The 144,179-nt window shown below is 45.2% G+C and overlaps 2 protein-coding genes across 3 annotated transcripts; one reads left to right on the top strand and one right to left on the bottom strand.

Annotated features, from left to right (window-relative positions):
* Nucleotides 1–26,797: 26,797 nt before the first annotated feature.
* MRPS11 (mitochondrial ribosomal protein S11) lies at nt 26,798–64,120 on the bottom strand. Its single transcript, XM_040414174.1, has 6 exons — nt 64,007–64,120; nt 55,563–55,664; nt 48,856–48,954; nt 36,293–36,422; nt 30,682–30,747; nt 26,798–27,719 (listed from the first exon to the last, which is right to left on the bottom strand). Exons 1-6 carry the CDS (start codon nt 64,069–64,071, stop codon nt 27,612–27,614), a joined length of 570 nt encoding a protein of 189 aa, XP_040270108.1. The 5' UTR covers nt 64,072–64,120; the 3' UTR covers nt 26,798–27,611.
* A 433-nt stretch (nt 64,121–64,553) lies between these two features.
* On the top strand, nt 64,554–81,153 carry MRPL46 (mitochondrial ribosomal protein L46). Of its 2 annotated transcripts, none has more exons than XM_040414176.1 (4): nt 64,554–64,797; nt 72,582–72,774; nt 79,040–79,210; nt 80,859–81,153. In XM_040414176.1, the coding sequence occupies exons 1-4, from the start codon at nt 64,582–64,584 to the stop codon at nt 81,107–81,109; spliced, it is 831 nt and encodes a 276-aa protein (XP_040270110.1). In that variant the 5' UTR covers nt 64,554–64,581; the 3' UTR covers nt 81,110–81,153. The 2 variants fall into 2 exon arrangements, with proteins under 2 accessions (XP_040270110.1, XP_040270109.1); XM_040414175.1 differs by having other exon boundaries at nt 64,560–64,797; nt 79,037–79,210.
* The last annotated feature ends 63,026 nt before the right edge of the window (nt 81,154–144,179 follow it).

Here is a 144,179-nt window from a genome sequence, read left to right on the forward strand (position 1 = left end):
GCTCTGTCGCCTCTAGCACAGAATTTGCAAGAAATTAAGCAAGATCTACGCCATATTGGTCACCGTGTGGATAGTTTGGAGGACACCACAGCAGAACTCTGCAATCATTCTAGAGAAGTTGTTACTCATTTTCAAACATGTCAAGATCATTTGAACCAGCTATACACCCAAATGGAGGACCAAGATAATCGCAATAGACGCAATAATCTAAGAATCCGTGGTCTTCCTGAAACGTATGCTGCAGAATCTCTACTTTCAACGGTGAAACAGATTGCCATTGTTTTATTGGGAGATCATTATCCCCTCTCCATTGAAATTGAGAGAGCACACAGAGCATTAAGACCAAGACCCAACCCTAATGATCCTCCTAGGGATATTATTTGCAGATTTCTGGACTTCAGAGTTAAGGAAGATATGTTGGGGAAAGCCAGGGTATGCCCCTCTTGGTCCTTTGAAGATCACCAGCTTGTGCTATACCAAGACCTAGCCCCTATGACTCTGCACAAAAGGAAGCAACTGAAGCCTCTCACAGATTTGCTGCGAAATAGGAAAATATTATACCGCTGGATGTTCCCGTTTGGACACTCCACTACGGTGGCGGGGAAATTTTTTTCTATTCGACGATATGAGGACCTTACGGAACTTTTATCAGCACTGGGAGACCCCATGATCTTCATTGAAGATTGGTGCAGTGTCTAAAACCTACAGGCATTTCCAGTAATACCAGCCCCGATCCCGTGGTCCACTGCACAGGCTGGCAGGCATGGGAAAAGTAATAAAAGAAAGAATGATCGGTTGTCCCCTAAACAACCCGATGAGGAGATAACATGAATATTATTTTAATATAAAAATTTTCTTATGATGTGAGAATACTCATGTATCCTAAACTGGGACACCTACGTCCTTCTATTCTGTACCCGATCTATCACTAACCCTTACATTGACTACCTAACATCTCTTCTTATCTGTCTATAGAGTGGGTTGGAATGGGTAATGCCTCCACTGTTGTAGTTGCTATGCCAAATTTCTTATCTTTCTTGAATACTCTAACCTCAAAATAACTTACGGTTCTTATAAATTAAGGTGATCCTGTCAGGATCTTTCTGTTTAATTTGGAAACCTTTGCGCTCCTGAAAATTCATGGGCGCTCATCTTTCGTTTTCATGTTTGCCTAGTTTTACTTTGTGATCTTGTTAACTACTGTTGTTTCTTCCAGACTCAATGCGATCCTGAATCTACTATATCCATCGTGCCATCTGAAATCCACCGTTCTCTCCTGTATAACGCTAAGTACTTACTTACCCCCACAAAACCACAATGGTACTACACCTAATGTCTATAAACGTAAAGGGTTTAAATTCCCCCTACAAGCGCTCTGCACTGTGAAATGATGCTAATAGGACCAAGTGTGATATAGTGCTAGCTCAAGAAACTCATTTGTTGACCAAAGATATTGGTAAGTGTTCTAATAGACACTACCCACATCTTTATTTTGCATCTGCAGAAATTAAAAAAGCTGGGGTTCTTATAGGGGTTAGGCGCTCGGTCCAATTTAAAGCACATCAAACTATTATTGATCAAGCGGGACGATATATTATTCTCCTTTGCTCTATAAATCATGCTGAATACACTATAGCTAATGTCTATGTACCTAACTCTCACCAAATTTCTTTCCTTAAAAGGTTCTTTAAGAAATTGTTGAATTCTGCCAGGGGTTCCATCATTCTAGGAGGGGATTTTAACTTGCCCATTGACCCTTTGATGGACTGTTCCAAGAAAACGGGGGGTCATCGGCCTGCGTTGGGTAAGCTTCTCAAAACTACTCCCCTACATGATATATGGAGGTACCTGCATGCGACAGAAAGGGATTACACCTTTATGTCCCAGGTTCATATCTCCCAATCTAGAATCGACTACTTCCTTATATCCAAAGACCTTCTTCATAAAACCACTCACACAGCAATAGGCAATATTACATGGTCTGATCACGCTCCAACCTACCTCCACATCTCAGATAATTATCCTAATCCTAACCCACCGCTTTGGCGCCTTAACTCATACTTGCTGAGGGATGAAAATCGGCACCAATTATTCTCTAAAGCTTTGGACGAATACTTTGTTCTTAATGACACACCAGATATCAACGTCTCCACATTATGGTGCGCCCATAAAAACTTCATGAGAGGCCTTTTCATTCAGACTGAGTCCAAACTTAAGAAGCAAAGAGATAAACAGATGCAGGAAATTTTAGCTCAAATAGTAGAGGTAGAAGCGCGATTTAAGGAGGCCCCTACAGATACATTATCAGCTCAACTCACAGACTTGCGCTTTCAACTGCGCTCTCTCTTGCTCTGCAAATTTGAAAAGGCCCTAACCCGGTCGAAGGCAAAATGGTATCACTTAGGAGATAGAGCCAGGGCTATGCTAGCCCGTAGACTGAAAAAAAGGGAGGTAGCCTCCCGCATAGTATCAATATAATGGAAAGATGACTACACATCCGATAGATATTGCAGATGCGTTTGCAGATTACTATAGTTCCCTCTATAATTAGATAAATGACGGCGGCACCCGACAACCCACCTCACATACCATACTGAATTTCTTAAAATCAGTATCTCTCCCAAGTATTGCCCCCCAAGATTTGGAATTGCTCAATGCCCCCTTCTCGGAACGGGAAGTAGATACAGCTATTAAATCATTAAAATTGCATAAAGCTCTAGGCCCAGATGGCTTTTCGGGGGACTATTATAAATCCTTTAAAGTAAGCTTATTACCATACCTTACGCGGCTCTTTAATACATTTCAACTCCCGGGTAATATACCCAAAGAAATGTTATGTGCTATTATCACGACAATCCCTAAACCAGGGAAACCTCATGATAGTCCAGCAAATTTCCGCTCCATATCTTTATTAAATAATGACCTGAAATTATTCTCTAAACTGTTGGCCCTGAGGATACAGCCCCTCCTCCCTCAATTGGTGTCCACTGACCAAGTTGGTTTCATCCCTGGCCGTCAATGTAGAGATGGAACTCGTAGAGTGATTGATCTGCTCCAACTAGCGGATACCTCCGGTGCACCCACGATATTTGTATCTCTTGATGCTGAAAAAGCTTTCGATAGGGTGCACTGGGGGTTTCTGACGGAGGCGTTGAATCATTTTGGTTTCCGGGGACCTATTCTATCGGCTATCTTAAATCTATACTCCCTTCCATCAGCTCGAGTATTGGCATCCGGTTTTTATTACAAAAGTTTTGATATAACGAACGGTACCAGGCAAGGCTGCCCTTTGTCACCGTTGGTTTTTGCGCTAGTGATGGAACCCCTGGCAGAAAGAATCCGCTTGGATCCAGGTATTTTGCGTATACATGTGGGAAATGCATCACACAAAATAGGACTGTACGCGGATGATGTCCTGTTATCACTTATGAATCCAGAGATATCTCTCCCAAATGTCATGGAAGTCTTAAAAGAATATGCACAAGCCTCTTTCTATAAACTTAATGTTACAAAATCGCATATTCTCCCATTTGCGATCCAAGAACCTCTCAAAAGGGAGCTTCTGGCGAAAGCTCTATTTCAGTGGGCAGAGGATGGCATAATTTACCTGGGCATATTACTAACACCTCGAATACTAAATTTAGTGAGAAGCAATTTCGACTCCCTGAGAAAAGAATTACTAACAGATTATGCAGAGTATTCTAAGCTGTTTATGTCATGGCTGGCCAGAATTAATGCGGTCAAAATTATGATTCTACCTAAGATCCTCTATAAACTTAGATGTATTCCCCTTATCATTCCACAAAAAATATTAAAATTGCTGCAGTCAGACCTTTATATGGGGTAACAAAACACCTAGAGTGGACCGACGAGCCCTATACCCAAAGCTGAGAGAGGGGGGCCTCGGGGTCCCGGATCTCATTCGTTATTACAAAGCGAACCTCATTGAGCAGACTAAGGAGTGGTGGGCGCCTTCCTCGCCACAGAGATGGCATGAATTAGAATCCACCTACACAAAACTGGGTTCTCTCCCAGGCTTTCTTGCCGCCCATTCCCTAGAGGCGCCTAAATCTTCGCCCCCTCTCTTGACTATGCAAGCGGCAGTTTGGACCTGGTGCCATTATATAGAGAAAGGGTTGCTTTTCTCTCCTAAAAGATCTGAGATCCCACTGGTTGCGCTTACGTATGGGGTTCCCGATCTCTCCTTAGATAAATGGGAGAAAGCAGGTATCATACGTTTGGATCAGCTGTATGAAGGTGATACTATGAAAACATTTGAATCAAAACTATGGTATATCTAATACTTGTTTCTATCAATACCTACAAGTTAGGCATATGCTACACAGAACGAGACCTCCCATTGTTTCATTGAATAAAACTACCTCTTTTAGTAAATATTTTACTAGTAAGACAGGTCAGGGGAAAGGCCTAGCGACTGCATATCATGCACTTGACCCTACTTTAGAAACAAAGCTTAACTTTATGGTGAAATGGGAAGAAGAGTTGGGGAGCTCTTGGACGGTCGAGGAGTGGAGGGATGCTTTCCATTGGACGATAGCTACTGCCAAATGCATTAATCACATTGAACAAAATAGGAAAAAACAACTTAGATGGTACTTGACTCCAGCCCGTATAGCACACATGGATCCTGAATACAGCTCAAACTGCTGGAGGAATTGTGGGGAAAAGGGAAGCTTATCACATATGTGGTGGTCGTGCCCTATTATTCTCCCTTTTTGGAGGAAGATTTTTGACCTTATCTCGACAGTGGTGGGCTTCCAGATCCCCCTCGACCCTCCATTAGCTGTGCTATCCATTGGAATAGGAGATTTACCTCATTCCCATAGACCGGTTATAATGGGCATTCTCTCGGCTGCAAGGAAGCTTATTGCGACCTCCTGGAAGCTGCCCATTACTCCTCAGGTGACTGATGTGATCTCACTGGTTAATCAGTATATGCAACATGAATATATATATGCAGATTCTTACTCTGAACGCTTAAAAGCTCACAAAAGATGGGAATTGTGGAACTCTTGCCCGTTTGCAGCTAAAATTCACTCTTTGGCTTTGTAGTGACTGATAATGTGGTATACATAGCAGGAGAGAACGGTGGATAGATAACTGTGTAGGAAATAACTATATAGTGGTACGCTAAAGTATAGAATAAATTATATCTTAGAAAAGGATCACAAGTTCTGGATTCAATCTATTAGTTTTGTTCTTGGATTGACTATGTTACAATCTGTTGTATATGTCATTAATATGCTTTGCATATATTAGTGATTGTTGCTGGATTATACAAGTGACATTTATTATCTGATATTCTTATGTTGGATTAACTATGTAACATCACAATATGAATGTCAAAATTGTACTTTGCAAATCTTAACATTGTTCTGGCTTATGCAAGTGACATATTTACTGTCTGATTTTCTTATGCTGAAAAATCAATAAAACTTGATGATAGGAATCTCTGAGTCCCACTTGGTACCCCTGGCACCAAACTTCTAGTATCGGCTTGGTTTGAGTCCCTTTCTGACGTCAGGAGAGCGCTTCACTCAGTAGGTAACGAAAGACACAACAGTGATGTACTGAATGAACACTCTGAGGTTTATTTTTAATGCACACAGGTTATATAGAGGGGGCTTTACCCTCTTTATTAGCATATCATCGTATGTTATGTATTTAACCTATCATATTAACACGTTTCATTCTACGCTCAGAGAAATAGAAACAAAAACGGAACTTCCATATTAGGAATATTGTCCGGGAGTAGTGCCAAAGAGATAAGATTCAGGGTTACAGAGAATAGAAACCTTACAGTATATTAGTTTCACAGCAATCAGAGTTAGTACCTAACATAGAAACAAAACTTCAGCAAAAAGCAGAATTCATTTTGACATAATAAAGAACATGGATTCCTTTCAATGAATGTCAAAATTGTACTTTGCAAATCTTAACATTGTTCTGGCTTATGCAAGTGACATATTTACTGTCTGATTTTCTTATGCTGAAAAATCAATAAAACTTGAAAGTAAAAAAAAAAAAAAAAAATTATTATTGTGTACAACTTAAATAAATAAGAAAAAGTATACATATTAGGTATTGCCACGTCCATAACGATCTGCTCTATAAAAATGTCACATGACCTAACCGCTCAGGTGAACGCTGTAAAAATAAATAAAAACTGTGCCAAAATTACCAATTTTTTCGTCACCTTGGCCCATAAAGTGTAATAATAAATTATCAAAAAAATCATAAATACCCAAAAATGGTACCAATAAAAACGTCAACTCTTCCTGCAAAAAAACGAGCATAAGAAGATCAGCAGAAAAATAAAAAAAATAAGGCGTTTAGAAAATGGAGACACAAAAACATAATAAAAATAAATAAATGCTTTATTATGTACAGTGCCTTGCAAAAGTATTCACCCCTTCACTTTTTTTCGTGTTTTGTTACATTAAAGCCTTAAGTTCAATGTTTTGTTAATCTGAATTTTATGTAATGGACAAGAACACAATAGTCTAAGTTTGTGAAGAGAAATGAGAAAAATATATAAATAAAACTATTGTTTAGAAATAGAAAACAGAAAATGGGCATGTGCATATGTATTCACCCCCCTTTGTTAGGAAGCCAAAAAAAAGCTCTGGTGCAACCAATTACCTTCAGAAATTACATAATTAGTGAAATGATGTTACCTGTGTGCAATCTAAGTGTCACATAATCTGTCATTACATATACACACCTTTTTTGAAAGGCCCCAGAGGCTGCAACACATAAGTAAGAGGCATTACTAACCAAACACTGCCATGACCAAGGAACTCTCCAAACAAGTAAGGGACAATGTTGTTGAGAAGTACAAGTCAGGGTTAGGTTATAAAAAAATATCCAAATCTTTGATGATCCCCAGGAGCACCGTCAAATCTATTATAACCAAATGGAAAGATCATGGCACAACAGCAAACCTGCCAAGAGACGGCCGCCCACCAAAACTCACGGACCGGCCAAGGAGGACATTAATCAGAGAGGCAGCACAGAGACCTAAGGTAACCCTGGAGAAGCTGCAGAGTTCCACAGCAGAGACTGGAGTATTTGTACATTGGATGACAATAAGCCGTACGCTCCATAGAGTTGGGCTTTATGGCAGAGTGGCCAGAAGAAAGCCATTACTTTCAGCAAAAAACAAAAAGGCACGTTGTGAGTTTGCGAAAAAGCATGTGGGAGACTCCCAAAATGTATGGAGGAAGGTGCTCTGGTCTGATGAGAATAAAATTGAACTTTTCGGCCATCAAAGAAAACGCTATGTCTGGGGCAAACCCAACACATCATCCAAAGAACACCATCCCCACAGTGAAACATGGTGGTGGCAGCATCATGCTGTGGGGATGTTATTCAGCAGCTGGGTCTGGGAAACTGGTCAGAGTTGAGGGAAAGATGGATGGTGCTAAATACAGGGATATTCTTGAGCAAAACCTGTACTACTCTGTGCGTGATTTGAGGCTAGGTTCATAAATTACTGCAAAAGGTGCACCACAATGATATGCATTTGACAATACTGGCTAATCCCTCAGGCTGATGTTAAAAACTGAGACTTTAGCCAATGTATTCCAGCCAGGAACACAATGGAGCCCTTTTGCACCACCGTCAAGGTATCTCAGTGTGGCATGGGTCCTACCACTAGACTAACCTATGGTGTGTGAACACGGTCTGAATGGTGCTAAGATCTAACTCACAGCCAAGCTCCCACATACCTTCATAGTGGGATCACTCATGCAGTGGGAGAAGGAATAGGGCTGTAAGCCCCACCTATAACAGGCCATGTGACACAGGCTACCAGGTGCACTAGAATGTTACTAGCATTGCACAATGGCACATTCCATACATATAAAGAAAAATCACTAAAATAAAGTGGCCTAAATGGGGGGAAATGCTCAAAAACCCCAAACACTGTAGCGTGTTTATAACCGGGGAGCAATTCCTCCGCATGTGGTCCGTTGCTAGCGGCAATCCCCAGCAAAAAATGCATACAATGGAGGATGTCGGCAGTGGACCATATGCACCACAATGGCATCCTACACAAGATGGAGTAGTGTGTGGATGAAAATATACAAATACATAAATCACTGCAAAAGGTGCACCACAATGATATGGTTCACCTTCCAGCAGGACAATGACCCCAAACACGCTGCTAAAGCAACACTTGAGTGGTTTAGGCTACGTCTACACGACGACAATAACTCGTGCGACAGATAGGGCACAACTACACTGCAACATTTGTAGCGCAACATTTTGTTGCACTAATGTCTCGCGACAATTTTTATAATGGCAGTCTATGGTGTCGCACTGCAACATGCTGCGACTGCGACGCAACAGTCGCAGAAAATCCATCTCGAATGGATTTTCTGCGACTGTTGCGTCGCAGTATGTTGCATGTTGCAGTGCGACACCATAGACTTCCATTATAAAAATTGTCGCGTGACAAATGTCGTCGTGTAGACGTAGCCTTAAGGGGAACCATGTAAATGGGTTGGAATGGCTTAGTCAAAGCGCAGATCTCAATCCAATAGAAAATCTGTGGTCAGACTTAAAGATTGCTGTTCACAAGCGCAAACCATCAAACTTGAAGGAGCTGGAGCAGTTTTGTAAGGAGGAATGGGCAAAAATCCCAGTGGTAAGATGTGGCAAGTTCATAGACTTATCCAAAGCGACTTGGAGCTGTGATTGCAGCAAAATGTGTCTCTACAAAGTGTTGACTTTGAGGGGGGGGAAGGGGTGAATAGTTATGCACATTGACGTTTTCTGTTATTTTTGTTATTTTGTCCTATTTGTTGTTTGCTTCACAATAAAAAAAATAAATAAAAAAAAAAACATCTTCAAAGCCGTGGGCATGTTCTTTAAATTAAATGATGCAAATCCTCAAAAAATCCATGTTAAAGGGTTTCTGTCACCCCGCAAAACTCATTTATTTTTTTTGGATAGTTAGATTCTTCATAGTGCGATATCGGAGAATATAATGCTCTTACTTACTTTCATGCGGCCGATTCTTTATAAAACGAACTTTTATAATATGTAAATGAGGGCTCTACCAGCAAGTAGGGCGTCTACTTGCTGGTAGCCGCAGCAGAAATCCGCCCCCTCGCCGTGTTGATTGACAGGGCCAGCCGTGATCTCCTCCTCCGGCTGGCCCTGTCAGTAATTCAAAAATCGCGCGCCTCGCGTCATTCGGCGCAGGCGCTCTGAGATGAGGAGGCTCGTCTCCTCAGCACTCCCTCAGTGCGCCTGCGCCGATGACGTCTTCTCTTTCGGTGATGTCATCGGCGCAGGCGCACTGAGGGAGTGCTGAGGAGACGAGCCTCCTCATCTCAGAGCGCCTGCGCCGAATGACGCGAGGCGCGCGATTTTTGAATTACTGACAGGGCCAGCCGGAGGAGGAGATCACGGCTGGCCCTGTCAATCAACACGGCGAGGGGGCGGATTTCTGCAGCAGCTACCAGCAAGTAGACGCCCTACTTGCTGGTAGAGCCCTCATTTACATATTATAAAAGTTCGTTTTATAAAGAATCGGCCGCATGAAAGTAAGTAAGAGCATTATATTCTCCTATATCGCACTATGAGGAATCTAACTATCCAAAAAAAAAATAATGAGTTTTGCGGGGTGACAGAAACCCTTTAATTCTAGGTTGTGAGGCACTAAAACACGAAAAAAGTCAAGGAGGGTGAATACTTTTGCAAGGCACTGTAAAACTGAAACAAACAAACAAAGCAAAGTAGACATATTTGATATCATTGCGTCCGTAACAACCTGCTTTATAAAAATAGCACATGATCTACCCTGTCAGACGAATGTTGAAAAAAATTAAAAAATTTAAAATAAACGGTGCCAAAACCTTGCCTCACAAAAAACTTAATATAGAGCAATTAAAAATCATATGTACCCCAAAATAGTACCAATAAAACTGGCACCTTATCCCCTAGTTTCCAAAATGGGGTCACTTTTTGGGAGTTTCTACTGTAAGGGTGCATCAGAGGAACTTCAAATGGGACATGACATCTACAAACCAGTCCAGCAAAATCTGAATTCCAAAAACCATATGGCACTCCTTTTCTTCTGCGCCCTGCCGTGTGCCCTTACATCAGTTTACGACCACATGTGGGGTGTTTCTGTAAACCGAAGAATCAGGGTAATAAATATTAAGTTTGGTTTGACTGTTAACCCTCGATGTGTTAAAGAAAAAAATGGATTAAAACGGAAAATCTGCCAAAAAAGTTACATTTCATCTCCATTTTCCTTGAATTCTTGTGGAACACCTAAAGGGTTAACAAAGTTTGTAAAATCAGTTTTGAGTAACTTGATGGGTGTAGTTTCTACAATGGGGTATTTATGGGGGGGTTTCCACTATGTAAGCCCCACAAAGTGACTTCAGAACTGAACTGGTCCTTAAAAAGTGGGTTTCGGATTTTTTTGTTTTAACATTTTAGGAATTTGCTTTTAAAATTCTGAGCCTTATAACATCCTAAAAAAAATAAAATGACATTTACAAAATGATGCCAACATAAAGTAGACATATGGGGAATGTTAAGTAATAAATATTTTACAAGGTTTCACTTTCTGTTTTAAAAGCAGAAAAATTAAAATTTTGAAAGATTTGTGGTAAATTTGGGATTTTTTCATAAATAAAAGGTGAAATATATTGACTCAAATTTATGACTCATGAAGTACAATGTCTCACGAGAAAAAAATCTCAGAATGGCTTGGATAAATAAAAGTGTTCCAAAGCTATTACCACATGAAATGACACGTCAGATTTGCAAAAAATGGCCTGGGCAGAAGGGCGAAAACTGGCCCGGGGTAGAAGGGGTTAAAGCTGACCTACAACAGTGAAGAAAAATGGCTGGGTTGTTATGGAAACCTGGTGTAAAACTGTGTGTATGTGGAGACCAAGGTCCTGCAAGCTTTTATTGGCTGATAAGGGTCATGTGACCAGGCTTCTATTGGCTAATACATTTTTTGGGAATATCTCAGGAACGGTACATGCTAGAGAGCTGAGACCTGGTCTAAAACCTTCCCTGACACCAGATGTACCTGTGTGCCAAATTTCGGACATACATATATACACACACACATACATCCATACACTCAGCTTTATATATTATATATACATAAATATATAGCATATCTTGTCACCTCATCATACATTAGTGGTAGAGCAGAAGATTCTGAAACCAATGCACTATTTCAAGTTAACATAATGAGGTTTGAACACAGTATAGTGAATAGCTTCTTGCACTAGTCATTACAAATCGATGCCACAGACAAAGGACTGCATGAGCTCAGCGCACTGAAGATGCATTGTCAGCAGGATCTACACCAGAGAATAGAAGTGTAAAATGTACGAATTCTGCAAACCTAACAATCATGGTCGTGGTGGGAATGAAATAAAACCCCAGTCTTTAGTAACTTGAGAAGTTTTCTTTTAATGTTAAAGCAAAATTCCAGTCTGATTCTAGACAATAATTCTACCGTAATAACCTCCATAGGAGACCAGTGAGGACAGGGTCCAAATTGTGATGAGGTGATCTCTTGAAAAGTTTACTCTGCAATTGGAGCATTTTAATTTAAGTAGTATTGCAATATAAATGCAATAAACATATTGATTGTTTTTTTAATATACATTCTCCTCTCTGGCATCGCCCGCTGCTGTTTATCCTCCTGGACCACCTTCTCCCTGGGTCTGTAATCACCGTTCCTGGTCCACAGCTGCTCGTTGTGCTGTGACTGCACACAGCATGTGGCAGGCTGAACTAGATGAGTGTGGATGTGAGGAACGCTTGTGTCCGGATCAGGAGAGGTAAGTTAATTGTTGTTTTTTTAATGCTTGCTCTGAGCCTGGGGGGGTCTGATCTGAGGTCTGCCTGGGGGCCATTGACATCGGGATCTGATCTGATGTCTGCTTGAGGGGTCATTCACATCAGGCTCTGATGTCTGCTTGGGGGTTATATTCACATTAAAGGGTTTCTACCACCACATTTGTATTTGCTATTGTAATTCCTTTCTCTGCAGCGGTTACCCTAAAAAACGTAGTTTTATTGGTATGCAAATGAGCCTCTAGGTGCTATGGGGGCGTCTTTTCAGCACCTAGAGGCTCCGTCCACTCACCATTTCTGCCGCCCAGCGCGCTCCAGCCCGCCCCTCTCCTCTAGATTGACAGCCTACTCGCGCCTGCGCCGCGTGCTTCTGTATTCGGCGCAGGCGCAGTGACTGTCTCCCTGCGCCAACATCTTCACTGCGCCTGCGCCGATTACGAGGCAGGGAGCAGTCCAACAGTCACTGCGCCGAATACAGAAGCACACGGCGCAGGCGCGAGTAGAGTTTCAATCTAGAGGAGAGGGGCGGGCTGGAGCGTGCTGGGCGGCAGAAATGGTGAGTGGACGGAGCCTCTAGGTGCTGAAAAGACGCCCCCATAGCACCTAGAGGCTCATTTGCATACCAATAAAACTACGTTTTTTAGGGTAACCACTGCAGAGAAAGGAATTACAATAGCATGGTTAGGTAGAGCAGACACTAGCAGATCGCTAGTGTGTCAGACAGCTAAATAGGTCAAAATGTGGTTGTAGAAACCCTTTAAGGGTCTGAATAGGTGGTTCACACTGGGATTGTGATCTGAGGTCTGATTGGGGGTCTTATAAACATTGGGGTTCCGAGATGAGGTCTGATTAACATTGGGGGCCTGATTGTGGCTCTGAGATAAGGTCTGAGGAAAAAAAAATATATATATTTTCCTCCTCTAAAACCTTGGTGCGTCTTATGGGGCGAAAAATACAATAGCTAGATCTCTCTGTAGACAGTGGAGAAGGAAGTTGTATTGCATACCATAGTGTTATTAGTGAGCTCACTGGGGCTGTGTGAGGGACCTTTATGTTGGGGATGAAAGAGATAAGAGATGATTGCAATAACATACTAGGAAATGTGGGTGCTTAAAGGGGACCTGTCACCATGAAAATGCTGTGTAATCTGGTAGTAGCCTGTTAGAGATCAGGAGGAGCTGAACATATTGATGTATAGTTTTGTGGAAAAATATTCAGAATAACTTGTACTTTATTCATTTACATTCCAGGAGGCGATCCTATCAGTGATTGACAGCTATCTATGTATACACAGTCATAGAGGGAAGCTATCAATCACCGATAGGGCCGTCTCGTTTTTCGCTCTTTGCCTTCTTAGAGCCAAAATTATATTTTTTTCCCATTCAGATAGACATATGAGGCGTTGTTTTTTTTGTGGGACAAGTTGTACTTTCTAATGCCAAATGGGGTGGAATTGTGAAAAAGAAACGCATTTCCACCAGTTTTACAGTTTTGTTTTTTTACGGCGTTCAAAATTTGGTAAAACTAACTTGTGCTCTTCATTCTCTGGGTCAGAACGAATCCGACGATACCACATACTGTATGTATAGTTTTTCTTGCATTTTAATAATAAAAAAATAAAAAATGAAAACTTTGGAAAAATATTTTTTTTTTTCACTGTCATATTCTGACCCCCATATCTTTTTTTATACTTATGTTTATGGAGATGTGTGGGGGCTCATTTTTTGTGGGATGATCTGTAGTATTTGCTAATTCCATTGTGGGTTGTGTATGACCTTTTGATCACTTTTTATTGTTTTTTGGGAGATAAAATGATGAAAAAATGGCAAATTGGCAATTTTTTTCCTGTTGCATCATTCATCATATGGGCTAACTTTATATTTTAATAGTATGGGCGTTTTTGCACGCAACAAAGCCCATGATGTTATTTTTTTTTTTATTGTAAAAACTCAGTTGCATTATATTTCTTCTTGTAGGATATAACTCACATGGACATAAACCTTCACCCATCATTTCACGTCTACAGGATAGAGGATATACTCAATGGATGCTGACTAGAGCCCTCAGTATAGCAAAAAAACTAATGAAGAAGTGTGCTACTTTTTAGGACAGAAAAAATGATCCAATAAGAGAGAATAAAAATCGAAATAAATACAGAAAGGAAGGTAAAAATAATGTTATTCCTCCCACATTAGTATTGACTTACAGTAGACAATTCTCCCAGATAAAGGATGTTATACTCAAATGTCTCCCCATCTTATATGAGGATGACATTTTATATGAAGTATTAAAAAGTGGTTGTAGGGTAGTATTAAGACGTTCATGAATATTAGCCAACACTCTTTCCCCTTCATTTTTTTCTAATGTGACCAAAACCACAACCAACATTTGGTTGAAATACATGGGTTTTTCAAGATGTGGAAGTCATCCATAAAAATATACTGTGACTGTCAAAAGCTTTCATGATTCAAAACATAGCTTGGAGTTTCCAATTAAAATTTACATTAATTGTAATACAGTGGGTATGGTTTATACTATACGGTGTGCTGAAAGCAATTTGATGTACGTAGGCAGTTCTTCTAGGAAATTTAACACTAGAATATTAGAACATATTAATTACATAACTAATCCTTCCTGCCTGGGTATATCAAACGCAGCCAAACACTTTATATCCTCACATGACCGCAGCTTGAAAAGCTTACAAACATTTGCAATAGAAAAAGTGGTGCCTTCCCCCAGAGGTGGAGATATTAAAAAAATTATTCTACAGAGAGAGGCATTCTGGATATTTAGGCTGAACACCAGATCTCCAATGGGATTAAACATGAGAAAAGAGCTGATGTATTATTATTAAGTTATATTAAAAGTAATTAATAATATCAGTAAATATGTAGAAAAAAATATATATATATACCGTATTTTTTGCTTTATAAGAGAAAAAATAAGAAAAATATTTTGAACCAAAAGGTGTGCTTTTGAACTAATGGTGGTCTGTGGTTGACACAGTTATGGGGGATCTGTGGATGACGCACAGTTATGGGGATCTGTGGATGATACTGTTATGGGGATATCTGTGGATGACACATACACTCACCTAAAGAATTATTAGGAACACCATACTAATACGGTGTTGGACCCCCTTTTGACTTCAGAACTGCCTTAATTCTACGTGGCATTGATTCAAAAAGGTGCTGATAGCATTCTTTAGAAATGTTGGCCCATATTGATAGGATAGCATCTTGCAGTTGATGGAGATTTGAGGGATGCACATCCAGGGCACGAAGCTCCCGTTCCACCACATCCCAAAGATGCTCTATTGGGTTGAGATCTGGTGACTGTGGGGGCCATTTTAATACAGTGAACTCATTGTCATGTTCAAGAAACCAATTTGAAATGATTCAAGCTTTGTGACATAGTGCATTATCCTGCTGGAAGTAGCCATCAGAGGATGGATACATGTTCTCATTCTGTTTATGCCAAATTCGGACAGCCTTGACGCGGTGAGTGGCTTACTATGCTTTGGCCAAAATATAAACCAATGTCTCATCCAGCATGGAGGGCAGAGTGCTGGATGTAGTGTGCGATCGCATTTGCATTTTCCGTTTGTATATGTATTTCGCCATAGCGATCTGCACCTACAGGCAGGTTGTGCTCACCCAACCCCTTATTTTTTTCTTTGTAGTATATATTGGAGGCGTGGCGATCTCCTTGGAGTCATTGCACACCTGACCAGTTAATCTGTCCTTGAGGCTGGTTTTAAAGTCAGTATAAAACTGAGTCTGCTTGTATAGAACCTACCATTAGCCATTTGGCTCCAGGAGAAGTATATGGTGGGTTCAGCATGCATGTTGGTACTTGCATCCCTGGATCCGATGAAAGCTGTAATGGCACCGGACGGGGTTACAAGCAAAGTGTACTTGGCTTGCATGCTGACCTGCATTCCCTGGATTTTGTGTGGCTGTCATGGCCCATGAACAGGTAGGAACAAGAGTTAGGGACCACTCATGAGACAGCCTTGACGCGGTGAGTGGCTTACTATGCTTTGGCCAAAATATAAACCAATGTCTCATCCAGCATGGAGGGCAGAGTGCTGGATGTAGTGTGCGATCGCATTTGCATTTTCCGTTTGTATATGTATTTCGCCATAGCGATCTGCACCTACAGGCAGGTTGTGCTGACCCAACCCCTTATTTTTTTCTTTGTAGTATATATTGGAGGCGTGGCGATCTCCTTGGAGTCATTGCACACCTGACCAGTTAATCTGTCCTTGAGGCTGGTTTTAAAGTCAGTATAAAACTGAGTCTGCTTGTATAGAACCTACCATTAGCCATTTGGCTCCAGGAGAAGTATATGGTGGGTTCAGCATGCATGTTGGTACTTGCATCCCTGGATCCGATGAAAGCTGTAATGGCACCGGACGGGGTTACAAGCAAAGTGTACTTGGCTTGCATGCTGACCTGCATTCCCTGGATTTTGTGTGGCTGTCATGGCCCATGAACAGGTAGGAACAAGAGTTAGGGACCACTCATGAGACAGCCTTGACGCGGTGAGTGGCTTACTATGCTTTGGCCAAAATATAAACCAATGTCTCATCCAGCATGGAGGGCAGAGTGCTGGATGTAGTGTGCGATCGCATTTGCATTTTCAAATTCGGACTCTACCATTTGAATGTCTCAACAGAAATCGAGACTCATCAGACCAGGCAACATTTTTCCAGTCTTCAACAGTCCAATTTTGGTGAGCTCGTGCAAATTGTAGCCTCTTTTTCCTATTTGTAGTGGAGATGAGTGGTACCCAGTGGGGTCTTCTGCTGTTGTAGCCCATCCGCCTCAAGGTTGTGCATGTTGTGGCTTCACAAATGCTTTGCTGCATACCTCGGTTGTAACGAGTGGTTATTTCAGTCAACGTTGCTCTTCTATCAGCTTGAATCAGTCGGCCCATACTCCTCTGACCTCTAGCATCCACAAGGCATTTTTGCCCACAGGACTGCCGCATACTTGATGTTTTTCCCTTTTCACACCATTCTTTGTAAACCCTAGAAATGGTTGTGCGTGAAAATCCCAGTAACTGAGCAGATTGTGAAATACTCAGACCGGCCCGTCTGGCACCAACAACCATGCCACGCTCAAAATTGCTTAAATCACCTTTCTTTCCCATTCTGACATTTAGTTTGGAGTTCAGGAGATTGTCTTGACCAGGACCAGACCCCTAAATGCATTGAAGCAACTGCCATGTGATTGGTTGACTAGATAATTGCATTAATGAGAAATAGAACAGGTGTTCCTAATAATTCTTTAGGTGAGTGTATATAGCATCTTATGCTATATATGTGTCATCCACAGATCCCCCCCATAACAGTGTCCCTGTGTAAATAGTGACACCCAATACACTGGCCCAGCTCACAGCAGTCTTTATATCTAAACTGTAGTCATGTAATCCTTAACCTCTTGGTTAGCTTTGGAACCTATGTTGATCTAAAGAGGTTTGCCATCTCAAGTGATCATAGAATTTAGTATTGCTGGAAAACATGCCCCCACAGTTTGGACAAGACACAACCTTTTCTTGCATGTGGCTTCGCAGGTGCTCTCCAAGCTTGCATCGACTTTTACAGTAACAGTCTTTCCATCCACACATCAAAACGCAGTTCTCTTTACCAGTGACTTCATATTCCGTGCTCAGACTGTGAGTCAACATGCCTGTAATACCATTCAGCGTTGTCAAACCTGCTCTCACACTGTTCCCAGATACATATGAAGCTTTCCTGGAGTTCGGGGATCATGTTTGAGCTCTGCGTGTCTAGCTGGCATGGGATGAGTCCCAGCTGTTTCAGCTTCGTGTGGTAGCACTGAAAATAAACATGGCGGAACAGTTCTACCTGACTGTCCAGGGAGAAAAAGCCAGTCTTGCCACAGGCAACAAAACTCGTCCTCACAATCCACGTTCTCCTCAGCTGTTGGGCTCCCAGTTGATCAGACACATGAGTGCAGAATTCTTCTATCCTAGAAGCCACATAGCTGCAGGAGCCCTATTCACACTGCAGCAGGAAGTTCACACTGCGCTTCACCCCTCTGCCTGTCATTCCACTGTCAGCCAGCAGCAAACGCGCAGCGTCGCTTTACCCCCTCTACTACTGGCTTTGTTAGCTTTAGCTTTGTTAAAGTAGCACAATCCTCTTTAGTAGTACTCACTCTATCAAACTACCATAGCAGGCCGGGCGGCAGCGTAACCTCACTCACTCCGTCACGCGCCTGCTTCTCCCACTTTATTAATGAAGCAGGCGCGTGACGGCGTGAGTGACGTTACGCTGCCAGCCGGCCTGCTATGGTAGTTTGAAAGAGTGAGTACTACTACAGAGGATTGCACTACTTTAACAAAGCTAACCAAGAGGTTAACCCCTTAAGGACACATGACGTATCGGTACGGCATGTTTCCCGAGTCCTTAAGGACACATGACGTACCGGTACGTCATGTGTTGTTCTGATCACTGCCGCCCGGCCATGATCGGAACAAGGTGCCTGTCCGCGATCGCAACAAGCCGCAGGTCAATTCAGACCTGCGGTTTGTTGCGCTTTCTGATCGCTGCGGTCCCTGACCGCGGCGATCAGAAACTTTAGTGTGGCGAAAATATATATTTATCACCCCCCCCCCCCCCCGTGCACCTCTGAATGATTTTAGCCCGGTGGGAGGTGCAGGGGGGGTGTTGCGGGCGGCACGGCAGGCGGGATCGCGATCCCCCGCCCGCCTCACAATGAATAATCGTTGGTGTACAGTGGGTATACCAGGGTGCCAGCACATTGCTGGCACCCTGGTATAAACGGCTGACATCGGTGATGCCGTTTAACCCTTTCCATACAGCGGTCCGTATGGACCGCTGTATGGAAAAAGTTAACAGTAAGAGGGAGCTCCCTCCCTCTCCCGATCGGGGGGCTGCTGTGCCTTTTGGGAGAGGGAGAGAGCACCCAGACAGCCCCCCGCCAGCCCCGTCCTCACCCTTCCCCGTCTGCGAAGTTGTGGCAGACGGGGAAGGTTCCCATGGCAACAGGACGCCGTCTCAGGCGTCCTGCTGTCCATGGTGCTGAACAGATCTGTGCTGAAAGCATAGAAAAAAATTCTCCATTTGCCAATAACTCTTGTGCAACACCTAAAGGGTTAACGACGTATGTAAAATCAGTTTTGAATACCTTGAGGGGTGTAGTTTCTTAGATGGGGTCACTTTTATGGAGTTTCTACTCTAGGGGTGCATCAGGGGGCTTCAAATGGGACATGGTGTAAATAAACCAGTCCATAAAAATCTGCCTTCCAAAAACCAAACGGCGCACCTTTCACTCTACGCCCCGGTGTGTGGCCGTACAGTAGTTTACGGCCACATATTGGGTGTTTCTGTAAACGGCAGAGTCAGGGCAATAAAGATACAGTCTTGTTTGGCTGTTAACCCTTGCTTTGTTAGTGGAAAAAATGGGTTAAAATTAAAAATTAGACAAAAAAATTAAATTCTCAAATTTCCTCCCCATTTGCCAATAACTCTTGTGCAACACCTAAAGGGTTAACAATGTATGCAAAATCAGTTTTGAATACCTTGAGGGGTGTAGTTTCTTAGATGGGGTCATTTTTGGGTGGTTTCTATTATGTAAGCCTCGCAAAGTGACTTCAAACCTGAACTGGTCCCTAAAAATTGAGTTTTTGTAAATTTCGGAAAAATTTCAAGATTTGCTTCTAAACTTCTAAGCCTTATAACATCCCCAAAAAATAAAATATCATTCCCAAAACAATTCAAGCATGAAGTAGACATATGGGGAATGTAAAGTCATCACAATTTTTTGGGGTATTACTATGTATTACAGAAGTAGAGAAACTGAAACTTTGAAATTTGCAAATTTTTGGTAAATTAGGTATTTTTTTGTGCAAAAAAAATAATTTTTTTGACTTCATTTTACCAGTGTCATGAAGTACAATATGTGACAAAAAAACAATCTCAGAACGGCCTGGATAAGTCAAAGCGTTTTAAAGTTATTAGCACTTAAAGTGACACTGGCCAGATTTCCAAAAAATGGCCTGGTCCTGAAGGTGAAAATGAGCCTGGTCCTTAAGGGGTTAAGGATTACATGACTACAGTTTAGATATGAAGATTGCTGTGCGCAGGGCCCGGTGTAATAGAGAGCAGTGACTGCACCGGGCCCTGCTGCTCCCTGCTGATACATCGCAGGCCGCGCTGTGCAGCATAGCAGCCGGCGATGTATTAGTGTAAGCGCACCATTCACTTTATAAGACGCACTGGGGGGGGGGGGGGGGGGGGGGGGGGGGGGAAGAGTGCGTCTTATAAAGCGAAAAATACGGTATATATATTTTTTTACTTTTCTCATGTTTCCCTTGAGCAAACACAAAGCAAATTCCATTATATGTTGTCAAAATAGTATTAATACTTTTTATTTTCATTTTGATAATGTAAACTAAGGAAATTAATTGTACAATTTTTCCTTTTTATTTTGTTCACATCGTGCGTTTTTTCATTTTGTGGACCTAATTTTTGGTTGGGATTATATATTGGTTGTTACCTCACAACATGAAATGTCGCATTTGATATAATTTTATATGTGGATTCTATTTGTCATGTGTGGCAAGTTAATAAGCATTCCTTAGCAAGGGGTTTGTATAGCCCCACCCCTGACTTGATTGGGGGTGTGAAGTGTATTTAAAGCCCAGGAAGGATAGTCTCATTAGGTTACGACTAAGAACACACCTGTGTTCGAAACGCATCAACCATGCTGGGGTGAAGGTTTATGTCCATGTGAGTTATATGCTACAAGAAGAAATAAAGTACAACTGAGTTTAATTTATATAAGTGCTGGAATTATTTTCTTCTATTCTCTACAAGAGTGATTTGCTTGGCTCGTTCTGTGCACTGTGAGGTGAGCTGAGCTGGATTTTCTCTAATGAACAACTTGCAATCATCAGATTGCAACTTGTACAGAATAATGGAAAATGGTCCATTATTCTGTACAGAAATTACTATATCCCAGTCCATGCTGCCACCTGCTGGCCTGAACTGGAATATACTAATAATGAGCCTGGAAGCCTAGCACAGGAGTCTGCTCATTTAGAGCACGGTACTTTCCCCAATATCCGCTTCCGGGTTTTAGCCTCCTCAGACGCCATCTTTAAAGACCTGACATCTGCCACACATGAATGGCGGATGTCAGGAAGGGGTTAAATGAAGCAAATACAAGTGATATATAGTTTTGTGGGGAAAAAATTCTGTATCAATCTGCTCAGCTCCTCCTGCTCTATAAAATGTTGCCTGTATCTTAGAGGCCATGTTTAATGTGACAGGTTCCCTTTAATGAGTTGCTGCCCACCCACAGAAAGGACAAAACAAGAGAGAGAGTTGCAGGTAAGAACAAAAAAAAATAATAATTTTGAAAATTACACTAGAAAGCATTATTTTTTGTTTGCATTGATATAGTTAAAATAATTAGAGAAAGTATAGGGATGGCACTCTAGTCATAGGTAATGCATGTAAAAGGGTATTTTATTGGTAATAACTGGCTGGTTTGTGCCGGCTATTGGCAAAAGGATAAAGTAATAAATAATAAATAATAATAAAAGTTGTCTAGATATATGGTGTAAAACCTAGGTAAAAAATAGCGATCTCCTGGAAGTAAAAAATATAGACAATATAATATCAATGCACAATTTGTGGACTATATGACAACAATGCATAAAAAATGAAAAATAGATTGCTGGCATAGATCAATACGTGGCTAGTCTCTGTCATCCAATATGTGTATAATTGGTGACAGATCCCAGGCACACAATGACGTTCTCCTTGGAAGTAAAAAAATGTAGAACAATAAAATAACAATGTATATTATATGGTATCAATGCATACAATCAGGTGATGGTGGTAAAAAAAGGAATCAAATGATAATATAAAAGTCAGATGGTGATAAAATGTCAAGTAAACCTATCTGAGGTAGGTATAGGTATCAAGTTCGATGCTGTCATATAGGGAACAGATATATGTGAGATGGGGGCCCTCCTTTTTGAGGGAATTGGTATCCAATCTGAATTTGCCTCCTTTGTTTCAGATGGATGGGGTATTTCACCTCCGATTGATGGTTATATGTTGCAACAGTTATCCAACAGTAAAGTACTGCTGTTTGGTACGTTACCCTCCTGTAGATGGGACGTAGGTTGGTGAGCGGCTCCTGGCGGGCGGGTGGCGTCCACGTGTATTCTTCCCGCTCAGAATCTTTGTTCTTGCTTACGGAGCTGTATGCTCAGTCCGTCTGTTGATGTGGCTGTTCGTCACTTCCGGTGACGTAACCTGTGCTCGCTGGCTCTCCCGCTCAATTCACATCGGCGTTGCACGTGGTATCCGATGGCGGGAATATGAAGCTGCTGCTTTATTTCAAAGTTTAAGGGTGCTCCGGAGCTGTTAAGGATTAGGACCCTTTCAGTTTTTGCTAGCTTGGTATGGGTATGGCTACCTCAAATTACCCCAATAGTTAAAATAATGTTGTGCAATGATCTACATTTTTTAATATGTGGGATTAACCCCTTTAGGCATTTACATTCCATTGGTAAGGACACCAGGCTAGTAGATATTTTTGACCCATTGCTCTATACAAAACAGTTTTTGTTCATGCGTATGTGGATGCTGACTTCAGTTTATATGATTTGCATGTTAAAATTAATTGTAAAAAGCAGAATGTCTTTTTAGCACTCCGTAGCGGATTTTACTAAAAAGTGACCAGTGCTATAGAAACAGACCCTGTATCTGTATATATATATATATATATATATATATATATATATATATATATATATATATATATAAATATACAAATATACAGAGTCTGTTTCCCATTCACTCAGAAAATAAATAGCTGTAAACACACCACAGACTTGGAACATATCACTGAGAAAAGTTGAAAGTTGGGTATCTAAAAAAATATTCCTTTATTGGTATGCATTAAAACGGAAAATCAGCAATTAAAAACCATCTCTGTAAGGCCTCATGCACACGACCAATTCCGTTTTTTGCGATCCGCAAAACACGGAAGCCGCCCGTGTGCCTTCCGCAATGTGTGGAACGGAACAGGTGGCCCATTGTAGAAATGCCTATTATTGTCCGCAAAACGGACAAGAATAGGACAGGTTATATTTTTTTTGCGGGGCTACGTAATGGAGCAACGGATGCGGACAGCACACGGAGTGCTGTCCGCATCTTTTGTGGACCCACTGCGGCTCGGATGTGGACCAGAACAACGGTAGTGTGCATGAGGCCTAAAGGGATAGCAGAAATTCACCTTGTGGGACTAGTAAAAGGCAGCGCCTCACTGCAGTAACTATAGCGTGGGCTGTAAAAATTCCCACAAAAATACATCATGGGCATCACCACGTGCAAAAACGCCCATACTATTAAGATATAAAAATTATTTTCCTATACTGCAAAACGGAAAAAACAAGTCAAAATAACAATTTGCCATTTTGTGGTCGCTTCACCGAACACCAAAAAATTGAATAAAAAAAAAAAAAAGATCAAAGAGTCACACATACTCCAAAATGATAGATTGTCCCGCAAAAAAAATGAGCCCCCACACAACTTCGTACACATGAAAAAAAAAAATCTTAATATGGTGATTAGAGAATTTATGAAAAGTTCCATTCGGCTGATTCACAGAATTTTACAACAAAAAAAAAAATAATAACTTCGACACGAAGCACATTTTTTTGAAAGTAGCAGGTGCAATGAGAGGGAGCTGCAATAGCCCTGCCCCAGTCATTGTACCCCTCAGATGCTGCGTTCATACATGATCGCGGCATCTGAGTGTAAAAACTGTGTGAAATTAACATTTTAAATTTTTTTTTTTGTCAAACTCACAGTTTCCATATGCTCACCGGCTGCCGCCACCTTGCTTTAGGATCTGAGGCGAAATCTCGTGCGGCGCGAGATTACATCATCACACCAGCCGGCGTGGTGACATCATACGTCGCCAGGCACGGGATTTTGGCTGACATCTTCAATCAAGATGGAGGCTGGTGGCCCATCACCAGCAAATAGAGGCAAGTATGAATTTTTTTACACTATTTCAGGTTAAATCGATTCGCTAACACAAAGCACGAGGAAATTCAGCTTTGAGGCGAAAAAAAAGTTAAAAATGGCCCAGTCCTGAAGGTCTTAAATCAAGTCTTAGCAGAGAATACCTTTAGTAACATGGTAGATTTTATTTTCTGTTGAATTTCAATTGTATACCTGAAAAAAAAAATGCATTATTTTGGAAGCAGAGAGGTTCAGTTCATTGCTCTGTCTATATTTGACGTCACGCTTGTAATTTTAGTTAATGTCGAAAAAACACTATCTACAATTTTTTTTCCATGGAAACTTGTTCCAGTACTGCTGTGCAAAGCACAGGTAGCATCTTGAAATCCCGAGACTACTGTTTTTGTGGAGATCAATGTTATTTCGCTCAGCTAAGCTTTTACGAACACTATTCTGGTTGGTTTCAATCTCCAGTTGGACTTATGAACAGAGATGTTGTGAGATGCAACCCCTTGGACTTCACCCAATTTTTCTTTTCCATTCATTAAGAATTCTCCAATGTTCACTAATTTTGTTGAGGACATCCTCTAATAGGGAATGTAGTCGTGATCATCCCATCTTCACAGGTCCCCAGTTCCTGTATCTGCTGGGGGCAGTACCATTACGTACAGTACAGCCAAGTGGCACTCGTGACCTCATCGTGCTAGTATGAATGTGCTCCAGAGATGTTTCTATTAGCTGCATCTGCAGCAGAGGACCTTTAATGGTATGCTTTTTCCAGAGTCAACGCATATTTGGATATTACAAGTACAGGAAGGGCTCAGTCACTCAACCATAATTTTTCCTTCCACAATTTTGCGGATCGGATGTAGAACCATTTATTTCAATGGGGCTGCAAAAGATACACACAGCTCAGCCCCTCAAAAAAGATAGACTATGTCCCATTCTAGGCCTAGAATAGGCTTTTCTATCATAGGGCAGTATATGCAGTATCACAGTGGTGGCCTAAATCCCCACAACAAGCTTAAAAGAAAGGGAGAAATGAGTCATAGTGGGAGAAGGAGGTAGTCAGAGTAATAACATTTATATTGTAAGTTGATTATTATGCAGAGCATAACTGAAAAACTTGAAATGGGAATACCGGCAAGCTAAAATGTGAATAAATGCAGGCAAATAAATACTTTTCCTCATTAAGTTTGTGGAGTGCAGCCTTTTTCTGACTTTAATAAGCATGGGTAATGTATAATGTAGTAGACACACACTTCTACCTTGTTTGTTCAAACCACCTGTGTATTATGTGACACTAAGTGCATGGGGTTTGTTAAATAAAATGTTCTAAATTCATATAGAAATGTTTAAAAGTGTTTATTCCCTATCCACCGAGTACGGGATAAGTATCTGATCAGTGGAAGGGGGGGGGGCTGACCACTGGGGCCCCCACCGATCATGAAAATGGCAGCCCGTGCTCCCCATTGAATGGAACGGCCGAGATGCATCAATGTCTGCTGCTCCATTAACTCTATGGGACTGCCAGAAACAGCCGAGTACAAGCGCTTTGCTAACTCCAGCAACCACACACAGCTGAATGGCTAGGGAATAAGTTGTCTCAACCACTTTAAAGGCCCCTTTCAGGCCAGCAAGTTCCATGTATCGGACTTGCAGCGCAAGTAGGCGGAAGCTCCTGTCCTGACCTCCCAGCTCTGATGGGGTTGCATTGCATTATATGGATTTATGATGCTATGTAACCCTTAGAGGTCTGGAATGTATTGTATAACACTGACATAATATGGTCAGGGTTATCCAATACATTGCAGAACTGTAAGGCCTCTTTCAGACGGGCGTTGCGGGAAAAATGTGCGGGTGCACCCGCGATTTTTCCACGCGAGTGCAAAACATTGTAATGCGTTTTGCACTCGCATGAGAAAAATTGCGCATGTTTGGTACCCAAACTGGACTTCTTCACAGAAGTTCGGGCTTGAGATCAGTGTTCTGTAGATTGTATTATTTTCCCTTATAACATGGTTATAAGGGAAAATAATACAATGATCGGGTCTCCATCCCGATAGTCTCCTAACAACCGTGAGTGAAAATCGCACCGCATCCGCACTTGCTTGCGATTTTCAAGCAACCCCATTCACTTCTATGGGGCCTGCGTTGCGTGAAAAACGCAGAATATAAAGCATGCTGCGATTTTCACGCAACGCACAAGTGATGCGTGAAAATCACTGCTCATGTGAACAGCCCCATAGAAATGAATGGGTCGGTATTCAGTGCGGGTGCAATGCGTTCAATCCGCGCGGAATACTCGCTCATGTGAAAGGGGCCTAAGGGTTACCCAGCAGCATAAATCAATATAATGCCATGCAACCCCCATCAGTGCTGGGAGGTCAGGACGGGAGCTGCTGCATACTCACGAAAAGGTCCTAAAGGGGTTTTCTGGGATTTTTAAACTGATGAGCTATCCTCCAGATCAGTATGTGATCGGTTGGGGTCTGGAGAATAGGTCATCAGTTCAAAAATCCTTATTTTTTTTTATAGCTTTAGGGGAAAAAAAAAAAATAATAATGATAAATTCACAGCCATACTGTGAGGAGGATTTATTACACAGTATTATAATGTATTATTATATATTAACAAAGCCCAATGGTAGCCAGGATACAAAGCGTGTCATTCATCTTACTGTATAATAAAAATAAAAAAAAATATAGAGATATAGATCTAGATAGAGATATATAGATATAGATGGGTATATATATATATATATATATATATATATATATATATATATATATATATATATATATTTCTTATACAAGTTTTAATGTAGTTGGGGGGAAAACAAAACAACTTGATCATCAGCAATATAAAGCCATGTCACAAAATGGTTTCTTTTTTAAATAAAAACAAGGCGTGCCATCATATGAACAAAAATTATATATAAATCTATATATGCAATTTGAGGGGGAAAATACCAACATAAAAATATTGCACAGGAGCACCTGGAGAAATGGTTCTTGACCATTTCTGTGGACAACAAGATAACGTTGATGTACTTATGTTCCTAATGTCAATGAAGAAAAACCAAAACAAAAAAAAAAAAGCCTTAAAATCAGCATTAACAATTTTCTACCGACGCGGGACTGACCTGGAAAATGAACAATCATGCTTTACAACGTTATAAAAAGCTATTCAAATTTGTAGAATAAAAATGCCAATTCCAAATTCACTTTTTGGGGAGGAGAGGGGGGGGGGGTTCTAGTTTACAATGGCTTTTCTGCAGAATGTTGCCAAAGAATAACCTATTGTTGGTAAGTCATTTTCTATGTGGTGATTCTTTGAACAGAACACAAATTCTCATGTAATTTCCAAGGACACAGAAGAAAAGAAGAAATGCACAAGGCGCTCGCTACACAAAAGGCTAGCTCAAACATTTTCCTGACATTTTATTACAGCCATCTTAAAAGCAGGACAAAAACCTTTTTTCGCAAAAATCGGGCTCTCCTCCTCAGAGTCCACAGACCAGTCTGTATAAACAGAGCAAAAAGAAAGAAAAAGATCTCTTTTCACAGAAGATGACATCATGATACAAGACTGTGCCGCCTGTCAGCAAAAACCCTATGGAGCGAATTGCTGTTTCTTCTTTACAGAACGTCCTGTTGGAATCGCCGCAGGGTGCGCTTCATCCTTCCCACTGCGATCTTGTTTACAATCTGCGCGCTTTGCGTGGACGGCAACCATTGTGAGGGATGGGGGTGTTGTCTGTAATGGATATCACTTCTAGTCCTCCCATGGTTAACCCTTTGATGGCATGCTGGGAAACAAAAACAATGGACAAAACTGACACTCCAGATACCACACTTTCTCTTGTTAGTTGCAGATCATACATATGTAAGCATTGTGAATGTGCTATTTGGTTTTGGTGGCTTGAAGAAAGCAGATTTACTTTACTTTTAGGGCTAATGCACACAACCTTATGTATTTTGCAATCTACAAAAAAAACTGATCCGCAAAAAAAACTGAACAGCCGGCCCCTAATAGAACAGTCCTATCCTTGTCCGTAATGTGAACAATAATAGGACATGTTCTATTATTTTTTTTGCAGATCAGACATACGGACACTGAATGCACACGGAGTAATCTTCCTTTTTTTTTGCAGACCCATTGAAATGAATGGTTCCGCATATGGTCCGGGAAAAAAAAAAAAAAAAAACCCCTTATGCAAACATATCAAATGGCCAAATATATTAAGGATCCATATATAACAAGGAACCATCCACCAAGGAGGTTTTTAGGTCTGCTGCAGACACAAAACCATGGGACGTTTTTAATCGACAATTTTCAAAGTTGCTTCGTTTCTGATTCGCAACGCATTTGGACAGTGGAAAGACATATCTGTTTCAGTAACTACTTGCACTCCACTTTTTATACCCGTGTGTTATACCATTCTTGTAATATTCCTACTAGAAGTATATGAATGAATTGCCAGCAGTCTGAAGTAAAGGTCCAGATGGGTGTTACTGCACAGTCTGACACTAGCAGCACTGATTGGATAGTGTCAGACTGTGCAGAAACGCACTCCCAATTGGTAATACCCATCTGGACCTTCACTGCAAAGTGCTGACAATTCATTCATAACTTTCACCAGGAATAATAAAGGAATGGCACACCATAGGGTCCTGAGAATAGATGCCCCAGAGTACTTATTACAAGGGGGTGCAGGTAGTTACTGAATCAGACATGTAAAAAGAGGTTTCAGGTATTCTTTAGCCCGTTAACGGGAGAATCTCTTCAAGTCATTTCCTGGCTCCAGTGGCATCTGCTCATGATGCCACAAGAGGGCCAAACATGATCATCAATCCATTATACGGTAGTGATCATAATGACAGATAATAAACATTCCCATTATCGGACACAAAGGGAAATCTATCAAAACTGGTGTTAAGGAAAGCAAGCTTAAATGCCCATACCAACCAATCAGATTCCATGTTTCATTTTTATAAGGGAGCTCTGAAAAATAAAATCTGGAATCAGATTGGTTGCTATGGGCAACTAAGCTTGCTCTCCTTCACACCAGTTTGAGAACTCTCCCCCATAACTCCTGTTTAAGGAGAAATACACTAAATAGCTGCAATTATATTCTACATTCCAGCAAGTGAATTCCACTTTTCTTACATAATGATTACATAGGACCCAATCATTTCTTGGCTAGAGTAGACCTGGGCTGTAATCTCTGCCAGTTTCTCACAGCCAAGCTAAAAAATAAAATAAAAATTTAAATAAAATAAAAAGGTAGGGATGATATGGAAATAATAAAAAGCTATAATCACCAGTTCAAATAAAAGAAGTTTTACTTCCAGCTGGGCTTCACTTACATGATTGCAGTGATGACGTGTCCGTATACCGCACGTGACTGCTGCCACCAATTATGTGCCTCAGAGGTCTCTTGTATACTGCCGAGATCAGTGACTGGCTGCAGCAGTCATGTGCAATATAGAAGCACATCATTGTTGCAGCCAAGAAGATGACATCATGGCTGCACCAAAAGGGAGGAGCAAAGGGGAACCAATGAGTATATGTTTTTATTATTTTAACGCCATCCAGGTCTTTGACCCATTTTTAACCCCTTTCATGCTTGTATTAGGCATAACTGGTCCTCGTTTACAGTATAGAGGATGAACTAGAGGAGCACTGTTATGTACAAGCTTCTGATTTCTTGTGTTTTTCTCTCCATATAGTATTCACTAGCTTTATTCCATATAGACATGACTCCATAGAAACACAGGTTATGGTTCCTCCTCCCTTGATATCAAGATATCTTCCCTAGCACGCGTGTATACAGAAGATATAGGCCTTATTCCCTATCCGTAATCTCGCAGATACCATGTTCAAATATACCGCTTGTCGCACAATAGGACAAAGGGTCCATCTCCTCAAACTGGGAGAAACCGAGTTATGGACTGGAAGAATTTAGTTGTACAGATCCGCTAGCGAGTGGGAATCGGTCTCTGCGGTGCAGAGCAAAAGTGGAGTCCCTTGGCATCTCATGCTTGTGTCTCACATGGACAAAACGACTACACGCTAAAAACGCTCAGCTGGCTAGGTTTCACAAATCGGGCAAGTCCTAGAGAATGGTGTGAGAGCTTTTAAAACACGAGAAGAACTCAATCACAAATATACTGGCTAGATGACCCATGTGCTTGGTGGTACCTTGGTGGTATCCAGCCATGCAGAAGTCTCTCTGACCCCTGAAATGACATCTACCAGCACAAATAGCTGTTGACCTTAAGCTTGCTGTAGGTCTCCTCACATCAACGAATGTCAAAAGAGGCACTTGGCATACACACTTTACAGCACGGTACATGCTTTGAAAGGTTAAGTGCAGACATCAAATTTGATCCCAATGGAGCTGTCAAATTAACTTCCCCGCTACATACAGACCCACACATTATAACGATTTAAATCCGTTACGTTTTAGGTCTTCATATGCAAAACCTAAATAAATTAGTAGATATTTAGTATATTATTTATTTAGTATATTTTTTATGCAAAAGGGAAAATAGGATACATGAAATCCAGAACTTAAGATTTTCTAAGCCATCGACAGCACATTGAATAGTAGACCAGTACCATCCCTGAATGCTTGTGCACTTCTTTTTGTCCTGTAAAACTTTATGTTAACATTATTATTTTTTTTTTAAATAGGATTTGACTCCCCCCCCCCCCCCCCCCCCCAAAAAAAAAACAAAAAAACAAAAAAAATCATATGCACTTACCACTCTTCCTGGTCCCATGCCTTTTACTACCACTCGGACATGTACAACTCCTTTATCAACAGCTTTCTGGAAGAAGAAGAAAAAAAAGATACACAAAAGCTATGAACGTGTAGTAATAGCAACGGTTCCAGAATCCAACGCATTCAAAGTCACACTAGAGACCTCGCTAAACCAACCCTTGCAAAATCGCTACATGTGCTTCAATATAGTCAATCTACGAAGAGAAAACAAAAACACGGACACAAAAAGGGTAAAATGTGAACACCCATACTGATCTACTAGGCAATAAACAATTAGACAAATACAAAGTGGCAAACGGGGAGAAAATTGGTAAGGGAAAAAAAATGGCTTATGAATTAAGCTGCAGGGGTACCAGCTTGAAGAATTGGAACAGTCAGCTTCTAATCTATACGCAGAAAATGCCTTTTAACAGAACACCTACTGACCATCAAGCTGAAAGACAAATAGTTGGTAAATGGCTCAGAGGTCGTGAAGAGGGCCTTCCATTTTTAAATAGAAGATGCTCTTTTTGTCTGTGCCTGGAAGCAGACGCTCCATTTACTTTGAGGGTTACAAACTTCATCTTGACCCCCCCATGCATTACAATAAACAGTCTGGTTTTTCCAGTAATGCAGATTTCTCACATGAATTGAATGGCGGTCAGACTTGGGATGTAGAAACATGAACACCTGCTGTAGCTCAGACAACTCAGTAGACAGACTAGATGTCAGCTCCCGTGGCGATAAAAGACTACGGGGGGTATAAAAAAGCGGAACTGTCAGACGGTTCAAATTTGAACACTTTTTAAAAGTAGAAGAAGAAGTGGAGAAATGGACAAGCCATTTCCAGAATGTGCCAGAGCTCTGACATAACCCAACCATGTTCTTCTCCACCGCAGCTCGGCGTCTCCTCACAGGTGTATACTGTACTGTATGAGCCATTCCCAATGCCCGGGCCCCTCATATACATTATACTTACCTGCTCCCTGGCACCCGCGTTGCACTGGATCCCTGCACGGCCGCCGCTGCATCTCCTCCCTAGCATCGGCTGTGACGCTAGGGGGGGCTTGTCCCTGTCTGCTATTAGCTGCTCCCCCCCGTGCAGCTATGCAGGTGCCGGGGAGCAGGTAACTATAATGTATACGAGGGGCCCATTATATATGTTGGCTAACCCCTTTACGTACCTAAATCTATTGAAGGAATTGATGAATAGGATAATTTAATACAGAATGATTATCAATCAGACCCTTTAGCAGCGCTCCGACCTATGCAGGCAGCTCCAGATTCTGTGAATCTACAAATACAAAGGCTCATTTACAGCAGCCTGTAGTCTGCAGTCCATTAACAGGGGAAGGAAAAGAAATATAAAATCCTGAACTGTGTTCTAGCTTTCCAAGGAACCCTCTCCCCCATTACATCAATATGCACCAAGGTCGCCCCGTTAACATAGACTTTATAGTCACTAGAAGCTTACATCCTTGCAGTAAAAGGTTGTCAATGCTTTATTTCACATATCTTCAGGTAGGTTTTATGCTGGATTTTTTCACCATTATGGGACTCGAAGCAGTACTTAGGTCAGCCATACACAACAGACCCCTCCACACACATGCAAGCTCGGCCTAGTGTGCATGTGTTCAGAGAAGGAGGAAGGGGGGGGGGGGGGGGAGAGCCGGTACCAGACAGCTTCCCAGAGAACAAAAGAATCTGGTATCTCCCCTGAATTTCCTAATGAGGGAGGGCTGGAAGGCCATCACATACATGAGATGATCAACGTGTTCAGCTGACATTGATCCAATGTGTATGGCCAGCCTTAGTGTAAAGTTCAATGGATCGGAACCCCCCCCAGCAGCCCGACAAGGTCAACCCTCAAAGCCTTGTCAGGACTATTTTTCTGATACCGTCTGGCTATGGGCTTCGAGAAAACAATGTCCCTCCAAAGCCAACATACAAAGATGTGACACAGCACACATAAAAAATAAATAAAATAAAATATATATATATATATATATATATATATATATATATATACACACACACCCCCCATGTATACAAACACTAGAAGCTATTTTCTACAGCTTGCTCACATCACGCCGTGATACTCACTAATTTGTTTTTAATAGGGGAAGTGGCTACTGATTAATACCGTTAGAATACTTTTCGAGGCTGTACCGTGGGCAACGTGAAATAATAATTTCAGTCACAATGAGCGTGCAGGTCATGAAGGCCTTTTATGTAACCGTGCACACAAAACTCTGATGGGTTTTATCATTTCACAGGCTTGTCCTAATTAGTTTTATTTTGTGAAGTGAAACATTGTGACCTGTCTGTATGGCTAAATCACGCCGGGAAATCTCAGTAGGGAGAAAGAAAACACAATCTATGGAACACTAGGATTTTGCATCTGTCAACCTTGGGTGGGGGCTGCCACCTAGTGGAAGTTGCAACACCTACCTGTCGTCTTCCAAAATCACAAAGCGTAAAGGGTAAAAGAAAAAGAATCGCAACAATCATAACCCGAGTACTGCCCTCTCATCTCTATTTTGCTTCATTAGCAAATACAGCATTTGCCCACCAATACCAAGGACTACGTCTGGAACTGAGAATTTTATCTAAAATGAGGAAAAAACCTAAATACATAAGTCAGTAAATAAAATATGAACAGCTCTACCCTCCCAAAATACAATTATTTTTTTTAAATGATAGATCGTCCTTTGTGCCCTATAGAACCTTACAAAATTAATAATAATCCCCTATAATATGTCATATAATCCTCAAAGGCACTGACCCTTTATACTTCTAATATAAATTTAGACACACACACACACACCAATTAAGCAGATAATAAGGTCCTACAAGTTATGGTCTCTTATTGCTGTATGCATGAATATTGGTGCACCAATTTTAAATATCAGAGGATAACAATGCAGTTATATTATTTTTCTTTGTATCTTAAAAGGGGTTTTGTGAGGATTTTAATACCGATAACCTATCCTTTTTATTATCACATGAATGCAAGTAAATGTGACGCCTTTCGGCTCAGGCACGAGCGGGACGCCAGCCCTGGACACGTGCACCACGCCATCCAAGACGGAGTGCCGACTGACATCTTTGTGATTAATACCACATAAATGTGGGAGCTTCTGGCTGACCTCATGTTGCTGCGTGTCGATATTTCAGCTGCGCATGCGTTGTACTTGTTACCAGTCTTGTATAGCAGAGACACCTTGTATTGGATGCAGTCTTCAGCATTTTCAAAGACTGCACAAGCTACTGAAGAGGGGGACAGGCTCCTCTAAACTCATCTAGCTGATGAAATTACACTGTCTATTTTAATATGTCTTTGGACATGCTGCACCTGAGGGGTTAATTGACAGGGCTGCGCAGTAGCACAGCACAGTAATTGAAAACAGCAAATCTCAGTATCGTATCGATCCGGGTTCAAAAGTATAGATTGGGTATTGAAAGTTCGATACCCTGTGCAACCCTAACGGAGAGGTTGAGAGCTCAGTAGTGCGCCAAGTCTCGGGAACAGAAGGATTTTAATCTGTACGGTTATACTGTAGCTTTTAGTTAAGTATAATAAAGGTTTTGGAATTTAGGGGAGGTAGTTTCGTTTTTAACAATGTAATCCAGGTACTGTTGGCCATAGGCCTTTTGTAAATTGGACAATTATCTGGCTCTGAATTGAGTAATGATACAATTGGTCCCAAGGTTGTTGCAGCTCAGCCCCACTGAAGTGAATGGGGCTGAGCTGCAATACCAAGCACTGCCGCTATACAATGTGCAGTGCTGTGCTTGAAAAGCTGCTGGGAGGCGGCTACGTGTGGCGACATCCTGAAACAGCTGATTAACGGGGATCCCTGAGGATAAGTCATCATTATCAGGATAACCTCTTTATTATGGGATTGGCAGGGGGTAGGAATCCCGCTACTCCGCATATTAGCTGTTTGAAGAGGCTGCAGCACTCCGTCAGCACTTAGGCCTCTCCCTAGGCCATGTGTAGTCACATTCATCGGACACATGGCACTGTGCATAGTAAGGGCTCTTTCACACCTGCGTTCTTTTCTTCCGGCATAGAGTTCCGTCGTCGGGGCTCTATGCCGGAAGAATCCTGATCAGTTTTATCCTAATGCATTCTGAATGGAGAGAAATCCGTTCAGGATGCATCAGGATGTCTTCAGTTCCGGAATGGAACGTTTTTTGGCCGGAGAAAATACCGCAGCATGCTGTGCTTTTTGCTCCGGCCAAAAATCCTGAACACTTGCCGCAAGGCCGGATCCGGAATTAATGCCCATTGAAAGGCATTGATCCGGATCCGGCCTTAAGCTAAACGTCGTTTCGGCGCATTGCCGCATGCGACGTTTAGCTTTTTCTGAACGGTTACCATGGCTGCCGGGACGCTAAAGTCCTGGCAGCCATGGTAAAGTGTAGCGAGGAGCAGCATACTTACCGTCCGTGCGGCTCCCGGGGTGCGCCAGAGTGACGTCAGGGCGCCCCAAGCGCATGGATGACGTGATCGCATGGCACGTCATCCATGCACATGGGGCGCTCTGACGTCATTCTGGAGCGCCCCGGGAGCCGCACGGACGGTAAGTATACCGCTCCTCCGCTCCCAGTATGGCAACCAGGACTTTAATAGCGTCCTGGCTGCCATAGTAACACTGAAAGCATTTTGAAGACGGATCAGTCTTCAAATGCTTTCAGTACACTTGCGTTTTTCCGGATCCGGCGTGTAATTCCGGCAAGTGGAGTACACGCCGGATCCGGACAACGCAAGTGTGAAAGAGGCCTAAGCTGTGAGGAGGCTTGAGTGCCTGATTGAAGGGGATGCTGGGAGTCAGAGCCACGCCGATCTATTACTGATGACCTATCCTGAGGATAGGCCATCAATATCAAATTCCCGGATAACTTTTTTAATCCTGAATGGGACAATCACACAGTCATATGATATATGAGGCCAGATACAAACAAGTAAAACAAAATTAAAAAATATATATGCAAGTAATCTTACAAATCTGTTCGATAGCCAATACCATAAAGGGATCATATTTCAAAATCCAAAATGTTCTTTGCTATAATAATTTTTTGGGTGGCGTGTCTCTTGTGAAAAGATCGTCGCTGAAGCCAGCGGTTGCTCCCTGGCTATGTTGACTGCTCTTCTGATCTTCATCTTATAAGCTTATGGACAGATCGGGTCACATGTACTGCTGCAGCCAATGACTGTCGTCAGCAGGGATGTGTCCCCAAGCAGCACATCATTTCTGGGTCATGTGCTGCTTGAGGACAAGTTACCCCTGAGGCCAGTCATTGGCTGGAGCATCACACCTGACCCCCCCCCCCCCCCCCCTCGTGTGAAAATACAAGACGACCAGTGAAGAGCGCCAGGGAGCTGGACCAGAGCGGCAGGTGAGAATGGATCTCTCCACCTGCACAGGAGGCTGGGGCAAATTAAAGAAAAGCTGGACAATCCCTTTCAAGCCATCATACATATATGTAAGCACAACACTCATCTTACAGCTTTTCATTCAAGAATATAAGAGAAGATACATAACATAGTTAAACAGCATATACACGCACACATACACGGTTTCAGTGCAGACTTGTCCACTTACAGTTGCTGCTGCGATGCCGGCTGTCTGAGCCGCTACAGAAGAGCTCTTCTTGGCATTTCTGAAGCCCTCCGTCCCGCAGGATGTACGCGTTATATACTTATTGTCGGGCTGTGTGACCTGGATGTGAGTGCTGTAATACATAGGTGTAGAGATTCACAATCTGGAAGCATGTTAACATCACACATACTGTTCATACATCTGTATTTAAGAAGCGTTTTGCTGAAGTAGGAACCCACCAATGCGCTAGCAGCTGTCACAGTAGCCATATTGGTTATCCGGTCTACACCCAGCTTTCTCAAAAGGCTGGTATAACAAGCAAAACACCTGGAAATTTTTTATTTTTTTGCTAATTTCCATCCTTTGTGGGGAATATAGTGATTTGGAGGACTTTCGCTTCTGCTGCGTTTCCCTGTGCATATACCGTACTCAGATGTACACAAGTGCATGTATCCGACATATCCTGGTAGGTAGGTTTATTTGTCATCATTTTTATAGGAGTTGGAAGAGATAAGAGTATAAAAAATAAAAAGCCCTGTAGCACTTTCCATGGCCTACATCTGGATCTGCAGCTTAGACCTGTTATCCAGCTCAGGTTTGGGGTATGTTGAGTAGTCCGTTTAAAGCGAATCTGTCCTCTTCAGCAAGCCCTAGTAAGTACAGTAATACATGTATAGCACAGCTGCCGCTGACTCCTGAGCAGTCATTTGTATCTCGCTACCCATATTCCCTTGATGAATACCCACAAACCAGCCATGGAATGCATCGAGAGGACTACTGCGCATGCACACATGATGGAGAGGACTCCTGGGGAGGTTGTCTCTATGCATTCCATGGATGGTCTATGGGCATGGGGCAGGTGAATGAGGGCGAGTATCAACATGTAAAATTACTGATCTGGAGTCAGAGGAAGGTGTTTGATACATGTTTTACTGTACTTATTACGGTTTGCCGGAGGTGACAGCTGGAACATTTTGTTTGTTTTTTTACTATTGCTACGACATATACACTGTTTTTCCATGCCCAATTAGGGTGGTTTTACACATTTTTTGCAGGTGCCTTTCTGGCCATTTTATTTTATTTTTTAAATGCTGTAGTCAGATGCCAATAGTGAAAATTGAAATGCGCTACACCCAGTGTTTTTTTTCTTTGTAGCATCTGACCGCTTTTGCTGTTCAAGGCAACAGGTGGCAGTTTATCGCAGGCCATGGGAGCCTATGGTTCCAGTCCCTGTTGTTCAGAGGCCTATGAGGCAGTAGAATGGCACAAGAGGTTGAGACGACAAATGAAACCTTCTGCACAGAGACTCAGGGGGTGCAATGACCAGCTCATGAACGCCTGAGTCAGGACATTGTGCCACCTGAGACCCAGCAAAGGAGGCCACAGTGATGTCATCACGACCTCCTGCCTGCATCAGACGGACGTGGAGTCGGGTGTTTTTTATTTATTATTTTAATACGGACCAGAGAACTAGTGGGGCATTAAAACAGGCTGGAGGACTAAAGGGGGCCTTATAATACAAGATGCACTACTGAGAGCAATACTACAGGCCAGAGCACTACAGGTGGTGGAGGCATTATAATACACCGGGCACTACTGGGTGCATTTTAATACTGGTGCTACTACAGGGGCATAATGAATAAATGGAGCCACTATATGGAGCAGAATAACTACTGGGAACACTATAAGGGGCTTTATTACTAATGTGACTCTATAGAGGTGCATTAAAACGGCATGACTACTGCCAGGGGCACTATAGGGGAATGGCGGCATTATCACTATTGGGGAAAGTCTGGGAGTACTAATAGTAATGGGGGACTATCTGTAGGGCACTGATATTTTTTGCAGTATAGTGTTTTTTTTTTTTTGGGGAGCACAGCAGGCACACTATAGGGCATGGCACCAGGATGACACTGTTAGGGCACCAGGAGGGGGAGGATGATGGAAAAGTGAGGAACCCAAGATGACTGTGAACCAAACTCTGCAGACACGAGACGCAGCTGAAAGAAGTGGTCAAAGCGGTCAGCTCCAGATGGTCAAGATGAGGAAAGAGACCATCTACATCAGAGACATCACTGTGACTCACATATCCGGCCACGTTTGAGACCCCTGGCCCATAGTTTATAACCATAGTATAGAAGATCGGATCTTAAAATTCTGGCTATATTATCTAGTGATCATACAGGCTAACATGAAAACAGAGGATCAGTTTATTTGCCATTATTAGGATATTCTGATACACATGTATAGTTCAGCTTTGTTTCCTATATAGGAAGGAAAGGATTGTGGACTTTAGCATTTTACATTTTTTTTTAAGACTTGATTACCACCGTAACTACAGCTGCTCAAGCTACAGGTAAAAATCAACCCAGTTTCAGGGACAATTGTCACTGCTAGTGCTGTGTAGTCAGTCCTAGCACCGGCTTGTGTACACGGATCCTGGAAGTCACAAGGACCACCAGGACCAACAGAACAGTAAGGCCTCTTTCACAAGAACGATACGGATTGGCTATGCATCCAGGGCTGCGTTAAAAAAAAAAAAAAAACACGGAATAATATAGAACATGCTGCGATTCTCATGCAATGCAGAACTGATGCATGAAAAAAAAAAAAAAAAAAAAAATTAAAAAAATTAAATTCAGTGAGGGTGCTATGCGTTCTGGTTATGTGTGAAAGGGGCCTAAAGGCAAACTGTCTTAGATGCCCATCACAACCAATCAGATTGCACCTTTTAATTTCCAAAGGAGCTCTGAAAAAAGCTAGATTTTGGTACTTAACGTAAAATCTGTTTTTCTTCCGTTCATTGGGGGGGGGGGGACAGGCTTGACCTTGGGTATAGCTGCTGCCACTAGGAGGCGACGCTTAACACAAAAAAGTGTGAGCTCCTGTCTCCCGCTATAGCCTTCCTACAGGGACTAAGCTAAAACTGTGCAAAAGCAGTAGGAGAAGCAAAAGGAAAAAACAGGAAAACCAAACAAACAATGTACAAACCCTGAATCAAGCAGGCCACAACGAAGCCCGTAACCAGAGAGAATGCGTGGGAGCTGTGTCCCCCAATGAACGGAAGAGAAACAGATTTAAATGGCAAGTACAAAAATCTAGTTTTCTCATCCATATCATTGGGGGACACAGGCTTGACCTTGGGACGTTACAGAGTAGTCCCAGGGGTGGATCATAAACGAAGAAGCTATCCGGCCAGAGAACCGCCGTCTGCAAAACTCTACGACCCAGAAAACCATCAGAAGATGCAAAGGTGTGTACTCTTAAAATTGGAAAAAGGTGTGCAAAGACGACCAGGTAGCCGCCCTACACACCTGAAGGGCAGAAGCCCCATGATGTACTGCACAAGAGGCCCCCACTGCCCGAGCAGAATGAGCAGTAACCCAGAAGGGTGGAGCCCGGTCACTGATGCGGTACGCTTCCAATGGCCAAACAAATCCATCGGAAAATGGAAACTTTGGACGCAGCCTCGTCTCGGTCCCTCTGGAATGACGAATAATGAATCCGTCCGTCGGAAAGAGGACGTCTGAGACAGATAGATGCGAAGTGCTGCTCACGAGGAAGAGATGGGGCAGGAGAAAAGGAAGGGAGAATGATCTTTTCATTGAGATGGAATGCCGACACGACCTTCGGAAGGAAGGACTGGACCGGGCGAGGGTCTACCTGGTCCTGATGGAGGATAAGGAAGGGCGACTGACAGGAAAGAGCATCTAGTTCCGACACCCTACAGATGGAAGCAACTGCCACCAAAAAGGCCACCTTGTAGGACAGGAAGTGAAGGGACACCTGCTGCAAAGGCTTAAACGGAGTGGACTGGAGAGCGCCGAGTACCAGATTAAGATCCAAAGGATTCAACAGAGGCTGGTAAGTGGGCACAGCATGCACCACCCCCTGCAGAAAGGGTCCAAACCGCAGAAAGTGAAGCCAAATTCCGCTGAAAAAGAATGGAAAGGGACTAAACTTGCCCTTTGGGGGAACTAAGAGCCAGCCCCAAGTCCATGCCCGACTGCAGGAAAGACAAGAATTGCGGTAACGAGAAACGAATGGGAGAAAACTGGTGTCAACTAAAGTAGGACTTCCAGGTCCGGTGATAGATCTGAGAGGACGATGGCTTCCCAGCCCGAATCACGGTCTGGACAATAGCATCTGAGAAACCCCAAGCCCTTATTACGGCGGCTTCAACAACCATGTCGTTAAATGTAGCGACCCTAAATTCGGGTGGAAGATCAGTCCCTGCGACAAAAGGACCTCCCGAAGGGGAAGACACCAGGGTTCATCGGCGAGAAGGGAGACTAGGGATGCGTGGCCAGTCTGGGGCCACGAGAATGACGGGCAGACCTTTGGACCTGATTTTATGGAGAAGACGTGGAATGAGCATAAGAGGAGGGAACACGAAAGGAAACGTAAACTGCGTCCACGGGATCCCAAGGGAGTCCGACGCCCGAGCCAGAGGATCCTTGGACCTCACGACAAAGTTCTCTACCTTGCGGTTGAAGCGGGAGGCCATGAGATCCACATCCGGCCGACCCCATCGCTCGCAGATCGCGAGAAAGACCTGTAATGCCCATTCGCCGGGATAGAGTCTCTCGGCTGAGAAAGTCGGCGATCCAGTTGTCGACGCCGGGAATATGAACTGCGGACAGAGCTGGAACATGGCTCTCCGCCCAGGAGAGGATGAGCGCTGCTTCCGACATGGCTGCAGGGCTCCGGTTGCCGCCCTGGTGATTTAGATATGCGACTGCCATGGAGTTATCGCATTGAACCCGAACTGGACACCCCAGGAGACGGTCCGTCCAATGAACCAAAGAGATGAATTGCCCGCAATTCTAGAATATTGATTGGGAAGGAGTGTTCCCTGCGGAACCAGGTGCCCTGGACCGAGAGATTGTCCAGAACTCTCCCCTAGCCCCGGAGAATGGCGTCCGTCGTCAACATTATCCAGTGTTGGGGAAGGAAGGAGTGGCCCGATGTCAGCATGAGTCGATCCAGGGAGGCCGGGGAGCGGTCCCAAATGGTCAGAATGTGCCGTTGAAGAGCCCTGGTATGGAACTGCGCATAGGGCACTGCTTCAAAAAGGAAGAGACAGTGTAGCCCAGAGCCCTCATGCGCTGACGAATGGGAAGAGGCTGAGGCCGCAACAAGGAGAGGATTGGACGATGGAGAGTGGAGAGTTTGTCCGGGGTCAAGAATATCTTGGCCCCGATCGGTGTCCAACAGCATGCCCAAAAACATCAGCTGTCGAGATGGGTTTAGACATGACTTTGATAGGTTCAGAACCCACCCAAAGCGTTCCAGGGTGTCCTGGACGATGCATTGGCTGTCCGCCGTTGTCCGGAATGACGGACCCTTGATCAGGATATCGTCCAAGTACGGAATCGCCACTATCCCCCTGGCAGGAAGCAGGGCCATGACTGAGGCCAGAAGCTTGGTAAAGACCCTGGGTGCTGTGGCAAGACCGAACGGGAGGGCCACAAACTGGTGATGAAAAGGTCCCACTGCAAACCGAAGATATTTCTGGTGACTGATGCAGATGGAAACATGGAGGTAAGCGTCCTTGATGTCTATTGAGGACAGGTACTCCCCCGGGTCCATGGATGCAATGACCGATCGAAGGGACTCCATCCGGAAACGGAGGAGCCGAAGGAAGCGGTTGAGGGCTTTGAGGTCTAGAATGGGACGGACTGTACCCTCCTTTTTGGGGACCACAAAGAGATTGGAGTAGAATCCGCGAAAACGGTCTTGAAGTGGAACGGAACAATCACTCCCTGCCGCAGAAGGGTGAGAATAGCCTGAAAAAAGGAATGAGCGGAGGAAGGAGAGGGCGGCGGAGGGACGAGCGAAAAAACCGGGGCGGAGGTGGGGACCAGAACTCCAGTTTGTAACCCTCCGAGATAGGACTGAAACAATTCATCGATGAAATAGGAGGCAAAATATATATTTTTTTAAAACACATGACCGTGGAGCATGAGTAAAGTGAAGCCTCTTACTCACCGCTCCGTGGCCTACCGACTCTGCACTGGCCAGGGCCTTGTGTGCACACATCATCAGCGCTCTCGCTGATGCTGCATGTGACGTCAAGTCCCTCCCAGTGCATGCTGGGGGGAAGAAGATGCGGTCCGTCTCCTGCGGACTCCATGTCAGTGCACTGCTGGTGCCAGGAAAGGTACGTATAAAGTAGCGGGGAAAGGGTACCTGTGATTTGAAGGGGCTGATGGTGCTGGGGGACATGGATGATCATGGCAATGGCATGGTGGAGCTGATGGCGCGGGACATGGATGGCATAGAAGGGCTGTAGAGTAGGAGACATGGCAATTGGGCTGGCAATGGATGGCATGGAGGGGCTTGATCTGATGGCAGTGGGGGACATCACATGGCAATGGATGGCATGGAGGCACTGGGGGAGTGGGGGACATGGCATGGGAGTCTAGCTCTGATTTCCGCAAGGGACGGTCTGATGGTGGCAGCCTGGGGGTCTGATCATGGTGGCATTGGCATGGGGGTCTGATTGCAGGCTTGCGGCATGAGAGTTTTTGTTTTTGCCTTCTAAAAATGCCAGAAAGCCTTAGAAGAAAACAGTACAGATGTGTGCAAGACAGTCAGAACTAAAGTTGCCTGAAAGTCTTCAGAGATGAACAACCAAGGGTAATGCAATGTTTAGGTCTTACTACTTCTTATTTTTTTTTTGTAAATTTAGCATTTTTTATTCGAATTTTGCTTTTAAAAGTAATTTGATCATCTTATTTAGGTTTCTTTAACAGCTTAGGCCAGGTTCACAGTGCATTGTGAACACTGGGACTCTGATCTGGCGACTGGCCGGAATCCAGCCACAAAATGCTATGTCACTGTGCAGCATTTTTTTGTCCAGATCCCCATTACAGTCAATGGGCATCCAGCTATGACAGATGCAGCCAGTGAACTCCGGCAGTCTGTTCCTCCACCGGAACATACTGCCGGAGTTCACAACATAACCTTAGATACACATTCTGGCAGAACAACAGCTTGCTGGAGCATACCGTATTGGGTATAGCCTGATACAACCAGCTATATTCTCTCATTGACTATAACGTGGTCCAAGGCCATCTGACCATGTTCCGGCATACATGCTGGGCATCATCCAAAACAGGTTTCGAATTTTTTTTTTGTCCGGCCAAAACCCAGCTTGAATGCTGTAACAATGCCGGACCTCATTACAGTCAATCGCTGCAGCAGCAGGCAGTATCCAGCTATACCCGATATGGTATATTCTTGCTGGCTGTTCTTTTGACAGAATGTATATTGCAGCTGTGAAAGAAGCCTTATGTGTGTGCAATTATTTGCTATACCACTGTAAGAAATAAAAATATTGTTTTTATAAAGCAATACATTATTTTAAGAAGGTTTTTCTTATTAGAGTACTCGATTAATCGTAAAAAAAAAAAAAAAAAAAAAAATCGGTAGAATACTCGATTGCTAAAATAATAGTTTACTGCAGCCCTACTCCGAGATGACTTCTCGTATCCAAGCATCCGAGATGTGAGCTAGCCAGACATGCTGGAACAGATGAAGACGACCTCCCACGTCATGCAGAGGAGGACTTGGGGGTATAGGGCTTGGAGCCCTGCAAGTGAGAACGCCAGGGAAGGCGAGGCTTAAAAGATGGTTTGCGCTTCTGCTCTGGGGCCGATTTGTCGGCTGGCCGCTTGGGGCTGTAGGAACTAAGAAGGGGACGAAGAAGAGGTCTGCACTTTTTAGACCTGTTGAAGCGCGTCCTACTCAATGGCAAATGGGTGCTTTTACCCCCTGTAGCATCAGAGATAATCTCATCCAGACGCTTGCCGAAAAGCCCATTACCTGCAAAAGGGAGGGACGTCAAGGCCCGTTTCGAAGCATTATCCGCTGGCCAGCAAGATAGCCACCAAAAGGACTGAAGAGCGGGCCATAAGGCTGGCCGGGTTCAGAGAGGCCTCACAGATTTAAGAGCTGGCGTGGGAAAATTGCACTGCAATATCCGAAAGTTCCTCCGAGGAGTTCGCTGAGACGAGGCCCTGATGTAATTTGTTTGCTCACTCGGTCATAACCTTGCTGACCCATGTAGAGGCAAAAACCGGGTGCAGGGCAGTGCCAGCTGCTTCAAAGGCAGATTTGGCAAAAGATTCCAAATTCTTATCCCTGGGGTCCGAAAAGGAAGCCCCATCCACCATAGGCAAGGTGGTATTCTTAGCCAGGCGTGATACCGGAGGGTCAACAACAGGAGAGGAGGACCACTTCTTTGTCAAATCCTCTGAAAAGGGATATAAGACGTCTAAATCTTTCGGCAAAGCAAAACGCCTGTCAAGGAAGTTCCATTCCTTGGAAAGGGAGGAATCAAACTCCGGGTGGTTGGGGAAAACTTTTGGCGAGCGACGGGATTGCCTGAAGGAAAAACTAGAACCCGCAGATGAAGGTGTAGGGTCCTCAACCTGTAAGGTTTCTATAACCGCTGCAATGAGATTGTCTACCAGAGCGGACAGTTTGGAAGACTGGTCCTCCGGTGAGACAAAGTCAGCGCCTGACAACTTATCTTAAGAATACGCCTCTTCTAATGAGGACATGTCGGAGAGAGACTCCTAGAAAGGCGGCGGGGAGATGGAGGAAGCAGACAACCTTTGAGGAGTGGGTGGTTTGGCCTATTTTGCAGGATGGCCGTGATGGGGAGTAGCAGAAGGATCCCCAGAAGCAGGAGATGGGTGGAGTCAGAACAAGCATGAATAACTCATGCCCCGCCCCCTAATGGCGCTGGCTGCCCGCGATAATTAAAAGGAGCATGGCTGACCAACTGGGAGGTCTCTCTTCCTCACCCCCGTACAGCTCTGCTGCCACAAGGAGCCCCGGCCGACATCGCTGCTGAGAAGTAACAGCGGCGAGCGGATCTGAAGTAGGCCGCAGTAGAAGCCGGGGCCACAATTTGCAAGCGGCACCGGCGGAGGAGAGATACACAGATGGGGGTGGGGGGGATGGAGCTGGGGATACTCACGCGTCTGGCACGTTCTGCCCCCCTGGTTCCAGCCGGGTCACTACCTTCGGTGTGCAGCCCCTTGGGAGGGCTGCTACACCGGAAACAGAGGGGACTTGTTGTGGGCGGCCATAGTGACGCGAAAGCTAGCGGGATGCAGAGGCTTTAGGAACCTCTGGTCCTCCTTGTCTACTGGAGACTGGGAAGGAGCAGCAGGCTTTGGGACCCCCTGGTCTCCCATCTCCTGGGTGGGAGTGCAGGCAGCTAGGACTGCCTGTAATCCCGCTAGAGTAAAATAAAAAATAAAAAAAATTAAAAAATTAAAATAAAATAAAAAAGTCAGCATACCAGAGGTCTGCCTCCTACGGACACTAAGCTTAAACGGTTTTAGCTTAGTCCCTGTAGGAAGGGTATAGCTGGAGGGAGGAGCTCACACTTTTGTGCTTCGTGTCGCCTCCTAGTGGCAGCAGCTATACCCAAGGTCAAGCCTGTGTCCCCCAATGATACGGATGAGAAATGAAAGGTGGAATCTGATTGGTTGCTATGGGCAACTTAGCCAGTTTTCATTTATACCATTCACCCCTACTGTCTCTATTCAAAACACAATGCTGATTGAGCGCTGTGTAAAGGAATTTAGGGAAGACAGAAGCAATGAAAACTGCTACTTCAGTCTTCTCTCCTAGGCGCTCTGCAGTCTCTGAGCAATCATTAGGGCGGCTTACACTTGCGCAGTAGATGGGCAATGCCAAGGGTCTAGGTACCAGGAACACCTGCTGTAATATGGATGGCTGGTCCTTAACGTGGACCCTCACCGACAGGGCTGAGCTGTAATACTACACACAGCTTTTAGTAATGCTTGGCTGTAAGCAGCAGGTGGAAAGAAACCAGGTAGAACATGGTCACTGCCCTCAATGATGGTCATACAGAGGGAAAGTGTCATGAACTGGAGACCCCATTGTAGGCAGGAATTATTCTGGACATTTTCTGTAGACCTCACATACAGGAGCTTTAATTAACATTTACCGGTAATAGGATGATACCGCAAATCAGGTCGCGTCCGCTAGTATTTGCATTTCAGCGTTCTGCACGAGTACAAATGACAGTAATAAAATGAAGCTGCGGCTCATCGCTTTTCCCGGGAGAGTCGCTTTGTTTTATAGTACGCTTCAATTAAACACTTAGTTATTCCGGCAGACAGACCCTCCTGTGCTGCACGCAGGGAGGCAGCCCGCGTCCTAGTCTTTTCCAGCAGGATATGTATAACTGACACTAGAAATTCTAACAGTATTGATTGCTCTTCATTAGGTCCCTTTTCCTTAACTACTGCTCAGTGACTGGTCCAGAAGGATGAATCCAAGAGCACAGCTTGAGGCTGATAGCCGAGACGGCAACCATGTGTGTAGGACGCCTCCGTCTCCCATCATCTTGACAATGTGACAGGAACAGATCACATATGTATCCACAAATCACACGACGAGATTTCCCCTCGGCAGGAAATGAGTCACCAAAATTTTTTCTCTGCCAGTTAAAGGGAATCGGTCACCATGAAATGCAGTGCGATCGGCAGGCAGCTTGTTATAGAGCAGGAGGAGCTGAGCAGATTGATGTATAGTTTTATGGGAAAAGATTCAGTATAACTTATTAATTTATATCCCTGGGCTTTGCAGTCCAGGAGGCGGTCCTATCAGTGATTGACAGCTATGTCTGTATACACAGTCACAGAGGGAAGCTGTCAGTCACTGGTAGGACCGCCTCCTGGACTTCAGAATGAACAGGAACTTAAATGAATAAATTATAAGTTTTACTGAATCTTTTCCCATAAAACTACATATCAATCTGCTCAGCTCCTTCTGCTCTATAACATGCTGCCTTCAGCTCAGACACCATGTTCAACCTGACAGGTTCCCTTTAAAAAAAAAAAAAAAATCAGATAGCGACACATATTCTTTTGTAATAATCTGTTTTTATTTTCCGATGCAGATTTATAGATTCTGTTTCCAGAAAATAATTATGGGGGCGGCCATTTTGCCTGAGCTGTTAATCGCATTTAAAAAAAATTGCTTTACGGCAGCCCCATAGACCATACCCACAATGGTCAGGAGAGGACCTCACTGACTTCTATGGGAGAGTTTTCTGGACATGCTGTGTGCCCTGTGCAGAGGTCATTGTACAAGGAAGGAATAGATAATGTCTGACCATTACCTATTGTGAATGGTGGATCCTGTCTTATCTGTGTATATAGGTGATATGTGTCATTCTAATTCTGCCTGTAATGATCAGCAGATAACTGCACTAAAGTGATTTGTACGGTCCAAGAAGTGGCTCCTATTAGGCTTGGTGGGCAATACAAAAACAGCAGGGATTTATTTATTTTTTTAATAGATATTAACATGGAAAATTAAAAATATCATAAAAAATATATTAAAACATAAAAACGTGATTTCAACAATTTGTCATTTTCTGATGACACATTTCTTTTAAAAATGTATCTGTCATAACACGACAAGGATGTGGGCAAATGTATTAACCTTACCTTCTAACATCTAAATTCTTGGTCACTATTACTGAGAAGTAAGGCTATGTTCTTGTGATGGAACCTGACACGGAACACAGATTTCGGCACCCATTCTGCACCAAAATCTGCATCCCATGTATGAATAGCATGATGCCTATTTTTGAGGCCGAAAATATGAGGATTATTCTCACTTAATGTCAATAGGGCTGATCCTGAGGACATAATACTCCATTGTGTGAACATAGCCTAAAACTTCATTTGGCTGCAAAATGCATGTGGCTATTGAGTGAAGACAAAAAGAAGGGACACTGATGGCAAGTGTAGTAATTACGGGGTTCAAGTTGATGCAGAAATGAACCTACATTTTATTATCTTGCAGGATCCCAGCATATAGACATAACTGGGAGGGTGCCACGCTTAGGACCCCATTCTGTGAGCCAAATTGGAGAGACCCTAACAACCTATGTCTAGTAGACTCAGTCCATCCATACAGGTTTCACAAGACCACCAACTAACTTAGGCCTCATTTACACAACCGTATTTTTGGTCCAGAACCAATCCGTATTTTTTTCAGATTGGATGTGGACTCAATCAGTTAAAGAAAAAAGACGAGACACATCATCCGCATTCTCTGTGAACTGCAAAATACATACGGTACGTATTTTCTCTCCGCGTCCGTACCGGTTTTCATTGCGGACCGTATGCGGAACCATTCACTTCAATGGGTCCGCAAAAAAAAAAAAAAAAAAACAGAAGTTACTCCGTGTGCATTCCGTTTCCATATGTCCGTATTTCCGTTCCGCCAAAAAAAAACATGTCCTATTATTGTCCGCCTTACGCACAAGGATTGTACTGTTCTATGAAGGGCCAGCTGTTCCGTTATAAATACAGAATGCACACAGATGTCATCTGTATTTTTTGCTGACCCGTTTTTTGTGGACCGTAAAATACATACGGTCGTGTGCATGAGCCCTTAAAGACGGCTTGGTGGACTTTGAGCACATTCAATTATGCACAAGTCTCTGGTATCGTAGGTCAGCGCCACTGCACTTCACATATTCACATCAAGACTGGACTTACTTGTTGTAAGTGGCTTTAATATGGACAACTGGCACTTCTTCATACTTCTGTCCACTCCATCGTAATGAACTTTGCTCCCCGGGCATTGGTGGAAACAGGCTGTGGGATGATCAAGCAGACGTCACTACATTTTTTCAGGAAGAGTAAAAATAATCCTCTTTGCATTTTTGAGGAATATTTTCAGCAATGGAGGAGTATGACAAAGTGCTGGTAGACTTTTTCTGGCCATAACTTTATTTTTCTGCTGATATATCGGTATGAGGACTTATTTTTTGAGAGGCAAATTGTATTTTGGGATGCATGTAAGGCTACTTTCACACTTGCGCTTGATCGGATCTGTTCTGAACGGATCCGATCATATTAATGCAGACGGAGGCTCCGTTCAGTACGGATCCGTCTGCATTAATAACTTAGAAAAATTTCTAAGTGCGAAAGTAGCCTGAGCGGATCCGTTCAGACTTTCAATGTAAAGTCAATGGGGGACGGATCCGCTTGAAGATTGAGCCATATGGTGTCATCTTCAAGCGGATCCGTTCCCATTGACTTACATTGTAAGTCTGGACGGATCCGCACGCCTCCGCACGGCCAGGCGGACATCCGAACGCTGCAAGCAGCGTTCAGCTGTCCGCCTGGCCGTGCGGAGGCGAGCGGAGCGGAGGCTGAACGCCGCCAGACTGATGCAGTTTGAGCGGATCCGCATCCATTCAGACTGCATCAGGGCTGGACGGAAGCGTTCTGCTCCGCTCGTGAGCCCCTTCAAACGGAGCTCACGAGCGGACAGCAGAACGCTAGTGTGAAAGTAGCCTAAGGCTACTTTCACACTAGCGTTTTGGCTTTCCGTTTGTGAGATCCGTTTGGGGCTCTCCCAAGCGGTCCAAAACGGATCAGTTTGCATTCTAATTGGAAAAGGATCCGCTCAGAATGCATCAGTTCAGTCTCCATTCCGCGTTGGAGACGGACACCAAAACACTGCTTGCAGCGTTTCGGTGTCCGTCTGATGAAACTGAGCCAAACGGCGACGGATCCGTTTTCACTGACACAATCTGGCACAATAGAAAACGGATCCACCCCCTATTGACTTTCAATAGTGTTCAAAACGGACCCGTCTTGGCTATGTTAAAGGTAATACAAAGGGATGCGTTCTGAACGGATACAGACTGCTGTATTATCTGAACGGATCAGTCCATGACGGATCCGCACAAAACGTGAGTGTGAAAGTAGCTTAACTTTTATTACCTTTTCTTGGAGTGGCAATGAGAAAAAAATAAATAAAAAGCAGTCGCACCATTGTGTTCAGGGTGCGGCATAATTAGTGTAGTAAATATAAAAAACGTGAATCTATGGGTCAGTGCGATTCTGGCGATGCTAATATGTATACCGTTATGTAGGTTTGTTTTTTACCACCTTTGCACAATAATAACACATCTCGTTATATCTCCACATTCCCAGAGCCGCAATCCATTAATGTTTACGCTAATGTAGCTCTACTTTTTTGCAAGGCGAGATGTCCCTTGTACCCCCAAAGATGGTACCAATGGGGGTATTTTCCGGTTTGTGTGTCCAGGAGCTCAGACATGTCATCTTTCTCCTCCTCATTGTCTTGTTACTGGCCGTTTACGAAAAATGGCTGGAGCAGCCGCCTCATTCCTCTGCTCTGTCTTAAGGCTCATGCACACAAACGCATTTTCTTTCCGTGTCCGTTCTGTTTTTTGGCGGACCGTATGCGGAACCATTCACTTCAAAGGGTCCGCAAAAACAGAAGTTACTCCGTGTGCATTCCATTTCCATATGTCCATATTTCCGTTCCGCAAAAAAAAAAAAAAATAGAACATGTCCTATTATTGTTCGCATTACGGGCAAGGATAGGACTGTTCTATGAAGGGCCAGCTGTTCCCGTAAAATTCGGAATGCACACTGAGGTCATCCATATTTTTTGTGGATCAGTTTTTTGCGGACCGCAAAATACATACGGTAATGTGCATGAGCCTACTTTCACACTAGCATGTCTCTTTTCCGGAATGGAGATCCGTTAGAGGAGCTCAATACCGGAGAAAAACACTTCAGTTTTGGCCCAATTCATTGTCAATGGGGACAAAACATAACTGAACAGACTGGAATGCTCCAAAATGCATTACGTTCCGTTTGCTTGCGTTGCCATACCGGAGAGCAAACCGCAGCATGCTGCGGTTTTCTTTAAGTCATGAGATGTGGAGCAAAACGAGATGACCCACAATGTAAGTCAATGGTGACGGAGCAGTTTTCTCTGACACAATAGTAAACGGATCCGTCCGCAATTGACTTTCAATGGAGTTCATGACGGATCCGTCTTGGGTATGTTAAAGATAATACAACCGGATCCGTTATTGTCAGTAACGGAAGAGTTTTTTGCTGATCCCTGCTGGATCCAGCAAAAACGCTAGTGGAAAAGTAGCCTTAAAGGGGTTGTTCAGGATTAGTAAAATATAACAGTTTTCTTCCAGAACCAGGGAAAACCTGTCCATGGATTGTGTTTTATTGCAGCTCCTTTGAAGTGAATGGAACTACACCGCAATTCTATGCCCAACCAATGGACAGGTATGGAGCTCTACTTGTAAAACATAAAAAATAGCCATGTTTTTCTAAAACTGGACAAAACCTTTAAGGCCACCTAGACACGGGTGCGGGTGAATGCATATAAGATTTGCATGAAGTTCCGTGCGGATTTACGTGCGTTTCTGCAGTATATCCACACCAAAAGCCACACTCTCTAACAGTGGTGTTTGATGCAGGTTTAATGTGGTTTGCTGCAGATCTCCCCCTTCATTGGAAAAGGGAGAATACTGCATACTAATTGATATACTAATTGATTACTAAAGCTGCAAACATAATTGATATGCTATTTAATTTGAAATCCACATGGAAAATAAATCCACAAAATGTACACGAGATCTGTGTAATCTCATACACTTTACTGGTACTACACTGTGGTTTTTCCGCAAGTATTCCGCAATGTGTGCAGGTGGCCCAAGTATGGTATTTTATAAGCGGAAAAATATTACAGGGTCAGACATATCTATGGACCAGTGCTAGAGAGCACTTCTACTCCATATACTGGTGTACTTTAAGAAATGCTGCGCCCAGCACCCAGAGTTACCGTAATGGCAGTTCTAGGCAGTATATTCTTTTCCATGTAAGGGTACTTTCACACTAGCGGTTTTCTTTTCCGGCACCGAGTTCTGCCCTAGGAGCTCTATACCGGAAAAGAACTGATCAGGCATATCCCCATGCATCCTGAACGGATTACTCTCCATTCAGGATGCATCAGGAAGTCTTTAGTTCAGTCATTTTGACTGATCAGGCAAAAGATAAAACCGTAGCATGCTACGCTTTTATCTCCGGCGAAAAAAAACTGAAGACTTGCTGGAATGCATTTTTCCCCATAGGAATGTATTAGTGCCGGATCCAGCATTCAAAATACCAGAATGCCGGATCAGACTTTCCGGTTTGCGCATGCGCAGACCGGTAAAAATGTGAAAAAAAGATACAAGACGGATCCGTCTGTCCGCATGACAAGCGGAGAGATTGATCCGTTCTTGCAATGCATTTGGCTGCCATGGTAACCGATTGGAGCCCCAGGATTACATTGCTGGGGCTCCAATCAGAAGCTGCCACTGCCACCAATGAGGGGGAGGGGACCCTGTGGCCACTGCCACCAATGATTTTAATACTGGGGGGGGGTTAACTGCTGCTGATCGCTGCTCCTTGCCAAAGGCAGGGTTCCGGCTATGAGATTCTGCTGCCAGCACCTGCCTCCTGTATTAGAAGTTAAAGACGACCTTTCATGAGCAGGCTACAAAGAGCGGCGCCCAGGGATCTCCCTGCACTTACTATTATTCCTGGGCACCGCTCCGTTCGCCCACTGTGGCCCAGTTACAGTCTCCTGCTCCGTATGCTAATTACTACTATCGGAGCGATGGGGAGGAGACATCAGCTTCTCTCCTGGGCGTTCCTTGTCCCTGGCTGTGACGTTCTGTGCTGCAATTGGACAGCGCTACAGCCAAGGAGAAGGAACGCCCAGGAGAGAAGCTGATGTCTCCTACCCATCGCTCCGAGCAGGAGACAGTAATGGGGGCACAGCGGGCGAACGGAGCGGCGCCTAGGAATAATTAGTAAGTGCTGGGACATCTCTGGGTGCCGCTCTATGTAGCCTGGTAACTTAAAGTCCGGGCCCATTTAAAGTCCTTCTATCATTGGTGGCGCAGTGCACCCGCTCCTCTCTCCTTCTTGGTGGCAGCGGCACAGGGTGGAGGGTGAGACTGCTTCCTTCTCCCCTGTGCTGCTGAGGGAACATGAGCGCGCTCTCGTTCTGTGATACTAGACTGCGCAGCAGCGCAGCCCAGTATCGAAAAAATGGAAATCCCGGTATCGATATGATACCGGGACAAAAATATTGATTGGGTACCGAAATTTCGATACCCGCAACAACCCTACCAGAATATTGACACTTTCCCCCCCCAAAACTGGTGTACATGCCTTACACCACATTTACCTAGCCTGAAAAAGGGGCGTGGCTTAGCAGAAAGGGAATGTGGTCTAAATGGGTCTTCATGTTTAAGAGGAATTTTTTTAAAGTAAACTAAACCAAATCTCGAATCGCCTTCCATTGCATGGAGCAGAGGCAATGACGGGAAATGGCGATCGTGTCTTTCCCCCCCACCCCCTCCCCCCGCAGTGTTCAACAATAATCGTGGCCTTACATTCAGGTGCTCAGGGGTTAATCTATACTCCCCTCATCCACTTGATCGTAGCGAGGCCATCCGCTCCAGTCTTGATTGACGAAAAACCCATCAAAGCACCTGTGGCGAGCGTGAAAACGTCACCACATGATCATGCTGGCTGCGCACAGTGAGGCCATCGCACGCGGCCAGCGTGATCACGTAGTGATGTCTTCATGCTTGCTGTAGGTCCTTTGGCGGGAGCAGACGCCTCTCCGTCATCAAGTGGGTGAGATGAGAGTATAACTTTTTTACTTTTAGCCACCATTTTAGGAAACATCGATTGGTTACCACGAATCGAAGACAACTTCATTTACCTCAACACTATTGGGAGCCAAGCAAACGTTTACGGTAATTGGCCGATTGTCAGCGGAGACGAAGCCTACACCTCTGCTGTACGGGGACAACCCATAAAAAAATGGTTTTGTTCCTGAGCAGGAATGATTTTAGGTGCCAGACGAAGGATACAATCACCCGATGAATGAATGTTTGTTCATTCTATGGGTGATCACAGACACCATCAACACTTTTGGGGGCAATTTTTTTTTTTATTGCATTTGGGTTAAAGAAGCACTCCCCTGGGTTTTTTTTTCCTCAAAACCTAAAGATAGCTCTAGAAGTATGTGAGAACAGTTCTTACTGTTACAAGTCTCCTTTACCTTTGCTGGTCCGTCCTCTTTAGCTGCATTTACTCTACTGTATTCACCAAAAATGGCTGCTCGTTCAAAATCCCTTCCCATGTTGCTGCAGTCTTGCCTACAAGTCCCAGAATACTGCTGCCCTAAAGGGTTTCCTCCATAATGTTTCCACATCCTCATCCTCCTCCTGCCAGTCTATATTCTCATTAAAACACTTAATCTTATCAGTTATTATGTTGCATTACCTAAAATAAAGGGGCCTTTAGAATAGCTAACATAGATTTATGCATTGGCTGGTCGTTTCATTTATCTGCCAAGTGTAACCCTGTGTTTGTGTGGGGAGGACAAGTTTCTAGCAGTTAAAAGGGGTCGTCTCACTTCAGCAAGTGGCATTTATCATGTAGAGAAAGTTAATACAAGGCACTTACTAATATAATGTTATTATCCATATTGCTTCCTTCGCTGGCTGGATTAATTTTTTCCATCAAATTATACACTGCTCGTTTCCATGGTTACAGACCACCCTGCAATCCATAAGTGGTGGTTGTGCTTGCACAATATAGGAAAAGGCAGTGGTCGATGTGCGCTCCCATGGTCCCGGCCATCAGAGAGGCTGACACTTTTTCTTATAGTGTAAAAGCAGGACCACCACTGATGGATTGCAAGGTGGTCTGTAACCATGGAAACGAGCAGTGTATAATGTGATGGAAAAATGAATCCAACCAGCAGAGGAAGCAATATGGATAATAACAATATATTAGTTAGTGGCTTGAATTAACTTTCTCTACATGATAAACGCCACTTGCTGAAGTGAGACGACCCCTTTAAACATGGCATGGATCTAACAGCCATCTCTCTTCTCTTCATACAGGTATATGCATCTTTTAGTAACACTGCTTGCTGTACATTATTTTCCTGCATAATCACACACGGTAGATGTATCTATTAGTAAGAGTTCCCATTTCCATTTCAGTTTTCGGTCTGCTGATCCAATTTTCTTCCGTCTGATTCCCGGTATGTTTACCGTAACGTGGCTGCTGGTCGCCATTATAGTGAATGGGGCCGGATGGAGCCTTACAAACCTCCGGCAATGCTGGTGTGCGCCAAGGTCTACAGGCTCTTTGCTGCCGGATCTCTGATGCCAGCGTGCAACTAGCCTTACTAATGGCGATTTCACTCTGACTCCCATTACACTGTGGTTATGACTGCAGAAGATTGTACATGGCGATTCATTACTTGTACCACGCGGTTTTGTCTCTTCCAGGGGCAGCAGCATCCCTATGGTGTAGGTACACTTTGGTGTGGAAACACTTACCCCACTTCTTTTGTGCTTTGGTCACTGATGGGACTGGCTGTAGAACCTGGAGACATCTGTGCGCTCGCACATAGCAGCCGGCACCAGGAAGACTTTAATGCCCTGGATATAAAAATAAAAGGAGTCAGAACATGGCACAGCATAACCTCTCTTCCCTGCATCTGCTCATCTCTAGATACAGAGCATGCCATCCATCTTCCGTTTTTAGGGCTTTGGGCACATCGTTGGAGGTATACATAATAGACATCATATACCTGCAATGGGAGACTCTGCTGTATGCCACTGATGGGCATACTGGCACCCATAATGTGTGGTATATGTCTCTTTTACAATAGCCCTCTGTACTTCCTAAGCACACTGGCCCAACACACTTTTGGCCTCTCATTTAAATGCCGCCCTATATATACACACACACACACACACGTCTGATTTATACACCAGGCGCTTTTCTCATCCTATACGCCAAAATTAGGGCTCTGATGCAGTGTCCACGGTGTCAAGCGGCTCATGTTCACGGCCATCACACACATATGTTGTGCACTTGTTGCAGCCATGTAGACAACGCAAAGGCGCAAGTTCTTGGGGACTTTGGCTGTATGTTTGGGGTCATTGTCCTGGCGCAGAATAAATTTGGAGGCAGACGCCTTCCTAATGGTATTGAATGATGGATAAGTCCCTGCCTGTGTGTCTCAGCTTTGAGGACATCATTATTCCTGGCAACGTTGAGAACAATAGAAGCAAAGGCTGGCCAAGGAAACTTGGTGCAGCAGATATGACATGTTATCCTTTACTTGCATTTGATATCGGAAGATGTAAAGCAGTGCCCATCAGCTCAGAGCTGGTAGAAACCAGTGGGAACCTGGTATACCCATCTACTGTTCAGAGAACTCTGGCCAGAAGTGGTCTTCATGGGAGAATTGCAGGTAAAAAAAAACAAAAAAAAAACAAAACACAAATTCGATGTACAAACAAGGCCAAGTAACTCAACTACAAACTAGAAACATAGAAACTGTGGCGCAGAAAAATGGCAGCAGGTGCTTGTTCCCCGAAGGCCCGGAGAGCGGTACAACAATGAGCACCTGCAGGCAACCGTGGTGGGAGGTTCCTTGCAAGTTTGGGGCTGCATTTGATCGCGGGGTGCCGATGTGTGTGCACACAGGCCCGGTCCTAGCAAAGTCCCCAGGCCTGCCTCTAGTGTATACTGACATTTAAATACAGTGCAGTACAGCAGGGAAGATCAACTTTCAGCACTCCAGCTGCTGTGAAACTACAACTCCCAGCATACACACTTGTAACATCAATACAGTGGGATGCGAAAGTTTGGGCAACCTTGTTAATCGTCATGATTTTCCTGTATAAATCGTTGATTGTTACGATAAAAAATGTCAGTTAAATATATCATATAGGAGACACACACAGTGATATTTGAGAAGTGAAATGAAGTTTATTGGATTTACAGAAAGTGTGCTATAATTGTTTAAACACAATTAGGCAGGTGCATAAATTTGGGCACTGTTGTCATTTTATTGATTCCAAAACCTTTAGAACTAATTATTGGAACTCAAATTGGCTTGGTAAGCTCAGTGACCCCTGACCTACATACACAGGTGAATCCACATATGAGAAAGAGTATTTAAGGGGGTCAATTGTAAGTTTCCCTCCTCTTTTAATTTTCTCTGAAGAGTAGCAACATGGGGGTCTCAAAACAACTCTCAAATGACCTGAAGACAAAGATTGTTCACCATCATGGTTTAGGGGAAGGATACAGAAAGCTGTCTCAGAGATTTCAGCTGTCTGTTTCCACAGTTAGGAACATATTGAGGAAATGGAAGACCACAGGCTCAGTTCAAGTTAAGGCTCGAAGTGACAGGCCAAGAAAAATCTCAGATAGACAGAAGCGACGAATGGTGAGAACAGTCAGAGTCAACCCACAGACCAGCACCAAAGACCTACAACATCATCTTGCTGCAGATGGAGTCACTGTGCATCGTTCAACCATTTGGTGCACTTTACACAAGGAGATGCTGTATGCGAGAGTGATGCAGAGGAAGCCTTTTCTCCGCCCAGAACACAAAAAGTGCCGCTTGAGGTGGGCTAAAGCACATTTGGACAAGCCAGCTTCATTTTGGAATAAGGTGCTGTGGACTGATGAAACTAAAATGGAGTTATTTGGCCATAACAAGGGGCGATATGCATGGAGGAAAAAGAACACAGCGTTCCAAGAAAAACACCTGCTACCTACAGTAAAATATGGTGGTGGTTCCATCATGCTGTGGGGCTGTGTGGCCAGTGCAGGGACTGGGAATCTTGTCAAAGTTGAGGGACGCATGGATTCCACTCAGTATCAGCAGATTCTGGAGACCAATGTCCAGGAATCAGTGACAAAGCTGAAGCTGCGCCGGGGCTGGATCTTTCAACAAGACAACGACCCTAAACACTGCTCAAAATCCACTAAGGCTTTTATGCAGAGGAACAAGTACAATGTTCTGGAATGGCCATCTCAGTCCCCAGACCTGAATATAATTGAAAATCTGTGGTGTGACTTAAAGAGAGCTGACCATGCTCGGAAGGCATCAAACCTGAATGAACTAAAGATGTTTTGTAAAGAGGAATGGTCCAAAATACCTTCAACCAGAATCCAGACTCTCATTGGAACCTACAGGAAGCGTTTAGAGGCTGTAATTTCTGCAGAAGGAGGATCTACTAAATATTGATTTCATTTCTTTTTTGTGGTGTCCAAATTTATGCACCTGCCTAATTTTGTTTAAACAATTATAGCACACTTTCTGTAAATCCAATAAACTTCATTTCACTTCTCAAATATCACTGTGTGTGTCTCCTATATGATATATTTAACTGACATTTTTTATCGTAACAACCAACGATTTATACAGGAAAATCATGACGATTAACAAGGTTGCCCAAACTTTCGCATCCCACTGTAGAAGTGAAAGGAGGAGTCTGGGAATTAGAACAGCTGGAGTGCCAGAGGTTGCTGATCCCCGCACACACTACAGGGATATGATAGTCCCCTTGTGGGAATAAAAAATTGTTAAAAACAAGTAAAATAAAATAAAAGTAAAAAATTCCTCTAAAAAACAACAACTTTTCAATGAAAAGAAAATTGCAAAGATAAAATCTCCTCTACATATTTGGCATCGCCACGTCTGTAATGACCTGTACTACACAATGCACACAACTGTATACGTTTTGCAGTCCACAAAACGTTATCCAGGATGGCACATCAATGCGAGCTGTGGCAAGAAGGTTTGCTGTGTCTGTCAGCGTAGTGTCCAGAGCATGAAGGCGCTACCAGGAGACAGGCCAATACATCAGGAGACGTGGAGGAGGCCGTAGGAGGGCTACAACCCAGCAGCAGGACCGCTACCACCGCCTTTGTGCAAGGAGGAACAGGAGGAGCACTGCCAGAGCCCTGCAAAATGACCTCCAGCATGCCACAAATGTGCACGTGTCTGCTCAAACGGTCAGAAACAGACTCCATGAGGGTGATATGAGGGCCCGACGTCCACAGGTGGAGGTTGTGCTTACAGCCCAACACCGTGCAGGACGTTTGGCATTTGCCAGAAAACACCAAGATCTGCAAATTCGTCACTGGCGCCCTGTGCTCTTCACAGATGAAAGCAGGTTCACACTGAGCACATGTGATAGACGTGACAGAGTCTGGAGACGCCGTGGAGAACGTTCTGCTGCCTGCAACATCCTCCAGCATGACCGGTTTGGCATTGGGTCAGTAATGGTGTGGGGTGGCATTTCTTTGGAGGGCCGCACAGCCCTCCATGTGCTCGCCAGAGGTAGCCTGACTGCCATTAGGTACCGAGATGAGATCCTCAGACCCCTTGTGAGACCATATGCTGGTGCGGTTGGCCCTGGGTTCCTCCTAATGCAAGACAATGCTAGACCTCATGTGGCTGGAGTGTGTCAGCAGTTCCTGCAAGACGAAGGCATTGATGCTATGGACTGACCCGCCCGTTCCCCAGACCTGAATCCAATTGAGCACATCTGGGACATCATGTCTCGCTCTATCCACCAACGTCACGTTGCACCACAGATTGTCCAGGAGTTGGCAGATGCTTTAGTCCAGGTCTGGGAGGAGATCCCTCAGGAGACCGTCCGCCACCTCATCAGGAGCATGCACAGGCGTTGTAGGGAGGTCATACAGGCACGTGGAGGCCACACACACTACTGAGCCTCATTTTGACTTGTTTTAAGGACATTACATCAAAGTTGGATCAGCCTGTAGTGTGTTTTTCCACTTTAATTTTGAGTGCGACTCCAAATCCAGACCTCCGTGGGTTGAAAAATTTGATTTCCATTTTTTTTATTTTTGTGCGATTTTGTTGTCAGCACATTCAACTATGTAAAGAACAAAGTATTTCAGAAGAATATTTAATTAATTCAGATCTAGGATGTGTTATTTTTGTGTTCCCTTTATTTTTTTGAGCAGTGTATTTTCCTCAAAAAGCATTTATATAAAAAAAAAAAAAAAATCTGATATATTTTTTTTTAAATCATTGATTTTTATCCACCCTGATGTTCTATTTCTTTTGTGGAACGGACATACGGAAACGGAATGCACACGGAGTAACTTCAGTTTTTTTGCAGACCTATTGAAATGAATGGTTCTGTATACGGTCCACAAAAAAAAAACAAAAAAAAAAAAAAAAAAAACTCGGAACGGACATGGAAAGAAAATATGTTCGTGTGCATAAGCCCTTAATCAGTAAGTTATGTGTACCCCAAAATGGTGCCAATAAAAACCACAACTTGTCCTGTAAAAAACAAGCCCTCATACGGCTACATAGACGAAAAATAAATAAATAAAGATAATGGGAAGAAAATAAATAAATACTAAAATTGCTTGGTCAGTAAGGGGTTAATGGTGTCATCAATGCCAAGAAATACAGGCCGATACTTATCCATCATGCAATATCATCAGGGTTATATAATCATCGTTGTCCTGCTGCAGAATAGAATCAGAGCCAATGTCATTACCAACTATGTTAACGTAAAGAGGAACATTGGGGGAACTTCTCATTCCCCTAATTCCAGTTCTCTTGTGGAAAAAAAAAAAACTAGCAAACGCTGTTTGCAAATTTTCGGCTGCAACTTGTGCAAAAGTCCTGTTTAGGGGGACATGGCGAGGGTGGACGTTGGGCTGGATCCTTTACATTCTTTAGCACCACCTTTCTAGGCATGTACACTGCAATTTATGACAAGGACTTTTTTTTTTTTTCCCTTTTTGCATAATGGAAACCAGACGGATCCGTTATTAATCCCATAGGGTTCTATTATGACGGATCAAAACGGAATGCCTCTTAATAAAGGCTTCTGTTTTGACTAGGCATGAGCGAATCGACTTCAGATGAAACATCCGAAGTCGATTCGCATTAAAACTTAGTTCTGTACAGTATTAGAATGTATTGGCTCCGATGAGCCGAAGTTATTGCTTCGTGAAGTCTCCAGAAACTTTGCGCAATAACTTTTATTTGTACTGTAAAAAAAAAATTATAATAATAAAATATCATTTCCTGAACTTGGTTTCGGTTCCAAGGTACCACTTGAGACTTTGAGAAGCAATAACTTCGGCTCATCGGAGCCAATACGTTCTAACACTGTACGGAGCTCCTGTTCCAGACAGTATTAGAACAAAGTTTTATGCGAATCGACTTCGGAATTTTTCATCCGAAGTCAATTCGCTCATCCCTAGTTTTGACTTCCGTCTTATGGATTCCGTTATAACGGAAAACAAAAACGGAATCCATAGCGCTGATGTGAACCCGCCCTACAACGCAAGTCTATGATAAAACCCCCACTATGAGGCTTTGAAGTGATATGAATTATCAGATAGTCTGTCTGGGATTACATGAAGAGGCAGAAGAAATTGAGCAAGCCTACATCCACAGAAGATCTGCGGTTAGTTCTCCAAGATGTTTGGAACAACCTCTCTGAGTGCCTTCAAAACCTTTGTGCAAGTGTACCTAGAAGAACTCATGCTGTTTGGAAGGCAAAAGGTGGCGACACCAAATATAGATTTGAAAGCGCGTGTACCCAGACCATGTGGAGTCCAAACAATCAGAAAATATCCAATCCTTCATTTCATATCAGTCATATTGAGTATCAAAGTTAGAAACCAGAAATCAGAGTCCACACTACAAGGTGAACTACCGTACATAGGTAAGGGACACTGGTATGGCCGGGTACTTTGGATTTCTACATGGTTTATCATTTAGTCTCGCCATTAGTGTGCGCCCTGTGGTCGTGCTGTGGCCCACAAAATGCGGGCCGTAATGCACGAACACCGTCCGTGAGGCAGCCGCAGCAGATCACGGCGGACCCATTCACTTTAATGGGTCCGCGATCCGGCCATTTCGCAAGAAGATAGAACATGTTCTATCTTTTTGCAGAACGGAAGTACGGGACGAAACCCCACGGAAGCTCTCTGTAGTCCTTCCGTTCCGCACCATTCCACATCTCCGGATTTGCGGACCCATTGAAGTGAAATGCAAATGCGGTCTGCAATAGGGCAATGAAACACCTACGGTCGTGTGCAGGAGGCCTTAGATTTAGGTGTATATTACTTCCTTTTGTGAACTAGGATGTAGTAATGTGTCACTATGGGGCTCATTTGCTCTGGTCTATAGAGCTTTATTGCTCCTCACCTAGAATTCACCTTGTAATGTGGACTCTTAGGGTCCAGTCACACGTCCGAAGAATGGGTCCGGATCCGTTCCGCAACATCCCCATTCATTCTCTATGGGGCCGAAAGAGATGCGGACAGCACACAGTGTGCTGTCCGCATCCGCATTTCTGGAGCGTGCCCCCCAATCTTCCGAAAAAAATAGAACATGTGCTATTCTTGTCCGCGGACAAGAATAGGCAGTTCTATTGGAGTGCGCAATACACTACGGACTTGTGAATGGACCCTTATTGATTGTTTTTAACTTTGATACTCAATATGACTGATATGTTCTGATTATTTGGGAACACATGCGTCCATTGTAGGAGTAATAGGAGTATATATGTGGCCCGGGCCTGGTTTTATAGGTTCTCCGAATATAGATTGGATTATTGATTTAGATTTCTCTTGTTCATTTACTTTGTATATTGTTAAATCGATAAAAAATTAACTATAAACACTTCTATTTTTGAAAGCATTCTTAGGGGGTCATTTACTATACTGAAATATGCCCTAAATTAGGCGTATTTCAGGCGCAACGTCACAGCCAGGGAGAAGGTGAGCTTTTTTTCCTCCCTGGCTGTGAAGCTCTCCTAATACTAATATATTGTTATTATCCATATTGCTTCCTTTGCTGACTGGATTCATTTTTCTATCACATTATACACTGCTTGTTTCCATGGTTACGACCATCCTGTAATCCATCAGTGGTGGTCGTGCCTGCACACTATAGGAAAAAGCACTAGGCTATGTGCGCTCCCATGGTCCCGGTGTTCTAACAAACTTCCCTACCCTCGTCACTTCCTGTTGTGACGCAGCCGCACCGGACATGACGTTCCCAGCTTTGGAAGAAGGTGTGCCGCGCCGCGCAGGTGCACAACGACGGGGTAGGGAAAATTCACACCAGAGTTGAGGAGAGGGGGCCACCTAATGTGCTTGCGTCTTACCTCTCAGCTGGCTCCAGATAATCAGACACCGCGCGTGCGCAGTGAGATTTTACAGAATAAATGGCCATGAGATCTCCCTAGCCCCACACTGCGCAGGCGCGGTGATCGGATGGATGTTCAGTATAAGAGATCTCCCTGTCCGCTGGTGCGCACGTGCGGTGTATCCCGACAGGAGTATTTAGCCGCGCTTGCGCACTGGCCTGTAATTTTTCCCTACCCTCTAACCGCTGCTGAGGCTACCGGCGCATGCGCAGTGTCAGCCGGTGTCCAGCTGGGAGGTAAGGCGCAAGCGCATTAGGTGGCCCCTTCTCCCCAACTCTGGCATGAAATTTCCCTACCCCGTCGGTGTGCGCCTGCGCGGCACACCTCCTTCCAAAGCTGGGAACGTCTTGTCCGGTGCGGCCACGTCACAACAGGAAGTGACGAGGGTAGGGAAATTTGTTAGAACACCGGCCACCAGAGAGGCTGACGCTTTTTCCTACATTGTGCAAGCACGACCACCACTGATGGATTGCAGAGTGGTCTGTAACCATGGAAACGGGCAGTGTATAATGATGGAAAAATGAATCCAGACAGCAAAGGAAGCAATATGGATAACAACAATATATTAGTAAGTGACTTATATTAACTTTCTCTACATGATAAATCCCACTTACTGCGATGATCTGATTGGTTGTCCGGGTGAAGCGCTCTACAGGCGCAGTCACGTGTATCCGCAGAGCAGTCCACATTTCTTGTATGATAGCCATGACAGTTTATCCTAGACGACCCTCCAGTATAGCACAGCTGCCCCCACTCACCCGCACGCGTGCTGCAGCACACCCGGGAGCAGCCCGGGCACCGACCTCCTCAGCGCCGAGTTCATCTCTCCCGGCGGTCAAGCAGCACGCTTCTACAAGAAGCAGAGACAGCAAGGTCACGGATTATACCATATCAACACATGGCGAGGGGAGGACGTCCAATCTCCCATATTTATACCAGCTATTTTATCCACACAAGACACTTTCTATAACTACACACTAATATACTAAGCGCATATTACTACATTACCTTTCATCGTCTTTCTAGTCATTGTAACTAAAGGAAAACTAGAGAAACGGTAAACTGACCTCCCCCTCACTGTAAAATAGGCAGCGCCAACCTTTGGACTAAACCATTTCTACTTAGAATAGTAGGGAGTAATAAAGTGACAACAAGAAACAGGGATTGTTCGGTTTGCACATAAATATGTTAATTGTACAAATGACTTCTTTTTTATTACGGAAGTTTCAAGGTTTACCTCACGTCAGAACATTCTATTTCCCGCTCCCCCCCGTAAAGGGCAGTCTGTGGAGCGGCGCTGTCAGTAGCGGCGGTGACATCACGTGTTCCCAATATGGCCGCGCCTGTAGGGAGGCTGCTGACCGGCGTGCTGTCATGTAGGGCACTGCTTTTACGGGCTTCGGTAGCGGGATGCAGGGGACTGGCCTCGGCGCCTGGGAGCTCCGGGTCTCCATGGAGGCTGCACGGAGCGGTGTGTTTGAAGAGGCCGGCAGTGGTGTCCCAGAGCAAGGCGGCCATTCAGCAGGAGGTCGATGAGCTGCTCCAGCAGGTACAGCAGTGTCAACCCTAAGTCCTTGTCTATAGCCTCGGTGTACTGCAGGCTGTTCTCCTCTGTTATCAGCCATTGTAGTGGGCCCCCACCTGTCCCTACAGCCAGGGGGCCCTGCTCTAACCTTTTATAACTATGGGGGTCATTTATCAAACTGGTGTGAAGTAGAACTGGCTTAGTTGCCCATAGCAACCAATCAGATTCCACCTTTTATTTATCACGGCTCCTTTGGAAAATGAAAGCTGGAATCTGATTGGTTGCTACGGGCAACTAAGGCAGTTGTACTTTACACCAGTTTGATCATTGATATAAATATATTATTATTCCTCATCATCTTATATTTTATTCTTCTCCAGTTTCTGTGATTATAAAGCCTGAACGGCTTAACCCCTTCCTGACTAGTGTTGAGCGAACTTCTGTTTTAAGTTCGGCGTCTAAAGTTCGGCTTCCGGTTAGTGGAGAATCCCGATATGGATTCCGAATTCCGTTGGGGTCCGTGGTAGCGGAATCAGTAATGGCCGATTATTGATTCCGCTACCACGTACCACAACGGAATTTGGAATCCATATCGGGATTCTCCGCTAACCGGACGCCGAACTTAAAACAGAAGTTCGCTCAACACTATTCCTGACATATGACGTAATAGTACGTCATGGCAGCAAGGGACTTGCCGCATTTTGACGTACTATTACGCCATGGTTATCGGGTGGGCACCGGAGCGTTGCACGCCCAATCACTGCAGGGGCCCGGACACGAAGCATCCGCAGAGGCAGCTTGTCCCTGCTTCCCACCAACTGCAGCGGCGGCCGGTCCATGCATCCCCCACCATCTGCAGCGGTGTCCGGCCACTTCCTCCCAGCATCGGCAGCCAGGTAGTATAAGAGGTCCGACGGCAAGCCGCCAAATTATATTTTTTCCCTGTATTCCCCCATAAGACGCATTACTTGAATGGAGTGAGTACTTGTAATTACACTATGTCACCGCTGCAAGTGAGACAACGGGCAGTGTAATGATCAGGAATCGGTACACATGTGGAGGTGCCGGGTGTAATACAGGCCGAACCGCATTCAGACTGCTTTTTGAAGCTCTCGTGCTGAGGTGTGCTATGTATTTCAGGAGTCAAATATATTTCCTTAACGCCTCCACACCGGCACTGGTAGGAGCTTGATCCCACCTCCCATGGACAGAAAACAGCAGAAGCCAAAATATAAAGAAACCTCCTCCAACCTACTCCAGTTTCCTGTCCCGCAGGACGGGTGGAAGCCTCGTCAGTGCGCTGGCTAAGAATTCTGATGCGCTCAGCCTAAGGATCCTTCCCCTTTTTGGGAGGGCTGAGCAGGGGACAGAGGCTTCGGGTGGAGCGTGGGCTCTCCTTCTCTGTCCCTAGGTGTAAGTCCCAGATCCCGGGCTGTACCTACCACTGTGTAGAGGGGATCAGCGCGTCTTGCAGGAGGAATCCTGTGACGAGCCGCATTGCCCTTCCTCGGCCAGCATAGATCGCGCTTTTGGCAGTGGCTGAAGTCACCCAGGCCGGCCGGAGGGGGCGTGACGTGCACTCGAAGCTGGCGTGGGGGCAGAGCCAATAAGAGCGGGGCGCAGAGTTTAAATATGGCTCTGCTTTCCCTGGAAAATGAAATGCTGAGGCAAGGATCCAGACCTGCTGATCCCTGCAAGGATGTCCTCCGCTGATGCCAACGCCCCACGCAGACCTGCTGATCCCTGCAAGGCCCTCAGCCCGGTAAGAGACCTCCTCCATTTGGGGTTGATGGATGATATGCTCCTATCCCGTGATCACTACCCGGGTGCTGGTGTGGGTCTAGTTCTAATATAATGTATATATTCTTTAGGTAAAAGGCTGGCCCTGTGAAATACTCGGGTGGTGAACCCACAAAAAAGAAGTGTGATGTGCAGAAAGGATGTCCCCCATTCTAGTAAAAAAAAAAACGCTATGTCCACGCTGTATGGAAAAGGTGGTAGCGGAAGAGTCACCATCTTTTATGAAAAACCTTAGAACCCTTATTAGGGACGAGGTCAATTCAGCAATAGACCAACGTATGGCACCCTCCTCTCCCCATCCATCTACTTCAAAATCCGTGGATCCTTCCTCGGACGTATTTGACTTGGATGAAGGAGAACTTTTCTCTGGTGACTCCGAAAATTTTTCGTTCCCAAAACAGATTAAAGAAGACTCAAAACACAAAAGAGTCTTCAGGTAAAAGGTGATCTTCTAGAGGCCGGGTAGAGGTTCTTATTCAACGCCGACTCTTTTTCCAAGAAGTCTCAATGACACCAGAAGTCCAGTAGGGGGCAGGCTGTTAGAGTTCAGCCAAGCTTGGGATTCTATAGGAGCCTCCCCCTGGGTCCTAAAGCAAAAAAGAATCAGGTCACAAAATAGAGTTCCGTTCCTGGTTAAGACAAATTCCAAGTCAACAGAGATTATTTCTAGGTGTACTCCTGGACACCCACCATCTATCTTCCTTTTTACCACAAGAAAAGCAAATCAACATGGTAGCTCGGAATCTTCCATTCCAGAAAGATTGCATCGATAAGAGACATTATGCGCTTGCTGGGACTCTTAACATTGACAATATCCTCCGTGAATTGGGCTCAGGCCCACACCAGGATCCTGCAGTCTTTCCTCCTGTCATCTTGGGACAAGGCACACAGTTCCCTAGAAAATTAAATAAAAATTCCATATCAAGTAAAAAAATAAATAAAGAAATCCCTAAGTTGGTGGATAGTGGAGAAACATCTACAAACAGGGGTGCAGTAGCGGCCAAAGAATCAGATTACAGTAACCACCGATGCAAGCAGCAAAGTTTGGCTTTAGTATCTTCAAACCTAAGAGAATTGACAGCTGTCTTCCAAGCATTCCTAAGCTTGAAACAATCTATCAAACACCACCATGTCAAGGTATTCTCGGACAATGCGACGACAGTGGCATATTTAAACAGTCAAGGAGGGACGAGAAGCAAACCCTTGGCGGTTGTCTCAAGAAGGATATTCGGATGGGGAGAGGAGAACCTAAAATCCATTTCAGCAGTTCACTTAAGAGGAAAAGAAAATATTTTAGCGGATTTTCTCAGCAGTCTCTAAGGCCTCTTTCACACTTGCGTTGTCCGGATCCGGCGTGTACTCCACTTGCCGGAATTACACTCCGGATCCGGAAAAACGCAAGTGTACTGAAAGCATTTGAAGACGGAACCGTCTTCCAAATGCGTTCAGTGTTACTATGGCACCCAGGACGCTATTAAAGTCCTGGCTGCCATAGTAGGAGCGGGGAGTGGGGGAGCGGTATACTTACAGTCCGTGCGGCTCCCGGGGCGCTCCAGAATGACGTCAGAGCGCCCCATGCGCATGGATGACGTGATCCATGTGATCACATGATCCATGCGCTTGGGGCGCCCTGACGTCACTCTGGAGCGCCCGGGGAGCCGCACGGACGGTAAGTACACTGCTCCCCCGCTCCCCACTACACTTTACCATGGCTGCCAGGACTTTAGCGTCCCGGCAGCCATGGTAACCACTCTGAAAAAGCTAAATGTCGGATGCGGCAATGCGCCGAAACGACGTTTAGCTTAAGGCCGGATCCGGATCAATGCCTTTCAATGGGCATTAATTCCGGATCCGGCCTTGCGGCAAGTGTTCCGGATTTTTGGCCGGAGCAAAAAGCGCAGCATGCTGCGGTATTTTCTCCGGCCAAAAAACGTTCCGTTCCGGAACTGAAGACATCCTGAAGACATCCTGAACGGATTTCTCTCCATTCAGAATGCATTAGGATAATCCTGATCAGGATTCTTCCGGCATAGAGCCCCGACGACGGAACTCTATGCCGGAAGACAACAACGCAGGTGTGAAAGAGCCCTCAGAGAAGAAGAATGGTCGTTAAATCAGAAGATCTTCAGTCGGATCACAGATGGGTGTGGACTTCCGATATTGGATCTGTTCGCATCAAGACAGAACAGGAAGGTAGAAACATTTTATTCCATCAGCCTCAAGGAGAATCTAAATCAAATAGATGCTACCATGGCCCAGAGGTCTTCTCTACGCATTTCCACCATTCTCTCAGATTGCAAGGACTCTGAAGATACAAGAAGAAGAGGCACAAGTTATGATTGCCACCTATTGTTCCCCCTGCTTCAGAACCTTGGTTTCTGCCTCAGATTCCGGACCTTCTCCATCAGGGTCCGGCCCTTTATCCTAACATTCAACATCTACACTTAGCGGCTTGGAGGCTGAATGGATCTTTTTAAAAGAAAAGGGGTTTTCTGAGGCTGACATATCGACCTTGCTACATAGTAGGAAGCAGATCACTTCCAAAATGTATCTGTGAACTTGGAAAGCTTTCCTGTTATTTGCGGGTGAGCGTTGGGATCCTCAGAGTAGTTTGAATATAAGCCTGATTTTAGAGTTCTTGCAAACTGGATTTGATAAGGGGCTCAGGACCAGCACCCTAAAGCCTCTTTCACACAGGCGTTGCGGGAAAATGTGCGGGTGCGTTACGGGAACACCTGCGATTTTTTTTATTTTTTTTTTATTTTATTTTATTTTTTTTTTAATTTTTCGCGCGAGTGCAAAACATTGTAATGTGTTTTGCACTCGCGTGAGAAAAATCGCACATGTTTGGTACATAAACCCGAACTACTTCACAGCTTGGGATCGGTGTTCTGTAGATTGTATTATTTTCCCTTATAACATGGTTATAAGGGAAAATAATAGCATTCTGAATACAGAATGCATAGTGAAATAGCGCTGGAGGGGTTAAAAAAGAAATAAATAATAATTTAACTCACCTTAATCCACTTGCTGGCGCTGCCGGCATCTCGTCTGTCTCCTTCTTTGCTGAACAGGACCTGTGGTGAGCATTCATTCCAGGACCTGTGGTGACGTCACTCCGGTCATCACATGATCCATCACCATGGTAAAAGATCATGTGATGACCGGAGTGACGTCACCACAGGTCCTGGAATGAATGCTCACCACAGGTCCTGTTCAGCAAAGGAGACAGAAGGAGATGCCAGGCTGCGCGAGCAAGTGGATTAAGGTGAGTTAAATTTTTGTAAAAAAATGTTTAACCCCTCCATCCCTAATTTACTTAGAATTCTGTATTCAGAATGCTATTATTTTCCCTTATAACCATGTTATAAGGGAAAATAATAATGATCGGGTCTCCATCCCGATCGTCTCCTAGCAACCGTGCGTGAAAATCGCACCGCATCCGCACTTGCTTGCGGATGCTTGCGATTTTCACGCAGCCCCATTCACTTCGATGGGGCCTGCGTTGTGTGAAAAACGCAGAATATAGAACATGCTGCGATTTTCACGCAACGCACAAGTGATGCGTGAAAATCACCGCTCATGTGAACAGCCCCATAGAAATGAATGGGTCGGTATTCAGTGCGGGTGCAATGCGTTCAACTCGCGCATCGCATCCGCACGGAATACTCGCCCGTGTGAAAGGGGTCTAAAAGTTCAAGTATCGGCCCTTAGTGCTTTTTTGGACATCAGGGTGGCAGAAATCCCCCTAGTCGGGAGATTCCTTAACTGCGCAAGCAGGCTATGTCCTTCCTTCTTTGTAAAAGTTCCCCCTGGGATCTAAACCTGGTCCTCTCTGCTCTAAAGTCCATGTCCTTTGAGCCTCTTTCGGAGAGATCCCTAAGATTGACGCTAAAAACCACCTTTCTTATCGCTATAACCATGGCTAGGAGGGTGGGGGGAGATCCAGGCCCTTTCCTGTAAGCAAACCTCACTGTTTTGTATGATAGGGTGATTCTTAGACTCTCCCCTGCTTTCCTTCCAAAGGTTTTCTCGACGTTTCATTGCCAGCAGGAAATTGTTTTACCATCCTTTTGCACTTCTTCAGATCAGGAAATAATGTTTCATCATCTAGAGTCAGGGGTTCTCTTCTACAGTACCTTGAGGCTACAGATTCCTTTAGAACAGGGATGGCTGACCTGAGGCTCTCCAGCTGTTATAAAACTACAACTCCCACCATGCCCTGCTGTAGGCTGATAGCTGTAGGCAGTGTGAGCATGCTGGGAGTTGTAGTTTTGCAACAGCTGGAGAGCCTCAGGTTGGCCATCCCTGCTTTAGAAAGTCTGTTCATCTTCAGGTTTCAGGAAAGAAATGGGGGTCTTGGAGCCTCTAAGGCTTCAATAGCCAGATGGATAAAATAAACCATCGTCCTGTGTTATAAAGAGAAGAGGATTTCTCCTCCCTTAGGGTTGAAGGCCCGTTCCACTAGGGCTCTGTCCACCTCTTGGGCAGAAAGAGGAGCGGCTGCTGTGGATCAGATATGTAAGGCTGCCACAAGGTCCAACTCCATGACCACCTTCAGGCATTATAAACTTGATGTTATGGCTAACCAGGATCTGGCGTTTGGACGGAAAGTCCTTTCAGCTTTGGTCCCTCCCTAAAAAAAAAAACAACAAAAAAAAAAAAAAAACCTTCTCTGAAAATCTATCAGTGATGGTGTGGAGGCGTTAGGGAAAAATCACAATTCCTCTTAGCGGTAACTTGATTTCCCGTAGCCTCCACAACAGCACTGGGGTCCGTCTCCCCCCCCCCCCCCCCCCTTCCCCCAAAAAAAAAAATTACCAAAAATTTTGTACGTAGACTTTTCACATATATAGTTTTGGGTCCTATTCACAGTTTATTTATATTCTTTTGTTATCATTTATCTTCGGTTCTCTGTTATTAACTGGAGGAGGTGTCTTTATTTTGGCTTCTGCTGTTGTTTCCTGTCCATGGGAGGCGGGATCAAGCTCCTATCTGTGCCGTTGTGAAGGCTACTGGAAATCAAATTACCGGTAAGAGTAATTGTCATCTTTCTAGTTCTCTACCGTTTAGCTCCAAAATGGCATATTGGACAGGGTAGAAGTTGACTCTCTAGGTCAGTGGTGGCCAGATAGTAGATGATGACCGCGTTCACATGATGGACTTTTCATCGTATGTCAGTGTGTAATCAGTGCAGTTATCTGGTCCTTTAAGGTTGATTGTCCATTTCTAGGATAGGCTTGATTTTTGGCAACCCTGCCAACCAACTATTTGAAAAGGGCTGCTCCAGCAAGCACTGCGCCCCCTTCATTATTTACCAGGCACAGCTCTGTCTCTTAGTAGCGGCTGTGCCTGTTTTCACAGCTTGGTCCCATTGACTTGAACAGGACAACGCTGTGGTGAACTGTCAGGGTGGTTTCACACTTCTCGTCTGCAGGTTTTTATGGACCAAAAAAGGCCACAGCCATAAGTTACATGCTGGCCAGACGGAAATTATAAAATGAAGTGGCATTTTAACAACATTTCTTGGCATTTTTTGGTCTTTCTAAGAAAAATAAAGCATGAAAATACAAGTGAAACTGTGTAACTGAAAAACTCCATGCCAAAAGATGTTTTCAAACACAATATGAATTTTATGTTTTTTTTTTTTTACAAGCCAAATAAACCGTAAAAATACATAGAGCAGAAACCTTATGCCAGGCACTACTAAAAGTACAAGGCTGTTTCTGGTAAAGAATGAAGGGGACTAGGTTCGTCTATGGGGGCTCTATACTTCTATCTGTATTCCTTTGACTAGAGTGTTTTCTTAAGAACATCTTGGGGGCTCTGTCACTGTTTCCATTCTCCTTTCATCTGCCTAGACACATACAGTGATCTGGTCAGAGTTGAATTCCAGAAACTGCTGTAATAATAAGGCCAGCGTAACCCAGGGGCCATTTTTCAGAACATTGACAATAGTATTAAAGGTCATTCACTAATCAGTTGTGGGCGTTCCTCATATATTTTAGATTGACCTGGAGAAAAGTTTCTATTCAGATCATGAGCTCCAGCTTATGAAAGATGCAGAGCGTCTGCGGAGGAAGCAGTCTGACCTGTATGATTCTGATGAAGAGGAGGAGCAGGACATCGTGATGGCACAAGACCTGGAAGATACATGGGAACAAAAATGGAAGCAAATGAAACTGGCTCCAAGAGTAACAGGTAGTGCCATGAGTGTTTTCTAGAGGTTCAGTAGGATGGCCGAAATATGACGAGGAAAAACTTAAAGCAACTCTCCAGTCAGGAGCTCAAAAAAGATATGTAAGTCAGTACCTACAGTCCGTGATCACCTGCTGTTTATTTTTCCTAGATCTTGCTCCATGGCTTCTTTTAGCTCAGCTCCATTTGTGGAGAGCTGGGATTGGTGACTACAGGTTAGTTACAGTGCCTAGTCTGCGGTACTGTAGTCCAAGACACTCCTCCTGCTTCATCATTGGTTCAGACTGTTGCTCTGCAGAAGCCTAAACCAATAAGATGATGGGCGGGACACGTCTTCAACTCCATGTAGCTAAACTGTAGGCATAGATCACAGCACTACCCTAATGGAGCTGAGCTAAAACAAATCTACTCAAGGAACAATATCTGATCATCCTCTGTAGAAGCTGACTTGCGTCTTGCATATCATTTTTGGGCTCCTGACTGGAGGGTCACTAAGAAAGTAACATTCTAGGAAAACTTTGCCACATTCTGAAATATACACTCTTCATGTTACTGGTGAGTACTGCCCTCAATTTCCAATGTCTTTCACACACACCACAAAGTGGTCAAGTACGGTTACCTAAGAAAATGGACATCTCCTCATGTATCTCAAAATCCTAACTCCAAGATGTCTTGCTGTTCTTAACAGCATTTAGAAAGGTAAGAAAATAGCTTTCCAGCTACCCCATGGGCCATAGACACAATGGTCAGAAGAAAACCTCATTGACTTCTATGGGAGAGTTTTCTAGGCATGCTGTGTGACCTGTGCAGAGGTCATTGTACATGGAAAGAATAGATAAGCTGTGACAATTACCTAGTGGATCCTGTCTTATCTATACACAGAGGTGATATCATTACAGGCAGGATTAGAATGACAGATAAGCAGACAACTGCAGTAAAGTGACCTGTACAGGCCAAGTAGTGGCTCCTATTAGGCTTAGTGGCCAGTGCAAAAACTGCAGAATTTTATGGTTTTTGTTTAATTATAGATATTGACATGGAAAACCAAACCTAACATCCCCAACAATTCTTTAACCCCTTTCAGACATGTGACGTACTATGACATAGAAGTGGTTTGCGGCGGATAAAGGAGCGCATTAAGTCTCCGTGCTGCTGTGGCGGGGACCCGATGCGTGACGAGGCAGCCCAATGCCTTGCACAGCATCGGGACCTGCCTTCTACGGGTGCCAAGGAGATCCAGCCTCAGGCTGGGTCTCCTAGGCAACCTGTTAGTGTATGACTCAGTGTCATACACTAACAGGCAATTCATTACAATACAGATGTATTGTAATGCATTGCAGAGGGGATCAGACCCCCAAAATTTGAAGTCTCAGAGTGGGACAGAAATAAAGTGTAACAAAAAAAAGTAAAAAAAAAAAAAAGTGTTTGACACATTAGGTATTGCCACGTCCATAACGACCGGCTATATAAATATATCACATGATCCACCCTGTCTGATAAACACCATAAAAAAAAGTGTAAAAAAAAAAAAAAAAGCAAATTGTCACCTTACATCACAAAAATTGCAACATCAAGTGATCAAAAAGGCATATGCCCCCCAAAATAGTACCAATCAAACCGTCCCCTCATCCCACAAAATATGAGACCCTACCTAAGACAATCGGTCAAAAAATAAAAAATCTATGGCTCTCAGACTATGGAGTCACCAAAAAAAATCTTTGTTTCAAAAATGCTACTGTGTAAAACTTAAATAAGAAAAAGTATACATATTCGGTATTGCCACGTCCGTAATGATCTGCTCTATAAAAATATCACATGACCTAATCCCCCAGGTGAACGCTGTAAAAATAAATAAAAACTGTGCCAAAATTAACAATTTACTTTTTGGGAACTTCTACTGTAAGGGTGCATCAGGGGGGCTTCAAATGGGACATGACATCTAAAAACCAGTCCAGCAAGATCTGCCTTCCAAAAACCATATGGCGTTCTTTTTCTGCTGCATCCTGCCGTGTGTCCTTACATCAGTTTACGACCAAATATTGAGTTTTGTTTGGCTGTTAACTCTTGATGTGTTAAAGAAAAAAATGGATTAAAATGGAAAATCTGCTAAACAAAAGTGAAATTTAGAAATTTCATCTCCATTTTCCTTTTAATTCTTGTGGAACACCTAAAGGCCTCTTTCACACAGGCATCCCAGCTTTGCTCCGGTTGCATCGCGTGTGCATTTTGGGAAACCCGCGCGAGTAGGCACTGTTTTGACTGCGATTGCTTTTCCGATGTTCAGTTTTTTTCTGTGCGAGTGCAATGCGTTTTGCACGCACGTGAGAAAAAACTGTATGTGGTACTCATACCCGAACTTCTTCACTGAAGTTTTATTATTTTCCCTTATAACACGGTTATAAAGAAAAATAGCATTCTTAATACAGAATGCCTACTAAAATGTGCCTTGAGGGGTTAAAAAAATAAAAATAAATTAACTCCCTTCATCCACTTGTTTGTGCAGCCGGCATAACCTTCTTTCAGGAACTGTAAAAGGAGCTCTGATCACGTGGTGAGTGCGGTGACGTCAGCGCAGGTCCTGCTGAAAGAAGAATCTTCATTCAGAAGGACCTGCACTGACGTCACCGCACTCACCACGTGATCAGATGTCCTTTTGCAGGTCCTAGAAGAAGACGACTATGCCGGCTGCGCCAACAAGTGGATGAGGTGAGTTAATCCTTTTTTTTTTTTTTAACCCCTGAATGGACATTTTTACAAAGCATTCTGTATTAAGAATGCTATTATTTTCCTTTATAACCATGTTATAAGGGAAAATAATAGTGATTAGACTTTAATGGGCTTGTTCATCCCTATCATCTCCTAGCAACCATGCATAAAAAATCGCACCGCATCCGCACTTGCTTGCGATTTTCACGCAGACCCATACATTTCTATGGGGTTGTGTTGCGTGAAAAAACACAGAATATAGATCCTGCTGCGATTTTCATGCAATGCACAAGTGATGCGTGAAAATCACCACTCATCTGCACAGCGAAGTGAATGGGTCCGGATTCAGTGCGGGTGCAATGTGTTGACCTCACGCATTGCACCCGCGCAGATTTCTTGCCCGTGTGAAAGGGGCCAAAGGGTTAAGAAAGTTTGTAAAATCAGTTTTAAGGAACTTAGTAGTTTCTACAATGGGGTCATTTATGGGGGCTTTCTACTAGAGTTGTTGCGATACCAAATTTTTGATTCGGTTTCGATACCATGAAAAAGTATTGCGATACTCGATACCATTCGATACCACGCGAAAAAAATAAACAAAAAAAGCCACGTGCATTCCTCATTTTTAAAAATGGCGAATCGCGCAGTTTTTATTTTATTTTTTCTGTTCCGGCATTCACCACCTAGATTTTTTTTTTTTATATTTTAATAGTTTGGACTTTTCTGACGTGGCGATGTAATATGTTTATTTATATATTTTATATGTGAAATTGGGAAAAGGGGGGTGATTTATACTTCATATTTTAGTGTTTTTTGTTTTTTTTTCACTTTTTATTTAATAACTATTTCCCCCCTTAGGGGCTAGAACCTGGGATCTTTCATCCCTTTTCCTATTCACCCTGATAGATCTCTATCAGGGTGAATAGGACTCCACACTGTCCCTGCTGCTCTGTGCTTTGTGCACACAGCATCAGGGATGTTACCATGGCAACCAGGGCTTCTGTAGCGTCCTGGCTGCCATGGTAACCGATCGGAGCCCCAGGCTTACACAGCTGGGGCTCCGATCAGAAGCTGCCACTGCACCACCAATGAGGGGGAGTGGAGAGGTCCCTGTGGCCACTGCCACCAATGATTTTAATACTGGAGGGTTGAGAGGGGCCGGCGCACTGTGCCACCAATGATTTTAATGGGATGGGGGGATTGAGGGGGGGGGCACACTGCACCACCAATGATTTTACCCCTTTATACAGGAGGCGGGTACTAGCAGATCAGCGGCAGTTAACTGCCGCTGATCGCAGCTCCCTGTCAGGGGCAGGGTGCCGGCAATGCGATTCTGCTGCCGGCACCCGCCTCCTGTATGTGTTAAAGACTGACTACTGTATATGAGTCCAGACTTTCACTATTAGGCCACACAGAGCGGCGCCCAGCGATGTCTCAGAACTCACCATTTAGTCCTGGGCGCCGCTCCGTTCGCCCGCAGTGCCCCATTACTGTCTCCTCTCCTGCTCCACATGCTGCTGATTACTATCGGAGCGATGGGAGGAGACATCAGCTTCACTAGTGGGCGTTCCTTCTCCCTGGCTGTAGCGCTGTCCAATCGCAGCGCAGGGAAAAGGAACGCCCACTAGTGAAGCTGATGTCTCCTCCCATCGCTCCGATAGTAATCCTATCATTGGTGGCGCAGTGCGCCCGCCCCTCCTCCGCCCCCCTCTTCTCATTGCCGCCCCTCCTCCACCCCCTCTCTTCTCATTGCCGCCCCTCCTCCGCCCCTCTCTTCTCATTGCCGCCCCTCCTCCGCCCCTCTCTTCTCATTGGTGGCAGCGGCAGCAGCACAGGGGGAGGGAGGACAGCTTCCTTCTCCCCGTGCTGCTGAGAGAGAACATGAGCGCGCCGATAGCAGCGCGCTCATGTTCAGAGATACTAGACTGCGCAGAAGCGCAGCCCAGTATCGAAAAAACGGAAATCCCGGTATCGTATCGATACCGGGACAAAAGTATCGATTGGGTATCGAAATTTCGATACCCGCAACAACCCTACTTTCTACTATGTAAGCCCCACAAAGTGACGTCAGAAATGGTGCTTAAAAAGTGGGTTTTGGAAATTTTCGTAAAAATTTTAAGATTTACTTCTAAACTTCTAAGCTTTCTAACGTCCTAAAAAAATAAAATGACATTTCCAAAATGATGCCAACATAAAGTAGACATATGGGAAATGTTAAGTAATAAATATTTTATGAGGTATCACTTTCTGTTTTAAAAGCGGAGAAATTGAAATTTCGAAAATTGTAAATTTTTCAATTTTTTTTTTTTTTGTCAATTTGGGATTTTTTTTCATAAAAAATAAAGGTAAAATATATTGACTAAAGTTTATGACTATCATGAAGGACAATGTGTCAAGAGAAAACATTCTCAGAATGGCTTGGATACATAATCCAAAGCTATTACCACATAAAGTGACGCATGTCAGATTTGCAAAAAAGGGCGAAAACTGGCCCGGTGTAGAAGGGGTTAAAAATATATTTAACATAAAAACGTGATTAAAAAAATGTCATTTTCTGATGACACATTTTTATAAAAATGAATCTGTCACCTTCCCAAAGCTCTATTAAGTACAGTACCATATGAATAGCATTGCTGCCCCTGACTCTCATTCACCAGTTTGTATGTGGTTACTTGCCCCCCCTTCCCTCACTGTGCGCCCACAAACAGCGCTGTAATACACTGAGAGGACTGCTGAGCGTGCATGCATAGTACACTCGAGGAGTCCTCTCTGTATTTCAGTGTCTGTTTGCAGTCACATGGCAACTGATGGGGGTAAGTACCGATATATAAATGAGTGATCTAGACTTTTCACATAGTACTGTACTTTGTAGGGATTGGGGTAGGTGACAGATTCACTTTAAACATTGTATAAAAGTCATCCAAACGCAGCAGTCTTGGTGGACCTGTTTGGCCATCCTACGTGTTACGGGGCCTACTGATGGCAGACGAAGAGAAATCAACATGCTTCTCCTCTGTTCCTGGGACAGATCCACTTCTGGCAGCAGCTTATTCTGCTCTTCCCCTTGGCATAGCATGTATGTTTATAGTGGAGGAAGTCTCCTTTGTAAGGCCAGATTAAGGAGGAGGAGAGAAAATAGACGCCTCCGGGGTACAATAAAGGCTTGATACTCGGGGCAATGTGCATGAGCGAGCAGTTTGCTGTACTTAAATGTTAGTGGGCAATGATGGTGAACAATTGCCCCCTCTATGTGGATGAATGATTGCTATTACGATCATTCTTCCCTATACACAAATCATTGTCAGCAGCTGAATAGAGCAATACGCTGCTGACAAACAATGATTCTGTGTGACACAAAGGACAGATGCACCTGTGTTTACACAGGGCAATTATCAGGAATGTGCACTCATATGATATTTTGTTCCTGATAATTGTCTTGATAATCTCTCCATGTAAGTGGGCCCTAACGACTTACCATAGATGGCATACGTCTGCCATGCTCAGTGTACGGTATCATCATTTGGACAGTCTGTGCATGATTACTGTTTCCTGTTGGTTACAGAAGCAGATGAAAAGAATGATCGGACATCACTCAACAGGAAACTAGAAAATAATTTAGTCCTACTGGTTAAAGAGAAGATTGGCAATGAAGATATCTGGATGTTCCCTCAGATTGAGTGGGTGGCTGGAGAAACAATGAGGCAGACGGCAGAGCGAGCCCTTTCGGACTTGTCAGGTATGTTCTTGATCTCGGCCTTTGCCTGTCCCATCATTCTCAAGCAGCGGTTCTGAACATTCCTAAGCCACATACCCTCTACTCAAACAAATTGCATCAGAGTACCCCCAAGGGTAAAGTCATACATGAACACGGTCTGAGCACCCCCTAGGGCACATGTACCAGACAGTGAGGCCAACATACCAGCAAATGATCATCAGCACTGGACAATTCTGGTGGAAGTTCTGGGAGGAAATTGAAGGGGTTGTCTCACTTAGAACATTAGTATATATGTTAAATAGAACGCCATGATAAAGAACTTCCTAATATACTTCTTCATACAATGTTGTCTCCTCCCCTGGTAAAGGGTCATTTTATAGTCCTTTATGCACTGCTCACTGTCAGGGGTTGGCCGCGTCTGCTTAGTTGGTTGTGAAGCACCGGCTTCTGTATTGGCAGAGATCGCGGGAGCGAGCGCCCATAGCCGCTTATGCGCAGTAGCTCCCTACCACCCCATGTACTGTGAGCTGCTCCTGGCAATGGCAGGATCCTGGAAGCAGTACAAAAGAGGGAGGCAAGCAAGTGAAGCCTCCGGGGTGCTGCACCAAGACTGCTGTTTTCCTCAGCAGACAGAAGGTGCTTTTGACTCATTATCCTCAGGAGTGCGCACACCCAAAGGGTGGTGTTACTGCGTCCCAGCACCACTAGTCACACTAACAGGCACCACCCCCTAGAGTGCTGAAAGTCCTGCACTGAAGAACAGAAGAGATGAGACAACCCCTTTAAGAGAACAGTGGGGGGCACCATAGCAAGTATATAACCGCAATATCTAAACTCAACGTTTTATAAATGATTGTGATCTCCAATGTGAACGCACAGGACAACCCCTTTAAGTCTTGCGTGAAAGTGCAGGGCAACAAATAAGAACTGCCCTTATAGCCAATAATATAAATCATAACTTTTTATATTCAGCCATTCACTGTATTGTTGGACTAGGTTCCGGACCAGGTCCATGAAGATTATGCACTAAAGTTTTAGAAATAGTAAAATCTAGCTCCAGGGCTAGACAGTTTAGACAAGACTCCAGAATAACGGAGGGTTGAGCAGTGTGAAGATCAGCCCCAGTGCTCGATGCCCATTTACCCATTTGTTGGCACCCATAAGGTTACGGTCACCAGGATGGATGTCCTGCAGCGGCGTTTACACACGCAGGTCAATTTACTCTGCAGATTTTTTTCCGTGGCTTACAGATAAAATCTCATCCATGTTGCTGGATCTGTAAAACTCTGCATATTCTGCTTGCAAATCCACATTGTTTATGCCACCTGTTGTCAAATATGGCTCCCGCTGACAGTGTGGCGTGCATGGGCACTGGCCAGCTTTCTGCCATCAGGGAAAACAAGGATCAGGCATGTTGGATCTTAACATCCAAATGCATTGTTCAGTGGCAGATGATCATTGCCACAAACGTCTTGATGCAGAATATCTCTTGTCCTTTGGTTGCACGTTTTTATGGAACTCCCAGGAGCTAGCCGTTACCTTTTATGTCTATGGCCTGGTGTTCCTAAAAATGTTATACATTGCTGTAAGATCTCTGTAGAAATGGTAGATCTCATCGCTGCTAGAGTTTCTAATATATATATATATAATTCTTTTCTTCTCTCCCCAGATAATCGCGTTGAGGCTCATTTCTTAGGAAATGCTCCTTGTGGCTTTTACAAGTACAAGTTCCCAAAAACGATGCGAAATGAAGATATAGTAGGAGCCAAGGTGTTCTTTTTCAAAGCTCTGCTCAAGGGTAAATCCTCGCTCACAAATCAGAAGAAAAGAGACTATGTTTGGGTTTGCAAGGATGAATTAAAGGACTATTTAAAGCCAGCTTATCTATTGGAAGTGAATAAGTTTGTAATAGAAATCTAATCCAGCCGTGTAAATATGCTAATAAAAACTTTTTGTATGACTAAGAAAATTACGTGTTACATGATTACATTACTACTTTGTGACGTTTTCTGAAATCCTGTCTTCTTAAAGGGGTTGTCAAAGATTACAGAAACATGGCTGCTTTCTTTCAAAAACCGCACTTACTTGTCCACGGATCGTCTGACATTGCAGCTCAATCCTATTGAAGTGAATATGGAAAAGATGCAATACCATATACAACCTGTGAGCAGAAGTGGTATTGTTTTTGGAAGAAAGCAGCCATGTTTTTCTAATCCTGGACAACCCCTTTAAATCCATCCTTTGATGAACTATATATATTTTTTGTTACATGGATTAACAAAGCTGATCACTGGATGTCTTGCTGCCGGGACCCCTGGCAATCAGCGGTAGTCTGTGAGCAGAACCTTGCAGCAGGTGTTCAGTTTCATTTAACCATAGAGAAAATTAAAAGGGTTGTTCACCCTTGAGACCTGTTTCACAGAAGGCTTTCCCCAGCATGTGGTAATCATACTTATCTGATCCCCTGTCTCTGGGTTCCGACTCTGCAAGTACCAGGGTCTCCCTGTGTCAACATCCGGTTTAATTGAAAGAAGATCCCAGCAGACGTGACTTCAATGCTCATGGAGTTTTATTGCACATAACAATATGTCCCATAGATAAAACTAAAATGAGCATAAAACTCCATGAGCATTGAAGTCACGTCTGCTGGGATCTTCTTTCAATTACACGTGGAAGTACTCCTGTCCCGTGCGGCGTGCATCACAGCGTGTGCCGGCCAATTTCTTTCCAACATCCGGTTTAATGTAGGGTCACATGACCTAGTGCAGTGGTGGGCAAACTTTTTTGTCAACTGAGCCAAATATCGCCAAAACCACGATTTGAAGTTTCTTTTGAGAGCCACATTTTTAAAACCTAAAATATTGCGTCAACAGTACCAGTGAGGACTATTAGGGCTCTTGCACACAACCCGTTGCCGTATTGCGGACCGCATACGGTGGGTCCGCAATACTCTGGCACTGGCCGTGTGCAGCCCGCATCATGGACCCATTCACTTCAATGGGTCCAGGGTCCGGAATATGAGTGCTACAGAGTGCTTCCGTGGTGCTTCTGGCTGTGCCTCCGCACTGCAAAAAAGTAGTGCATGCGCTACTTTTTTGCGGTGCGGACCGTCGGATGCGGATTGCAAACCCCATTCAAGTGAATGGGTCTGCGATCCTCATGCAGCTGCCCCACGGTCTGTGTCCGTGCATTGAGGACCGCTATTTGTGGTCCGCAGCACAGGCACGGTGCCCTTACGTTCGTGGGCATGAGCCCAGAGTGTTTTTACATACTTTTATATGTACTTTCTTTTATTTGGATCTTGATTATTATTTCATTTTATCTTTAGCACTTTTTACTTCTATTAAACTTGTCTGCAGACATTACTTTTGCTGTTTGAACACATGCAAAGTAAATGCTGATGCCAAATAATTGAGTCACCTGTAGAAGGAGGTACACTGACTCTGACTCTATGCCTGTAGTCACGTTCAAAGAAAGCGCCTGCACTGCAGCGGTGTTCTGGCTCTGGCAGATTTCACTGCCCGGGAACTTTTACTACCCCTCATCACTTCCTCCTGTGACGCAGCACGTTCCGACGTCTGGAAGGAGGTGCGTACTGCTACAAGTGAAGGTGCTTACTGTCATGATGCGCGTGCGCTAATACTAGTTAGCCAACACGCCCTCTCTTGCTTTGCGGAACGCAAATGCGTCCCACAGGCAAGAACTCTGTAGTGCAAGATGGGTTGGTTTCGCCGTGGGAGCCCGCACCAAAGAGCCGCATTGAAGGGTCTAAAGAGCTGCTTGTGGCTCGCGAGCCGTGCTTCGCCGACCACTGACCTAGTGACATAATGCATGAGTGACATGCCACGAGACCTGGGGAGAGGGGAAGAATCTGTCGAAAAAGTGGACAATCCCTTGAAGCATTACCTGTTGACCATTCAACTCTATGGACTGTTTACATACAGTATGAACATATCAGGCCCTTCAGAGAGATGCTTTTTGTGGCCATTTTCAGCTCCAGCTAATAAGTGAGGCTCCTGAATCAGGGTTTCGGTCCGTGCTTCCGCACCGCAAAAAAATACAGAATATCATGTTCTATTTTTTTGTGGTGGGGGCTGAATGGGTCTGCATCTGCAAACAGTGGGCACACAGCCAGTGCCCGTGTGTTGCAGATAGCTATTTGCAGTCCGCAGCATGCGGCGCACACTTTCGTGTGCATGAGCCCTTAGAGAGAGGAGTGGCTCCAATTCTCAAATTCAAGGCCTGGCTATTTACTGCTAGTGCTGCTGGCAAAGTGTGTGGCAATATGGAGCTTCACCAGTAATATCAGCCGTTTTATCTGGGTTTCCCTTTAAAGGAGTCTTTCGCCAGTGACCTCCCTATCCAACTTGGCTCATAGCACTGTTCTTCTTTTGTTGATCTGAGGCTCTGTGATACTTTTTCCTAATATATAAATTAGGTGTCTGGTGCAAGGAGGCCATCACTGTTGCTCTCCACTCCTTTCTATGGCCAGCCACTGCCTGACCCTATCAATCAAAACAGTGGATACAAGAGCAACGGTGACGCCCTCATTGCACCAAATGCCTAATTTGCATATTAAGAAAAAGTTACATAACTGGAATGGAGCGTCAGATCAGGTGAACCACAAATATACGAAGTTGAATATGGAGGTCAATGGTGGCAGACTCTCTTTGAAGGACTGCATTTGTTGGAATTTACTAAGATTCTTATATGACCATATGACGATACACACCGGATGTTCAGGGCTTGTGTATTCTCGGTGACATCCTGGCTTCATGTAATGTGCTGATGCGGATTACAATAGCTCTGGATGTAGCAGAGAGGCCATTACTGGCACCAGCAGAGTAGTCATATGATTTCTGCTCTGTAACCATTCTTATTACTCATATCGTTTCTTTCTGTAGATGTGTATTAAGGTAACGTTTATTCAGTAGCTGTCCTCCAAATGCCTTTCCTTCCATCTTCCCCATACACATGCATGCTTCGTTCAGCCGAGGGTACATATGCTCTGAATGAGTAAGCTGCTTATCTCCCTTCAGAACCATGGGAATTCAAATCCTTTTTTCTGCGAAATAGGCCAAATGTATTTCAGGCAAACCTCAAATATATACAATTATGGCCAACTGATCCTGCCAAAATCGGCGGCTCTGGCCGACCTAAAGCTAGATTTAGAGTGAAGTGCACACTGTGTGGGAGAATGAAATCTGCTGCTTTGATCGGACCCCATGGCATTATAATGATTTATAATGCTGTGTGTGTCTGTCCTGATCTGTAATGATTTGTTCTCTCATAATGCTAATTATTACAGTTGAGGGCGGGCAGAGACGCACAGCATTATAAATAATTATAATGCCGTGTGGTCAGGTCAAAGGAGCAAAGTTGACTATGGGCATTCACGCTCTGACACGCAGTGAAAACGCTGCTCTGAAACTGGCCTTAGGCTACATGCACACGACTGTGTGTGTTTTGCGGTCCGCAAAACAAAATGGATGACATTGTATGCCATCCCCTTTTTTTTGGTGTGGATCTATTGTAACAATGCCTAAAAAGGACAAGAATAGGACATGTTCCATTTTTTTTTTTTTTTTTTCGGGGCTACGGAACGGACATACTGATGCGGACAGCACACTGTGTGCTGTCCGCATTTTTAGCGGACCTATTGCAATGAATGGGTCTGCATCCTATCCACAAAAAAAAACGGAAACCAAATACGTTCATGTGTATGGCCAGCTTTAGTTACAGCTCATTAGACATTGGATTCCCTGCACCATAACGTGATTGATGGTTTTACTTCATTGGGAGCCATGCAGATCCTAGATGAATAATACAAGGATTTGTGCAGGATGCCAGTTTGATTAAAATAAAAACGCAAAAAACAATATCCTTCTCAAATTTAAACAATTTGGTGTTTTAATGGGCATGCTGATTGTATCATACATTACTTCGTGGGCTTAATAAGCAGCCAAATTGTCATCCTTTTCTTCTTCCTGACAGAGTAATAGAATAAAACTTGTGTTCCGCAGCAGCAGGATAGAAGTATCAATAATGCATTGCATCTAATTGGCATGGTGACAGCAGAAGCTGGTTGTTCGCTCTCAGGAATACATTTGTTACAAGACAGAATTAATTCTAAAAGCAAATTGTAGTTTCATACAGAACTGAAATCAGTAGGGTTACAACTAGGAAGACATCAGTACATGAGGCAATTTAAAGGGGTTGTCTCACTTGTGATTGTCCATATTGTCTCCTTTGCTGGCATCATGCATTTTTCATTACATTATACACTGCTTGTTTCCAGGGGTTATGACCACCCTCTAATCCAGCAGCTCCAACACTATATGAAAAAGCCCCGGTCCCTCTGGTGGGCGTGATCATGGGAGGGTGCATAAGCAGGTATGCAGAGCAGCTCCCGTTCCAGCCTCCTTGTATCTGCGCTGCAGCGATGGCCGTACTTACGTATTATAGGAAAAGGCTTTCTCCTATAGTCTGGAAGCACAGCCACCTCTGCTGGATTGCAGAGTGGTCGTAACCCCTGGATATAAGCGGTGTATGATGTGATGGAAAATGAATCAATCCAGCAAAGGAGGCAATGTGGATAATAACAACACATTAGTAAGAGCCTTGTATTAACTTTCGCTACATGATAAATGCCAGTTACTGAAGTGAAACCTTTAGGCTCCATTCACACAAATGCATGTTTTTTCAGTATATGGAAGTTCCTAATTACCAAGCTAATGACAGGACTTAAGGCAACCTATTCCTCCACCAGAAGGATGAACAGGAGTCTCCCTCAGGCCTAGATCCACAAGACAGGGAAATACAAATAAGGAAAACGACACTTAACGTGGAGCAGAGGCAATGCCATGAGCTCAACTGAGAACCAACTAGTCCAGAAACTGAAGCTATAAACCGCACCCCCCAGAAGGGGTAAGCAGTAATAAATAGGGGAAGTTAAATGACCAAACCAACAACACCTGCAAGAGGTGTGGTCACCCTCTAGTCCAGCATCTCCAACACTATATGAAAAAGCCCCGGCCTCTCTGGTGGGCGTGATCATGGGAGCGTGCATAAGCAGGCATGCGCAGCAGCTCCCGTTCCAGCCACCTTGTATCTGCGCTGCAGCGATGGCCGTATTTGCACATTATAGAAAAAGTTTTTTTCCTTTGCAAAATTATTTTTATTGGGGAAAAAGGTTTTTTCCTATAGTCTGGAAGCACAGCCACCTCTGCTGGATTGCAGGGTTGTCGTAACCCCTAGATATGAGAAGTGTATAATGTTATGGAAAATGAATCAATCCAGCAAAGGAGGCAATGTGGACAATCGCAATACATTAGTAAGAGCCTTGTATTAACTTTCTCTACATGATAAATGCCATTTGCTGAAGTGAGACCTTTAGGCTCCATTCACACGTCCGCAATTGTGCTGAACGGGTGCGGACTCATTCATTCTTTATGGGGACGGAATGGGTGAGGACAGCACACTGTGCTGTCCGCATCCGCATTTCCGGAGCGTGACGCCGATCTTCCGGTCCGCGGCTCCGGAAAAAAATAGAGCATGTCCTATACTTGTCCGCAATTGCGGACAAGAATAGGCATTTCTATGGGGGTGCCGGCTGAGTGTACTGCGGATCCGCAATACACTACGGACGTGTGAATGGACCCTTAAGCCTCATTCACACAAGTGCATGTTTTTTCCGTATATGGAAGTTCCTAATTACCAAGCTAGGAAAATGTGGTAGAAATACAAATGGGAATGTGATTATAGCAACCCTCCGGTTCAATTTTTAAAAAATTGACATTTTCTGGGGAATAAACACTTACATGGTGCCCTACTTAACCTTTTATCTGCAGATCCATCAGTTCCCAGGCTCTTCTTCTACCATCTAAGATGGTCGCACCACCACTTCACAGACTACCTGTGCACACTGTTCATTTGGTAGAATAAGACACGCCCTGCTGCTCTTGGATTGGCCAGCACTGCTCACATGAACAGTATCCACTTATCCAAGAGCAGGGCTGGACAAGTAGGAAGCACCTTGGACTACCAGTGCACAGTATGCGTTAGGTAGTCTGCGAAGCGGTAGAAGATCTGAAAATAAAAAGATTAAAAGTACAACATGTTCATGCCCAATTAAAGTGAGGTCTTTTTTATTTTTTTCTTGAACCGGAGAGTCGCTTTAAAATTTTTTATAATACTCCGCTGCTCCAGTAGTTCCTGCTCGTCTCTGTTTTTGTCCCTCCTATAATGTAAGCTATAATGTGAATTACACCTGCATGGCTGCAGCACTCATGTATATATGGCGGATCATCACTGCTGGACAAGTAAGCAAAGACTGGCAGGGACACACATTGGCTTTTTTAAAATAATTTTATCCCATTCCATAGAGTGAGTTCCCCCTAGTGGTGACTGTAGGCAAATAGAATTTAAAGGATTTTTCATTGGTATCTCATCCTTAGAACCTGACATCAATGTGCCAGTAACAAGTGCCCCCATAGATGCCCCCCAATTATGTGCCAGTAACAAGTGCCCCCATAGATGCCCCCAAATCATGTGCCAGTAACAGGTGCCCCCATAGATGCTCCCCAATCATGTGCCAGTAGTATTACCATATAAAAAAAATAAACACTTATACTTACCTCCATCAGGCTGGCAGCGATGCAATGCAGGCCTCTTCCGGCCTGTGCCCTGCACTGTACGGCTCAGGCGGTGCAATGATGTCATCGCGCCGCCTGCATCGGCCTCTGATAGGCTGCAGGCCTAGTGCCTGCAGCCTATCAGAGGAACATGGAAGGAATATGCCTCTACCTCCCATGCCCCGCCGCAGCACTTCCATCTGTATCGCTGTCCTGAGGACGGCGATACAGATGACTGAGGAGATGAGCGCTTCCACAATGGAAGCGCTCATCTCCCTGTGCCCTGCCGCCGCCCCCCACGTCATCAGTGGCCAGCGGGGCTCAAAAGGAAGCTGCCTTGGGCCCCTCAGGAGCAACTAGGCGCGGAGCAGCTGCCCCTATTGCCCCGCGTTAAATGCGGCCCAGCGTTTTAAAGGGGAATCAGCAGGGGGAAAAGCAGGGGGGCAAGGAATAACCTGGCAATTGCCCCGCTGTAGAGACGCCTAAGGAGACCACAGAGCAGCCCAGTGACATAGTGTTGAAGTGGCAGCAGCATGAGGAGACCACAGAGCGGCATGAGGAGACCACAGAGTGTTGAGGTGGCAGCAGCATGAGGAGACCACAGAGTGGCCCAGTGACATAGTGTTGAGATGGCAGCAGCATAAGGAGACCACACAGTGGTCCAGTGACAGCTGAAGATGGTGGGTTAGGAGCACCTGGCAACAAGTGTGGCATCAGGCGGGTGACAGCATCAGAATAGTAGCTAAAGCAGGTAACCAGAAGAAACAGGTCTCTTTTGACAAAGAGTAGGTGTGGCACCATGGATGATCTAGTCTGATGCATCAGGCACTGGTGTTTGTTTGAAAATCCTGGCAGATCCACGCCTGATTCATCTTCACAAAGGTCAAATTCTCCACATTTTGGGTGGACAGGCGAGTTCTCCTTGGGGAAGCTTGTCCAGGGCAAACTCGGCCAGTTGCAGCCACAAATCAAGTTTGGCTGCCCAGTAGTCCGGGGGATCTTCGATGTGGGGTGGCAGGGTGCACTCCAAGTATGCCACAACTTGCTGGTTCAGGTTCTGCTCTATGTCTAGCTGACGTTGCTGGTGAGTAGTTTCTTCAGTAGGTGGGTGAAGAAAACTGCTCATCAGCAACTCTAGACTTAAGTTGCTGCTGATGGAGCTGGTACTGCTCCTGCACCCCCACCCCTCCAAGCAGCCATGACAGTGGAACGTGAGCGCAGAGGGCCCCCCGGTTCAGACTGTGAGAGGATGTGCGATGGTGCACAAAGGCAGCAGCCAACTGACTACATAGGATGTCTCTATAGTAGTTCAGTTTGTCCTCCCTCTCAGCGGGTGTAAAAAAAGGCCCTTATTTTGGATCGGTGGCGAGGGTCTAACATGTTGGAGAGCCAGTAGTCATCCCTCTGCCGAATGGTGACAATTCGGCTGTCACTACGCAAGCAAGTGAGCATGCATCGGGCCATTTGCCCAAGTGACTCAGAGGGACTCCCTGCCTACATCTCCACTGCATACTGCCATGGTGTGTCTGGGTCCTCTGCCTCATCGTTCTCATCACCCTGTAGCTCCTCCGGCTGCCCCTGCTCCTCCTCTTCTGTCACCTGTGTAGAAAAACCACCCATTTCTCTACGCATTGCTTGTGCTTGAATGTCCTCCTCCTCCTCTAGTTCAGCTCCCACAGGGCTCATGTGGCCGTAAGATGTAGTCTCCACGTCTCCTGACCAGCCAGATTTAGCAGCATGTGCTACAGGACATGAATCAGTGGAATGACATTGTTCATCCTGTAGTCCTGGCGACTGACAAATAAAGTGGCCTCCTCAAAGGGCCCGAGCAAACGGCAGGTTTTTTACGCATGAGCTGCCACTGGCTAACATCGAAGTTAGGCCTCATGCACACGACCGTGGTGTGTTTTGTGATCCGCAAATCGCGGATCCGCAAAACACGGATGGCGTCCGTGAGCTTTCCGCAATTTGCGGAACGGCACGGACAGCCTTTAATATAAATGCCTATTCTTGTCCTCAAAGCACAGACAAGAATAGGACATGTTATATTTTTTTTTAGCGGGGCCACGGAACGGAGCAACGGATGCGGACAGCACACGGAGTGCTGTCCGCATCTTTTGCGGACCCATTGAAGTGAATGGATCCGCATCCGAGCCCCTAAAACGGCGGCTCGGATGCGGACCAAAACAACGGCCACTTGCTTGAGGCCTTACACAGGGGAGTACCTTTGTCCACCTGTATCAAGAAATCGTTTATGGCCTTTCTCTGTTCATATAGTCGATCCAACATATGGAGGGTGGAATTCCAACGGGTGGAAATGTCGCATATCAGCCAATGTTGGGGGATGCCATTCTGCTGCTGCAGCTCAAGGAGGGTGTGCTTTGCGGTGTACGAGTGGCTGAAGTGCATGCAAAGTTTCCTGGCCATTTTTAGGATGTCTTGCAGATGGGTGGAAGACTTCAGGAACCGCTTGACAACCAGATTGAACACATGGGCCATGCAGGACGAATGGCTCAGCCCTCCTTGACACAGTGCAGACACCATGTTCTTACCGTTGTCGGTCACCATGGTTCCGATTTTGAGTTGTCGCAGAGAAAGCCAGGATTCGATTTCTTGATGAAGAACATGGAGCAGTTCCTCCCCTGTGTGTCTCCGTTCGCCCAGGCAAACAAGGTGCAGAACAGCGTGACACCACCGTGCCCTGCAAATGTGGTATGCTGTGAATTGTTCTGCAGTGGAGACTGAGGACACGGTGGAGGATGAGGAGGCAGATGCGGACATTGTCACTGGACCAACGGCAGTGGCGTCGCTACAGAGGGGCAAGGTTATAACCCCCTAGGTTATTCCTTGCCCCCACACTGATTCTCCAAGGCAGCTGCGCTGCCTCTTAAGCCCCAATGGCCGGCGAATACTAATAAGCGCTTCCATTATGGAATCGCTCATTAGTACCGAAGGACCAGGAAGCGGTGAACGCTCTGTACTTACCGCTTCCTGGTCCTCGGCTGTCGGCTGTGCACAGCGTGAGGGCACACTGTGACCTCACGCTGTACGCGCCAGTTCAGAGCACAGCTGACAGAGGAGCAAGAAAATCGCGGGCGGCGAGGAGCGGCAGAGTCCAGAAGCAGGAGAGGTAAGTGTTTTTTTATTTTATAAAAAATGAGGCTGCTGGTGGCATAATTGGGGCTAATGAGGCATATGGGGGCTAATGAGGCATAAGGGCTGATAATAGGTGTTAATGAGGCATAAGGGCTTATAATGGGGGCTAATGAGGCATAAGGGCTGATATAGGGGCTAATGAGCGGCATGGGGGCTGATATGGGGGTGATGAGAGGCATAATGGGGGCTAATGATAGGCATAATAACAGTGTCATCCACAGATCCCCCATAACAATGTGTCATCCACAGACCGTCTTGTCCCTGACCGTAGTTACATCTCCACTGGTCGGCACCGCCGTGCACTTTGGCAGTCACCGACAGGCTCAAGGACTGGCCCACCTTCTGTTCTACATACGTGTGCAGGGCTGGTACTGCCTTTTTGGCAAAGAAATTATGGCTTGGGACTCTCCACCTCGGCTCGGCACAAGCCATCAGTTCTCTGAAAGGTACAGAGTCCACCACTTGGAAAGGGAGGGACTGCAGCATCAGCAACTAGGACAGGAGCACATTCAGCTTCTGCGCCGTTGGATGAGTGCATGCGTATGTTGTCTCTTGGCAATCGCTTCGGTGATTGATTGCTGATGGAATGACTAAGGAGGAGGAGGAGCAGGATCATCAGGACCAGCAGATGATGGTGAAGGACAGACAGCTCCCTTCAGCTCAGGTGGTGGAGCCTAGACTGTCAGAAACTGGGTACATGCCACTGGGTGATGCAGCGATTGCTGCGGCAGGCTGGACCACCACATGAGAGCCACGGTTCTTCCAGGCCACTTTATGGTGACGCTGCATATGTGGACGCAGGGTTGCAGTGCCAACATTGGCACCCAGGCCACGCTTCCACTTCTGCCCACAGATTCTACATATGGCCATGTTCACCTCCTGGTGGGCGACTTAACAAAAAACTGCCACACCGCCAGTTAGGAGATTTTACCCCCAACACTATGCGCTGACTGACTGCTACTGCCGCTACCTCCGTGAACCCATGCACCGCTACTTCCTGGGCAGGTAGACTCCTGTGAAGCGGGTGTTCTACCCTGGGCACGTTTGGCTCCTGACCTCCCACTGATGCCACCCTGCTGACTCCTGGCCACGCTAGCAACTTGCTGGCTCATGGGCAAGCTGTCACTCTCTTCTCCCGATGATGATGACATAGCCCCTTTGTCACCCAGCTCCCAAGTGCGATCAGCTACATCATCATCATTGAGTACTGTCTGTATGTCACTGATGTCCTCCTCAACTGTCTCTGGGTCAGGAGCCTGACTGCTCGCAACTCCAGCTCCCACGCCACATCACATCATCCTCATCACTACTTGCCCGCCTACCGGAGGAACCGGCGGATGTCTACTCCAGATCTTGGCTCGGCAGTAGCTGCTGACTGTCCTCTAGTAGCTCGTCCTTGCTGAAAAGTGGAGCCGAGCCTATGGCATTTAATACTTTTCGTGCTGAGGGAACTGAAAATGACAGAGGAAGGTTCAGGACAGGTGGGGCACAACGGGGCTGCTGGTAAATACACGACCACTAGATGACACTGGGAGCTCAGGCCTCTCGCTATGACCCCTGCTGCCACGCCCTCTTACTCTCCTGCGACCTGTGCCTGCGCCAGAAACATTTATGCCTCTGCCACTTCCCTGTGCAGGGCCTGGCACTTCTCTTTCTGACATACTGTTAGATCAAATAAATTAATAAAACGAAATTAAAACACCCCAAAAAAGTCTGTAATTTTCTTACTTCACCACACAACGGCTAATAAGCACTTTTTTTTTACCACTACTACAGACCAAAAATGGATGTAATTTTCTCACTTCACCACACAACGGCAATTACTTTTTTGTGCCACTAATTCACACCACAAAAGGCTTTAGAACATATAACTGCACCGCTGAATGGCAAATATATATTTTCTTTTTCCACTAATACATGCAACAAAAGGCTTTAAAACATATAACTGCACCGCTGATCGGCAAATATATTTTTTATTTTTTCACTAATACACTCCACAAAAAGCTTTAGAACCGATAACAGCACCGCTGATCGGCAAATATATTTTTTCTATTTTCACTATTACACGACATAAAGGGCTTTAGAGCATATAACTGCACCCCTAAACGACAAATATATTTTACTTTTGCCACTAATACACGACAAAAAGGGCTGTAATTTTCGCACTTCACCACACAACCGCTAATAAGCCCTTTTTTCCCACTAATACAAGCCAAAAAATACTGTAAAACATAACTGCACTGCACCAGGGCAAATAAGAAGTAGAAATATTTCCTTGTAATAAACCCTGTTAATGGCTGTATCAAACAGCACTTGCACCCCAATAAGAACGGTTTACTGGAATTACAGAGCTGTATAATGGCAATTTGGGTCCCCAGTCAGTGCAGCAAGGTCTAATAGGATTGTTCCTATTACCCAGGCTGTAACCTCCCCTACTGAACCCTGTTCAACATAAATGCTGTGGAATGATTCCTCTCTATCCTTTCCCTACACCTTGAATAATGTTCCCCTGCACTTGTAAATATTTTTTTTAGCACAATGACGTTTTTTCTAACACTGTCCCTTGCGCCTGCTGATGTCTCTCCCTGCACTAAGTTACACTGGAAAATGGCAGAATCTAAGATGGCTGACGCTATTTATAGGGATGTGACATCACAGGGCTGGCTGGCTGCTGATTGGCTGCATGCATGGCATTATGGGTGATTCCGCCTTCCCAGAGTTCCTTGCTCCATGTCCTCAGACGTGCAGCAGCCATTTTAGGAAAAAATGCGATTCGTTACCACGAAGCGTGAGGAAATTTGGTTTCGGTGCAAATCAAATTTTTCCTGAAATTTGGATCGGATTCCACTTCATCAGCTTTGATTCGCTCATCTCTACACATAGCATTATAAGTCAGTATAATGCCGTGCGCTCCTGCAAGTCCAGAACTGAGGATCACTCTCACACATGGAGCGTGATTTCAGGACTGGACACGCTCGTGTGAAACAGCCTTAATCTTTAAGCTGACATCTAGAACTGGTGATTTTACTGCAAAAAGCACTGGTATAAAAATGCCACTACAAGGGTGAAAACAACCTTATAAAATGCGAAATATTAAAGCTTTTGTCATTTTTCCTGGAGTTTAGACATCTCCTTCTCTAGAGTGGAAAAAACGCCAGAAAAAAGAATGTAGTTTAGTAAATAAAATGCGTGCTGTATGGAAAAAAACACAAGTGTTTTCTGTGACAAATTTATTAGTGCACAAAAAACATCAGAGCAAATTTGTATCTGAAGAGGACCTTAAAGGGCTTCTGTCAGCCCACTAAACCGTTTTTTTTTTTTTTGCTTAATAATAACCCCTACACTGCGATTTATCCATACATAAGTAAAATAATAATTTTGTTTCAGTAGAATTTGCTAAAACCCTATTTTTATAATATGTAAATTACCTTGCTACCAGCAAGTAGGGCGGCTACTTGCTGGTAGCAGCCGCATCCTCCGATGGTAATGACGCCCCCTCTGCTTGTTGATTGACAATATGGAACAGAAGACCGGCACTTCACAGGTGGAATCTTCAAACTTTTATTTCAGCATAGGAGGAAATAGCACAGATGCGACACGTGTTTCGGCTCAGGTTTGAGCCTTTGTCAAGCATAATGAACTATTGCATGAAACACATTTAAATAGGCCGCCTACATGGGCGTCGAACGTGATGAAGTCACATCACCATGGGAACGGAGATACAAATCATAAGGTGCAACAATTCTCTACATTGTTGCAACAAGGTACTATGCTGTATGTGATACAATTACATCTTTAAGAGTATTACAAAAAAGAGAAATCAATAGTATTTCAATTTTCTGTAATACTCTTAAAGATGTAATTGTATCACATACAGCATAGTACCTTGTTGCAACAATGTAGAGAATTGTTGCACCTTATGATTTGTATCTCCGTTCCCATGGTGATGTGACTTCATCACGTTCGACGCCCATGTAGGCGGCCTATTTAAATGTGTTTCATGCAATAGTTCATTATGCTTGACAAAGGCTCACACCTGAGCCGAAACACGTGTCGCATCTGTGCTATTTCCTCCTATGCTGAAATAAAAGTTTGAAGATTCCACCTGTGAAGTGCCGGTCTTCTGTTCCATATTGTAAGTGGGCTTTTCATACCCTGGACGCGTGCACCACGACTCTGCCAGAGGAGTGCCGACTGCTTTCCCCTTCTTGTTGATTGACAGGGCCAGCGGACGGGATCTTTCTCCGCTGGCCCTGCCTGTTTTCATTCAATATCTGGCGCCTGCGCCGCGGCCGTACCTATCTTCAATCGGCGCAGGCGCACTGAGAGGCGGCCACTCACTCGGCCGCTTCATCCTCAATGCGCCTGCGCCGATGACGTCACATCTACACCCGGCGCAGGCGCATTGAGGATGAAGCGGCCGAGTGAGTGGACGCCTCTAAGTGCGGTTTAGTGGGCTGACAGAAGCCCTTTAAAGGAGTTTTCTGGTTTGATTCAACCTCCTTTAAAATAATCATTTCTAAAGGTAACAGCACCTTCCAGGCAGCAGGGGGCAGTCATGTACACAGTTCTGTTAGTATATTCTAACCTGAAGCGTCCCCATCACCATGGGAACGCCTCTGTGTTAGAATATACTGTCGGTTCTGAGTTTTCACGAAGTGAAAACTCAGCTATGAAAAAGCTTTTATGCAGACGGATCTTCGGACACGATAAAAACTAACCTACGGCCACGGATCACGGACACGGATGCCAATCTTGTGTGCATCCGTGTTCTTTCACGGACCCATTGACTTGAATGGGTCCATGAACCGTTGGCCGTGAAAAAAATAGGACAGGTCATATTTTTTTCACGGCCAGGAAACACGGATCACGGATGCGGCTGCAAAACGGTGCATTTTCCGATTTTTCCACGGACCCATTGAAAGTCAATGGGTCCGCGAAAAAAAACGGAAAACGGCACAACGGCCACGGGTGCACACAACGGTCGTGTGCATGAGGCCTTAGGCTGTGGTCTCATGACTATACAGCTTTCTGATTTCCTGTGATGTTATATTGATGGGCGTGTCAAAGCAGCAACAGGGACATTGGTAGGGGAGGGTCTATGTAAATAGCTGGGTGGGAGGAGCTATAAACTAGTTGGGCGTTGTTAGGGGCGGTTCTGAAGCTGTGGCAAAGAAAGGGGTGTGATTGGATACAACAGGATGTACTACATACAGGATGGAAGCAAACCAGAGTTATTTGTGTAGGTGGTGAAAACAGGTCATGGAGAAGATGTACATGAGGTACGAAACTACATAGGCTTATGTGTTAAAAACCATAGTAATCCCAGAAAACCCTTTTATTCTATATTGTTTTTTGTTTTCTTCCCTTAAATTTCATGTATAAAGCACCTGATAAGTGTGACGTGGCAGTCTGAAGCACCTAGAGAATATATTATTTACAAATAGTCATTCAGACTAGTAGTTGCCTTACATTCACATATTTCTGTTGTTACTTATTAATAAAATATAACTTTTAATTATCAATATATAAAATAAATAATAAACCAATTAAATCATGTTAAAACTCTCAGTTGTGTCCCATTCTTTTTCCTTTTATGTTTTAAATATATGAGCACTATCATGGGGGTCTGGGAGGCTGGTCCTTGCGCTCTAGTTCTAGCTCATGCTTGTAGTTTTTTTTCTGTTCTAAGAATGCCTCACTCCTGCTCTTAAAAATTCTCTAACACTGCCCCCTGACATGTTTCACCAGTCATACTGTGCAATGAAGTCAGGCAGCACAGAGTACTGGTTGAGGGGTGCTCGGTTTGTGTGGATGTAATCCCAAAATCAGAAGAATGAAAGAAAACCGGCACTCCCAAAAATCTTTGCTGGTGATAGATTTATTGGTCACTCATATGAGTTTCATTCTTATGTTTCACTAGTCAGTCTGGCGTCTTCAGAGGAATGGGCAGTGAGTGTTTGAGAGGCGTGGGACAGGTCTTTTAAAGCCTCCCATGCTGACATCATAGGTTAGTGGCCCTATCATGCTGACCGTGTCTGCGGCTTTTCAAAATGTGTTTTACTTACTATTGGAGCACTCTCCAGTTTCTCCTCCCTCCAGCAGTGACTCACCTATCCCTCCATGCTGCGCGTCAGCATGTGTTACTGCGCATGCCAGTGGACTTAGACTCCTCTCGTCTTCGTCTGCTGACTGCGCATGCCCTAGGACTTAGAATGAAATTGCTGTGTCTCCACTACTGCGCATGATCAAGGACTTAGTCTCCCTGCTTATGGCTTCTTCTAACCGCGCATACCTTGATACTTAGTTTTATTACCTTCCAACAATGAATCCAGTAATTTCAAAACTGTTACACGATAATGACCACTATGTTACAATACACAAAATTACTTTGTCTGCTTGATTTTAATGATTTTCACATGATTTTATCTATTTATTCTATTAAATAATGTCGACCTTTCATGAATTTTATTGTGATCTCCTGTAGGTTATATTTGTTTTGTTTTTTATCATGATTAGTATTTTTGAATTCATTTCCTTTGAATCATGTCTGGTAGTCACTTTGATTTATTTTTATTTGTAAAGCTCTTAATTTAATTCTTAATATATTTTGTATTATTTATTTGTAAAAAGATTATTATATAAAGAGAATGGCAACATGATTATATATATTTAATAGTATCTCATGACTAATCATTTCAAAAGAATACACTTTGATTCATATTTCTAGTTTTTAAGTATTTCTTATTTTTTAATATTCTTTTTTGTTTATTTGCCTGTTCCTTCATTTTAAATGTCGGTACCGCATATAAATAACAGAACAAAATTAAATCATTTTTGAAAGAATAATAAATAATATGTTAAAGGGAATCTGTAACTAGCATATTAGCAATTTTTTTTTTTAATGAATCCATGTGTAATAAAGTACCTTATTTCCATATGTCTTGTTCTTTTTATTCTGTGTCTTGTCATTTCTTAAAAAAAAAACGCTTTTTATGATATTCAAATGAAGCTGTAAGGAGCCCAGAGGGGCGTTATTCTTTGTCCACGGTGCCCAGGAACGCCCCTCTGAAGTGCCGTGCCCGCCTAAATTTGAAAACTAATAACTCCTCCAAGTTCGCCTAAATCGCCTTCCAGAGGCGAGGCTAAGTGCTCCCCCCCCAGCGCTGCGCTCTGCGGCAAACACCCCCGATCCTCCTCTCGCCTGCAACCGAAATCCCACACAGGCACAGTGCCGGCGATTGCCGGCGCCTGCGCGATGATAGGACGACTGAGGGCAACAGCTTCAACAGCGTCACTGGGCATGCGCCAATCCCAGTGACGTGTTCGCTGTTTCCTCAGCCAGCTAAATCGCCGGCACTGCGCCTGCGCGGGATTTCGGTTGCAGGCGAGAGGAGGATCAGGGGTGTTTGCCGCAGAGCGCGGCGCTGGGGGGGGGGCACTTAGCCTCGCCTCTGGGAGGTGATTTAGGCGAACTTGGAGGAGTTATTAGTTTTCAAATTTAGGCGGGCACGGCGTTCCTGGGCACCGTAGACAAAGAATAACGCCCCTCTGGGCTCCTTACAGCTTCATTTGAATATCATAAAAAGCGTTTTTTTTTGAAGAAATGACAAGACACAGAATAAAAAGAACAAGACATATGGAAATAAGGTACTTTATTACACATGGATTCATAAAAAAAAATATTTGCTAATATGCTAGTGACAGATTTCCTTTAAATAAAAAATTTGAATACAAATAATACAGTAACTGTGCAGACGATAGTAAGGACACTTCTTCAGGCCTGTAAGCCTGGGCAACTATCTTTGTTGGAGAGGGAAAAAGGGTAAGGGGGGAGAAGAATGGAAAAAGAGGAAAAGAGGAGACTAATATGCAGTATACCACAGTCACCACTTTATATATATATATATATATATATATATGTACATACCTTAAATTGGCCTATTCATCCAAGAATAATCTCCTTTATTCCCAATATATCTGACTTCTGATTGTAGCCTAACCACGGTATTAGAAAAATGAGGCAAAGGTAAATCCTTCAATCAGCCCATAAGGGGCTAGGCTTTTCAAACGGTAGATCCATTTGGCTTCTTCTTGCTGTAACTTTTTATCAATGTTTCCTTGTCTGGGCCCAAGGTTATCTTTACTGACACCAGGGCAGTCTTTACCAAGGGGCAAAAGGGGCAGCTGCCCCGGGCCCAGTTGCTCCTGGGGGGCCCAAGGCAGCTGCCTCTTGAGCCCTGCTGGCCACTGCCCCGGGTGTCAGGCTGTCAGTTACACAGGGGGTGCTGCCATGCCATGCCTGCCGGCACTCCAGGCAGCGTACTGTTGTGAGAGCTCTGATTCTCTAGGACCTTAGATGACATCATCACCATGTGACCAGTAACCTAGCAATATTACTGGTCACTGGTCATCAAGGTCCTACCAGGAGTGTTGTGACAGAAGTTTGCCTTAACTGTGGAACTTTTTTGTGTGAAGATTACATCAGAAAAAGGTGACAGGGGCTGTTATGCTAATATACTGTAAACTACTGTATAGTGGGGTGCTGTGCTGTATAGTGTGGGGGCCTGTATAGTGTGGGGGGGCTGTATAGTGTGGGGGGCTGTATACTGTGGGGGCCTGTATACTGTGGGGGGCTGTATACTGTGGGGGCCTGTATACTGTGGGGGGCTGTATACTGTATATTGTGGAATGCTATACTGCTGTACTGTATACTGTGGGGGGCTGTATACTGTATATTGTGGAGTGCTATACTGCTGTACTGTATAGTGTGGGGTGCTGTATAGTTTGGGGTGCTGTATACGGTGAGGTGCTATACTGCTCTACTATATACTGTGGGGTACTGTATAGTGTGGGGTGCTATACTGCATATTGTGTGGTGCTGTATACTATTGGGTGCTATACTGCATATTGTGTGGTGCTGTATACTATAGGGTGCTATACTGCATACTGTGGGTTGCTGTATACTATAGGGTGCTATACTGCATACTGTGGGGTGCTGGGGTGCACTGTAACACTAGGGTGAGCCGAGCCCTGGTCTCCTTCCTGCAGAGCGGTGCCCACTTCCAGCCTGAGCCCAGCTGCCCAGAGCACTGATCCTGAGCCGCTGGAGTCTTCAGAACTGGAAGTATTTACAGTCATTCACTGTACTCTACCAGATGTGTTGATTTTTTGTGTGTGTGTGTTGTGGTGTAGGGGGCGTGATTGCCTGCTAAGGTGTGGGAAAGCGGGATCCAGGGGGCCCAAGTAAATTTTTGCCCAGGGTCCAATCAATATTAAAGACGGCCCTGACTGACACGGTCACCCCAAAATTTGAGACTGCTCGTATCTCCTTTATGTATATTCTGTACATGTCTAAATAAGGCTACTTTCACACTAGCGTTCGGAGCGGATCCGTCTGATGTTTCATCAGACGGATCCGCTCCGATAATGCAGACGTTCGCATCCGTTCAGAACGGATCCGTCTGCATTAAAACTTAGAAAATTTTCTAAGTGTGAAAGTAGCCTGAGCGGATCCGTTCAGACTTTACATTGAAAGTCAATGGGGAACGGATCCGCTTGAAGATTGAGCCATATAGTGTCATCTTCAAGCGGATCCGTCCCCATTGACTTACATTGTAAGTGTGGACGGATCCGCTCGCCTCTGCACGGCCAGGCGGACACCCGAACGCTGCAAGCAGCGTTCAGCTGTCCGCCTGGCCGTGCGGAGGCGAGCGGAGCGGAGGCTGAACGCCGCCAGACTGATGCAGTCTGAGCGGATCCGCATCCATTCAGACTACATCAGGGCTGGACGGAAGCGTTCTGCTCCGCTCGTGAGCCCCTTCAAACGGAGCTCACGAGCGGACAGCAGAACGCTAGTGTGAAAGTAGCCTAACGCAGTATCAGCTTCTGTGTTAATACTACTCAAGTGTTTCAAAATACATCTCCTCAGTTCTTGTATAGTTTTACCAATATATAATTTGGGGCAGCTACATTTGTTGGTGTTGACTACCCCAGTAGATTTACAGTTTATATATTCTTTAATTTGATACTTTTTATCATCTATTGGGTTTATAAATTCTGTCCTTATAAAGCACCCAGAAAAGTCCCAATATCATAAAACCTAACCTATGTATGAAATGTCCTACTACATCCTTACTTCCTGGAGGTGGCTGCTACACACAGCTCAGGCACATCAATCATTTTCCTGCTTTCATTTAATATTTTATGGCAAGCAACAGAGCATATTGATAGTACAAAGTGCGGCTGAAGCAAGCTCTGAGCAATTACCAGAATGTATTTGTAGTTTGCATTACGGCAGAGCCAGTGAATTGAGGCAGCCGGTGCCATTCAGAACTCCAAACATGCTGTTGAGTGATACATCTAGTGGAAGACAAAGCTGATTTCTTAACTTATTGAAGTAATGCCTTAGAGTTTCCAACCGGTACATATAGTTATAAAGAAAAATTATTCACCTATCCAAATCATTTCTGTCTATAAGGCTGAAAATCCCCAGCAGAAAAATCACATTAATGTTAATGCAGAACATCTGGCGCCCGCTACCATTTCTTAGATCGGTGCATTAAGTCTATGGGAATTTATCAAAATCAGCTCTAGCAATGGAATGACTTTCAGCATAAATTTTTGTTTCACAGAGTAGATAATGAACACGTGTATGTCAAGTATGTCTATCCATGCACATTAAATTGTCTGATGAGTATCCAAATGCTTGTCTAGTCTGATGCAGGACTTCAGGCTTCCAGTCTCTACTGCGGTAAGTTATTCTGCTAAAGCTATACGCATTTTGCGGACAAATGACTTCCGTTTGTGTTCCGTATGTCTTTTCCGGTTTTTATGGTCCGCAAAAAAGGAAGGAAAAAAAAGAGAGAGAAAAAAAAAGAATTATTAAGGCCTTAAAAAATACGGAAACGGATGCGCAAAAAATGGATGACATATGGAAACCATTCCGTATGTCATCCGCAATTTGCGGATCCATTGACTTGAATGGGGCTGCGGACTGATCTGTGCGGACAATAGTAGTACATGCTTCATATTTTTGCGGACTAGAAATGCGGAAACACAGATGCGGACAACATATTGAACGTTGTCCGCACATTTTATTTACCCATAGAAATGAATGGATCCGCATCTATTCCGCAAATTGCGGAACAGATGCGGATAAAATTATACGGTCGTGTGAATGTACCCTTAACCTGGACGTTTAAACACCATTATCATATGTCCTAAAGAAAGATGAGCTCTACCCTCTAAACGCACATATTAAGAAAACTAGTATAAGTTAATTCTGGTACAAGTAGTGTTTTGCACTAGAAAGCTTTTCTTAAAGGGACCACACTTCTGTGTGTTAAAGGTTTTTTTTTTTTTTATCCCATCTTTTTGAATGTGTCTCCATGGTAACAGACAACAAACACGCCTTTTGTGTAGTCTGACTCTGTAGACATACTTCATTTAATAGTGACAGTTAGCATCCCTTCCTGTGATTATTCTTTTTTCACCACAGTGACCTTGTTTTGGATCCAGTGGACATCACGCCGATATGCCAGCGACACCCTGGATGCAGTAGCACTAGTTGGTTCTTTCATTTATTGCAAGGTGTATTGGTACTGCCGTGTACCCTATGATAGATGTTATTCAGTAAGTAGGACTGGGTGAGTACAGTTATGCATTGTGCGGAGTTAGAGTAGTGGCTTAAAGTAAAGAAAAAAAAAAACGTTTCCATCTTTATTTCAATTTTAGTGCCAAGTCCCGAGGGGGGTCACCAGGCTGAACTCTTGCCCCAGGTGCTGGAAAGCCTAGCTACACCTCTTATATAGTGTATGTTAGTAAGAGGTAGGAGACCAATGAAGTATGTCTACAGAGTCAGACTACACAAAAGGCGTGTTTGTTGTCTGTTACCATGGAGACACATGTGGCCAATTGTAAATATTTCATAGTAGTTATGCCCACATTGTGCCATTCATAGTAGTTATGCCCACATTGTGCCTCCTTCACAGCAGAAATGCCCACATTATGCCCCCTTACAGTAGTTATGTATTCCTTGAGGCCCCTTCACAGTCGTTATATCCGCCTTGTAGCCCCTTCACAGTAGTTATGCCCACCTTTGTGACCCTCACAGTAGTTATGCCCACCTTTGTGCCCCCTAACAGTAGTTATATCCTCCTTGTAGCCCCTTCACAGTAGTTATGCCCACCTTTGTGCCCCCTCACAGTAGTGATGCCCACCTTTGTGCCCCCTCACAGTAGTTATGTCCTCCTTGTGGCCACTTCACAGTAGTTATGCCCACTTTTGTGCCCCCTCACCGTAGTTATGCCCACCTTTGTGCCCCCTCACGGTAGTTATGCCCACCTTTGTGCCCCCTCACAGTAGTTATGTCCTCCTTGTGGCCCCTTTGCTGTAGTTATGCCCACCTTTGTGCCTCCTCACAGTAGTTATGTCCTCTCCAGCTCCATAAAATAAAAAAACACAAATACTTATACCACCTGTTTCCCTGTTGATCGGCACATCCTGCGTTCCGTAGCAGCAGCAGTAGCACGACATGCTCACACGCACACATACCATTGCTGGTTGTGCAGGAGGCTGATTCCCAGGGCTTTGCTGCTCCTCCCACAGCTAGCAGCGCGATGTGCGGCTGCTGGGGAGCGCAGGAGTCCAGCAGAACACTATGTAAATAACTTGCCAGGCTTTTCACAAGATTTTAGGCTTGTGTGCATCTGCGTGACCACAGTAACCCATTTCATGAAGCTCCGGACCCAATTCTTGGGCTGATGTGCTTCAACTTGGCAGTCTGTCAATTCATGGATTAGCTGTTGCTACTCATAGACATTTCCACTCCATGATCATAACACTTAGAGATGAGAAATTTCATAAACTATGACAATGCCATATGTAAAGTCACTGAGCTTTTTAGTATGACCTACCCTACTACCACTCCTTGTCATAGAGAGTACGTGGCTATTTGCTTGATTCCTTTTTTTAGATGCACTAAAACATAAATAGTTGTGAAGATGTAAATACCCTTTAACACACCTTTTAACTCCACAAGACCTCTGAAGACATTATGTGGTATCTGGCACCAAGACATTAGCAGCAGATCCTTTAAAGGGGTTATCCAAGACTATTAAATTCCCCCCATATGCCTGGGCCCCTCACAATAAATGTACTTACCTGTCACCACCAGACATCTGAGAAGCTCTGACAGACGTCCTTCAGAACCTCCTCCTTGAGGTTCCTGTACAAAAAAGATGGTTTGCATCTTTCTCTCAAAGGAACAAATGTACTTAGTGAACAACTCCAAGAATTTGCGGAAGAGTATTTAAACTAGGAAGGGGGGGCAAAAGAGTGAAAATAAAAGAGTCCAATTGCCCCCCGAAACAATGCCAGAACAGGTCAGAAGCACAGAGGTTAAGAAATGATAAGCTCAGAGTCCTGTCTACAAATGCTCGCAGTTTAGGTAAAAAAATCAATGAACTTGGGTCAATAATGGCATCTGAGAATGTAGATTTAGTGGCTGTTACGGAGACATGGTTTAATGAAAGAAATGACTGGGACATAACCATACCAGGGTACTCTTTATACAGAAGAGACAGAGAAGGCAAGAAAGGAGGAGGAGTGGCCCTGTATGTGAAAGATAGCATTAAATCTAACCTAATACAAGTTGGTGAGGCCAACATAGAGTCAGTTTGGGTTACGTTGCAGTTTGCTAACCATGCAGTAACTCGTGTAGGTGTGATATATAGACCACCTGGTCAAGTTAAAGAACTAGATGATCTACTAGTTGAAGAAATAGCTAAAATGACAATGAAAGGAGAAGTTATCATTATGGGAGATTTCAATCTTCCAGATATAAACTGGAAAACCAAAATAGCAAGTTCTACCAGGAGTACAGATATTCTAAATTCCCTACTGGGGTTATCTCTACAACAAGTGGTTGAGGAGCCAACCCGGAGGGAGGCCATTTTGGATTTGGTATTCACAAACGGGGATTCGGTATATGATGTCATTGTAGGCGAAACCTTGGGATCTAGTGATCACCAGTCAGTGTGGTTTAATATAAGAACTGTGAAAGAGTCCCACCACACAAAAACAAAAGTTTTAGATTTTTAGAAAAACAGACTTTTCAAAAATGAAATTAGTCATAAATGAGTCCTTATCAGACTGGAACGGATTACATGGAGTCCAGGAGAAATGGGACTACTTAAAAGGTGCATTATTGAAGGCAACAGAAAATTGCATTAGACTTGTCAGTAAAAACAAAAAAAGGAGGAGACCACTGTGGTACTCAGCAGAAGTGGCCCAAATCATTAAAAATAAAAAGCTAGCATTTTGTAATTATAAAAAAAACCAGAGCAATGAAGATAAGGAAATCTACAAGATTAGGCAGAGAGAGGCCAAGCAAGTTATAAGAACTTCTAAAGCGCAGGCAGAAGAAAAACTAGCTCAGTCTATGAAAAAAGGGGATAAGACATTCTTCAGATATATAAATGAAAAAAGGAAATTAAAACAAGGAATAACTAAATTAAAAACAAAGGACGGAAGGTATGTAGAAGAGAATAAAGGGCTAGCCGACTGCCTTAATGAATACTTCTGTTCAGTTTTTACAAAAGAAAAAGGAGAAGGACCTCCACTAGAAAGAATGACTAATAAATCGTTTGATGCATGTATCTTTACAGAGGAAGATGTTCTAAGTTTGCTGTCTAAGGTGAAGACAAATAAGTCACAGGGGCCTGATGAGATACACCCAAAATTATTAAAAGAGCTTAGTGGTGAGCTGGCAAAACCGTTAACAGATTTATTTACCAATCATTAGTAACAGGAGTCGTCCCGGAAGATTGGAAATTGGCTAATGTCGTGCCCATTCACAAGAAAGGTAGTAGGGAGGAATCGAGCAACTATAGACCAGTGAGTCTGACATCAATAGTAGGCAAATTAATGGAAACCCTATTAAAGGATAGGATTGTGGAACATCTAAAATCCCATGGATTGCAAGATGAAAAACAACATGGGTTTACTTCAGGGAGATCATGTCAAACAAATCTTATAGATTTTTTTGACTGGGTGAATAAAATAATAGACGGTGGAGGTGCAGTAGACATCGCATATCTAGATTTTAGTAAGGCTTTTGACACTGTCCCTCATAGAAGACTTATCAATAAACTGCAGTCATTGAGCATGGACTCCCATATTGTAGAGTGGATTAGGCAGTGGCTGAGTGACAGACAACAGAGGGTTGTAGTCAATGGAGAACATTCAAAACAAGGTCATGTTACCAGTGGGGTTCCACAGGGATCTGTACTGGGACCGATTTTGTTTAATATCTTCATAAGTGATATTGCAAAAGGCCTCGCTGGTAAGGTTTGTCTTTTTGCTGATGACACAAAGATAGGTAACAGGGTTGATGTTCCTGGAGGGAAACGCCAAATGGAAAAGGATTTAGGAAAACTAGAAGAATGGTCAGAACTCTGGCAACTGAAATTTAATGTGGATAAGTGCAAGATAATGCACCTGGGGCGTAAAAACCCAAGGGCAGAATATAGAATATTTGACACAGTCCTGACCTCAGTATCTGAGGAAAGGGATTTAGGAGTAATTATTTCAGAAGACTTAAAGGTGGGAAGACAATGTAATAGAGCAGCACGAAATGCCAGCAGAATGCTTGGATGTATAGGGAGAGGTATAAGCAGTAGAAAGAGTGAAGTGCTTATGCCGCTGTACAGAACACTGGTGAGACCTCACTTGGAGTATTGTGCACAGTACTGGAGGCCATATCTCCAGAAGGATATAGATACTCTAGAGAGAGTTCAGAGAAGAGCTACTAAACTAGTACATGGATTGCAGGATAAAACTTACCAGGAAAGGTTAAAGGACCTTAATATGTATAGCTTGGAAGAAAGAAGAGACAGAGGGGATATGATAGAAACTTTTAAATACATAAAGGGAATCAACTCGGTAAAGGAAGAGAGCATATTTAAAAGAAGAAAAACTACCACAAGAGGACACAGTTTTAAATTAGAGGGGCAAAGGTTTAAAAGTAATATAAGGAAGTATTACTTTACTGAGAGAGTAGTGGATGCATGGAATAGCCTTCCTGCAGAAGTGGTAGCTGCAAATACAGTGAAGGGGTTTAAGCATGCATGGGATAGGCATAAGGCCATTCTTCATATAAGATAGGGCCGGGGGCTATCCATAGTATTCAGTATATTGGGCAGACTAGATGGGCCAAATGGTTCTTATCTGCCGACACATTCTATGTTTCTATGTTTCTATGTTTCATTTTCTCATCTCGTTAGCCTCTCTCAGCTGTCATGTAGTTGCACTGATTGCATCCCTTTAAATCCGTTCCCATACTGCATCACTTTGCGGTTTATACAACTTATGCATGCTGGGTGCTACTACTGAGTCTTCTACAGATAAGTTTTGTTTATTCATTTGTATTTTCCTGTTTGCTGGATCCAGGTGACCCTGACTCTCTCCGTATCAAGTGTAGGGAGCCGGTGGTCGTGTCCCCTCACTATTATAGGGTGTTCAGGGGTTATTCAGTCGAGGTACGAGGATATGCGATCTTCTACCAAATAGCCGGCACCCGACCTCTATGACAGGGAGCTGCGATCAGCAGCAGTTAACCCTTTGTCACGGAACCATGAACCAGACGTACAACAAGAGATAAGTGAAAATAAGAAGGCTTTATTGAAAATAAAGCTGTAAAGCAAAGTCCAAACGGATGGTGAAACCGAGCAGAGTCTTTGCGAAGCCAGAGGTCAGGAACCAGAAGGGTAGTCAGACGAAGCCAGGATCAGGAACCAGCAGGGTAGTCAGACGAAGCCAGGATCAGGAACCAGCAGGGTAGTCAGACGAAGCCAGGATCAGGAACCAGAAGCAGCAGCAGTCTTAGAAGCATGTGAACACAAGAGGACCAAGCAAGGAACTGAAGCCACAGACCTCCTATATATATGAGCTAGGCATCCAGCTCCTCCCAGTGGGAAGGAGGAGCCGCAGGGTGGAAGGCTACAAGAAACCCAGAAACCAAGATGGCCGCCAGCACATGTCAAACGAAGGAGAACAGCAAGAAGGTAAGACCATGACAGTACCTCCCCCTCAAGGGCCCCTCCTCCGCAGAGCACAAAACGGTTTCTGAGGGAAGCGTGCGTGGAAGGCTCGGAGCAAGGCAGGAGCATGGACATCTGCGGAGGGAACCCAGGAACGCTCCTCTGGACCATAACCACGCCAATGGACCAAAAACTGCAACCGACCGCGGACCAGGCGTGAGTCCAGGATATTGCTCACCTCATATTCCTCACGATTGCCCACTTGGACCGGACGAGGCCGAGGAACCGAGGAAGTGAAACGATTACACACCAGTGGCTTCAACAGGGAGACATGAAACACGTTGGAGATCCGCATGCCAGGAGGAAGCGCAAGGGCATAGGCTACCGGGTTTACCCTGCGAAGCACTCGGAAGGGACCAACAAAGCGAGGCGCCAGCTTGGGAGTGGGCACTCGAAGGTTGAGGTTGCGGGTGGACAACCATACACGGTCTCCGACCTGGTAGGAAGGAGCAGGCGCTCGTCTGCGATCAGCCTGGAGTCTTTGGCGCTGCGCAGAGACCTCAAGGGACTTCTGGATCTGTACCCAAGAAGCACGTAGGACGGAAAGGTGATCCTCCACAGCCGGAATATCCTGGGGAGAGAATACCTCCGGAAACACGACAGGTTGGAACCCATAATTGGCCATGAAGGGAGACGTCCCAGAGGAAGAGTTCACCGCCGTGTTCCTGGCAAACTCAGCCCAAGGCAGGAGGTCAACCCAATTGTCTTGGTGATCGGAGACATAGCAACGAAGGAATTGCTCCAAGGCCTGATTGGATCGTTCTGCGGCCCCATTGGACTGAGGGTGGTAGGCCGAGGAGAAGGAGAGATGAATCCCCAACTGGGAGCAAAAGGCGCGCCAGAACCTGGACACAAACTGACTCCCCCGATCCGACACAATCTCCTTGGGCAAACCGTGCAACCGGAAGACCTCCCTGGCAAAAATCGTGGCCAACTCTTGTGCAGAGGGTAACTTCTTGAGAGGAACACAGTGGCACATTTTGGAAAACCGATCCACAATCATGAGAATGACCGTATGGCCTCGGGATGCAGGGAGGTCCACAATGAAATCCATCCCCAGGTGTGACCATGGGCGCTCCCCGGTGGCTATGGGTTGCAGAAGGCCCAACGGAAGGTGCCGAGGGGACTTACTCTGGGCACAAACGGAGCATGCCGCTACATATGCAGCGATGTCGGAACGTAGGGAAGGCCACCAGAACAGACGTGAAACAGCCCAGGACAGCTGATTCTTTCCAGGATGCCCCGCGGTCTTGGAGTTATGGTAGGTTCGCAACAACCGAGTGCGCAACTCCTCAGGCACAAAACATCTGCCGTTGGGTCTCCCAGAGGGAGCACCAGATTGAGCCGCCAAAATCTGCTCACCCAGGGGAGAGGTCAGGCTGGTGCGAATGGCGGCCAGGATCTGATTCGGAGGTATGACCGAAGTCGGAATCGACTCCTCCCTGGACAGCTCGGAGTACTGCCGTGATAAGGCATCCGCCCTGATGTTCTTGGAACCGGGTAGGTAGGAGACCACGTAATTAAAACGTGACAAGAACAGAGCCCATCTGGCCTGACGTGGTGTCAATTTTTTGGCCTCAGAAAGGTAGGTCAGATTCTTGTGGTCCGTCAGGATGAGAACCGGAACCACCGAACCCTCGAGCAAGTGCCTCCATTCTTTAAGGGCCTGCACGATGGCCAATAACTCCCTGTCACCAATCTGATAGTTGCACTCCGCGGAAGACAGTTTCCGGGAGTAAAACCCACAAGGAAGCAGAGGACCCTCTGGTGTTCTACGCTGAGACAGAAGGGCGCCTACTCCCGTCTCAGACGCGTCCACCTCGAGGACAAAGGGCAACCCAGGGTTGGGATGCGACAGAATCGGAGCCGACACAAAGGCGGACTTTAGGGCCTCAAAAGCTCGGATGGCCTCGAGCGGCCAGACCTGGGAATTACTGCCCTTCCTGGTCAGATCCGTGAGAGGCTTGGCCAGCATGGAAAAGTCCCTGATGAATTTCCGATAATAATTGGCGAAGCCCAAAAAGCGCTGCAGGGAACGAAGACCACTGGGCTGGGGCCACTGTAAGACAGCCGAAACCTTCTCAGGATCAATGGAGAACCCCTCAGCGGAAATGATGTAACCTAAGAAGGTTACCTGGGATCGGTGAAATTCGCATTTCTCAAGCTTACCGAACAGCTTGTTCTCTCGTAACCGTTGCAACACTCGTCTGACATCCAGAATGTGGGCCTCCATGGATTCAGAATATACCAAGATGTCATCCAAATAGACCACCACACACTGCTGCAACAGGTCACGGAAAACATCGTTGATGAATTCCTGAAAGACTGCGGGCGCATTGCACAACCCAAAGGGCATAACCAAGGATTCGTAATGACCGGTCCTGGTGTTAAACGCGGTCTTCCACTCATCGCCCGCCTTGATCCTTACCAGGTTATATGCCGCCCTCAGGTCGAGTTTGGTAAAGACCGTGGCCCCTTTAAGGCGATCGAACAGCTCGGAAATCAAGGGTATCGGGTAAGCGTTCTTGATCGTGATGCGATTGAGACCCCTGTAATCGATGCAAGGCCTCAACTCACCGCCCTTCTTTTTCACAAAGAAAAATCCAGCCCCTGCCGGGGACGAAGATTTGCGAATGTGTCCGCGTGAAAGCGCCTCCCTCACGTACTCCTCCATGGCCTCATTCTCCGCTACCGACAGTGGATAGACTTTGCCACGAGGAGGAACGGCACCAGATTGTAACTCTATGGCACAATCGTATGGGCGGTGCGGAGGTAGGGCAACCGCGCGCACCTTATCGAATACATCCCGGTACTCCTCGTATTCAGGAGGCAACAGAGAGTCCGAGGAAGTACACAGCAACTTGACAGACCCATGGATGCAACTAGCCCCACACTGCGGTGACCACGAGAGGATCTCGACCGATCTCCAATCGAAAGTCGGATTATGCTTCTGGAGCCAGGGGTACCCCAAGACCACCGAGTAGTGTGGAGACGAAATAACCTGGAGGCAGACCGACTCTCTGTGAACGGCACCAATGGCTATCCCCACTGGAAGGGTCTCATGAGTCACGTGTGGCGGCAGAAGGGGTCTGCCGTCTATCGCCTCAAGAGCCAGTGGGGAACCTCGAGCCTGCAGAGGAATGGAATTGGCGGCAGCGAACACACTATCAATGAACAAACCACCAGCACCAGAGTCCACCAACGCCTGGGTCGTCACCGAGCCCCCGACCCAGGAGAGGACAACAGTGATCAGTGGTTTGTCAACACGGGAAACCGGGGACGAGGAGACTCCACCCAAGATCTGCCCCCGACAGGATCTCAGGTACGAGCGTTTTCCCGGACGGTTCGGACATGCCAACCGAAAATGCCCACCGAGACCACAGTACATGCATCGGCCCTCGCGTCTCCGGAGTGCCCTCTCCCCCTCGGACAGGCGAGCAAACCCCAGCTGCATGGGTTCACCCCCAGACAAGTCATCCCCAGGAGGCGTGGGAGGAGAGGGAGGCACGGGTGGGACAGCAAACGTAGGCACCAATCTGTTAGAAGACCTCCGCAGGTTCTCCTTAAAGGAAGGTCTCTCCCTGAGTCTGGTGTCAATCAAAATCAGGAAAGAAATAAGAGACTCGAGCTCAACTGGTAGGTCCTTAGCTGCAACCTCATCCTTCAAGGCATCCGAGAGACCATGAGAGAAAGCAGCGACCAGAGCCTCATTATTCCAGCCCACCTCTGCTGCCAGGGTACGAAACTCAATGGCGTATTCAGCTACGGATCGTGAACCCTGTCTGATGGACATAAGGAGCTTTGCAGCAGAGGCAGCACGAGCCGGCACCTCGAATACCTTCCGAAGAGAAGCAACAAAACCGGAAAACTCGGCAACCACCGGATTGTTGTTCTCCCATAAAGGGCTGGCCCAGGCCAAGGCCTTGTCCGAGAGCAGCGAGATCAAGAAGCCCACCTTTGATCTCTCAGTGGGAAAGGCATGTGGCAGCAACTCGAAATAAATGCCCACCTGGTTAAGGAAACCTCGGCACTGAGTTGGCTCTCCCCCAAAGCGCTGTGGAAGAGGGGCAGAACCGGTCATACCCCGAAACACCGCAGGCGCAACAACAGGTGTCGGGGTAGACTCTGGCGCAACAACCGGAGCGGCAGTAGGAGCGAGCCCAGGAGCGACAACCGACCCATCGGCAACGGGAGCGAAATGAGCCGTGCGTTCAAGCAGGGTTTGCAACGCCACAGCGAACCGACCCAACAGGTGATCCTGCTGATCAAGTCTGGCAACAAGCGTGGGTAGCGAGGATGGCCCTGTACCGTCAGAATTCATGGCTTGGTCCTAATGTCACGGAACCATGAACCAGACGTACAACAAGAGATAAGTGAAAATAAGAAGGCTTTATTGAAAATAAAGCTGTAAAGCAAAGTCCAAACGGATGGTGAAACCGAGCAGAGTCTTTGCGAAGCCAGAGGTCAGGAACCAGAAGGGTAGTCAGACGAAGCCGGGATCAGGAACCAGCAGGGTAGTCAGACGAAGCCAGGATCAGGAACCAGCAGGGTAGTCAGACGAAGCCAGGATCAGGAACCAGAAACAGCAGCAGTCTTAGAAGCATGTGAACACAAGAGGACCAAGCAAGGAACTGAAGCCACAGACCTCCTATATATATGAGCTAGGCATCCAGCTCCTCCCAGTGGGAAGGAGGAGCCGCAGGGTGGAAGGCTACAAGAAACCCAGAAACCAAGATGGCCGCCAGCACATGTCAAACGAAGGAGAACAGCAAGAAGGTAAGACCATGACACCCTTCAGGTGCGGTACCTGAGGGGTTAACTGCAGCGGATCGCAGCTCCCTGTCATAGAGGTCGGGTGCCGGCTATTTGATTCCGGCACCCGCCTCCTGTATTTGTATTAACAGGTCAGTTATCTTCATTAGTGGCGCAGTGCGCCCCCCCCATTATAATAAACATTGGTGGCACAGTGCACCCCCCCAACACCCCAGTATAATAAACATTGGTGGCGAAGTGCGCCCCCCCAACACTCCAGTATAATAAACATTGGTGGCACAGTGCGCCCCCCCCCAACACCCCAGTATAATAAACATTGGTGGCGCAGTGGGAAGTGCCAATGAGTGTTAAAAATTTTTTAAAAATTAACTCACCTCCTCCAATTGATCGCGTAGCTGCCGATCTCCTGTTCTTTCTTCAGGACCTGTGGTGACGTCACTGAGCTCATAACATGGTCCATTACCATGGTGATGGATCATGTGATGTACCATGTGATGAGCTCAGTGATGTCACCACAGGTCCTTTGACAGGTCCTGAAGAAAGAACAGGAGACCAGCTGCTACGCGATCAATTGGAGGAGGTGAGTTAATTTTATTTTTTATTTTTTTAACCCTCATTGGCACTGCCCACTGCGCCACCAATGATTATTATATTGGTGTGGGGGGGGGGGTGGGGCGCACTGCGCCACTAATGTTTAATATACTGGGGTGTTGGTAGGGCGCACTGCGCCACCAATGTTTATTATACTGGGGTGTTGGGGGGGGCGCACTGCGCCACCAATGTTTATTATACTGGGGTGTTGGGCGGGCGCACTGCGCCACCAATGTTTATTATACTGTGGTGTTGGGGGGGGCACACTGCGCCACCAATGTTTATTATACTGTGGTGTTGGGGGGGCGCACTGCGCCACCGATGTTTATTATACTGTGGTGTTGGGGGGGCGCACTGCACAACCGATGTTTATTATACTGGGGTGTTGGGGGGGGGCGCACTGCGCCACCAATGTTTATTATACTGGGGTGTTGGGGGGGCGCACTGTGCCACCAATGTTTATTATACTGGGGTGTTGGGGCGGCGCACTGCGCCACCAATGTTTATTATACTGGGGTGTTGGGGGGGGCGCACTGCGCCACCAATGTTTATTATACTGGGGTGTATTTAATGTTTATTATATTGACCTTCTACTAAGCTTTCTGTATTAAAGAATGCTATTATTTTCCCTTATAACCATGTTATAAGGGAAAATAATACAGTGGATAGACTTTCATCCTAGCAACCATGCGTGAAAATCGCACCGTATCCGCACTTGCTTGCGGATGCTTGCGATTTTCACGCAGCCCCATTAACTTCTATGGGGCCTGCGTTGCGTGAAAAACGCACAACATAGAGCATGCTGCGATTTTCACGCAATGCACAAGTGATGCATGAAAATCACCGCTCATGTGCACAGCCCCATAGAAGTGAATGGGTCCGGATTCAGTGCGGGTGCAATGCGTTCACCTCACGCATTGCATCCGCACAGAAATCTCGCCCATGTGAAAGGGGCCTAAGGGTGAATAGGACAAGGGTTTCAGCCCCTAAGGGGGCTAATAGTAAGTAAAAAAAAAAACACAAACACTAAGGCTACTTTCACACTTGTGGCAGTGTGATCCGGCAAGCAGTTCCGTCGTTAGAACTGCCTGCCGGATCCGCTGATCTGGATGTGACTGAAAGCATTTGTGAGACGCATCCGGATGCGGATCCATCTCACAAATGCATTGCAAGAACGAATCCATCTCTCCGCTTGTCATGCGGACAGACGGATCCGTCTTGTATCTTTTTACACATTTTTACCGGTCTGCGCATGCGCAGACCGGAAGGACGGATCCTGCATTCCGGTATTTTGAATGCCGGATCTGGCACTTATACATTCCTATGGGGAAAAATGCCGGATCCGACATTCAGGCAAATCTTCCGTTTTTTTCGCCGGAGATAAAACCGTAGCATGCTATGGTTTTATCTTTTGCCTGATCAGTCAAAATGACTGAACTGAAGACATCCTGATGCAAACTGAACGGATTACTCTCCATTCAGAATGCATGGGGATATGCCTGATCAATTCTTTTCTGGTATAGAGCCCCTAGGACGGAACTCAGTGCCGGAAATGAAAAACGCTAGTGTGAAAGTACCCTAAAATATTAAGTTTAAAGAGGAGCTTTCACTAGAATAAAACATCTAAACTAACTATACAGACATGGAGAGCGGCGCCCAGGGATCCCCCTGCACTTACTATTATCCCCGGGCGCTGCTACGTTCGCCCGGTATAGCCTCCGGTATCTTCATAGTTAGGCTCCACCCAGGGGAACCTGCCGGGGTCTCCTTCTCCCATGCTGTAGCGCTGGCCAATCGCAGCGCTCAGCTCATAGCCTGAGAGAAAAAAAAGCCTCTCAGGCTATGAGCTGAGCGCTGCGATTGGCCAGCGCTACAGCATGGGAGAATGAGACGCCGGCTTCCCCTGGGTGGAGCCTAACTATAAAGATACCGGAGGCTATACCGGGCGAACGTAGCAGCGCCTAGGGATAACAGTAAGTGCAGGGGGATCCCTGGGCGCCGCTCTCCATGTTTGTATAGTTAGTTTAGATGTTTTATTCTAGTGAAAGGTCCTCTTTAAATCCCACCTTTCCCAATTTTACATATAAAATATATAAACAATAAATAAATAAACATATTACATAGTGCTGCGTCCGAAAAGTCCAAACTATTAAATTATTTAAAAATATCTCCTATGCGGTGAGCATTCGCCATTTTTTAGTCACTTTGTCACCCCAAAAAATAGGATAGGACTGTTCTATTATGGGCCGAACGTTTCATAAAATGCGAAATGCACGCAGCTTTTTTTGGTGTTTTTTTTTTTTGTGTGCGGTATTGAGTATCGCAATACTTTTTTATGGTGACGAAAGCGAATCAAAATTTTGGTATCGAAACAACCCTACGCCGATCTGATCGGCGTAGCGTTGTCACGATACCAAAATTTTGATTCGGTTTCGATTTGGCGACTAAAAATGTAATTTGGCTCCTAAATTTTTCAGTTCAGGAGCTAATGGCTACTTGTTATTTTTTTTTGTCTGGAGCACTGCCCCTGGGGACCTTGTAGAAGACTGAGACAGTTTATATATTAGCCAATCACATGCATTTACAGTATTGAAACCTTCCCAGCAATTGTACACAAAACCCCCTTCCCTCTGTCTGTAACGCAATCAACAAAATACAATGGGCATTGTCTTTGATGCAATTAACAATATACAATTACCAAAACACAATAGGCTCTGCCTGTGATACAATTACCAAACATAATGGGCTAACTTAATCACTCACAGGCAGAAAACACACATTTTTTCCAAAACACAGAAAACACCTCAAAAACACACATATCCCCATAATTACATCCATGGATAGCTCTGATCTGGGTGAACAACATATCCAAAAATCACCCAGATCCGAGCAGGGGTTCCCGAATTCCATGGAAGTCACATTTGGCCGACCGCAAGCATGGCTTTCCTGCCCAAAACAGTTCCACAGATTTAGGCCTCATGCACACGACCGTTTTTTTTTTAAGGTCCACAAAAACGGGGTCCGTAGGTCCGTGATCCGTGACTGTTTTTTCGTCCGTATGTCTTCCTTGATTTTTGGAGGATCCACGGACATGAAAAAAAAGTTGTTTTGGTGTCCGCCTGGCCGTGCGGAGCCAAACGGATCCGTCCTGAAATACAATGCAAGCCAATGGGGACGGATCCGTTTGACGTTGACACAATATGGTGCAATTGCAAATGGATCCGTCCCCCATTGACTTTAAATGTAAAGTCAGGAGTCCCTTTTATACCATCTGATCAGAGTTTTCTCCAATCCAATGGTATATTTTAACTTGAAGCGTCCCTATCACCATGGGAACGCCTCAATGTTAGAATATACCATCGGATTTGAGTTAGATCGTGAAACTCAGATCTGACAGTATATGCTAACACAGAGGCGTTCCCATGGTGATGGGGACGCTTCAGGTTAGAATATACTAAAAGAACTGTGTACATCACTGCCCCCTGATGCCTGGCAGGTGCTGCCAGGCAGCAGGGGGCAGACCCCCCCATCCCCCCCTGTATTTAACTCATTGGTGGCCAGTGCGGCCGGCCCCCCCTCCCTTGTAGTTAACACATTGGTGGCCAGTGCGGCCGGCCCCCCTCCCTCCCCTGTAGTTAACACATTGGTGGCCAGTGCGGCCGTCCCCCCCTCCCTCCCCTGTAGTTAATACATTGGTGGCCAGTGCGGTCGGCCCCCCCTCCCTCCCCTGTAGTACTGTAGATTCATTGGTGGCCAGTGGGCCCCCCCTCCGCCTCCTAATTAAAATCTCCCCCCCCTATCATTGGTGGCAGCGGAGAGTACCGATCGGAGTCCCAGTTTAATCGCTGGGGCTCCAATCGGTAACCATGGCAACCAGGACGCTACTGCAGTCCTGGTTGCCATGGTTACTTAGCAATTTTTAGAAGCATTATACTTACCTGCAAGCTGTGATGTCTGTGACCAGCCGGGCGTTCCTCCTACTGGTAAGTGAAAGGTCTGTGCGGCGCATTGCTTATAGCACAGACCTGTCACTTACCAGTAGGAGGAGCGCCCGGCCAGTCACAGACATCGCAGCTCGCAGGTAAGTATAATGCTTCTAAAAATTGCTAAGTAACCATGGCCATGGTTACCGATCGGAGCCGCAGCGATTAAACTGGGACTCCGATCGGTACTCTCCACTGCCACCAATGATAGGGGGGGGAGATTTTAATTAGGAGGGGGAGGGAGGGGGGGCCGGCCGCACTGGCCACCAATGTGTTAACTACAGGAGAGGGAGGGGGGGCCGGCCGCACTGGTTACCAATGTGTTAACTACAGGGGAGGGAGAGAGGGGGGGGGGGGGGCCGGCCGCACTGGCCACCAATGTGTTAACTACAGGGGAGGGAGGGGGGGCCCACTGGCCACCAATGAATTTAAAACTGGGGAGGGAGGAGGGTGTGCCCCCTCCTGCCTGGCAGCACATGATCTCTTACAGGGGGCTATGATCCGCACAATTAACCCCTCAGGTGCAGCACCTGAGGGGTTAATTGTGCGGATTACAGCCCCCTGTAAGAGATCGGGTGCTGCCAGGCAGCAGGGGGCAGTCATGTACACAGTTCAAAGTATATTCTAACTAGAAGCGTCCCCATCACTATGGGAACGCCTCTGTGTTAGAATATAATGTCAGATCTGAGTTTTCACGAAGTGAAAACTCAGCTCTGAAAAAGCTTTTATGCAGACGGATCTGCGGATCCGTCTGTGTGAAAGTAGCCTATGGCCACGGACCACGAACGCGGATGCCAATCTTGTGTGCATCCGTGTTTTTTCACGGACCCATTGACTTGAATGGGTCTGTGAACCGTTGTCCGTCAAAAAAATAGGACAGGTCCTATTTTTTGGATGGACAGGAAACACGGATCACGGATGCGGCTGCAAAACTGTGTATTTTCTGATTTTTCCAAGGACCCATTGAAAGTCAATGGGTCCGCGAAAAAAAACGGAAAACGGCACAACGGCCACGGATGCACACAACGGTCGTGTGCATGAGGCCTTAGGCTGTGCGGCTGGTCTGTCTTCTCCTTCAAAGTTAGTATATGGGCCATAATCCTGAAGCAAGAGGCTGGCAAACAGGCCCCTCCAAAACCCAGTGGCGAGGTTATTTTCGCCACAAGCCCCATGCCTCTCATCAGCCCCCATGCCTCTTATGTCATCCCCATTGCCTCTCATGTCAGTCACCATGCCACAGAGCATATCAAATAAAATAAAAACACTTACCTTTCCTATTCCTGATGCCGCCGCTCCTCTCCGCCAGCTCTCCTCCTGTTTTTCCTGCTGCCAGCTGTGCTGTCAATCGTCGCGCACGGCATGAGGTCACAGAGTGCCCTCACGCTGTGCGCAGCCACAGCACAGCCGACAGCCAAGGACCAGCAAGCGGTGAGTACAAAGCCTTCACCGCTTCCCGGTTCCCCTGATACTAACGAACGCTTTCATAATGGAAGTGCTCATTAGTATTCGCCCCATAAAATGCAGGGATATTCCCCCCCCACTGGGGGAAAAAATGCATCTTATGGGGTGAAAAATACGATACATAAGTAATAAGAAATATAAACATCATGAGCATCCCCGCATCCGAAAACGCCCATACCAATAAAATCTAAAAATATTTTTCCAATACAGCAAATAGAGTAACAGAAAAAAGTATCGAAATGGCCTATTCACCATTTTTTCATTGCTTCTCTTACCCCCAAAAATTGAATAAAATGTGATCAAAAAGACACACACAAACTCAAAATGGTATAAAAGAAAAATCCCGCAAAAAAAATTAGCCCCGACATAGCTCAGCACTGACATTATACAAAAATTATGGGGATCAGAATATGGTAATGTAAATATTTTATTTTTTTAAGTTTTAATTAATATTTTCAGTATTTAGACACATAAAACCTGTACATATGTGGTATTGTTGTAATCGTACTGACCCAGAGAATGAAGGGCATAGGTGAGTTTTGCTGCAAAGAGAACGCCGTAGGGACAAAACCTGTAAAAACTTTGGAGGAATTGATTAGTTTTTTTTTTCACATTCCACCCCATTTGGAATTTTTTTCCTGCTTCCCACTACATGGTATGCCATATTAAATGGTGGCATTAAAAAGTACAACTTGTCTGTCAAAAAACAAGCCCTCATATGGATATAGGAACGGAAAAAGAAAAAAGTTATGGCTTCAGGAAAACAAGAAAGAAAAATGAAAATGCAAAAATGCAAAAACCTCCGGTATCCTAAGGGTTAGAGGGGCTGTGGTACTTCAGCAAATAGCATTTGTGTTCGGATAGGCTATCAGAACGCAAGCCCTACCACGACCCCCTAACCATAATAAGCAGTAGAATTATGCCATAACTGCTGTCGTAAAGTAGCCTAAAGAGGGCCACCTTAGTAGTCTGATAATTGAAAAAGGGGGAATGGGTGGGTGGGTGAAAAGCAAACGAGCCGCGCGACGTGGGCTATGGGGGTGAGCCTTATATGCTGTGAGAGGGAGCCTCCCCTCACACAAATACGGCAACACTTAGCCTTAATACTTGTGTTCGGATAGGCTATCAGAACGCAAGCCCTACCACGACCCCCTAACCATAATAAGCAGTAGAATTATGCCATAACTGCTGTCGTAAAAGTAGCCTAAAGAGGCCAAAAAGTACAAACGTTAGTGTAGTTAGTGCTTTAATGAAACAACGTATCATGCCAACAAATTACGAAAAGCAACAGACATTTCATGACATGGGTCTGGGATGTACGCAAGGTATGACGAGGACTTCCACCTCCCTAGTTTCCTGATGACATGGACCGGGACACCGTTCTTGGAAGCGGCTGAGGCGGCGCCGATACGAAACGAGTGACCCGTGATGCTAGCTGGGTTAACATTGATATTGACAAGTAGTGCCCTAACGTACTTCAGGAAAACCTGAATGCTGAGAGATGCGCCGTTGTGAGGCAGCAACGGCGAATCTGGTAACGATGTATGTATATGGAGTAACCACTGGTTTAGGACTACGACTGGACACCACTGGTCACCGGTGGGAAAATACCTGATACGTACCATCTCCCCCGGGCGAGCGGCTTTAGACTGCTCTAAATTAAGCAAGAAACCTGAACTATCTGGAATTAGATCTTTCTTCCGGAGAAACTTTGTGGAAGTGGCTGTGCACGTAAATTCCCCGGGCCTCAGGAAACCGAAAAATGACAGGTATAACGCCGTTTCCACTAGACTACTAGTCTCTAGACCAAAGGGGCGGTTACGTAGCATGTCAGAGACTGCCCTAAACATGGGACCTGTGAATGGCTGACGGCCAGTGGTTTTCTGAAAGGTGGTTTTCTGTATACCCCGTAACATAGCCTTAATGGGATAGGCAGAAAACAAAGAAGGCTGCTCCGGGTGAGCCAGATAAAAGTGATGCTGGATACCTGCTAGATATAGCTTGATTGTGTTGTAAGCTAACTTCAAATTTGAGTGGCAAAACCCAATAAAAGCCATTAGGTAGGTTATGTGTCCCATGTCTAGTGGTGGATGTGAGACTCTGAATTTGCTAAACAATGCCCATGCTGTCTTGTACACTTTCAACGTATTTACGGAGAGGGACTGTTCCACCAGGGATCTGGCGGTGAGTAGTAGTGGAGCTACTGCATGACTAGTAGGTTGTGCTGCGGGATCGTAGTTGGTAGTGGATCTGCCCCTGGGGAAACCTGTAAAAAGAAAGGAACATTAAGCCTGGACAGCGCGTCTGCAGCGAGATTCCTCTGTCCTTGAATATGCATGCAAACAAAATTGAACCTATGCTGCAACGACAACCACACAAACTTCCTCAGAAACGCCATGATTTCTCTGGACCCAGACCTGCCCTTCATCATAATGTCCACCAGTGCTGCATTATCTGTCAAAAACAACACGGTCTGGTTACCCCACAGACTGCCCCACGTGTGAGCTGCTGCCACTACCGGATATATCTCAAACAGGGTGGATGACTGTAGAAAGCCTGGAATAGCTAAAACTTCAGGCGGCCAAGGACTGGCCATCCAATGTTTCTTGTAAATGGCCGCAAAGCCGGTCGAAGAAGCTGCGTCTGTATGGACGATCGGGGAATGACTGGACACAGAGGGGACAAAGAACGACACTCCGTTCCACTGTGCCAAAAATTCATCCCACATCATGAGATCTGCTAAAGCATCCTGATCTAACCTAACTGCGCTATCCTGACCCGGGGCTAAGGGTAGAAGCTTCAGCAACCTGGATATGAAAGATCTACCTTGTGGTATTATTCTCATTGCAAAGTTCAACATACCAAGTAGACTCTGGAGATCTGTTTTAGTGGTGACTCTAACACGTGCAAGTTTGTGTACTACTTCTCTGATCCTGGTTAACTTGTCGTGAGGCAGACTAGCTTGCATGCTAACTGTGTCCAAGCGAATGCCTAGAAAAGTAATGACATTACCTGGACCCTCCACTTTATTGGGGGCTACGGGGACTTTAAGGTCTTCAAACACTCCTCTCAACACCGTGAGATCTCGTGGCACCTGTGTGGGTGGCTCGATTAACAGGAAATCGTCCAGGTAGTGGATTACGTGATGTGCTCGAAAAATATTCACTAGTACCCAATGCAAGCCTTGGGCAAACTGATCAAATAACCAGGGACTCGATTTAGCGCCAAAAGTCAGTTTGTTCGCAAAATAATACTGCCCTTGCCACTTAATGCCATGCCACTGCCACAGCTGGGGTTTAAGGGGTAACAACTTAAAAGCATCCGTGATATCGGCTTTTGACAACCAAGCTCCCTCGCCTAGTGACAGAATGACCTGTATGGCCTCATCTATGGAAGAATATTTCATAGAAACTTCCTCAGAGGGTATCAGTGAGTTCAAACTTGGAATGGAGAGTGAATGAGGAGCTGACAAATCATAAATTACCCTTTTTTTATTGGAAAATTTCCCTGTGACAACACCAATGGGGTTGACCCTCCAACAATCATATGGGGACTGTGCCATTGGCCCTATCAAATATCCCTTCTCTAACTCGACAGATAGTAAGTGTGAAATGGAGACCGGGTCCCGGACGGCCGACAACAAGTTTTTGCATTCATATGTAACCTGCGGCAGCGCCACCAAGCCGGTGTGGAAGCCATGCCGCAGACCATCGATCAGAAACTGGACCCAACTCTGATCTGGATGATCTAGCAAAAATATGGCCAGCAAATCCGTATCTACCACGCTTAGTCACGCTGAATGTTGCCCTTTCTGGGGGCACACGGTGACAGAATGAGCCCTGAAACAAAGGGTACACAAGTGCAGCAGCCTACAATGATTAAAGTAACAACCGGTAGTGTTAAAGTTGTTACATATCTGTGTTTTCCCAAGATATTTAATTGGCCGCCCTAACTTATCTGTGCCTGTCGTAAGCCTGGCAAACGGAGGTTGGGGAGTGTAGCTAGCTTGTGCTCGTTCTGGCCTGGCACTAGTACACCAATCTGTGGCATGTGCGTAAGAGCCGCAGCTACTACATGCCGGGGCTTTGAGCCCTGCAAAATGCCGGCAAAACAGCTCGGTATCGACTATAGACCAGTCAATGGTATGCTGAAACTGCCTGTGCGCAGCTGCAGCTTTAGCTGAAAACGATCTGTGGTATTCATAAAATGCCGTACCGCCGTATTTGTTGGCTAAATCCACAACCTTGTATAAATACAGATCCAGCTCCTCTCTCCTATTAGGACTCACTGAACAAACTACATCCCTAAACAAGCTAAATGCTAGTACAAACTCTGCTACGGTGAGCTTCCTGTTAAGCCTGACATCTCTGGACTTCAGGATCACTGAAACCTCCCCACACGCTATGGTCTTGCTATCCGGCGTTTCGTGCGTGGCTACGAGCAAGGAGGCTAAGTTAACATCCTTACCATCTAATATGTCTTGACGCACATTGGCGGGAATGAAATGACATGGTGCTATGTTAAGAGGGTTGACCTGGGAGCCAACCACAGAAGACTGGGTGAGTAACTGCACGGCCGTATTCGGGCCAACCGTGTTTGAAGTAGAGGCCGTATTTTCCATTGCCTCCAGTCTGGTCTGAAAGCGGGACAGAGAGGACGCCATTGTACTGACTACAGCGTGCAATTGTGACAAGGAATTTTTTATCGTGTCCGTGGCCACCGAGTCCTCCCCTGAAGCAGGGGGTTCTGAGAACAGCAGCCTGTAAAGTTCCGCTTTCCTAGCAGTTGCCGGAAAATGAATCCCTTTCCTTAACAGTTCTGCCGTGAGCCTCGGTACAGTCCAGGATCTGAGAGCTGGAACCGCCTCTCTTTCGGATTGGGTATCTTCATTGCTATGCGATGCGACACTCTCTTCCACGTGAGACTGCTGAGACATCCTGACTAAAAGAAACTGTGGTTACCTATGGATACCGACTCTCGTGCTCCCGCCACCAGTGTCACCGGACCCGCGATGTCTGAACCTGCTAACGTGATGCAGTGCTGCCCAGTGGAACGGGCATCGTACTCCTGAACCTGTTGAGCTGCCCACGGTCCACCCCCAGGTGTATAACTACCTGGTGACCTGTGGCCGTAACAGACTATTGAGCGTCTGTAGTCGTGACAGACTATCGAGCGTCTGTAGTCGTGACAGACTATTGAGCGTCTGTAGTCGTGACAGACTATTGAGCGTCTGTAGTCGTGACAGACTATTGAGCGTCTGTAGTCGTGACAGACTGTCGAGCGTCTGTAGTCGTGACAGACTATTGAGCGTCTGTAGTCGTGACAGACTATTGAGCGTCTGTAGTCGTGACAGACTATTGAGCGTCTGTAGTCGTGACAGACTATTGAGCGTCTGTAGTCGTGACAGACTATTGAGCGTCTGTAGTCGTGACAGACTTCTGGGCGACTGCAGTCGTAACGGGTTTGAGCGTCTGTGACTATAGGCGCCTGAAATTGCCACAGGCCTTGATCGTCTGTTAGACATAACGGACCTCGTGCCTGCACCAGTGAGAGGCCGCACCTGCCTATTGGTGACAAGCCACGAGCATCTGCACTGGTGACAGACCACGAACGTCAGTACCCGCAACACACGACACAAGGGCTGCCGAGACAAGACCTTTAGTACCCCCGGTCAAGGCAATGGGTGAAAAGAAATATATATCTTCCCCCTTGTTTTTTTTTTTTTTTTTCAGGAGTAGAATACCCTGCATAAGATGTGCCACACCCCCGTGTTACTAGACGGTGACACCAAACCCCCTACCCAAAGACGGATTCCGTGTCACCTTACCTGAACCAATGCGGAAATGCCCTACCGCTGCTAGTTAAAGGGAAAAAGGGGAGAAAGGAACTCAACACATTGCATGACCTCTACTACTACCCCTTCCCCCCCCGCCTTTTTTTTTTCTTTTTTCCCTTTACCTGCTGGAAACAAAGTACCAGGGGATACGTAGTGGCAGTATGCGCTGTGGGACGATGATCCTACTGACCTGAAAAAGATGCTGCGGTTACCACCTCAAACCCTGATAGGCCAAAACTGTTATGAGCCATGTATTTAGATGTGCCACCACTATGTGCTTAACTGGCACTGGCCGAGGCCACCCAAAACCACTACGTGTGCCAATGAGAAACCACAATGCAGTGCAGTATGGGCTGCTGTCTGCAATGACCACCCGCCTCGTAGCCTCAATGCCCAAAGTCCAAGAGCCGGACCAGGCGACGTGCCCTGAAGACCTGGACTGAGGGCACTGACGTGTACCGCCAGACTGCCCTGCCAAGGACCACCACAACTGCGGCCCCCCCTGAGGGACCATGAGCTGCCCGTAAGCGAGTACCGCACTCAAAAGCCGCCCAGCGAGGCACCCGTGGCGGCGGCACATGCCCCAGACACAAGAGACACGCCCCCTACCATGCGCACGGATGCTATTGTAGCCGCGCCGGCTGACTGACCGGCTGCCGGGTAAGTGATGCGGCCCGTGACCGCCGCGCACATGTATGCAGACTGCGGCATGCTCTGGCAAGTACCGGCGTCTAACGCCCCCCCCACCCCACAACCTTATCACCTTAAGTCCTGAAGAAAACGGAGCTGTCGCTGAGACTCCGATCACGAAATAGCCTCGTGACGTCTGCGAGCGTGCCGAAGTGCCGACCCGGAAGTAACCTCGCCGGAAAAGCAAACGAGCCGCGCGACGTGGGCTATGGGGGTGAGCCTTATATGCTGTGAGAGGGAGCCTCCCCTCACACAAATACGGCAACACTTAGCCTTAATACTTATTACATAGAGGAAGTTACTACAAGGTATTTAGTAATGTGTTGTTATTATCCATATTGCCTCCTTTTCTGGTTGGATTCATTTTTCCATCACATAGTGACATCTCACACGCACAGGTCCATTTACATGATGTAAAATACAACATGATTCACCAGATGAGACCTCCTTCTTCCATTGCTCCATGGTCCAGTTCTGGTGCTCACATGCCATCATAGGTGGACAGAGGTTGGCGTGGGCACTGTGAGCGGTTTGTGGCTCTGCAACTGTCTACGCAGCAAGCTGCAATGTGTGTTCTGCCAGACTACTACCTGTCCGTTTTTTTTTATCCAAGCTGACTCTGACCCTGCAGAGAACTATGGACACATCTCTGTTCTCACACACAGCACTTGCATGTACATCACTACACACTATATAACGTTGAGGGAACTCCGTTGCAGAATACATAGGAGGATGTGCCTCTTGATACCCTTGTATAAATGAAATAAGGGAAAAAAAAGAGAAAAACACCATCTTTCAGTTGCTTTTAACCCCTGATGGCGATCCTGTTGACTCTATTGTATTTTCTAATTCTGCCCTGATGTATTTTGTGCTCCCTGTTGGTATCCCATAGAGTAAAATCCATGCATTATTGTGCACATAATGTTCTCGTAGTACCTACCTGCATAATATTTTCTCATGTGAAAAGAAAACTTGCTCTTTTACTTATTTGCCATCACAATGAATGCCTTGATCCCCAGACAGCTCTAAAGACACATTCAGTTAGTCTCAGCTTTGTTCCCTGGAACAGCAAACATTGTATACAGGAATTTAAACCGATTGCATCTAATAGTATTGCTACCTTGTAAATGGGAACATTTTCTGTATGCCAGGTTGGGTAATAATGGGAACTGTATGGGAGCTCTTGTACTACATTGTTCCACAATCTGGTGGCATTGTGATCATAGCTGTAGGATATTTGCAAAGATCACTAGAACACGCAGGCTTTCCTGGAAGGAAAACTAACATTGTCTTGTAAGAAATCATACCTTACAGTTACAGACAATGGGCAGATTTACTAATCCTATAGATGGCTTAAAGGGGTTTTCTGGTTATAATCTTTTGTAAGCAAGTGCCCGCATCCTGCCTGCTGAAACAGAAGATTCATACTTACCTGCTCCATGGTTCATACTGCCTCCATATTCCAGTCCCCCCACTGTTTGCATCCGGTGGTGCATGGGCACAGTCTCATGCACCACTCCCGCCAATGACTGGCTTCAGTGGTGATTTATCCTACCTCACAGTGCATTGGTGATACCACTATGGAGGCATGTGAGAGTCTGGCTGTGAGTTGGTTTCTAGCACTGATTCAGACCCCGTTCACACACCACGGGCAGTTGAGTGGTAGGACCCCATGCGTGCTGAGACACCGTGACGTGGTGCATGATGGGCTCCGATATGTTTCTGACTGGAAGATATTGGCAACGTTTTTAACATCGGCCTGAGGAATTAGATAGTATTGTCAGTTGCGTATCATTCTGGTGCATTGTTTGCAGTGATTCAGTGGTGATTTGGCCCCAAGTGGCACATCACCGCTGAAAATCGATAGTAAAAGTCTATGTGTGAATCCAGCCAATCATACAGATAGCTAGTAATAAGGATAGGCAGTTGAAAGGCCCAGACAACCCTTTCATCTGTGTTCCTATTCCTGTCTGCACAAAATTGTTTAGTATGTTTCTTATGTGCTCTGCTACATCTATACACATGACAGCTGCCCCAGCACACTCAGCTTTGCTATATCTCTATATATCTATCTACTGTATAGTAATACTTAGAGATATATAGATGTAGCAGAGCTGGGTGTGCTGGGGCAGCTATCATATATAGAGATATAGCAGAGCTGAGTGTGCGGGGACAGCTGTCATATAGAGATATAGCAGTGCTGGGTGTGTTGGGGCAGCTGTCATGTGTATAGATGTACACTTAGCCAGCTATAACAGTAGAAGTCTCATATTTTTTCAGTCAGCAGCAAGGCAGCTCTTATGGCTGTGTGGGTAAATGCTTTGCCTCTGATACAGAAGGTTGTGGGTTCGAATCCCAACAGAAACTTTTCTGAAATACAAGCACTGACTCCATATATGGACATACAGGGCGGGACACAGGAAGAGGCTGCATCGCATCGCTGACATGGAGGTAAGCAGAAGTGTTTATTATTTTTATTTAATACCCGACTGTTACTGCCATGGGGGAGCGGGAGGCACTTGATACTGGCACATGGGGGGAGGAGGGTTGGCACCTGATACTGGCACATGGGGGGTTGGCACCTGATACTGGCACATGGGGGGGGAGGCACCTGATACTGGCACATGGGGGGGGGAGAGGGGTTGGCTGGTACCTGATACTGGCACTTTTTTTTGGGGGGGGGGGTAGATGGCACTATGATACTGGGACATGGGGCGGAGAGGCACTTGATACTGGCACTTTCTTTGGGGGGGAGATGGCACTATGATACTGGGACATGGGGGGGAAGAGAGAGGCACTTGATACTGGCACGTGGGGGGGGTTGGCACTTGATACTGGCACATGGGTGGGTTTGGCACTATGATACTGGCACATGGGGGGCACTTGATACTGCCACTTTTTTTTGTGGGGGGGGGTGGCACTATGATACTGGGACATGGGGGGGAAGAGAGAGGCACTTGATACTGGCACATGGGGGGGTTTGGCACTATGATACTGGCACATGGGGGGTGGGAAGGAGAGAGACACTTGATACTGCCACATTAGGGGGGGAGATGGCACTATGATACTGGGACATGTGGGGGGGAGGAGAGAGGCACTTGATACTGGCACATGATGGGGCGGCATCTATGGGGACACTTACTGGCACATTATTGGGGGGCATTATGGGGGACACTAGGCCGGCAGCCTATCAGAGGCCGGACACTGAGGGGCATCTACTGGGGCACTTTATATGGGGTATTTTATACTGGTACATTATGGGGGGCACTAGCAGGAAGGGGAGAGAGGAGCACTATAGGTGAATTTACTGGGGGCACTATATAGGGGTATTTTATACTGGGACATTATGGGGGCACTATGGGGACATTAGCTCAACTGGGGGCATTACAAGGGAGTATTTTTGCACTGTCACATTATAAGGAGAATTATTACTACTGGGGGGGCATTATGGTGGGCTTTATTACTCCCCCATGGTATGACCCCCTAGTAGCAGCACCAGCCTCTCCCTGCTCTGCTATTCCTCTGCCCCTTCTCCAAATCCTTATTATGAAATCTTTCTCATTAGGATAAAGCACAACATCAGCTCCGCCGAGCCCCCGGCCAAAGTGTTGAAGTGGCGTCCGAGATCCCAAGGGCCAAGTCAAGTAATTGTAAGTTTTCATATGAAATATGTTTATGTTATACACATATAGCAAACACTGTGCCACACAATATACAGTATACCTCTACACTGTGCCACACAATGTACAGTACACCGCTACACTGTGCCAAAGGAGTGGGGTTTACACAGGAGGAGGGAGGTGCGAAGCGCACTGGGGGGGCCCTTACAAATATTTGCTGTGGGGCCCAGTCACTTCTAGTTTTGCCCCTGGTGTACGATATGCTTTAGTCTGCTATTCACATATGACAATTGGGTCAGTTAGAATACTACATAATGAACTGGGAGATCTACCGTATCAAATGTACATTCTGTTTGTGCTGCAAGTTTGTAAAAAATGTAAATGAAATGTGCCATCAGAAAATGACGTCTATGTTTAACATCAAATTTTTGATATTATTTTTAATTTTCCATGTCAATATGTAAACAAAAAACATAAAATCCTGCAATTTTTGCATTGGCCACCAAGCCTAATAATAGACGCCAGTTCTTGGCCTGTACAGATCACTTTACTACAGTTACCTGCTTATCTGTCATTCTAATCCTGCCTGTAATGGTATCACCTCTGTGTATAGATAAGACAGGATCCAGCATTCACATTAGGTGATTGTCAGAGCTTATCTATTCCTTCCTTTGCACAGGGCACAGAGCATGTCTAGAAAACTCTCCCATAGAAGTCAATGAGCTCCCCTCCTGACCATTGGGGCTGCCATAAAGCAATTTTCTTAATGTTTTCTGAATGCTGCTAAGAACAGCTCAGGCAAGATGGCCGCCCCCCATAATTAGGTTCAGGAAATGGAATAAAAAAATCTGTAATCAGAAAATGAAAACAGATTAGAAAAATATTCACATCCACACCGCATGCATTCAGAGGTACTACAGACATCGGCTGGTGACTATATCTACTCCCTTATTGTGTTAAGATGGCCAGACCATTGTACCAATCAAACACTTGTTACCTTCTGTGTCACCCCCATCTCTTCACAGATTGTAAGCAGTTGCGAGAAGATCCCTCATTCCTCTTGTTTTAATTGTTGACACTTGTCTCTGTTTGTACATGAACCCCCTGACTGTACAGCGCTGCGGAATATGATGGCTCTATATAAATAAAGATAATAATAATATGTGTTGCCATCTGGTTTTAACTCGTACATAAAATTTTTGGTGACACGTTTCCTTTAACGGCCAAGCCTATAAATGTGGATGCCTCCTTACCCTTCTCGCTGCATCCTGCTGTTCCCATGAACCTGGCTAACATTTCTGAGCAGTAAGATCTTAGATGAGAACCTTTGTCCCTTTACTCTATTTTCAAAGTGGAAAAGCAACTTGCCATGAAAGCGAGCTGACACTAACATGACGATGGGGAGCTATGAGATGGTTTAGCAAGAATGTGTCATATCTAGAAGGTTTCATTCTGTGTATTCATTTCCTTTGCTTCCTATCAACTACAATAAGCATGCTGCCACCACATATCCAGATGAGCAGCTTCTACCCTCACCTACTGTTTCTTTCCACTTTCCCTTCTAGATTGTAAGCTCTCGGGGGCAGGCTGCCCCCCTTCCCCCCCGTACCAGTCTGTTATTAGTTTTATGTTTATCGTATTTGTATTTTTTATATTATGTATGTGTAGCCCTCTCTTGACGTACAGCGCCATGGAATTAACGGTGCTTTTAAATTAATAATAATCATCAGATTGTGCCGTGGATTCACATTGCATTCTACCCTTGCTACATACTGATTTAAAAATTGACACTACAGATACATTTCTTGCTGGAAATGTCCACCGCACGTGGATGTGACTTATAAAATCTCATCCACTTGCCTGGCACTATAATCTGTTTGGGATTTTACCTGCTCAAATCTAAAGCAATTCCATTCCACGTGGGTCTACTCTACCTTAATAGTGGTTGATATGCACTGTACACAATAGATCTTGCTATATTCATAGTAGGAACATACACTGATTGGAATATTGCCAAAGTATAGTCAAATTTATGTCACAAAAGTATGTTCTCTTTTATGGGCAGCTTAGTTGGGGGGGGGGGGGGTGAATTTCCTTTGTCCTATTAGTACAAATATCACTAAAAATAGTGTGCCGGGTTATAGTTATGAGTTATTGAGTTATAGTTATTGTAGGGTCTCAAAAGAAAAATATTCAGGGCCCAAGCCCCAGTGCATATATATGTTAAATCCTCTCAATCCAACCTTACAGCCCCAATGCTAAAGGCATAGACATGAACATTACAATCCGCGCTATCACACATACAGGAGAATGCAGCATTACATACCTATTACATGTAACAAAGTCTCTTTTGATATAGACATTCACTTTCCTCATCTTCTCCATTCAGCCCAGAGAGCCATGACCACTTCTTTTAGCCACGACTCTGCATCTTAGATTCCTTACTTTTTTATCTTCCTCCTCCTCCTGGTGCCCCAACATTGTTATCTTGCTGTTTCGAATCACTACTTCTTCCTCACCCACTGAGGAAGAAGTAGTGATTACTTCGAAACGCGTCTGGTAAAGCTGAGAAACATTCGCTCACAAAAGTCCTTGGAGCATGGCCATGCGATCTATATGAAAACTTGAATAAGGACTTTCACATTCAATGTCCTCTGTAGAGACTATCTTTACGATACTTGGAGTACACAGCACAACAGACTGAAACAACGCCCGGATTAACTCCATTGCGAAATTTAAACTATCAAAAAATCAAAAGAAACTTTCGTATCCGAAAAAAACTTTGAGAAAATTTCGTATCTGACAAATGATTTGGAGCACAGAGCACCTACATGTGGGACACCACAGCAATAAGGGCCAGCTCGAAACAGTGAGTGACTATTTAAAAAACTGCATCATATGTCGGAACACTACAGAGAGAGACTATCTATACGCTGTAATACCACCATTTACGCGTCAATATATTCTCATGCATTTTATTACCATCCATGCGATATAAACCATGCGCTTTTTTTCATTCATTCTATGATCAAATAGAAGCCACATTATACGGAAAGCTACCTCAGGAGGACACCAATATTGGACACCATATTTGGACTTACAATCCTATCCAGTAGATTCTTATTGCTATATTTATTTTATATGTATCTTTTTACCTATGTATTGCAATTTTATTGAACTGTATGATATATAGTGTTAACCATATTTTAGTTGCTCCACATTACTCCTATTGTTAGAGTGCCCGTCTCTTTTTTTCTTTTTACAATGTAACACACGTTTTAAAATATCTAACAATGCTCTTCCCACATCTTAAGGAGTAATTTGCCACAGACACAGAGACACGCCTGTGCTTCAACTCTATCCGATATTTCTTAAATCACTTCTTGTTGAGATTAGCATTGTATCAGTAACATATTGTTAAAAACTATCAACACGTCAATACAAACAGCACATTAAAACAACACTGTTCTTTAGTGAACATTGATGTATATTGACGTTACTAAATTCCATTATACACTGAGTGTCGAGAACAAATATTACTTTTCTTTGAATTCTTACTAAAAAGCTATATCCTACTGCAACCTCCTATACTAGGTCCACTATGTTCCCAAATGACCCCAAATAGTATACTTACAAAATAACAAATAGTAATAATTCTCCCCCAGAGTACTCTCATTAATAAAAGTTCACCCTACACTCATAATGCCCCTCCGTACCCCTGTTAGTATTATGGCCCTCCATATTGTGCCCAATAATAATGTCCCCACAGAACCTACAGTGAAAAATGCCCCTTAACCATCTCAGCCCCTATAGCTTAAACACCCTGAAAGACCAGGCCACTTTTACACTTCTGACCTACACTACTTTCACCGTTTATTGCTTGGTCATGCAACTTACCACCCAAATGAATTTTACCTCCTTTTCTTCTCACTAATAGAGCTTTCATTTGGTGGTATTTCATTGCTGCTGACATTTTTACTTTTTTTGTTATTAATCGAAATTTTAAGATTTTTTTGCAAAAAAATGACATTTTTCACTTTCAGTTGTAAAATTTTGCAAAAAAAACGACATCCATATATAAATTTTGCTCTAAATTTATTGTTATACATGTCTTTGATAAAAAAAAAATGTTTGGGTAAAAAAAAAATGGTTTGGGTAAAAGTTATAGCGTTTACAAACTATGGTACAAAAATGTGAATTTCCGCTTTTTGAAGCAGCTCTGACTTTCTGAGCACCTGTCATGTTTCCTGAGGTTCTACAATGCCCAGACAGTACAAACACCCCACAAATGACCCCATTTCGGAAAGTAGACACCCTAAGGTATTCGCTGATGGGCATAGTGAGTTCATAGAACTTTTTATTTTTTGTCACAAGTTAGCGGAAAATGATGATTTTTTTTTTTTCTTACAAAGTCTCATATTCCACTAACTTGTGACAAAAAATAAAACGTTCTATGAACTCTCTATGCCCATCAGTGAATATGTAGTTATACTGCCCTGGCATTCTAGGGGCCCAAATGTGTGGTAAGGAGTTTGAAATCAAATTCTGTAAAAAATGGCCAGTGAAATCCGAAAGGTGCTCTTTGGAATGTGGGCCCCTTTGCCCACCTAGGCTGCAAAAAATTGTCACACATGTGGTATCTCCGTACTCAGGAGAAGTTGGGAAATGTGTTTTGGGGTGTAATTTTACATATACCCATGCTGGGTGAGATAAATATCTTGGTCAAATGCCAACTTTGTATAAAAAAATGGGAAAAGTTGTCTTTTGCCAAGATATTTCTCTCACCCAGCATGGGTATATGTAAAATGACACCCCAAAACACATTCCCCAACTTCTCCTGAATACGGAGATACCACATGTGTGACACTTTTTTGCAGCCTAGGTGGGCAAAGGGGCCCACATTCCAAAGAGCACCTTTCGGATTTCACCGGTCATTTTTTACAGAATGACCCCATTTTGGAAAGAAGACACCCCAAGGTATTCGCTGATGGGCATAGTGAGTTCATGGAAGTTTTTATTTTTTGTCACAAGTTAGTGGAATATGAGACTTTGTAAGGAAAAAAAAAATAGAAAAAAATCATCATTTTCCACTAACTTGTGACAAAAAATAAAAAATTCTTGGAACTCGCCATGCCCCTCACGGAATACCTTGGGGTGTCTTCTTTCCAAAATGGGGTCCCTTGTGGGGTAGTTATACTGCCCTGGCATTTTCCAGGGGCCCTAATGTGTTGTAAGTAGGTAAATGACCTGTGAAATCCGAAAGGTGCTCTTTGGAATGTGGGCCCCTTTGCCCACCTAGGCTGCAAAAAAGTGCCACACATGTGGTATCGCCGTATTCAGGAGAAGTTGGGGAATGTGTTTTGGGGTGTCATTTTACATATACCCATGCTGGGTGAGATAAATATCTTGGTCAAATGCCAACTTTGTATAAAAAAATGGGAAAAGTTGTCTTTTGCCAAGATATTTCTCTCACCCAGCATGGGTATATGTAAAATGACACCCCAAAACACATTCCCCAACTTCTCCTGAGTACGGAGATACCAGATGTGTGACACTTTTTTGCAGCCTAGATGCGCAAAGGGGCCCACATTCCTTTTATGAGGGCATTTTTAGACATTTGGATCCCAGACTTCTTCTCACGCTTTAGGGCCCCTAGAATGCCAGGGAAGTATAAATACCCCACATGTGACCCCATTTTGGAAAGAAGACACCCCAAGGTATTCAATGAGGGGCATGGCGAGTTCATAGAAATTTTTTTTTTTTGGCACAAGTTAGCGGAAATTGATTTTATTTATTTTTTTCTCACAAAGTCTCCCTTTCCGCTAACTTGGGACAAAAATTTCAATCTTTCATGGACTCAATATGCCCCTCACGGAATACCTGGGGGTGTCTTCTTTCCGAAATGGGGTCACATGTGGGGTATTTATACTGCCCTGGCATTCTAGGGGCCCTAAAGCGTGAGAAGAAGTCTGGAATATAAATGTCTAAAAATTTTTACGCATTTGGATTCCGTGAGGGGTATGCTGAGTTCATGTGAGATTTTATTTTTTGACACAAGTTAGTGGAATATGAGACTTTGTAAGAAAAAAATAATAATTTCCGCTAACTTGGGCCAAAAAAATGTCTGAATGGAGCCTTACAGAGGGGTGATCAATGACAGGGGGGTGATCAATGACAGGGGGGTGATCAGGGAGTCTATATGGGGTGATCACCCCCCTGTCATTGATCACCCCCCTATAAGGCTCCATTCAGATGTCCGTATGTGTTTTGCGGATCCGATCCATGTATCCGTGGATCCGTAAAAATCATACGGACATCTGAATGCAGCCTGACAGGGGGGGTGATCAATGACAGGGGGGGTGATCAATGACAGGGGGGTAATCAATGACAGGGGGTGATCAGGGAGTCTATATGGGGTGATCACCACAGTCATTGATCACGCCCCTGGAAGGCTCCATTCAGACGTCCGCATGCGTTTTGCGGATCCGATCCATCTATCAGTGGATCCGTAAAAATCATGCGGACATCTGAATGGAGCTTTACAGGGGGGTGATCAATGACAGGGGGGTAATCAATGACAGGGGGGTGATCAGGGAGTCTATATGGGGTGATCACCACAGTCATTGATCACGCCCCTGTAAGGCTCCATTCAGACGTCCGTATGCGTTTTGCGTATCCGATCCATCTATCAGTGGATCCGTAAAAATCATGCGGACATCTGAATGGATCTTACAGGGGGGTAATCAATGACAGGGGGGTGATCAGGGAGTCTATATGGGGTGATCGCCACAGTCATTGATCACTCCCCTGTAAGGCTCCATTCAGACGTCCGTATGCGTTTTGCGGATCCGATCCATCTATCAGTGGATCCGTAAAAATCATGCGGACTTCTGAATGGAGCTTTACAGGGGGGTGATCAATGACAGGGGGGTAATCAATGACAGGGGGGTGATCAAGGAGTCTATATGGGGTGATCAGGAGTGATCAAGGGTGAATAAGGGGTTAATAAGTGACAGGGGGGGGGTGTAGTGTAGTGGTGCTTGGTGCAACATATTACTGAGCTGCCTCTGTCCTCTGGTGGTCGATCCAAACAAAGGGGACCACCAGAGGACCAGGTAGCAGGTATATTAGACGCTGTTATCAAAACAGCGTCTAATATACCTGTTAGGGGTTAAAAAAATCACATCTCCAGCCTGCCAGCGAACGATCGCCGCTGGCAGGCTGGAGATCCACTCTCTTACCTTCCGTTCCTGTGAGCGCGCGCGCCTGTGTGCGCGCGTTCACAGGAAATCTTGGCCATCGCGAGATGACGCGTATATGCGTCGCTGAGCGCAGGGCTGCCACCTCCGGAACGCGAATCTGCATTAGGCGGTCCGGAGGTGGTTAAAGCTCCCACAAGTGATAAAGCTCCCAACAATGCACCCAATATTTATAATAATTATATCTTGTAGACCTCCAAGCTGTTATAATGCCCCCTAGCTATAATGCCTCCTATAGAGCCCGAAGCACAACGAAAACAAAATATGTTGGTACACGTTCAGTATTGATTATAAATACACAGCCTGATAGAACGTTGAAAAAAATATATAATAAAGGTTTTATTAGAGTACTGGGTTAAAAATGGGGTAAATATATATCAAAAAGGTTAAAATCAGGCAACCAAGCCGTCCCACTGTAGAGAGGAGAAGACTAAATATCCATCTACATGTGAGGAAGCCTGGACAAAAAAGCCTGTGTATGGTAGCACATGCAGTGCTATTGAAGACTACACATAAAGGCTCACTGGCGGCAAAGGCAAGTGGGCAAAGACTGGTAGCTAGTATAATATCCTGTTCCTATGCCAATAAGTTAAAAACTAGATAGGAGGAGCGACTAGTCTTATACAAGGCTAATTGGGACTGTCTGTGTACACAGCATGTACACTTAGTTGATAATTCATACATGTGAGGCACAGCAGTCTCACCACATATACATTCACGGTCAGGGCTACAAAAATACAGACAGGTGCCTATAGTAATAAACCACTCCTGCATGTGTATGAAGTAGGTTACCCACTACCTCACACACATGCAGGAATGGTTTATCAATATAGGCACCTGTCTGGTACATGCTGTATACACAGGCAGTCCCGATTAGCCTCGCATAAGACTAGTCGCTCCTCCTATCTAGTTTTTAACCTATTGGCATAGGAGCAGGATATTATACTAGCTACCAGTAGTGATGGACGAACATCGGCCGGAACGGTTCACGAGCCCCATTGACTTTAATGGCAGGCGAACCTGAAAAACCTTCAGGTCATATTTGCAGGTACCAAATACTTACTAGAAGTAGGGACAGTGACATACCAGAGGGGGATCATTGGCAAAAATTCCCACAAAAAATATGTATTTTAATCAGGGACAATTTTTATGCGTCTTAAAGGGAAACTCTCAAAAATGTGCCCTGCTGGAGCCTAGAAAGATTTTATTTTAGGCCACAGGAGTACAGGTTCCAAAAATTAGGCATTCACCTGACAAAAAAAAACCTTGTGATTATGTGGCTGGAGGTACATTAAGCGGTGACTGGATAAAATTTTTACTGTAGGCCACTGGAGTACAGGACCTAAAATTTGGCATTCACCTAACAGAATAGGCCTTTTATGCCGCTGTATATACATAAGACAAGGACCATTCTTTGTTCTGTGTGGTGGTGGATATGTGTGGGCTGGCATGAGGAAATTCAATTACACGTGGTAGTCACAGATGTTGAATTCCTCAGAGATCCATACCTCATTCATTTTTAGAAATGCGAGGTAGTCCACACTGTCGTGAGCTAGGCGAGTGCACTTATCGGTCACGATCCCCCCTGCTGCGCTGAACGTCCTTTTGGACAGGACACTCGATGAGGGACAAGCCAAGAGTTCCATGGCAAATTGTGCCAGCTCTGGCCACAAGTCAAGCCTGCACACCCAGTAGTACAGGGGTTCCTCGCTTCTCAAAGCATCCACATCGGCCGTTAACCCGATGTAGTCGGACACCTGTCGGTCTAGGCGTTCCCTGAGGCTGGATCCGGAGGGCGGCTATTGATGGGTTGGCTGCAAGAATGATCTCATATCCGAAGTGACCAACATATCTTCAAACCGCCCTCTTCTTACAGGCGTGGTAGAATTGGTACTCGCACCTGTTTCGCTGTGGGTGGAAATTCCTCTGCCAGCACCCGCAACAGCAGAATGCAGTATCTCTCGCAGCATGGCCTGGAAATGCTGCATTCTGCCAGCCCTCTGTGATGCTGGTAACATGTCCACCATTTTGTGTTTGTTACAGGGGTCTAAGTATGTTGTTACCCAGTACTGGTCCTTTTCCTTTATGCTTTCTATACGGGGGTCCCTCTTTAAACACTTGAGCATGAAGGCCCCCATTTGCACTAAATTAGAAGCGGTGGAGCGGCCTGGCTCCTGCTTATCGCCCAGGAGAATATCGTCCTCGGTCTCCTCCCCCCAGCCATGGACAACACCAGGGATCCCCGAAAAGTTTAAAGTCCCCCTCAAGCCCTGCTCTTCTTGCTTCTCCTCCCCCCAGCCACCATCCTCCTCTGACTACTCTTCAGACTCCTGCTGACCTTTCTCAGATGGAGTAGCCCCCCCTGGGAATTCATTCAGCATTGCGACTTCCTCATCTTCCAGCTCCTGCTCCTCGACAGCTTGATCAATGACACAACGCAATGCACGCTCCATAAAGCAGGCGTAAGGTACGATGTCACTGATGGCACCTTGGCTGCGACAGACCAGTTTGGTGATCTCTTCAAATGGCTGGATAAGTCTGCATGCGTCGCTCATGAGCAGCCCCTGGCGTGGTGAAAAGAAACCAAACTCCCTAGAACATGTCCTGCTGCAGTGTTCGTACAGGTAGTCATTGCTGCTGGAGCAGCCTATCAAGCGTATACAAATCAGACGTCTGACGGGCAAGTGGTGTCGCCGCTGAGCAACAGCAAGACGAGCCATGGACGTTGTGACACAGTGAGGGGTTGTGTCTGGCAAGGCAGGTATTTTCCTTCCAGCATGTGCGACTGGGCTGGTTTCCAGCCAGGTGAGGTCAAATACCAGACTGGAGTTTAAGTGCCGGTCCGGGTTTGGGGGCACTTGGCTGTCCTTAAATAGGCAGCTGGGCTCAGCAGAGATGTATCTGTTTTTGGGATCTGAGGCTTTGTGCCGTGCTGGAGGGCTGAGAGCTGCATGCTAGGGAAACTGGCCCCCTAAAGCCTGCTGTAGACTACTGGAGGCAGAACTGCCAGCTAGAGATGTCCCAAACTATTCGCCGAACAGTTCCCGGCGAACATCGCTTGTTCGCATTCGCCGCGGCGGGCGAACATATGCGATGTTCGGTCCGCCCCCTATACGCCATCATTGAGCAAACTTTGACCCTGTACCTCACAGTCAGCAGACACATTCCAGCCAATCAGCATACCCTCCCTCCCAGACCCTCCCACCTCCTATAAAAAAGCATGGACGGCAACCCTCTTAGATCCATTCTGAAGCTGCAGTTTTAGTTAGAGCAGGGAGAGAGCTGCTGCTGCTGAATTAATAGGGAAAGCGTTAGCTAGGCCAGTGTTCTGTGTCCACTCCAGTCCTCAAAGACTCATCTGCTGTAAGGACAGCGTCCTGACAGCACCCCAAAAAGCCCTTTTTAGGGCTGGTACATCAGTCTGCTTTTATTTTATTTTTCTATATATATATTGCAGTTGCCTGCCCGTGTGTGAGAGGCCACAGGCCCAGAGACTGTACTGTGTGCACACCACTCATATAGGGTGGCACAGTACCTTGCAGATAAAAAAAGTAATTACATTTTTCCTCTGTAATACAGGGAGTGCAGAATTATTAGGCAAGTTGTATTTTTGAGGATTAATTTTATTATTGAACAACAACCATGTTCTCAATGAACCCAAAAAACTCATTAATATCAAAGCTGAATATTTTTGGAAGTAGTTTTTAGTTTGTTTTTAGTTTTAGCTATTTTAGGGGGATATCTGTGTGTGCAGGTGACTATTACTGTGCATAATTATTAGGCAACTTAACAAAAAACAAATATATACCCATTTCAATTATTTATTTTTACCAGTGAAACCAATATAACATCTCAACATTCACAAATATACATTTCTGACATTCAAAAACAAAACAAAAACAAATCAGTGACCAATATAGCCATCTTTCTTTGCAAGGACACTCAAAAGCCTGCCATCCATGGATTCTGTCAGTGTTTTGATCTGTTCACCATCAACATTGCGTGCAGCAGCAACCACAGCCTCCCAGACACTGTTCAGAGAGGTGTACTGTTTTCCCTCCTTGTAAATCTCACATTTGATGATGGACCACAGGTTCTCAATGGGGTTCAGATCAGGTGAACAAGGAGGCCATGTCATTAGATTTTCTTCTTTTATACCCTTTCTTGCCAGCCACGCTGTGGAGTACTTGGACGCGTGTGATGGAGCATTGTCCTGCATGAAAATCATGTTTTTCTTGAAGGATGCAGACTTCTTACCGTACCACTGCTTGAAGAAGGTGTCTTCCAGAAACTGGCAGTAGGACTGGGAGTTGAGCTTGACTCCATCCTCAACCCGAAAAGGCCCCACAAGCTCATCTTTGATGATACCAGCCCAAACCAGTACTCCACCTCCACCTTGCTGGCGTCTGAGTCGGACTGGAGCTCTCTGCCCTTTACCAGTCCAGCCACGGGCCCATCCATCTGGCCCATCAAGACTCACTCTCATTTCATCAGTCCATAAAACCTTAGAAAAATCAGTCTTGAGATATTTCTTGGCCCAGTCTTGACGTTTCAGCTTGTGTGTCTTGTTCAGTGGTGGTCGTCTCTCAGCCTTTCTTACCTTGGCCATGTCTCTGAGTATTGCACACCTTGTGCTTTTGGGCACTCCAGTGATGTTGCAGCTCTGAAATATGGCCAAACTGGTGGCAAGTGGCATCTTGGCAGCTGCACGCTTGACTTTTCTCAGTTCATGGGCAGTTATTTTGCGCCTTGGTTTTTCCACACGCTTCTTGCGACCCTGTTGACTATTTTGAATGAAACGCTTGATTGTTCGATGATCACGCTTCAGAAGCTTTGCAATTTTAAGAGTGCTGCATCCCTCTGCAAGATATCTCACTATTTTAGACTTTTCTGAGCCTGTCAAGTCCTTCTTTTTACCCATTTTTCCAAAGGAAAGGAAGTTGCCTAATAATTATGCACACCTGATATAGGGTGTTGATGTCATTAGACCACACCCCTTCTCATTACAGAGATGCACATCACCTAATATGCTTAATTGGTAGTAGGCTTTCGAGCCTATACAGCTTGGAGTAAGACAACATGCATAAAGAGGATGATGTGGTCAAAATACTCATTTGCCTAATAATTCTGCACGCAGTGTATAATTGCAGTTGCCTGCCAGTGAGTGTCAGGCCCACTGACTGTACTGTGCCCACTGCCAGTGCCCACCACTCATATCTGGTGGCACAGTACCTTGCAGATAAAAAAGTCATTCAATTTTTCCTCTGTAATATAATTGAAGTTGCCTGCCAGTGAGTGTCAGGCCCACAGACTGTACTGTGCCCACTGCCCACCACTCATATAGGGTGGCACAGTACCTTGCAGATAAAAAAGTCATTAAAATTTTCCTCTGTAATATAATTGCAGTTGCCTGCCAGTGAGTGTCAGGCCCACTGACTGTACTGTGCGCACTGCCTACCACTCATATAGGGTGGCACAGTACCTTGCACGCATAGTACCACTAATCTAAAAAAATATGACAGGCAGAGGCAGGCCACCACGCAGGGGCCGTCGTGGTCGTGGTGCTGTGATTTCCTTTGGCCCTAGAATAATGCCCAGTGTTCAGAGGCCACGTACCCTGAACTCGAAAAATTCTGAGGACATAGTTGACTGACTTACACAGGACACCCAATCTTCTACAGCTTCCGCTCGGAACCTTGACGCGCCATCCTCCTTCAGCTCATGTCACGGCTGAGGATAGGTAAAACTCTCAGCCGTGCAGTATCAGCAGATGGAGTCGCTGCAAGGCCAGGACAGAGAATTAGGGAGCTGGTCACCTCCTACACATCCCTAACTCTGACCCTGTCTCCTATCCGTATGAGCCAACCCTGAAGGTAGGAGGGCTCATACTCCGGAACCTGATATTCCTGCTCGCCCTCAGGGTGGCCCTGGACTAGGAGCAGGGTAAGACGACCCGTTCCTCCTAGACACGGAGGAACAGGAGTCTCACTGGCCAAGCTACATAGAAAGGGGAACATAAACAGACATTTGGCAATGACAGGTAAGTGAGACTAGTTCCACACTTACCTGCCACAGACACACAACCTGGAACCCACGTGCAAGTGCTGCTATCCACAACCAACATAAAGGACACAGCACACAACAGACATCACACGGGAACCCAGTAAACCATATGCTGCAATAACAGATAAACCATAAACTAACACCAGACATAACGTTTATGACAACCAGGGTGGCCCTCACTGGCAGATGGTAAATAAGCAGGAGGATGTCTCCAGCAAGCATGGCTGAAGCACCCTCTCTGACTACTGCCTTCCACTGAAGCTTTATAGGGCCAAGTAGCCACACCCACAGTCAGACACACCCAGTGCACACACACACTAGGAAGGAAGTTAACCCTTCCAACACCAGGGAAGGGAAAACAACAACTTAAAGGGGAAGTGCACACAACCACCTGCTCCAACAAGAAAAAGTCGTCAACGAGTATTTGTATGACTGGGGTTCTAGGACAGCCTCTACGGAGCTGGGAATTTTTTTGCCACGTTACTGGACGCTCATGCGCAATGCCTGTAGGCTCATGCGTCCTTTTGAGGATGTGACAAACCTAGTCAGTCGCACCAAAGGCACCATCAGCGACCTCATCCAATAAATTTTCTTCCTGGAGCGTGCCCTGCGAAGAGTGCTGGATCAGGCCGTAGATGAGCGTGAAGAGGAAGAGTTGTGGTCACCATCACCACCAGAAACAGCCTTATCATCATCGCTTGCTGGACCTGCAGCAACGCTAGAAGAGGAGTCTGAGGAAGAGGAGTCAGAGGAGGAATGTGGCTTTGAGGAGGAGGAAGACCAACCACAGCAGGCATCCCAGGGTGCTCGTTGTCACCAATCTGGGACCCGTGGTGTTGTACGTGGCTGGGGGAAGAACAGACCTTCAATGAGATCAGTGAGGACGAGGAACGTGAGTAGCTCGGCATCCAACCTTGTGCAAATGGGGTCTTTCATGCTGTCATGCCTGTTGAGGGACCCTCGTATAAAAAGGCTGAAGGAGAACGACCTGTACTGGGTGGCCACGCTACTAGACCCCCGGTATAAGCAGAAAGTGGCTGAAATGTTACCGAATTACCGGTAGTCGGAAAGGATGCAGCAGTTCCAAAATAAGTTAAAAAGTATGCTTTACACAGCGTATAAGGGTGATGTCACAGCACCAGGGCCGTCTTTACCAAGGGGCAAAAGGGGCAGCTGCCCCGGGCCCAGTTGCTCCTGGGGGGCCAAGGCAGCTGCCTCTTGAGCTCTGCTATCCACTGCCCCGGGTGTCAGGCTGTCAGCTACACAGGGGGTGCTGCCATGCCTGCCGGCACTCCAGGCAGCGTACTGTGAGAGCTGTGATTCTCTAGGACCTTAGATGACATCATCACCATGTGACCAGTAACCTAGCAATATTACTGGTCACATGGCTATGAGGTCATCAAGGTCCTACCAGGAGTGTTGTGACAGAAGTTTGCCTTAACTGTGGAGCTTTTTTTGTGAAGATTACATCAGAAAAAGGTGACAGGGGCTGTTATGCTAATATACTGTAAACTACTGTATAGTGGGGTGCTGTATAGTGTGGGGGCCTGTATACTGTGGGGGGCTGTATACTGTGGGGGGGCTGTATAGTGTGGGGGGGCTGTATACTGTGGGGGGCTGTATAGTGTGGGGGGCTGTATAGTGTGGGGGCCCGTATAGTGTGAGGGCCTGTATACTGCGGGGGGCCTGTATAGTGTGGGGGCCTGTATAGTGTGGGGGCCTGTATAGTGTGGGGGCCTGTATACTGCGGGGGGCTGTATAGTGTGGGGGCTTGTATACTGTGGGGGGATGTATAGTGTGGGGGGCTGTATAGTGTATATTGT

The sequence above is a fragment of the Bufo bufo genome, chromosome 1, assembly GCF_905171765.1.
Source record: "Bufo bufo chromosome 1, aBufBuf1.1, whole genome shotgun sequence".
Taxonomy (NCBI): domain Eukaryota; kingdom Metazoa; phylum Chordata; class Amphibia; order Anura; family Bufonidae; genus Bufo; species Bufo bufo.

Coding starts and splice junctions, on each gene's coding strand:
- MRPL46 (XM_040414175.1), top strand. CDS start 64,582: ATGGCCGCGCCTGTAGGGAGGCTGCTGACCGGCGTGCTGTCATGTAGG. Junction 64,798..72,581: donor TCGATGAGCTGCTCCAGCAG/GTACAGCAGTGT, acceptor CATATATTTTAG/ATTGACCTGGAGAAAAGTTT. Junction 79,211..80,858: donor AGCCCTTTCGGACTTGTCAG/GTATGTTCTTGA, acceptor TTCTCTCCCCAG/ATAATCGCGTTGAGGCTCAT.
- MRPS11 (XM_040414174.1), bottom strand. CDS start 64,071: ATGAACTCGGCGCTGAGGAGGTCGGTGCCCGGGCTGCTCCCGGGTGTG. Junction 36,423..48,855: donor ATTAAAGCCACTTACAACAA/GTAAGTCCAGTC, acceptor TATGTATTACAG/CACTCACATCCAGGTCACAC. Junction 27,720..30,681: donor GCATGGGACCAGGAAGAGTG/GTAAGTGCATAT, acceptor TTTGTTTCCCAG/CATGCCATCAAAGGGTTAAC.